Source organism: Euprymna scolopes, chromosome 13, assembly GCF_053919585.1.
Source record: "Euprymna scolopes isolate OS-2025 chromosome 13, ASM5391958v1, whole genome shotgun sequence".
In the NCBI taxonomy this organism is placed as follows: Eukaryota; Metazoa; Mollusca; class Cephalopoda; order Sepiida; family Sepiolidae; genus Euprymna; species Euprymna scolopes.
The window spans coordinates 145,572,521-145,716,699 of NC_136494.1; the positions used below are offsets into that span (position 1 = coordinate 145,572,521).

General features: G+C 33.5%; 1 protein-coding gene across 3 annotated transcripts; it reads right to left on the reverse strand.

Annotated features, from left to right (window-relative positions):
- Positions 1 to 19,480: 19,480 nt before the first annotated feature.
- LOC145292220 (prolyl 4-hydroxylase subunit alpha-1-like) lies at positions 19,481 to 109,077 on the reverse strand. Of its 3 annotated transcripts, none has more exons than XR_013869569.1 (14): positions 108,459 to 108,989; positions 92,652 to 92,818; positions 89,501 to 89,585; positions 75,065 to 75,311; positions 64,720 to 64,771; positions 60,436 to 60,590; positions 56,490 to 56,654; positions 50,442 to 50,515; positions 47,549 to 47,663; positions 44,428 to 44,478; positions 39,013 to 39,250; positions 27,388 to 27,456; positions 25,279 to 25,375; positions 19,481 to 19,742 (listed from the first exon to the last, which is right to left on the reverse strand). XR_013869569.1 is itself a non-coding variant. In XM_080138541.1 (14 exons), the coding sequence occupies exons 1-14, from the start codon at positions 108,653 to 108,655 to the stop codon at positions 19,663 to 19,665; spliced, it is 1,635 nt and encodes a 544-aa protein (XP_079994667.1). In that variant the 5' UTR covers positions 108,656 to 109,077; the 3' UTR covers positions 19,481 to 19,662. The 3 variants fall into 3 exon arrangements, 2 of the variants coding, with proteins under 2 accessions (XP_079994667.1, XP_079994668.1); XM_080138541.1 differs by having other exon boundaries at positions 39,013 to 39,093; positions 108,459 to 109,077; XM_080138542.1 differs by having other exon boundaries at positions 39,173 to 39,250; positions 108,459 to 109,023.
- Between the last annotated feature and the right edge of the window lie 35,102 nt (positions 109,078 to 144,179).

Genomic DNA, 144,179 nt, shown 5'->3' on the forward strand with positions numbered 1-144,179 from the left:
CATATTATATTGGTTTGAAAATATAAGTTCATTTTTTTTTTTTATCAATTGTCATAAATTGTAAACAAAGAATAGTATTATACTCTTCAAAAAGCCTGCAAATTTTAATATAGTTTTGTCCCATAGAACTAAAGATATAAGCATTTCAATATTCAGTGTGGTTACCATTATATATATATATATATATATATATATATATATATATATATATATATATATATATATATATATATAGATAGATAGATAGATAGATAGATAGATAGATAGACCACTTTCGGTAGTTTTATAAGTTGTAAATCTCACCAAATATTGATAAGAATTTAACAAATAAAGGCTCGCTCGAATTCTGTAGTGGGTTATGTGATATTTGCACTTAAGGTCACACATTAAAGGGGATCATCTATCATCCAGAGCCTATTTTTGGCACGTTTTTACAGAAGGTTTCATAGTCATATGTGATATTTCCCTTAAACCTCTGGCCTTGGTAAAAGGGAGACTTGATTCCAATTATTTCTCATATGTTGTATGTACCCTCTTTAGTTTTCATACATAAAGTAAATTTCACAGTGTATGAGGATTATTTGATATTGGAGGATTCATAATCGTACTCTATTTTGAAAAGAGGGAAAATATAACATATGTGAAATATTTGGAATCAAGTCTCCCCGTTGCTGTTATTTCACATCATTTGATAACTATAGCAGCAAGTTTCAATCTCCCCCCCTATCAAGGCCAGAGGTTTGGGATATATATATATATATATATATATATATATATATATATATATATATATATATAGATAGATAGATAGAGAGAGAGAGAGAGAGAGAGAGAGAGAGAACGAAACTTTCATGAATAAAGCTAATTTCCTAGCAAATCCCATCTATGAGACAATATCCCATGAGTCTATTCCTAACTGACTATAGCATGGTCCACTTTAAGTAAAATGTAAACAAATACTTATTAAACCGTTCATTAGATAATTAATTTCTATTAAGTAATCTTTTGTTCAACCTATTCATTGTTTCCGGACCTCTCATCATCGCTATCATATTTTATCTTCGAGTGACACCCCCAGGAACTGGTAAGCGGTGACTCACTAGTATAAAATTGTTCGTATGTTTATATGTCTGTTTCCTGTCACTGTAATTATTCGTTTATGTTTGACTTTAAGAGACATCGTGATATTATCTGTACATTTTCTTCATTATTGTGATTTGTTGTGTATATGCTGTTCTATGTCAGCACATGTGAGTCAATGGAATAGTTCTGGAAGGGTATGCCGACTGAGTATAATTTCGGCAGTCTCTCTTGTTTCTGGCTCAACTGTCTTTTTCGGGTTTTTAGTTGTTCAGTTGTTGCTTTTATTATTAGAGAAATTGGCATTTTACACAGAACACTCGTGAAATCAACTGTTTCGAACGAGCGGGAATAATTTGTATTGCTTAGAAATGTCCAGTTAATATTTTTATATAAAATGCTGTTTTTCTTTATTTCGGGAATTAACGTAACACAAAGCTATTGATTTGATTGTCATCTATTTCCACTCGATACAGAAAAGAAAAACAAAAAAATGAAAAAAATGAACTAAACAAGTGGAGAAGAAAGACAGCATTCCATAAAAGCTAGTAACGTTTTTACGTAAGGTCGTATCACATATCCAGCTTTTTACACGTTATCTTTTAATTATTTTGATTGATTGACTCATGTGGAAATTGGAATGGGATTGTTTGATTAATAATTCACCGCTTATTAACGTCCGTTATGTTTCTGACTTTATTGGACACTCTACGCTTTTTGGTTTTCACGTTGCTGTTTGTATTAGAAATTAGTATTTCACACTTTCACGTAGCTAATGGTTTCAAACGAGCAGGAATCATTTTGGTTTTAAAATGCCGAGTTCACACCTTTATGTGAAATGATGTTTGATTTTAGTTCGAGGACGAGCATAGCACAAAGCTATTGATTTGAATATTTTTCATTTCAACACGATACAGAAACGAAAGAAATGGAAAAGAAAAAATAAGTTAAACGAACAGAGAAAAAAAGAGAGCACCTTAAAAACACTTGTAGCTTTTCATGTTGAATGGCATATCTACTTTCCCATAATGTAAAACTGAAACGTGACAGACCAAGCACCGCATAGAGATGCGTGGACACATCTAAATGCAAACAAACAAAAAGAGAAAAAATAGAAGCAATAAAGAAAAAAATAATCAGAAAAAAGCAACCAAAAAAACAAAAAAATCTGATTCTCACCTTTTGATTTCGTCTATGCTGTGATTCTCGATGTCACGTGTTTCCGTCTGCAAGTCGACATATTGCTGTAGTGAACCGAGCAGTGAGGTTTCGATTCTGCACAAGACCTTGAGTTTTAAAATAGACGAGAATATCTCGCCTCCGGCAGGGGGCGTTAGTGTGCAGCATATTAGGGCAAACACAGTGGGAATACGACGTGTCCAATACATACAAATATTTTGTTGCAGCCAAAAATTAAAGATATTCTTTAAACCGAGGCAAAGAAAGACGCGAATTGAGAAGTGACGTAGAGATCTGAAAATGACCAAGGAAGTTTTGTTTTTGTTACTGTATATTTTTGTTATGAGCTCTCGAACGTTAGCCAAAATAGAAATGTCGGTTGAAGTGATGTCAGATGTTCAGTGTCAATTAATCTTATTGGTTGTCAGTAGATGTGAAGACGTGTACAGTAAGTTGATTATTTCCGCGTCTGACCACGGCGGCTATAGGATCACTAATGCGGTCTTTACTGTGAACAACTGACCGACAATGGAAAATACCGACGCGTGAATAGAAAAGTGCTAGTTGATAGGGGAGAGGAACTTACTGGAAACGAAAAGACAGAGGCCACAAGCAGGAAAAGAAGGCAGAGGAGGAAAGGATGTAAGGAAGACAGAAAGGTCTGAAAGATGACAGAAAATAGCAATTTTTGACAAGGTGCGATGAATAATATCTAAAAGAGAAAGAGGAGGGGAGAAGGAAGAGGAAAGGGTCTAAGCAGCAACATATAAAACTAGGGAGGAGTTTCAGAGTAAAAAGGGTTAAATGATGTCGGCGTTATAAGTGGGAGGGTCACGTGCTCAGAGGAGAAGGGCGAGCAATAAAAAAAATCACATAAATATCGTATCAAAAAAGAGACGTTTGAGTTGAAAGGCGTGAGAATAATAAAAGAGTCAAAATATGAAGAAAAAAAAGCAATCAAAATGAAAGGGGGTGACAGCAAAGTTTGTTTAATCCCAATGGATCAGTTTAAAAGAAATATATAAAACGGGGGATGTGATGTTCAACGATTGGAGGTACAGCAACAAAACTCTCCAGAAAGCAATGGATGAGTTTAGAAATAATGGTTAAAAAATTGGAATGAAGAGATCTTCTTTTTAAAATTATTTTTGACAAGATTTGATCAGCATATTGTTATTGCATTGTTAGTATGTGTTAAGCGTTGAGTTTAGTAGATGTCTGCAAGTGAGATATTCAAATCAGCATTAATAAAGATAATAGTGATTGTTTTAGTTATGAAAGTACATTTTTCCTTTTTCAAACTGAAATTATTGTTCGAATAAAAGGGAGGGAAAAATAAATAAAGGAGAAAAGGAGAATAAGGGAAGTAGGAAAAAATAAGGCAATGAGTGTGAACAATAAGTAGTAGTAGTAGTAGTAGTAGTAGTAGTAGTAGTAGTAGTAGTAGTTAGAGGAAGTTGTAAAAGAAATGGAGGACGAAGCGTGGTGGAGTAGGAGAATAAAAAGTAAGAAGATAAAAGATGAGGAAGAAGATGGAAAGAAGATAAAGAAGAAGAAGAGATAATACTAAAAAAGAGAGGGACAGTAAAAGTTGTAGTAGTAGTAGGAGGAGGAGAAGAAGGAGAAGAAGAAGAAGAAGAAGAAGAAGAAGAAGAAGAAGAAGTTAGTAGTTATATGTTTAACGGTAGAGCAAGTATTTTGGAGGTATGTAATAACGAAGTTTAATCTATATTGTAAACATTTCATGGTATACGATTAATTAAACACATGTTGCTATTTTAACCACAGGGGTTGAAACGTAACGGGTTCATATCTTTCTCGGCAGCATTAGTGCCTACATTATCACAAACTAGTTGGTAGCAAATTCCGTAGACCGTGACGGTTACCCATTGCGACAATCACAAACCCAAAGAAAAAGAAGAAGAAGAAGAAGGAGGAGGAGGAGGAGGAGGGGGAGGAGGAGAAAAAGAAGAACAGAAGGAGGAAGAAAACATATCTAAGTGAAACCAATCGTTTTACGAACGTTACACGCCGTCTTTCGCCATCGATATTGATTTGTTGACAGAAATATTTTTACTTTCTTAATTAAAAAGGAAAAAGAAAGTCGAAAAAGAAAAATACGAGGATCGATCGTAGTGCAGCAGTGTGAGTGACAACCTCGGAGGCGGATGGGAAGGTGTGAAATGAGTGGAGAGGAACCGGGGACGGCGGGATTTGGTTTACTCCCAAGATAGCTCCTTCCCCTTGCAACTCTATCACACCATCTCTATCACAGACATACACACATACTTTCCCATTTCCATATACACAAAGATGCTATGACACAAATGCACGCACACATACGCACATATATACACACATACACAATCGTCTTTTCTCGTTTACATACAGTTTTTTCACTCTTTCTCAAACTCTTTCTTTTATATGTCACCGTTTATCAAGGCTCGAGACTACTCGAGGATAAGGATTAACGAGTTTTTTAGATGAACGGTAAAAAAAATCATTGTGAAGATTGGTAACGATGGTTGTAAAGTGGCAGAAATTGATTAAACAAAAGCACACAAACCGTTGATCTTGCAGGACGAAATCTATATTGTTTGTTACTGAATAAGTTTGTGCTGAGTTGATTGACAATTTATTTATTTATCATTGATTCAAGCAACTTACTTATGGCGCACAAGATATTGATTAGCTTAACAACAATTTGTTAGCGTTGGACTTGAAAACGGCCATGGGAAACAGCCCCGTGGTAATGTGTTCCATGACGGATAGTCCTAGGAAAAAAAAACGTTGTTCACAGAAATTCTGCTACGTTTTATGTATAAAGGCGAGAAGGGAAACTATTTGCAATGATTATAACTAAACCAGGTTTTGTTAATGTTTTACAGGGAGAACCATATATTAGAGTTCAGTCGAGCATGTATCATGAAAATTGTAGAAATGATTGTGAGAATGAGAATGTAGAGAAGAGAGCATACCCACTAGATTACTAAATTGGTTTTGTACTCTGTCAAAAGAGGAAACAATGCCAGAACAGAATTATTCCAAATGTAGCAACATCAACAATTTGTGATAAATCATAAAGATCAATGCACTCTAGACTAATTAACCGATTATTATGCATTTTTGAACACAGCTGCTAGGCGTAAGAGGTTATAACATCGGCTATATTTAGTTATATTTAGTGTTATAGAATGGAAGCTTCCGTTCAGTCTCGAAAGACAATGGATACCACTGTAAGTGTAGCTGCGCGTGTAATTATGAGACAAGGGTTGCGCAATCACCAACCAGACTTCTGAATCGTCACTGCTTGAGTCCAGTGGGAAGGAGAGGTCGTGAACGACTGGAAACAATACCGATACAAGCGGAGAACACATACATCACCTGAAATTCTCAAATGGTCACCCATCTTAGTACCAACTAAGCTCAACGTTGCTTAACTTCGGTAATCTGATGGGAAACGGTGTCTCAACGTGATTATTTCGTGTATATTAGTGTAATGCAAAGCGAGCAAAAAGGTAGTGAAAGCTCTTCGTTGCAATTCAGATCAAAAATCTTTTGTAAATTCTAAACAATGGTATTCGACAGAAATCATTAAACAATCCAATTTTTTCAAATTCTTTAAAAGTTTTCAAGTGTTTTTTAGATGACAATTTGAGCACTCTATCACACAGATATATTGTTTCGCATAAACACATACTATCTTCCACACACATATAATCATACACACAACTCCCTCCTTCTGTGTCGCATTCAATATCTTCCTCATTCATACACAGAAATACACACACTCTCATAATTTTTTTACTCACATTAACCCCTAACAAGGCATATCGCCACTTGGACGTAAGGGGGTACTATTTGGGATTATGCCCAGGAATGATTAACAAGATATTGGTTTATGTTACATTTAAACTTCTGCATATCAGTACAGCCAGGGAAGCTGGTAGCAGGAAGGGAATTCCAAAGTATAGCTGTTCAAGAGAAGTGCTTCCCAACACCCCTGAAAACCTCATCAGTATGCCCTGTATTTAAGAACTCAGATGATAAGTCATCTCCCTCTCGATAAGTCTCATGTGTGTCATGAGTAAGCTGCTGGAATCCATATTAAATAGAGAAGTAATCAACCACCTCAGCAGAAATAATCTTCTTAGTGACATGCAATATGGTTTCCGTTCTGCCAGATCTACAGCAGATGTGCTAACTGATATATCTCATAGGATTAGCGAATCTCTTGACAAAGTCTTCCTCTCTAGGGCAATTGCTCTTAACATATCAAAGGCCTTCGATAAGGTATGGCATAAGGGTCTACTTCACAAGATTTCCAGCTACGGTATAACTGGAAATGTTTTCTCGATCATAAAATCATTTCTTTCTGATAGGCTCATAAGAGTAGTGGTTGATGGGCAGAAATCAGAGGCCCACAGTTTTAATGCTGGAGTCCCTCAGGGGTCCATCCTAGGCCCAATCCTCTTCCTGATATACATCAATGATCTCCCAAAACACATACTTAAATCATTCGTTGACATCTATGCTGATGACACGGCCATCTATGGCAACACATCAAAGACCGTAAATGACAAAGTTCTCTCAGATTCTCTCTCCTCTGATCTTGAGCGCGTGGTACAGTGGGGGAGGAGGTGGCTGGTTACTTTTAATGCAGCTAAAACCAAGCTCCTATCTTTACATCATCAACGCCCTGATCCCCATCTGGCATCAATTGAAATGGGTGGCTTTCGTATAGGGGAATCTCCATGTTTTGATAAGCTTCTGGGCTTGACCTTTACACCTGACCTGAAATGGAATACGTACATCAAGGCAGTTCCAAGATCGATGGAAAAATGGTAGGATCCTTCTACTGCTCCAGAAGATATCTCACCCCTGATGCAATTTTCTATCTGTATAAAAGCCAAGTACGTCCAAGGATGGAGTACTGCTGCCATATCTGGACAGGAACTTAAAAAAAAAAAAAACCTATCCTGCCTTGACAGAGTACAAAATAGGCTTCGTGGCCTAGTGAGTGATGCCCTTTTCTCTTCCCTGCAACCTCTCTCCCACAGGAGAGACGTTGCGAGCCTGTATTTGTTTTATCCTTACTACCATGGCAGGTGCAAGTCTGAAAACCAATCTTTGGTCCCCCTCGCCAATCTTTCACGATAAACATCCGTCTAGCTGAAACCACTGTCAAACATTTTCCCCACTCTTTATCTGTGCCAAAATCAAAACGTAGATTCCATGAACAAAGCTTCTTTCTTAGAAGTGCACACCTGTGGAACTCTGTTCCGGTTGCCTGTTTCCCACCTGACTACAACCTGGATGTCTTCAAGTCCAATGTGAACAAATTCCTGATGAACCGCCTCCTTAAGTAAAACACTTTATCAAATCTCCAACACTAACATACTGTTCACACAATAACCCTTATTCCAGATAAGTGGTGACTACCTTGTAAAAAAAAAGAAGAAAACTTTCTGCCATTTAGGGACCTCAACAGTGAAGGGGTGAGATTTTGCAAAGCAGGTTTGTCAAGGATATGTACATCGCGGGGGCATACATGCAACAAGTTTATCAGAGCACATTCCATTAAAATAGTTGTAAAACCGGCACGGATATGCAACATTGCGTCGATGGAACAAGGGTTGAAGCTTACTGACAAAGTGGGACCTATTGGATTGGAAACTCTTTGTTGGACCCTATCCAACAGGAAGAGGCTAGTGGTAGATGTACAAGCTCAGATGTGGCAACAATACTCCATGCATGGGCGAATGGTGGTCTTGTAGAGGTACAACATACTCTCAGGTATGGGTAGTTTTCTAGCTCGATAGAGGGAACCCACCTTCTTTGCAGCACCCTTCTCAATGTACTCAAGGTATTTGTTCCAATTCATATTGTCCGTCAATGTTATGCCGAGGAGTTTGAAGGTAGAATTCTCAGCTAAGGTGTTATTTGCTATGGATATCGGTGGTTAGATAGGCGTCTTGTAAAACGAGAGCAGCTTAGTTTTACTAGAATTAAATGTTACCATCTATTTGCGGCTCCATTCCACTATGGTCTGGAGGTCATTTTCTAAGGATTCTGCCGTTGTTTTAGATTTATGTAAACTCATACATACATGTACTCATACATAAACACTATAACAGGGGTTGGAGCTGGTTTATTGTATACAAAAACTAGAAATATATGCGACCCAGGACAGGTAAAAGAAACTCTCCTGAAGAGAACGTTATGTTGACATTAAATCAAGATACAATGATACTAAACTTTATCTCTAGAATCCGTATTTAAATTTTAGTCAAAATCCATCAGACGATTTTAATTCTAATAAATATCTAAACATTAAGACTTAAGCTTAAAAAGTCTTCAAAAGAAATTGAAATTCAGGAAAATTTGCTGAATCGGTGTTTAATGACTAGGATTCAAATTTAATGCAAATCTGAAATGATAAGTTGTGCTCCTAAAAAAACGTTTAAAGACTTTAAAGAAACTTAAATTTGGGAAATATTTATTAATCAATATCTTTATCTAGTGTTAAAATTTCATGCAAATCGGGAATATTCGAATTTCCACTTTCTATTTGTGCCCTTTGCATAAAATTACATGAAAATAAATATATCCTACATTACTTACACTTAATATGTTTATTCTAAAATTCATAATAATCAGTTAATTAGTTTTCTTGTGAATCCTGTACATACATACAAATATATAAACATATACGCATGCGCAACTTTATATAAAGACACAAGTGCCGCTTAACGGAGTTGATGGGACGTTTAATATGCATAACGATCTTATTAATCAACTATCAATGTTAATTTAAACTTACTGATTAGTTCGGAAATTTGAGATATTATTATTATTATTATTAAAGACAAATTCATCAGCCTTCTTGATCTGTTTTCTTTTAATACAGGAAAAACTCCCGCCCACCAAATACTGCCTATAAAAACGTCCGTATAAATTTCGTTCTCTATGCATTTAAATTAAACTTCTAATTCATGTTTCCTTGCTTTTAACATGATCATCTTCAAGTTCAATGTGAAGAAATTCTTGACAAATCTTCCATTAAATAATTAGATTGTGATCTTTCATAGTATTGTTTATCATTCAAGTTACAATTTCATGAGCCCTTATCATCAAGTGGCTTTTGACAAGTGGCTTTGTAAGTGTTGACTCATTAATATAAAAACATTTAATAATAAAGATACAAGTTTTAACATAAAAAAGAAGGAAAATGCGACGATAATTGCAGAGAAACAAAAAATAATCTTGTTCTTTATATGTTTTGTTATTAATGTTTTAAAACTTTATAGTTTCAAAAACATTTTCTTACAATTACTCAAATGTTTCGTTTTATAAAGATCGTTAGATATTAACCGGGCGACTGCCGAAAGGTTTGCTGGTCGACGATTATTATTATTCTTATTATTCTTATTATTATTCTTATTATTTTTATTCTTCTTCTTCTTCTTCTTCTTCTTCTTCTTCTTCTCCTTCTTCTTCTTCTTCTTCTTCTTATTATTATTATTATTGTTGTTGTTGTTGTTGTTATCATTATTATTATTATTATTGAGTTGTCCTCTTTAATCAAATTCTGAGTAGTTGCAACCATTGTTACCAATCATCACAGTTGTCTCATCGTAAACCTGAACCTCGTTAACCCTTATCTTCGAGTGGCCATTATGCCTTGATAAACGGCGATTTGCTACTAAAAAATAAAATGAAAAATTAGGCAAGTCGATTTAGTAAAGACGTCCAACACATGCCACCATGTAAAACGGGTATTAAAGCGAATATATTTAAGATTATTTAACGTTAAAACTGTTAGGTATTGACAGGGCAATGCCGAAAGGTGTGTTGGTCGACGATTATTATTATAATCGTTATGAATATTTGTAAAAATAAAATGTCAAAAAGAATGTTATCAAAGCGAAATAAATGTTTAAAGATAAAATTATTTATGGTAAAATGTTTTAATAGAAAGGAATGTTAGTTTTCATAACTAGCACAAACAAAAAATTAACTTGGTGAAAAAAGAATGTTCGAACATAAACAAAATGACGTAATGAGATAACTTGGAAATGCACGTATCAGTTAGTCAAGAGTTGGGACAGAGAGAGCAGACCCAGTCGGTATTCGGAGGAAGAAAGACGGTCCGTGGATCGTAATGGTCCGAGTATGGATAATAAAAGTCGAGGAATGAGGAAAACATCCAGAATAAATCTGTTGTAAATACCACCAAGACTTTGAGTTGTGTGAATCTTCTCTTTTTTTTAAACAAATTTGTCACCACTTATCAAGGCTCGGAGTCTACTCGAGGATAAGAATTAATTAGTCATTGGGGAAATATCGTACTAATCGTTAGTAGTGACAATGTGGTACATTGGATTACTGAAGCAGACGGCTCATCAAGAACTTGTTTACGTTGGACTTGAAGACGACCATATTGTAGTCAGTTGGAAAGCAGGGAAACGGAAGAGAATTTCAAACGGATTTGATGTACACGTTCCATCTCGGATCAGTAGTAAAGGTCAGACTAAAACACATGGAGGCTACCCCAGACGAGCACCATTTATTTCAATTTATGTCAGACGGTGATCAGAGCGTTGATGATGTAAAAATAGAAGCTTGGTTTTTAGATGCATTAAAATTAACCAGCCACCTCTTTCCCCATTGCATTACGTGATAAAGATAAGAGGAGAGAGAATCAGAGAGAACTTGGTCATTTACAGCCTTTGAAGTGTTGCCATAGATGGTAGTGTCGTCAGCATAAATGTCTACGAATGATTTTAAGATTTATTTAACATTTATTTATTTTTGGTTCCAGGAACATTCATGACGCACAGAGAACTGATTGGTCTGTATTGGAGGGAGATAACCGATTACCTGATTTTTTTTTAATGTGGGATATACTGATGGGGTTTTCGAGGGAGTTGAGAAACAATTCTCCTTAAAACAACGCTTAAACAGTTTTGTAAATATGGAAGATAGTTCTGGTTGAAAATAGGAATACCGTCAGCTGAAATGGTTTTTTTTTTTTTTTTTTGTTAGCTTGGCAACATCCCGCACAAATATTTGTGTGTCGTATTGCGTGTTTTCAGACAAGTGCTGACGAGATTGCCCCAGGTCCATAAATGATGGTTGGGATAGAGCATACACTTTTAATCAGGACCCTGTTCGTTATTTGCCAAAACTAGTAGAAACTAAGCCGCTACTCAGTCACTTTGGACTTGACGAACTGAGCATACAACTCTCTTGCGTTCTTTATTACTCTTTTAGAGTAGCTGCTGGCAGTTCTGAAGGCGGCTTTAGTCTCATACATCTATTACGTTGGAAGCAATGAAAAAGTGATTTCTGAGCAACAGCACATTCTGGAGAAAACCACTGCTGGCTATTAAATTTTTGCTGGATTTTTTTCGAGGGTATGAGGCGATCTATACCTACAATTAACCATTCTGTCAGGTCTGATACTATGGAGGGCATGTTATTTTTAAACATGGAATGGAGAGGTAGATCTGATATACATTTACGAAAGCTATCCCGGTCAGCCATAAAGTATCGATATACTATACGATGGAGAGGTACGTCTGAGGATTTATTACATTTTGTTTTTATCTTATCTGATACAAGAGAGTGATCGGAAGATCCAAGTGGTGATAGAACGGAAGATGAACAGGGCAAGTTGTAAGAAAAAAGTCTAGGAGACTTGCATATTGACTAGCGTCGGGCACACGGGTGGGACCATGAACAATTTGAGTTAGGTCATAAGCAATGAAGAAATCGTGACAGAACCTTCCCTCACTATTTGTCTTGTTTGCGTGGGCTAATCATGCCACATTGTGAACATTGAAGTCGCCACAGACGTGAATGTTAGCCGGGATGCGGTCAATTTTCTCGCGTATGCTCTTAAAGATAATAACTCTGCTGAGTTAACATGAATGGATAGTCTGGTGGAAGATAAAAAATCCAGTGACGGTAAATCCATTCATGTGTAATCACCTTTTTCTTCACCATATTCCCTCTGCTTCACTTTTTTGTTTTCAAGTAAGATCTTTGACTTACTTGTTGTTTCATCAAATACTTCTGCATGCAAAATCCGATCCCGCATTTTGCTAATTCCTACCCTCTGATGAGAAGGAGGGTATTTCTTCGAAACTATGTTTGCTCATATATATATATATATATATATATATTCATTTATTAATATTATTTTTTCCTTGTACACATTTTTGTGAATTATTCCATGGATTTCTGCCTTTGGATTATTATAGACCATCTTCTTCCAATTACGGGATTTCCTTGGATTTTACTTGTACAAATGGAAATTTAATTAACTTTCTTGAAGTTTTACATTTGGATTTTACCGTCACTGGATTTTTAATCTTCCACCAGACTATCCATTCATGTGTAATAACCTTTTTCTTTACCATATTCCCTCTGCTTAACTTATTTTGTTTTCAAGAAAGATCTTTGACTTACTTGTTGTTTCATCAAATACTTCTGCATGCAAAATCCGATCCCGCATTTTGCTAATTTCTACCCTCTGGTGAGAAGGAGAGTATTTCTTCGAAACTCCGCGGATTAAGGACTATCCATTTATCTAGTGTTTCTTTTTCAGATTAAATATGTTTTTAACTCATTTCAAAGTGTTTTTTAAGATATTTTATTAACTGTTTGCTCATATTATAAGCTCTATTTCCTATTTGGTTTTATCGAGCTTTTATATCTGGCTGAGATAATTTTATAAATATTAATTCTTTAATATTTATAATTTACTTTAATTTTACCACCTTGGATCATTTTGGTAAATTCAATTGTAATTTTTATTTTATATATATATATATATATATATATATATATATATATATATATATATATATATATATATATATATATATATATATATATATATATATATATATATATATATATATTTAAATTCTTTAAATATGTGCAATGATTTTGCTTTTTCATACACATTTATAATATAAAGTCATAATTATTATAATACACATTCATAATATAAATTTATAATTATGATAATACACATTCATAATATAAATTCATAATTATTATAATACAAATTCATAATATAAATTCATAATTATTATGATACACATTTCTAATATAAATTCATAATTATTATAAAACACATTCATAATATAAATTCATAATTATTATAATACAAATTCATAATATAAATTCATAATTATTATAATACACATTTAATATAAAGTCATAATTATAATAATACACATTCATAATATTAATTCATAATTATTATAATACACATTCATAATATAAATTCATAATTACTATAATACACATTCATAATATAAATTCATAATTATTATAATACACATTCATAATATAAATTCATAATTATTATAATACACATTCATAATATAAATTCATAATTATTATAATACACATTCATAATATAAATTCATAATTATAATAATACACATTCATAATATAAATTCATAATTATTATAATACACATTCATAATATAAATTCATAATTACTATAATACACATTCATAATATAAATTCATAATTATTATAATACACATTTATAATATAAATGCATAATTATTATAATACACATTCATAATATAAATTCATAATTATTATGATACACATTCATAATATAAATTCATAATTATGATGATACACATTTATAATATAAATTCATAATTACTATAATACGCATTCATAATATAAATTCATAATTATTATGATACACATTCATAATATAAATTCATAATTACTATAATACACATTTCTAATATAAATTCATAAGTATTATGATACACATTCATGATATAAATTCATAATTATTATAAAACACATTCATAATATAAATTCATAATTATTATAATACACATTCATAATATGACGTTATAATTATTATAATACACATTTATAATATAAATTCATAATTATTATAATACACATTCATAATATGAATTCATAATTATTATATTACACATTCATTATATTAAGTCATAATTATTATAATACATATTCATAATATGACGTCATAATTATTATAATACACATTTCTAATATAAATTCATAATTATTATGATACACATTCATAATACAAATTCATAATATAAATTTATAATTATTATAATACACATTCATAATATAAATTCATAATATAAATTCATAATTATTATAATACACATTCATAATATGACGTCATAATTATTATAATAGACATCCATAATATAAAGTCATAATTATTATAATACACATTCATAATATGACGTCATAATTATTATAATACACATTTATAATATAAATTCATAATTATTATAATACACATTCATAATATGACGTCATAATTATTATAATACACATTTATAATATAAATTTATAATTATTATAATACACATTCATAATATAAAGTCATAATTATTATAATACACATTCATAATATAAATTAATAATTATTATAATACACATTATATAAATTCATAATTATTATAATACATCCATCGTAGAAAGCCGAAGCATTTAACGACCATAAAGATATGTACATAAAATCACGGTCTTAGTAAGCATCATAAACATGCAAAAAACATGAACAATTTAAATTTAATTTTTGTTTTTATTAACGATATTACTCTCGATCACTTAGGTAAGTGAATTTTAATATAATATACTATCGCTAACCATAAACAATAACAAAAATGAACAATATTTAAGAGATAAAAAACACGCACTTTCAGTTTTGGTTTCGTAGCCCAATGGTAAAATGTCTGGCTACAGATGACTTACTTGTGGGTTCGATCGTTGCGAAAGTTAAATCATGCTGGTGACATCTAGTTAGCTAAAAACACATTAACACTTTTTATGTACATAACCATATTAAATATATATATGTTTATAATTTGATTTTATGTTTGAGTGTTTTTTTGTTTCGGATATTTTCAATGATGTTGGATATATTTAGAATTTCGTAAAAAAATCAGCAAATTCTAACGGTCCCCGTCGAGAGGTGCAATATGCACTAGTATTGACATAATTAAATATCGAACCATTTTTTTGTTTGTTTATTCGGAAAATAATGAAAAGAGGATTTTGCCTGTCAATCATTAAGACTGTCTCTCTTTAAGAACTTGTTTTTGACGGACGACATATTTCAAAAAATGAAAACACACCTGGAGGAAGAAAAGTTGAGAAAATAAACTCAATTATTTGAGCTCTGATCTTCTCACGAGAATAAGAAAGAAATCGGATCGGCGTTTAGAAAAAACGAAGAAGATTTGCGAAGATTAACGTTTTGCCTCTTCAGCCATCTGAAGTGGCTCGATTGTTTGCTCAGCGTTATGATTCCTGTCAACAAATTCAAACATGTTTGAAATGAGGAAATGGAGGAGGTGAAGAAGAAAAAGAAGAAAAATTATGGCCGCCATTTTGTTTTGAAAACGAACGCGTTTAGAAGCGCCATTTTGTATTTTGTTGCTGTCCTTATGACATTGAATTAAAACACAATTGATAACTGAAATAACATTTTGTTTTTTATTTCCTCTGAATACAACTGGACGAATTAAATCGTGTTCATTCAGGCAAAAATCACAATTTGTGAAAAGTATGTTTGGGATTATTGTTCTTATCTTTCGTATTGTTATTATTATCATTATTATTATTATTCATATGGATCATCTCGAACTCGGGATTAACTGTAAAATTACAGACAAAACACTTTATTTAATCTACGGGTGTACCATGCCCCCATTTCATGAGCAATGGTCAGGATGAAGTCCTAAGTAATCCGCAATTGTATTCTGAGTATCGAACTTAATATTCCGAGGATTGAACCTTGAACCCTATTAACAACTGGATTTTGCGTAGTACTTTATCTATTACGCTATGGAGCCTGGCGTACAATTCTAGTATGGATTTTGAGAGCCTTAAACGTATGTTTGTATTTAGATGCACAACCTTACTACTTATTATAGTTCACTATATATATATATATATATATATATATATATATATATATATATATATATATATATATATATATATATATATATATATATATATATTTCAACTCATCTACACATCTCCCTTGTTTTTCACTGTCGCTAAACGCGTTGATTAAATGAGCTCACAACTGTTAGATGGGTCCAACCATTTCTGTAAATACCTCTGACCGTCAGTTTGTTACATTTTAGTTTGAAAATAGCAATTTTTAGTTTCCGACATTTCCGTCTCATTACGCTGACTCAAATATGAGAACCAGTAATATCTCTTTTAATGTTAGCTCTTGCAAGAATGTGCCGGTTTCTTATGAAAGGGTAGGGTACAGAGAATATTGAATTCACAAGTAGTCCCCAGTCGCATTTATATTCTGGTTACGGGAAGATGACATACAGCTCCTAATATTCCAAAATGGTTACCTTTTAGCACTAGCCAGGCTCCACGTTTCTTAACTTCGGTGATCTAATGAGAACCGGTGTGTCACCGCAGTTATGCCGTACATGCAAACCCAGGGATCATTAAAATCCGTCCCCTCGTTCGTCTATTAATGATTTTGTTCTGATAGCTAAATTGAAAAAAAGAAGCTACATCGTATGTTTTTTTTTTATTGTGTGAATATGGTTGAATAAACATATGAATGTAATAAACTATTTTGTTCTCATTATTTAAAATTCAACTGAACAATTCAGATCGGATTCATTCACGTAAGATTTTTTAACATCAATGATTTTCCATTCAATTTTATAAGGGGTGTTGGATTCTTTGAGCGACCAAATAGTGTGGCTAGTGGTGTGTCATATCTCTTTTCAGGGTATTTGAAGGTGGGGTTGTGTGCATATAGTCTCTGCTTGACGGTACCCTGAGTCATCCCGATGTAAATTTCTTCTTTATTTTAGTTATTTCCAGGAATGACTTTGACCTGGTAAACAATAAATTTAACTGTGCAGCCTCCTCCCAGAGGGCAAGTATCTCCTCTCCTGCATAAGCAGTGGGGGGTTGACGTGTTTATTGGGATTGGGGGTTTAGAGGTCAGGATAGAGCCGACTGAGGGACTGCAGAAGTAGCTAGCTTTGATTGTGTTTCTGTTAAAGATTTGACGGAGTTTGTTGGTGGGTGGAAAATGCTTATCTATTAGAAGGAGAAATTGTCCACCAATGTTGCACTTGTATTCTCTCTCAGTGTCAAGTAAAGGTAGATAGACAATTCGTCTTAACTTTCGGAAATCTTGTGTTTTGTATTTAAATATAAAAAAATGAAGTTATTTAAAGCTAACAATAGTAAATAACATGAAACAGTTTTTGTTAATTTTAAAATTAGTTATTAATAATGAATATTATTTTATAGAAAAACAAAACACTAAAAAATGAGTGGAATTGTGTTTCCGTTTACAAAATAACAGACACCATATCTCTTTTATAATAAAACTAGCAAAGCTACTCAATATTGTCTGAGACAAAAGTACAATATTTTTCTCTAGAACTTTCCTACTTTCCTGTTTTCCTGTTTTCACCCACGCTCTCTCAACCTCCCTCTTTATTCTGCACCAAGCCCATTCATCTCTCTAGACATTCACACATACAACTCCTTTTTACAGATTTCCCGGGGAATGAGTCGACATAAGGGAATTAACTTCTTCATAAAAAGAGTTACTTCACTTTAGTTAGTACATCAAATTGTTGGAAAAGGAACTCCTATTCCCAACATGAATAAACTTGTGTCAGTTTAAGATAAAAGAATGAATATATCTTTTAATTTTTAGATATTATTTATACGAGGCAACGCCAATCAATAAATACCAAATTTGTATGGAGTTGTTTTAGAATTTTTAAGTTTTAGCCGGACATATAAACATACACACATGCACGCAGATCACTACTCCTTATATTGTAGACTAGCAGGGGTATCCGGCGTTGCCTGGCCGTAGAATAAAATTGTGACAATGGGGGCGAGGGGTGGCGTTGCCTAGCCGAAGAAAAAAGAATGTGAAAACGGTGGGGGGGCATTGCCCGGTTGGAAAATCCGCTTAATTATGATAAATTGCGACAGCGCGGGAGGGGGCGTTGTCTGGTCGTAAAATACGCTTAAATATGATATTTTAATTTATCCAGAAAAAATTGTGAGTTTCCGGTCGTAAAATCCTCTGTATTAAAACATGTGATTTGGGTGCCATCACCCAGAATTGAAACCGAAAGTAAAAATAAAAACAGATAAATTAAAATATTTGCATAGGAAAAAGTTCTAAATATAGCTAAATGAAAAAAGGTTATAAATTGTTAAAAAATAATTTAAAAAAAAAAGTAAAATAAAGTTACTTAAACGTGGCATTCGTTCAAAACAGATCCGAATACTTAAAAGGCAAGTATATAGTTGATCTGCTTAAATTTAGTTTCATTGAATTAAATTGTCGTCGAAGCATTTCAATTCGAAATTCGTCAGCTTCATTTTGTTATTAATATTTTTATATGGTTTTAGCGTCCCAGTTTGTCGTATGCAATAATGAATTAAATAAGTTTTAAACTAAAAAAAATGCAAATGAAAGAAATTTTGTTTTTCTTTTTCTTTGTTTTAATTAAAGAATCGTAATTGGATTGGAATTTTGTTTCTTTTAAATAAAAATTTCATCTCCAGTTGATTTAAACCGCTGATAAAAAATCGAAATAAGGAAATTGGATATTGTTTTAATATAATTTTGTTTTAATATAATTAGCCACCGGTAAAAACGTTCCCCGTAAATAGTACAAATTACAAAGTAACCTTGTTTAAATTAAAAAAAAAAAATCACCATTAGGCATGCGCGAACCTTAAAACTAATCGTTATGAGACACCATTCAAGCATACCGGTGATTACGACATCACGTCGAAAATTCTTGTATCTAAACTAATTCAGAGAGCAATTATTGACGCATGCGCAGATGTTTAAATCGTTAGAAAAAGACGATTTTAGCTGACCCCCCCCCTCGAAATAAAACGACATTGCTACACGAATAATTGACCATTTATTCTAATTTTTAGATATTATTTGTCCGAAAAATCGCTTTTTCTAGCGATGCGAGTGAATGCGTGTACGATGCGCATAAAAAAAGTTTTTAGAGGACGTACGAACACACATGCGCACTTACACACTTAACCACAGACGTTTTAAATATATATAATAGATTATAATCACGTCTGCTCTTTCTATTCTCATTAGTTTCAGTTCAAAAAAATATAAAACGAAAATTCCACATTTCCAAAAATTCAAAGATAATTTATTGGTGCAACTTTTTTTTAAGGAAGACGATTTGACAAAAAGCGCGGAAAAACGCCATGATTGACTGATCACCAATTCTTTTGTTGTGTTCTTGCTGTTGCTGCTGCTGCTGCTGCTTATGTTGGTGCTACTGCTGCTGCTGGTCTTACTTGATATGGTTAGTGGTCGATATCGTTCTTCTTTAATCCACACAAACGCCTGAAAGTTTGGCCGTTCTCTCGGAACCACTTATTGGAAACTGTTAATGAGAAAAATTCTTCGAGTTCAAGATGAAACAAAATAAATCTTTGGCGATTTGGATATGAAGTGTTCGATTTACATAACGCGATAAACGCCATTTTGAATTTTTTTAAATTACCGCCAAAAGAGTGTTACATTTGCTCACCCTAAACATATATCATTTCGTTTAAAGTCACGTGATATTCTCACTTGTTTAAAGTCACGTGATATTCTCACTTGTAATTAAAATAAGCTTTTTTGAATGAATTTTATAATTGAAATATTCGTATTTTTAAAGTCTAATTCCTCCACTATAAGAAATTGAATTTTCAGTGTTTATATATATATATATATATATATATATATATATATATATATATATATATATATATATATTGAGTAAAATGATTGATAATTTATAATAAAAATTAAAAATCGGTTTCAAAAGGAAGAACAAACAAAATCAATAAATTGTACGATCGTTTCGGAAACGATGTTTTTATTGAGACAGACAATACGTCTTTGACAATAATTTTATCATTTGGTTTTATAAAACAGAGTCTCCTCATCAGCAAAAAGAGTGGGTGGGGGTTTAAAGACACCAAAAATAAAACTAGGATTTTTTAAGTAAGGCATATATATATGGAAAATATTTAAAAATATAAAGAAAAACAGTTACTTATTTGGATGTTGATAAACAAAGTAAGATAAAATAAAATGAAACAAAATCGGGTGGAAAAGTAAGGTTAAGAGGGGATATCTTTAATATTTCTAATAAAAAATATATATACGTTTTATTCGCCCACCTTTAAAGCCCGTAAGTATAATCGTCAATCCATTCATTGGGATGTTGTTAAATGTAGTTTATGAATGGTTGAAATGGTGATATATACAAACTTCAAAGGAAACGCTAATAAAGTAATATTACCAGTTTAAAATCGTTGTAACGCTATATTTGAATTTAACTTAAATAATTTAATTATAAAGGGAGATAACTGGCATTTTTGAAAAATGATACTCAAATAGAAAAATAAAGAAAACTTTTATTGTTCAAAGGGAGGTAACCACTAATTACTTATAAATTAGTTATTTTTTTATATAATGTTTTAAACATAGTAATATTAATAAAATCAATAATAGTAATACGATGAATCTATTTAGTAGTAATTAAATAATAATATTATTTATAATAATAACTATAATATTTATAGAACTAATATTGATAAAAATAATAAATAAATTCACAATGAAATCGATAATAAAATAAAATAGAAAATAATGGTAAAATATCAAATAAGATAATAATAATAATAATAATAATAATAATAATAATAATAATAATAATAATAATGATAATAATAAACCTATAATAATAATAGTTATTAAGTTATAAATTATAAATTTTAAAATAGATTAGTAATAAGAAAATTTTATGATTCATGGTGGCTTAAATTTCGTCTTTTAAGTTTAACAGAATGGATTTAGTGTCATTATATTTTCAAATATTAAGGGCTTCATATCTACAAAGTGCGCAGAATTTGTCCCCCACCATATATGCTTTATAAGATCCTATTATTTCCACTTTTAAATTGAAGGGAATACGCCTAGCATTAAGTCGCCAAATATATTTAGATAAAGAAGTCTGTTTTTCCAAGGAAAGATTTTTGAAGGAGTGCTTATGCGTGGAGATCCTGTGTTTAATGTCCAGATGTGGACCCGAAATAAATTGCATTTTGTTTAATATATTTGTTGTCAGCTAGATTAAGAGTGGTATTGGTATGTAATAGGTTTGGTTGCATTTGATTGGTAGATTGGTTAAAGGGGGTGTGGTTATTGATTTACTGTGTGGTAGAGTTAGTCTGTGAGAAGTGATTTTTATGGTTGCTATTAACATAATTTATATTTGGGGTTTGTGACACTGTGCAGCTATAAATCATATTTTTTACTTTGCAGATACCTTGTAAAGGATATTAATTTAATTATATATATATATATATATATATATATATATATATATATATATATATATATATATTAATTAAAAGGGCGACTTTCTAAGTAAATAAAAAATGAGCTTCGAGGCGGGGCCAATATTACCGTATGTATCGCTTGAAAAAACAACAATAACAAAATCTAAATTTATAAGCGATAAAAATAAACAGTATAATTTATCTAGAGATTATGGCCTAACGGTTAAGGCACCGGACTGTGGTAAACATGGTCTGAGGTTCGATCCCTAGAAACAGTTGAACTACGCTGACGAGAGGTAATGATCTCGAAACACGCGTGTACGTAGATTACTGTTTTAAAAATAATAAATATATATATATTATTTTTAAAACAGTAATCTACGTACACGCGTGTGTGTGTGTATATATATATATATATATATATATATATATATATATATATATATATTATTTTTAAAACAGAAATCTATGTACACGCGTGTTTCGAGGTCATTACCTCTCGTCAGCGTAGTTCAACTGTTTCTAGGGATCGAACCTCAGACCATGTTTACCACAGTCCGGTGCCTTAACCGTTAGGCCATAATCTCTAAATTAATTATACTGTTTATTTTTATCGCTTATAAATTTAGATTTTGTTATTGTTGTTTTTTCAAGCGATATATATATATATATATATATATATATATATATATATATATATATATATATATATATATATATATATATATATATATATATATATATATATATATATATATATATATATATATATATATATATATATATATATATATCCAAGCTTGAGATATTCAAAAGTAGGAATTAACGAATTAGACGAAGTTGTTAGATAGTGCTTGATAACAAGAGCAAAATATTTTTATTTATTAAAAAGTAAACAGTTATATTTGGTCGCTACAAACAGCCATCTGTTTCAGTCAATGGGACTTCATGAAGCGACCCTGAACTATCTGACGCTAAAGAGAAAAAAGGCTTTTTTTCTTTAGCGTCAAATGGTTCAGTGTCGCCTGATGAAGTCTTATTGACTTGAAACAGGTGGCTGTTTATAGCGACCAAATGTAACTGTTTACCTTTTAATAAAATTATATATATATTATTATTATTATTATTATTATTATTATTATTATTATTATTATTATTATTATATTATATGTATATATATATATATATATATATATATATATATATATATATATATATACGCCTATAAATTCATTTTTTGTTTGTTTTTTTTACACAGTAGTCACCACTTATCAAGGCCCGGAAGCCACTCAGGGGTAAGGGTTATTGCAAGTACATTACGTTAGTGTGGAGATTTGATGAAGTGTTTACTTAAGGGGGCGGTTTATTAGGAATTCTTAACGTTGGACTTGAAGACATCCAAGTTGTAGTCAGGTGGGAAGCAGGCAGACGGAACAGAGTTCCACAGGCGTGCACTTCTAAGAAAGAAGCTTTGTTCATGGAATCCGCGTTTTGATTTAGGCACATATATAGAGTGGGGGAAATTTTTCACAGTGGATTCAGCTAGACGGGTGTTTTTCGTGAAAGATTGGCGAGGGGGGACCAGTGATTGGAGTTCAGACGAGCACCTGCCATGGAAATAACGATAAAACAAGGATAGGCTCGCAACGTCTCTTCTGTGGGAGAGAGGTTGCAGGGTAGAGAAAAGGGCATCCCCCACTAAGCCACGAAGTCTATTTTGTACTCTGTCAAGGCAGGATGGGCTGTTTTTAGCAGCTCCTGTCCAGATATGGCAACAGTATTCCATTCTTGGACGTACTTGGCTTTTATATAGATAGAGAATTGCATCAGTAGTGAGATATCTTCTGGAGCGGTAGAAGGATCCCACCATCTTTCCAGCGACCTTGGCAACAGACTTGATGTACGTGTTCCATTTCAGATCAGGAGTTTCTTTTATGTGTATTAATATTCATATTAAAAACCCTATTTTCTATTTATTTAAAAAGAAAATACAATTTTCTCATATATGGGTTGTTGAATTGCATTCACTTGCAAAATATCTAGCTAATTTGCATATTCTTTTAAACATTCATTTTAATTAATTGCTTATTAGTTACTTCGGTTTTCTAATGGGATGATCATCTTTAGTTAACTTTTACGTGTAATTATATTCATGTAGATATTCTATATGATTTATACTTGCATAATATTTCCGTAAAAAGTTTATAGTAAACACAAAATTGTTTCCACATATATTCATGTATACATATATATTTTTGTTTCACAAAGTTTTCCTACCAAACTCCTCCTAGAGTTTTTGGTTTACAGACATGAAACTTCATATATAAGGTATTTGAATCCATGCAAAACTTTATATTTGGATTTTAGCCCGGAAAAAATCCGTGCAAAAGTGTGAAAATTAAAAAATAAAATGAAATTTGTCAGGTGAAGGTCGAACGCCGGCATTACGAATGCATAACGTAGTAGCTATTGGTTCATGTTTTAATTTTTAGCCTTGCAGTAAACATGTTTTCATAGCCCAGTTATTGACGGCAGAGGCAAAACAAATCGTGAGCTGAACGTTTTGGTTTCGATTCTCGGTGGTGGAGCATGAGTCTTTTTTTTAAACTTTTGAAATCATTACTATATATTGCATCCAATCTATATATTGCATCCAATCTATCTATCTATATATATATATATATATATATATATATATATATATATATATATATAAAAGTGAAAATTCCTGTCTGTCTGTCTTTTCTCTATGGTAGTTAAGGAAGACTATTATACAGAAAGGCATTACTTTACATATTCACTCTTTTTAATATGTACATATGCACATAACCTTATGAACAGTACATAGGACCCGAGCAAAGCCGGACGGAACTGCTAGTATATATATATATATATATATATATATATATATATATATATATATATATATATATATTCACACATATTAACACATATTCATCTCAAGGAACATTGCCACTAGATGTAAAGGATGAATTAAAGACCAGGCCTACTGGAACACTCTCAGTAGGAAGTTGGGCAGCAAGATATCTGTTCGCATTACATTTAAATTTCTGCACGTTAATACAGTCGGGGAAAAGGAAGCGGGATGAAATTCCAAAATCTAGCAGTTGGAGCTCTCTGGCCTCTATGGACAGCTAGAGTGAAGGGAGGGGATTTTGCTGATTTTGCTAATTTGGGTTAGTCGGGGGTATTTACGTCGATGGGGTTCTAGTACGACGAGTTCGTCGGAGCACATTCCATTAAAATACTTCTAAGTGAATTTTTTTTATAATCTGCAAAATGTGCACAAAACAAGAAGCATTAGAGCAGCTCCATTGACATTTTTTAGTATGACCACTTCAGGCGATGTGAAATAAACTAAACCTTCTCAGAGAAAAAGTAAAACCTGGAAAGGTGGACATCCTAGGAGTGAATCACAACAGCAACACATACCATCGTCGGACAGATTGTCGGGGACGTTATTTCGGCTGGTACGGATAGATAGAATGTGTTAAGAGAATTAGTAAAGAGAATAATTTTGAAAATGCAGCAGCGTAAGATAGAAAAAGAAAATACCGTACTCACCCCATTTAGAGCCGACAACGACAGGGCAGCCTGCGTGTTCAGTCCGTGGGTCGTTAAAGTGCTTCTTATTATAATTATACCAAAATGCTGCGGCACCCTATGGAAATGAAGAAAAGGTAATTCATGAACAAGCGTTATAAAAGAAAAAAGATTACATTTCTGAATTTTTCAGATGAGGATTGCTTATTCGTATTATTAGGATTCGTCAGACTACTGTTTTCCTTGAGTGTTATTTCACAACGTTTCGGTCGATGTAACCTCCGACCTTCTTCAAGTCCGCAAGAACGCGTGATGCAGTGGTTAAAGTACTTGGAAAAATCCAAAAGCGATATTCTCCTGAATGATGACGGTTCAATTCTCAGTGTGAGCGACCGAAAAATACACTTGCAGAATTACTTAGGACCTCTATCCAATCATGACTACGGAACGAGAACGTGCTACTCCTGTGATTACATAAAGAGTTCGGTTCAAAATTTCGTCCAAATGTCCGATTTCGAAAGAAACATTCCCGAGTTCGACAAGATACACCTTAAGTAGGTCGTAGGTTACATTGACCGAAACGTTCTGAAAATGACACTCAAGATGAGAACAATAGACAGAAAAGAATAGAGAGAACGAATTATTTTACATCCATTCACAAAATGATATCTACACATAGAGGAGGGATACATTAGCAAGTATATGCAGAATAATTAAAAGAAAATAATGTACAACCAAAATACTTTTTATTCCTTCGGTAAGAATTGTCTCCCTTTTGGGAGTTAACTAACCTTCGTATCTTCACATTGTTTACTTTTGAAGTTGAGAAAAGACTAGAAAAGAACCCCCCTTCAACGAACATCTTTTCAACTAGATTTTAGTTTCAATTTTGATTTTAGAGTTGTATAGCTTTCGCATTTTAAACGTGAAAAAATATTAAAATATGAATGAGATAAAAGATTTGCGTCAGTATTTAACTTTTCATACATAAAATAGAGGGTGTTCCAAAAGTCTTGGGTGAATTTCAAGTCCTCACATCTACTTGAGTGAGAAAGAGTCTGATGATATCATTTTCCAACAAGTCCTTATATCTGCTTACCTATGAAACAATGAATGGTAGGAAGATCAAAGTAGTGCCATTTTAAAGCCAAATGCATTAAGCTTTTTGTAAGGCTATTGATTTTTTTCATTTACTTTTCAGATCCAGTAATGGAGTTCACTCAACCAAAAAAAGGCGTTTTGTGTGCTTGAATTTGCAAAAACTGAATCACGGACAATGGTGGGACGCATTGGGCAAGAATTGGACCATCGGTTTGATGTGTGTCATGTGACCAACGGTGCTAACACTGAACATCTTTGAAAATTCCATGAAAAACTTGAGATAACAAGCTTTCTGAATATACCAGATGCGTTTTTATATCCTTAATACATCTTGAGATATTCAATGTCTAAATGTGCTCAAGACTTTTGGAACAACCTGTATTTCAAGAATAATGCTAAATGCCACAAACCAAAACTATTTCCTCAAGAATTTCAAATGACAAAAAAAGAAAAATGGATTTGAGTAGAAAGGAAATTCAAGAAATATGCAATTCATAAAGATTTACCAGATGCGTTTTATATCCTTAATAATTCTCGAGATATTTAATGTCTAAATGTCGCCAAGACTTTTGGAACACTCTGTATTATTATTTCTAATGACCGAAAGAAAAAAAACATCCCCATTGCTTTTTATCATACAAGGATTTCTTTTCGCATTAATTTTAGGCGGTGAGGTAAGTCTAATGTGGTTATATGCTTTCTTGCTTCCTTTCACCATTTAAAAGTAGTCTCGTTTGGGGTTCTAGTAAAGTGCGTGTGTTTCTCGTTTTGTACCCTTCGGTTCATTCCAATCTTTAAACTCGAAAACTCATCAGCCATCCAGAAAGAATAAAGGAAACAATATGCAGGCACAAATCATCTGTAATATTTAAGGAAATATGTCTAAAATAAAAATGCTGCACCTCTCCGCACATATATATGAATAAAAAGGTCCTATTCTTGATCTGTGAAACATTTTTAAAACTGTCATAGCTTGCGTATGTTGTTGCTTTAACTAGCGAACATTATAAAAGAGAGCAAAACGTTTACCTTGACAACAGGTACCCGGATATTAATTTTGGGGAAAACAGTTGCGCCACCCAGCGACACGTCAGAAAGCTGAAAAGATAAAGATGACGCAAGACAGAATTTTACAAAAGGGAAAATTGCAAATGAAATACAAAGAATAATATTTATTAATTTCGTCGAAATGAAAACAAAAATATAACTATTAACAAAATTGTAAGACCACTTTGATAAGATATGATTATTTCCATGTAAAATGACTTTTTTTATGCGGTGACTTATTTTTATTGCATTAAAACATTATTACTACATGGCTGGATTGCCTTATCAATTTATGAGCTTTTTCAACAGATGCAGAAAGTGTATGCAGTTATCTTTGTTATCTTAAACATCATTTATTTTAATCACTATCCTTTCTGCGAGCTTCTGATTTCTGCCCATCAACGACTACTCTTATGAACCTATCAGGAAGAAATGATTTATTAATTGAGAAGACCTTTTTCAGCTATAAGTAAATGATATGACTCAAGACAAACTGAGAGTAAGGGTTAGGGTTAGGTTTAGGGTTAGATTAAATAACAATTTAAAGATACATTTCATTTCGCGAGGAGAACATTTATTCTTTCTCCCAATGGCCTTACCAAAAGTATTTTTGCCACAAAATTTCTGAATATATATATATATATATATATATATATATATATATATATATATATATATATATATATATATATATATATATATATATATCATACTAAAAGTCTATGGGTCTTGTATGTTTGCAATCAGATTTCCGGTTTTCAACATCCGGTTGCGCATGCGTAAATAGCAACGTCTTCAATCCGTTATTCCAATTCCGGAATTTTTATATCGCTTTTAATACAAACAATTTCATTTAATTTGATCAAATAGTTTTTTGTTTTTTTTCAACACTCCTACTCCCTCTGTTTTCGTTACGTACGCGAGAAATCTTTAATTCATGTCATTATAAATAAATAATTTTATAAAATCAACCGTAGTTTTTTTTTTTTTTTAACGGCTAAAAACATTCAACTTCGTGAAGTCTGTCGCAGTTTCAAAGAAAACACCTCTCACTTTCACTCTCATAGATTTCAACACTCCTACTCCCTCTGTTTTCGTTACGTACGCGAGAAATAGTTACGTGTATGTGTGAGAGAGAGAAAAAGGTAACCGATGTAAAACTGGATAGAGTTATCCCCCTTAACTAATGCAGACCTTTTTACTAGAGGGCGTTATTACAAAAATATTTCTTTTTCTTCTTCCCATGTTTTTTAAAGTCGTCTGCTTACATTTCCAAACGGAAAGCTGAATCGGTAAATGCACACATTTCTATTACATTAAATAGTGTTTTCCTTTACACAATGGGTACTGAATGTTTGCTTAAATTAAATGAAAAAAGTTACATTTTATTTTCATTTTCTATTTAAAAAGCCATTATTAACATGTGGAGAGTGTTTTTTTTATTATTCTGTACTTTCAACTAACAATTTCATTTAAAAGATGATATATCAAAATTTGAATTTAACTATAATAAGGATTATGATACCTGTTCAGTGCATAAGTATGACCAACCACTTATAATTCAGTGACTGTAATTTAAAAAAAAATAACAATTATAATAAACAGAACGACTCATAGAAATCTATCTATATTCTTTTTTCATTTTAATATACTTTCATAGAAATGCTTCTGTTATGTAAAAAAAAACTATTTTCTTTATGCCACAAGTGTCACGCTCATACATGAATTCCATAGCTAATATAACGTACTGACCCAACGGGTTACGGGTGGTCTAGTATATATATATATATATATATATAGTAAGTTATAAAATGTATATGGCGATTAAGCTACACTGAATATTCCGCGTTTCATCCACTCTAGGATTCTTCAGGCTTATGCGCGAATTCTGTGGTTATTTCTCGTTTTTATATGCGCATCTTCTATTGAAATTTTAGTTAGTCAATCAGCTTTCTAGTAATTTCAATAGAAGATGCGCATATGAAAAAAAACGACAAACAACCACAGAATTCGCGCATAAGCCTGAAGAATCCTAGAGTGGATGAAACGCGGAATATTCAGTGTAGCTTAATCGCCATATACATTTTATAACTTACTAACTAGCCCTACCTACTTATTGAGCACTTTTGAAGTAAATACTTAAAGTTTACGCATAAATCTATACTTTCGTATATTAATTTTATGTGAGTAAATTAAGTAGTTATATATATATATATATATATATATATATATATATATATATATATATATATATATATATATATGTATACCCTTTATTTGTTTTACATAAGAATTAATATGTCTATGGCTTATAAGTGGAAAATCATGCGTTATTATAGTGCCCAAAAGAATAGGAGCTTAAATAATCTGAGGTTATTGCCTTCCAGAGATTAAGTAACCAATTATTTGTAACGAGGTTAATACAAAAGTGCTCAATACCTAAGTAGAGTATATGCTTTTCTCCTTCAGTATTGAGCACTCTTGTATTAACCAAATTACACTTCATTGGTTACTTAACCTTTGGAAAACAATAACTTCAGATTATATATATATATATATATATATATATATATATATATATATATATATATATATATATATAATGTGTGTATGAGTTTTTTCTCATTAATTGCAAAACGGCCGAGCCTATCTTTTGCAAGTTTCACACAATGGTAATTTATATATCTGGTAGTGTTCTTAGATATGTTTTGTACAGTAATTAATCCGATATATATCGAAAATCGAAAAAAATTCGATCTTAAAAATAGTCTTAATTTTCTTATAGAGAAAAAGAAGAATTTTACAGGGGAATATTTTACGTTACACCGACCAAGGGAAATAATTCTTTTTTTTTATAAGAAAGACTATCTTTGAGATCGTCAAGCCTAAATATCAGCTGACGTGATATTGTAAACAAACACAGACCGAATTTCATGCACGACATTATCTTTTTTTTTTTTAGCTAATTAGTCCACGAGGCAAATTATTCCTCGTGATTAATTAATAATTAATAGGAGATTTATTCTATAATAATATATACGCAATCTGCATAGATTAAAATATCATGCTTAACCGTATTGTACGACCGGGAAACGCTAATATATACACACACACACATATATATATATATATATATATATATATATATATATATATATATATATATATATATATATATGTGTGTGTGTGTGTGTGTGTGTGTGTGTAAAAGAGATTTAGAAGGCTGTCACAATGCGAGGAATGAATTATAGTCGCTGTTGGTAAGAGGAGACGAGAACAAGTGCCGATTTACAAATCAATAAGTACATATATATATATATTTTATATATATATATTTATATATATATATTTATATATATATATATATATATATATATATTTATTCAGTTGTATGGTAAAATGTCTTACTTGTAACTTGTAAGCCTATGCGACGTATTCCATTATTAATTTCGGAAAAAATTTCCCTTTTCAAATGGTGTGCGTAACAGGTCGATTCAAAGCATGCTGGATTAAGGACCGGAAGTTGTGTAGCTATGTGAGGCCTCGGGCCAAATGTGAGTAGGGGATGTATGTATGGTATGATTAGGTAATTAATATGTTTATAAATTTGCTATTTTTATTTATTTGTCTTTATTTTATTTATTTATATTCTTTTGGTTTATAACTTGTTTTAGCGTGAGCTTTTTTTTTATTGTTCTCTGTTATGTTGTCTTTATCATTATTACTATTATTTATTTATTTTCTGCTGATGTGTGGGTGTCTCTGCTTTTCTGGGTCATATATTCCTGTTACAGTCTTCAAACTATAAATAGTTAATTTCATTTCAGCAAATTATTTAAAATCAAAGCATTTGATTGGCTAAACTAAACAGCACGTAAACAAATAAAACAACACACGATAGCATCAATTCCATGCAACAGCCTGACGAATCCTCGCGAGGATGAAAAGAGGAAAACTCTGTGTTGCTTAATTGCCATGTTTTCATAACTTATTATATATACACATAGCTTAATTCCTATGACATCGTCACATATAAAGACAATTTTAACAGTTTTATCATCAAATTGCATGTACACAATAAGACTATCATTGTTTTATAGGTGAGCACTAAATAGCAAAAGCAAAAAATAAAAAAAGCAATAAATAAATAAGCAAAATTTCCAAATTTCCATTCGATTCATTAAGTTCGATTCATGCAATATATATATATATATATATATATATATATATATATATATATATATATATAATAGACGTGCAAGTACTGCAATGGTTACTGGTGCGGGTTGAGCACTTGGTATGCAGTGTTCAAGTTCGATTAAGGTCCAGTCACATACACTAATAGCCTTGTTAACCTATGAATCGATTTTGAAATAAAATCAAGACTTAACAGTGGTTTGATACTTTGTGAAATTAAGATTAAAAAATGTTATTTTATGTAATTTTTATAAGAAACTTAAAACTAGCTTTGTGTCTCGATGTTGTCCGGGAAACTGTAGAGGTAATATGTTATTTGGAAGGATTAATAGTTTCTATACAAAGTCACTGAGGAAAAGTATCTTTTTAAAACGCTGGCAAAAAACAGGAACTACTTTATATGAATATTCATTCTATTTCGATAAAATATCTTTGTAGAGCTTAGTATGGGGCTAGCTCGGCTGAATATTTCTTAATTAGTATAGCAGGGATGAGATCAGGACCATACGCCTTTGAGGTGTGTAAGTTTTTTATGATATCGCGGACAGGAGGTTATTTTTACATCATCTAATTTGACTGCGTCTGGATAGGGGAATTTGGGAGGGAGTTGTTTGTTGGCTCTAAGGTGGAATTTGAGGCGAATCGTCGGACAAGCAGTTCCGCCTTCTCCATTGCCGTGCATGCAACCTTCTGGTTGTTGCTTAGTGTGGGAATTACTGATTACCATTTATTCACTACACTATTATAGATTTTACAGAAATCACGAGTTCATATCTTTTGCGATTCAATACGTTCGCTGATTATTTCAACATGCTTTCTTTTATCCGTCGCTATTTCTCTCTTACAATGATTTCTAGCATCTACGAATGTTTGCCTACTTATGACGCACAAACTGGCGGAATGCAAGCTGTCTGTGCAATGGCTGCAGCACAACCTGCAGTGAACCATGGGACTGAGTGCAGCTTGCTATAATACTTCTGTGTGGGAACATGTGCTTGAATGCCCGCTTTGCACCATCAGTTGTCTCATTGGCACTCTGTTCAGCAGGAAGAAAGATGATTGGGCATCTCGGATGTGTTCTCCCAGTCAGCCCTGTTGTAATATCTTGTTGCTTTGAGCAATTGTTCCTCACCTTGAGGTTGGGATTTAAATGTGATGTCAACTGATACCACTATGTGGTCTGCGTTTCCAAGTGGAATGTGGGCATTAGTCACACAATCCTCAGGTAGTGGGGTGAGAAATAGGTCTAAAAGTGAAGTCTGCGGAGGTTCACGATCTGCTAAGCAGGTTGGAAACATTACTGTCTATGTGAGGGAGAAGCTATAAGTAGATCATCCAGCTGCATCTGTGTAACCTGAGAAACCAAACCAATTTTTATGGTGGACATTCAAGTCACCAAACACATGTAGTTGGGCGTTACTATCTAAGGAGAGTCATGATCGATTAGGGTATAATCTTGACTTGAGGGATAACGGCAGAGAAAATATAAGTAACTAAGGCAGTGATGAAATGTTAGTCGAAAGCACATAAATGCCTGGTCATCCGATTCAAGATTTTTCTCTCTAGTTAAAGGAAAGCTGCTATGGATTTTGACTCCAAGCCCGTGCATATATCTATCCGAGTCCTTACGGCAAAGTGGGAGGTATCGTGTCATGTTAAAGTAGTTAGAGGGGATTTAAGAGTGTAAGTTTGTTTCATCTAATGCTAAGATATCCAGGGAGTTTACTAAAAGTGAAGACTCTATATCATCTATATTACCTCTAAGTCCACGGATATTTGTGAAAGCGAGCCTCAAGGGTGACGGCGAATTAGTTTTATTTGGGTGATTGTCTGGTTTTATCGTGATATTTGTTTGGGTTGTCATTTCATTACGTTTTTGTTTAATGTCAGGTTGGGGGAAGAGCATTGAGCAAAGTGGTCCATTAGCCGGTTCCTGTCTAAAAAGTTACTACTACTACTACTACTACTACTACTACTACTACTACTACTAATACTAATACTACTAATAATAATAATACTAATAATAATAATAATAATAATAATAATTGAATTGTTTATTTTCAATTATGTAAGCTATACATGCTCATTTTATCGGGTGACTATGGAAATATTTAGACTAGTTTAGATTACAGCCAAGCGAGCGATGCATGCGAGTTCGCTCAACAAAATAAACATACTCACGCGAATGTCTATCCAGAAAATGATTCTTTTCTCCGTCGTTTTCTTCACTAGAGAAATGTTTTGGAGTTGACGTAAAAGTTCGTAAATGTAGCGTTTTTATTAAGCAATGTAAATTCCTCCTGGTTTCAATGTCGAAATTAAAAAAAAGTTTCCACTACTCTGTTGTCTACTGTCTTCCAACTGCAAAAGCACAACTCTCTTCTCACAAGACTTGCTCCTTCTGTCACTGAATCCTAAACCGCAGAGTCTCTATAAAAGTCAGACTTTTATACTACAATGAGCAGCATCTCATTTGCATAAAGCGATTATTTGAATTGCCATAAACCAGGAAGGCAGCCATTTTTTCTTTTCTTTTTGTCTGCATGGGACCGCACAAGAAACAGGTGTGTACTGATTTTTAATGCCTTTTAATTACACGCATTCTTGATCTTTAAGATCAATAATCAGTTTCATAGTCCACCATTCATGCCGGGCATCTACGTTCTCGGTGCGACCACCTGTTCTTCCTGCAGGACTTCTCCAACCTCCTCCGCTGCCGGCAAATAAACTCTTCGTACGTTCAAGATGTGACATGGCATTCCGTCTACTGCCGCCGTGTTCTCGGAGAGTACATCAGTTATAGTACCTCTTCCCCATCGTGTTGTAAAACAAGGATTAGGTGGCTTCACCCACACTTCTTCACCAACTACAATTTCTGCTTTTGCCTGTTCCAATTTTCTGTTACAGCCAATCAATGTCTCCATTCGTACGTGAAAATGGATCGATGTGACACCAATATTTTATCTTGACTTTGGTGCCATATTATACCAAAATACCAAAATTGGGGCGAAATTTGACTTCTTGTTGCAACAGCTTTTATAGTACAATGGTGCCTCTCTATAATCCCATTGTCACTCGGCCGGTGTACAGCTCGAAAATATTGCCTAACTTTTCACTTTGCGCATAGTTCTCTAAAAAATGTTTGATCAAAAGGACATACCATTATCAACTAGCACTTCTTCTATCGGTCCCTTTTCCATAAACACCTCCTCAACAATTTTCTTAACTTCTTCTGCCATTTCCGTTCTAATTCTTCGCCATACTATTGACTGCCCAGGCCCACAGTCAATCATAGTCAGATATGGTTCGTGTCGATAATGAGTGATGTCAATGGCCAGTCGCCTCCAATTTTCTGTCACATGTAATTCCCCTTTTTTCGCTTTTAGCCGATGCAGGGTCAATGGATTGACATTCCCGACGTTTCTCCACAACCTCTCAGACATCTTCCATCGTGATGTGCGGATTCACCTTTTTATATAAGTATAAAGTCCGTTTTTTTTCGAAGTTTTTTTTTGTTGCTCTAATGCAGGTCATTTAGCTGTTCTGCTATACAGTACACTGGAGCCGCAGCCTTCTTCCCTCTGGTCAATCCATCTGCTTTATTCTTCTGTCGGAACTAAGGTAATAGTTACCTTCAGTCCAAATTCTCAGATTAGGTCTCCAAGTGTTCCAAGTCAACGCTTTATAAACATCTCTGTTAACCCTTTTGTCTTGATCCGATTTAATCCATTATGCTACCGTTTCCGAGTCTGTTCTAATATCGACTACCCGTAACCCCGATTTTAAAGCCAGATTTATGCCTTTCATCGTAGCATCAAGCTCTGCAACATTGATAGGGATACTATCGTCTTTTTTGCATAACTAAACAGCGTCTTCAGCAGTTGCACCTCCTATTTCTAATACTATACCTAATGCCAAGTTTCTAGCATCGCTCCATATCACCCCTTCATGGTTCCTATTTACATACCATTTTCCTTTGATCGGGTCCAGGTTTTTCACTTCTGAAATGACTTTTTATATAATGAGCAGCGCCCCTCGGTCGCATCCTCCCATCGGTCCGTACCCGTCTGCCTCTTAATAAAGCTGCGTGCTGTTCGCAACCATCCGGCTATGGGGTAATGGCCAATAAACTTTCCGCATATTGATAAAAACTCTCTCTTGGTAAGCCTCTCCCCAGCTTCAATGAAATTTCTTGCCTTATTCTACTGTAATCTCAATCCTAAAGCCGTTCTGTTTTCCAATCCTTCGGACGGTTTAGCCGTCAGTCCGTACGTTTTGATACGATTCCTCACCTTTTCCGCAGAAACCACGGTCTCGTCTACCAGCACCTCATCAATGTAGGAGCAGGTGGCTCTCTTAACATCATCATCAGCACAGTTTTAAGAATTGCCGTCATGATCTTTGGTGCAGAATTCAATCCAAGTCCTACTCTGGTCAAACAATAAAATCGACCTTTATATTCGACCAATTAATATCCCAATATTTTTTCGTCCACATGGATTTGTAGGTAGGCTGACTTTAGGTCCACGATTTTAGTTGATTGTCCCATTTCCCTCCACTCTCTCAACTTTTTCACGTAAGTCAATTCCATCTTTTATGTGACTAGCCACACATTTGTTTTATTGTCGGAAATCTAACATTGTTCTGACTTTTTTTTTGGCAGAAGGAACCACAGCAATGAGTAGCAGAATTCCTTCAACCTTCTCCGACCATGGTATCAGAATTTTTTCATCGATCCACCTCTCCACTTCCTTTTACAGCTGCGATTCTTTCAATGTGCTTTTGGAACAGTTAACCCGACTTGTTAACACAGGTGGGCCTACAGACCATTGCCACTCTACAGTCCATTTGTCGCCATCGAAAGGGGCTCAAAAATACTCATCCTCAATCTGACATGGCCCGGGTTTGTCGATTGGACAGTATTTGCATTCTCAGTACATGCTGATTGTCAAAATTCACCCGGCCTTATACTACCGTAACTCCTACCAGTCGTTCTATCACATCTAGACTTGTGCCTGTTCAGTACAATCACTCTGAGTCGCAGCGGTATGTTCTCTCCACATCAGCTAACCTCCTTGCCATCTACTGCTCGAATATTGCTTGCTCTATTCCATGAGTCGGCAACACTTGATAAGCGTAGTCATGCAGTCGGTATCAAGGGTTCTAGCCCTTCCCATTGATAGTGGTCACTATTTGGGGCAACAAGCCCTCACACGTCATCACAGTATCCAAGGGGTGATAATAGCACCCCTTTACTTGTTTCCCAGAGCACTCCCTGCTAATGTGTTCAACCTGGTTACACCGAAAACATAATGCCTAATCGCTGCTCTTTACAGTCTCTTAGCAGATGGGGTCCTTAATATCTGAGACATTTACCGGTAAATTTACGCCATAATCCTCTCATCAACTCTATCTCACGGCTGAGATTGTTTGCCATAGAGGCCGTAACTGCCCCCAGTTTACCAGGATATTCTGCTACAACTCTAAGGTTTCAATCTCACTCATTCGCTGCAGCTCCATAGAGATGCAGCCAGGAAAAACACACATGACAGCCAGCTTAACGGTTTTCTCAAGGCCGCCGCCAACATATCCAGCCAATGATGCTAAAAGCCTTACGTCCACTGCATACACATCCACTGAGGCGTACAATAAGCTAAAAAAAAGTTGCTTAGACTATGTCTAGGCAACTTTTTTGAGCTTATTGTACGCCTCAAAAGCATTATCCTAAAACGATATTCTCAGCGATGGTCTAGTCCGTTTATCCTATTTCCAGGTAGACCGCGAGCGTATTTTTTCCAAATACCTTGAAATCAACGTTACTATGTCTTCAATCTCTTGAAGCATCGCAACTAGCTTCAGCTTGTTAAGCCAGGCGATCAAATCTTCTCCAGTAAATCGCCTTATTCGGTCGCCTATTTTTACTGAAATAGCTTGTAAATTCCCCCTAGCTTCGATGTCCAAAATAAAAAAAATTATGACAAAAAATACCACTCTACTGTCTAGTTTCTTCCAACTGCAAAAACATAACTCTTTGCTCACAAGACTCGCTCCTTGTCACCAAATCCTAAATCGCTGAGTCTCTATAGAAGTTAGGCTTTTATACTAAAATCAGCAGCAACTTATTTGCATAAAGCAATCAGTTGGATTAGCATAAAACCGGAAAGACAGCTATTTTTTCTTTTCTTTTTCTTTATCAGCATTTGACTGCACAAGAAAAAGGTGTGTACTGACTTTTTAATGCCTTTTAATTACAAGCATTTTAACACCTGGATTATTAGCATTTGGAGTTATGTAAACTTTTATGTTAAGCGTCGAAAACGTCGACGGTCACTAGTGTCCGCGCTCCAAGCAAATTAGCAAGAAACACGGAACTTATCACAATGGAAGAACCCTCGCGGTAACAACTGACATTAAAAGTAGTGCTAAATATTTAATAAATCAAAGGAATGTAATTTTGATTGAATATATCGTAAGAACGTCATTGCGAAAGTGGTATGGCTTGATTTATCATTCATTTTACTCAAACATGTAATTTTGTAAAGAGTTTTGGATTGGCCATATAATCGATGACAGGTAGTAATTAAAATGACGTGGTCTAACACACGGTGTAATACGAAAATGTTGCCCTTAATAGATTTATTCTCGTATGTCTATATGGTATTTCATTCAGCTAAATTTATAATATGACGCTATGCATTTTATTCATTGTAATGTATCACTCTTTCATGTTAATTTATTATGCCGATGTCTTTGCTACTGCATTCATTTAACATGTTTGCATATAAATTGAAATGGTTTATGTCAGAGATCTCAAACACGCGGTCCCCAGTTCGCATTCGACTCAGGGACAATTTTTCTGTCAGTCACAGGAAACAATAGTCATTATGTTCATCAAATAATATATTGAAGTCTACTGTGTCTTTCATAATTTTGCATTAGTAATAATGAAATACCGACTGCAAGTAAACATTTTATCACAAGTTATAACTCCGTTATAGTTCGCGTAGATAAAAAAAAAAAGTGGTGGCACTATTTGTATCAAATGAGATTAGACGAAAAATAAATTACGCAAAAGCCCATAAATTCAAAAAATTGAGCAAAAATATTTGCTTTAAGCTGCGAATATGTAAATTTCCCCTCATCTGTAAAAATAAGTGTGCTAACAAATCAGTTAAACCAACATTAGAGTTATGAGGCAAAACAATGCAAAGCGGATTTTTTTTTTCGATCCAACACCGACATGCATTCGCTTCTTTTGTTTACCACAACCAAGCATTTCGGTTATAGTTTTTGTTGTAAATAATTTAATGCGACGGATGTGAAGCTCCAGATATTCAAGTAATTTATCAGAAATAGCTGTTATATTAGGCGTGCTTTCAACTGATGCAACTTGGACGAAACTTTACTCACATAAATCAACCACGTTGCCAGACGATCGCCGGCACCGTGCAAATATACGGGGTTCACTTCGTCAGGTAATTTCGTATTTCCCTAGCATGAAAAAAACAAAAACATTCGCAGTGATCAATATCGTTGGACTGAGAAAATAATATAACACTCTGTGACTTACGAATGATACCCAATTGGCCATTCTCCCACCAGCGTTTCGAAGCATTTTTATAATTTTACGTTCATCCGGAGATTTTCCCTGGCGAAACGTAAAGAAAAATAAACAGAATCAATTATTTGACTGGAATGGAATGAATAACATAGCATAAAATATTGGTTACACGAAATCACATACAAGGTGGAACGATAAAATTGTTGCCCATTTCCGTTTGATAAAGAATGTACTAGTTGGCCAGTTATGTACAAACCTGACGGGCGATAGGAGCGTTTTATCATGTCTGAAAGTGGCAAAATGTTCAAGGAGCGAGATCGGAGATGCGCCGCTGTACAACTCATGCTTTCTACCAATCCAAGTAATGACAACGGGACCGTTGACAGCACCCTCAAAATGCATCGCTGGATTGCCACGAATAACAGGGGCGTGTCCAGGGTGATGAAAACAAAGTTTCAAGCCACGGTTATGATCTTTGGTGTGGTTCCAAGTGAGAGCTACATCATGCCACCTCACATCTTCAAATCGGCTTGAAAGTTAACACCAAAGTATACCTGGATGTGCTGAAGAGTGTGGTGATCCCCTAATGCGATCGGGTGGCCGCTGGCAAACCCTAGATGTGTCAGCAGAACTCGGCACCTGCCCACAAGTCCAAAGAGTCAAGGCTTAGCTTCAGAAGGAGTGCTACGATTTTGTACCCTTCTCTTACTGGCCCCCTCCTCCCCCGATGTGAAACCGCTTGACTACTTCGTTAGGTCATATATCGAGAGCATCACAAACATGACCTCCTACAATACCAAAGTTAGCCTAATCCCGGCTATCCGCCGAGTATTCGCCGAGCTCTCGGCGGCGCTTGCGCAAAGGCATTCTCCCAGTTCCGGACCCATATCGAGGCGGTGATTGAGGCTGAAGGCGGCTACATTGAATAGTTGTCAGCTTTACTACATAATCAAGTTACCTGAATTGATTTTTTCAATAAAAGATTTAAAATAAAGCTGTCGTGTTGTTTTCTTTAGGGCGACAATTTTATCGTTCCACCCTTTACAAAAGCTACATTAGCAAAAAGTAATACATTTACGTAAAATGTCTCATTTTTGTAATGTTATCCCTCGTTTTTAACTGGTCTCTAAAATTCGAAGATGGGTTGCAACAGAAATAAAAAAGATTATTACAGTAATAAAAACATGTATTACAGTATACTATTGATGTGGGTTGAGGACATGCGTTGCATGGGAGTGAATGATGTGAGATATGATACGATGAATGTGTAATATGAGTCTTTAAGACATGTTTAGTTCTGAGATCCCAGAAGCAGATTAAAATTTTGCAGTATAAAGACAGGTGCATAGAAATGGAAACTTTGATGGTATGGCCACTGTGAAAAGAAAGAGTTCTTGGGTTAGTAAATGTAAAACAGTTGATGTAGCAGGTACGGTTTGTAGGAGAAGGCCAAGGAAGACATGATGATAACAGATCTGAATGAAAGAGGGATAAATAAAAACCTGGATAGAGTTAGGTTACTTGAAAAGTCAATTTCTTAAAGCCAGCCAGCCAGCATACGCCAGCAGGTAACATAAACGTTAAAATGATGATGATGATGATGATGATGATGATGATGATGATGATGATGGTGGTGGTGGACATTCCTTTGATATGAAACTGTCTTACAGATGCCGTCAACTTCTCAATCCCACTGGAGGAGAAAAAGGCAGAATGTCTGTTGACTTCGAGCATCAACCTTCCTCTGAAGTTTTCTCTTCTCGGTCCGTGACTTCTACAATTGTTTTTAATACACTGCTCAAACTGACATACCTCACAATAAAAATTATAAGATGTTTTCAATTTTAATTTTAGTCTCAACCTTGAATATATCAAAACAATCATCGTCGCATTCCAAACGTGACGTATACACACTATCCTAACTGATATCCTGTTAACACCTTGGTCATGCTATCTATTTACTATGCTCCTTTTGGCGATAGTCCTGAACATTATAACAGGTTGATAAGAAAGTTATTGGAGTTTTTAACTTTTAAATTCAGATGAATATGTATAGGTTCAAACAAAAAATTATTGATCGAAATAAGCACCTTTAGAATTAACACAATTTTGCCAATGCAAAAACAAGTGTGTATTTATGCCAGTAACATAAAAATATTGCGTTCTGGTGGCTACGAAGTTGCTGGAGGCGTTTTTGATATCGCTTAGGTGTTTGAGGGTTTTCTCATGCAGGCAGTTGTCGAGAGTTGTTGTTTGAAAGTGGCAAAGTTTCGTACTCCAATTCGTTCAGCTTCTGCAGGGTTGGTTTAACAACGTTCTGTTGGGCATTGTCGTGGGGAAGAATTGGGCGTTTCTGTTGACTAATGCTTGGTGTTGTGTTGGAGTTTCTGCTGCATTTCATGCATTTTTTAAAGTACTTCTCCGCCGTAATGGTTTCGCCTGCATTCAAAAAACTATAACGGATGAGATCAATTGCAGGCCACCAAACAATCAGTATGGCCTTCTTTTGGTGCAACTCTGGCATCGGAAATTATCATGGAGCTTTGTCGGCGTCTAACCACCAAGCTGAGCGTAGCCTGTTGTCGTAAAGAATCCACTTCAAATCACACGTCACAACACAGTTGAGAAACAGGTCGTTCTTGTTGCGTAAAAGAAGGGAAGATGACACTTCATAAGGACCTTTCTTTTAGTTGATTAATTTTTTAGTCTTTCCAATCTCTCTCAAGTGGCTGGAAATCGTCGTATACGTTACGTCTAATCCAGAAATAAATCCTCGAACAGCTGTGCATTGATTGGTTTCGACTAAGGCTCTTAATTAATCGATATCAACATTCGATGGCCGATCACTACGCTCATCATTTACAAGAATCTTGTCGATGAAATTTCTTAAACTCCCATTGTACTGTGCGTTCAGTAGTGGTTCCTGGGTCAAACACTTCGTTGGTATCGCGAGCTGTTTTAGCAGCCTTTCGGCCTAGCTTGAATTGAAAAAAGAAAATTGTGCTAATTTGCTTCTTTCCATCTTGTAGTCAACATTTTGAAAAGAAGACATAGTTGTTTTCAAATGATTGTAATTTAAACGATTAAATAGAGCGAGAAACGCTCTTTAAAATGATATATAAAGTAAAGTTACTATAACGAAAACTTATTTTAGAAATACAGGATTTGAAATCAAAATTAGAAATTCCGCAGGAACTTTATCCTTCACCTAATAGAATAATAAATATTACTAGGTGTACTTACATGGCGTAGCCTGAGATTCATTAATTCCATTTTAGTTTAATTTTTTATATTAAAAATAATAACGTGTTAGTCAAGAAGAAATGGAATAAAAGGTCCAAATTCCAAATATGTTTTACGTATAAGTTAAAATGGAAATTACATCCCTCAGATTTTGATCTTTATACGTTATTATTTAAAATTGTATTAATGATCTTTGCTGGAATAATAATTTTCTGGAAAAAATTGAAGCCAATTACACTTTTTTTATTGTAAAAATTCTGCAAGGATAAAAGGAAAGAAATGGTTAGCCAGAATCAAATATCGATTTCTCAGGCATATTGCTATATATGTCTAACGTCGAAATCAAACAAGATAACTTCATATATATTAAATATATATTGGCATCCTTCAATCTCGGTAGATGCTAGAGTTTCGCTAAGAACACAAAGTGTGGGTAAGTATGAAGGCAAATCGTTACCGAAGAATTATACTTTCCGCTACACTTGAGAATAAAAGTTTATCAAAAAGGCTTACACATGGTTCTGTGACTTTTGTCAGTTGTTGTACCAGCCAAGATTCGCCTCATTTGCACAACCAAAGGGATGACACGAGCCATCTTCTCCTTATTTGTCAGAATGAAGTATGGTACAGCACGGTCCTCGGACGAGCGCCCTCTGAAGCATTATCTCCTTTTTCAAAAGAGGTTATGGCGGGTCGCTTGAGGCGTCTTCGTCGAAGAATACTGACGGGCCGGTTCTGAACTATTTTGTAGCCTTTCAGAATGGCCCCTTAGGGGAACTGCCCCTTCCACATTACATTAACTCCATTCTAACCTTGTCGCAATAAGCAGCGAGTATTTCTAGTAAGGTCGCAAGAGCTTCCAAAACTTTTATATATTCCAACTGTCTTCAAGAATCTGGCTGTAGATATTTCTCCAGATTTGGTTTCATAACTTTTTCTATGAATGACTATTCTGTGACGAAACTGAGGTGTAAGACCAGAGCTGTCTTTCCAAACTGATGAGCTTCCATCTACTAAAAGGTACTGTTTTTTTAGGCTGTAATTTACTCTCACCCCATCTCCTATCTGTAGTAGCAGAGAGATAACGGTGGCTAAGTGGTTGATAACACGGTCTGACAACTTGGGTGTGACTAGTTCAAATTCAGTTCATTCGACAGAAAAAAACTTTTACTCAGTAATGCTAGCAATCTTTACGTGACCTTCTCGTAAGTACCCAATGTTTTTCTAGAAAGAATTTTAACCAAAAATATATCATAGAAACAAATGCCAACAAAAATCATCTGATTCATATGAAATGGGTAGACGGTGCTAGACAACAACAACAACAACAACAACAACAACAACAACAACAACAATCAGTAATGGTAGTCCCACCGAATAAGTTAGATGTAATAGTCAGTTGTCCAATCATTAAATATAAGAAAATCTAATCAGAAAGGATCATTAAGAAAATCTACCGAATGAATCAAAATAATCTTTAAGTCTATAATAAAGACCAATGTGTATTTAATTTTATCTACACACAATAGAACCCGGAATACGGTTTTTCAGGTTACGGTGTGTAACACGATGTTTTTCCAGCCCCTAGTTACAGTATTTGCCGCGCCTTACGTTGTTATTTATAATGTCATTCGATTATATACATGTGTATTATATACTGTATTGTATTTTGTTTCTAATTTTTTATATGTACTGCATAGAAATTTGCTTAGGCCTCGCCATACAGCAATTTCCCCTTAGGATCTCAACCCCGGAACGGATTAATGCCGTATCCCGAGGTTCTACTGTAAATATACATCCTGGTACGCAGAAATTAACGAGTAAAAATCTGCCGGGCGAAATGTTATGGGGGAAATAAGAATGCGTTTTATATATGTGAAATTTTCAAATATTTCTTTTAACTTTTTTAAAAATAAACTTTTAATAAAATAATTATTAAATAAGGAACTTTCCTGTATGAGTTTTACAAACTTATATTTCATAAAAATATTTTTTGGAAATAAATCTTTTTTTTTACTTACAACGTAATCGAAATGAGGTTCATACATTCCACCAATTCCATAATTTAAAACCTGTGGATTAAGAAAAATTAAAAATTGGTAAAATTAATTTTTTAAAGAAATTCATTTTATGAATTTCGAAAAATTTGGATTCACGATTTAATTCAACAATGAATAACGTATTTCATGAAACATTTTGGCAATGATAATTACATACGAAGAAAAATTTTCAAATATATTTTCTCTGATCTTTTACAATTTCTTTTTACAATTAAAAAAAAACATGAATGAAAATATTTAGTTAATAATTTTAATTGTATTTAGGTTAACTGAAAATAAAATGTAAATATATATATATATATATATATATATATATATATATATATATATATATATATATATATAATTTAAAAAGAATACGGCGACATTAATGAAATATTAAACCATTGAAAAATATTGATATCGCAAAGTGTTTTTAATTCAAATTTTAACTTTTCTTCCATACTGTGAATTTTTGATTATTAGAAAATCTGTTAATTCGCCAATTTTAAGGGGCGAAGTAGATATTATAAACTACTAAACTACCCGTGACCCGTTGGGTCAGTATGTTATATTAGTTATAGAATTCATGTATGAGCGTGACACTTGTGACGTAAAGAAAATAGTTTTTTTTTTTTTTACATGATAGAAACATTTCTATGAAAGTGTATTAAAATGAAAAAAGAATATAGATAAATTTCTATGAGTCGGTCTGTTTATTATAATTGATTGATAATTATAATTGATTATTTTTGAAAAAAAATTTTAGTTACTGAATTATAAGTGGTTGGCCATACTTATAGGTAAATGTGCACTGAACAGATACCATAATACTTATTATAGTTAAATTCAAATTTTGATATATCTGCTTTTGTTTTTACATCGTTCATTTCTGTATTACGTTCAAGTTATTTTAAACCCAACTCTTCCCATGTTAAATAATAATTTCAAAATAATAACGTCAATATTTCAGCGTCCCAATTGTTCTTTTCTTTTCGCGTTTAAATTATCCAAATAAACAATTATTAATTCGATCTGCTATTTTTACATCGCTCATTTCTGTATTACATTCAAGTTATTTTAAACCACACTCTTCCCATGTTAAATAATAATTTCGAAATAATGACGTTAATATTTCAGTGCCCATGTTGGTTATGCGCGCATGCGCAACCGGATGTCGTAAACCGGAAAGTGGGTTACATACATCGTTACAAGGTTATTTGAGTTTTATAATTATATAGATTAATTAATTAGTTTCGTTTTCCCTTTTGCTGTTTGCGTTTTTTTTTTTGTCTTCTACTTCTTTCCTCTCTCTTTCTGAAATAAACAATACGTGAGAATCCGGCCCTGGAACTAATACTACCCACACAAGAAAATTCACGCTCCTTTATGGCCTCGAAACACAGATATTCAAATGAGTACTGGCTTCGCTTTAAATTCAGTCTCACACGCGCATTTCCATTTCTGCGTCGGTCGCCATGATGCTCACCTCATCACGCATTGTCCACACTGTTATTTGATGTCTAATAACAATACTCATAATAAACGATTCGTTTATTGGGTTTAACTTTTAAGCGTATAAACTGCCGAAGAGAAAACAACACCACGCTTGAATTCAAGTTGAAGTTATAAACGATATAGTTCTTTGTGCTCTTAAACCAACGAATAACATTATTATTTTACTCACATGCAATTGTAGTGTCTGGCCCCACTCTTTTTATTTACAATTTTATTTCCGACAACCTTTCAGTGGATTTCCTCGGCCCCAGAGTCAAAGCCATTGTTGAAATAGCTTTTCCCCATGTTGACTGATGTATAACTGATATTGGTCCTGTGCAGTTCTAGAAGGTCCATTCTTCTGGGCTTTGCCTCTATCTTAGTGTCTGAGGCGCCCTGATTAGGGAATGTAGATAGAGCTATCTAGGCCATTTTTAATAAGTCAGAATGCTTCTCATTTAGGGGCGCTGACTTTACCCCACCTCCCGACCTTGTATCACATCTTTCTTCAGTGGTGAGGAATAAACAATATCTTATTATAAATAAAACAAACGGAACTGAAACTTTTCTCAGAATAAAATAATAATAATAGCTGGTGAGACCAGTGAAAATCCATGGTTAATAAAAATAGTTTTATACATATGAGAATGATTACAGACATTATTGAGTCTCGAATTCTAAAAATAAGTGAAATGGTATTATTTTTATGTTCTTATTGTATGCATATGAGTAAGCATAATATCAGACAAAACATTGAGTCTTCCGTCCATCGACAAGGAAGGAGTATAGCTCTCACCCTTAGGTTATGATAGGTTCCAAATTAATATTTATAAAGAAAAATTAAATTATTATTATTTAGTATAATTAATTTGACGTTATTATTATTTAGTATAATTAACTTGACGTACTATTGAATTTGTAAAAGTAACATTTTGAATTCCTACGAAACAAGCTTATTCACATACTAACACAATTCTTACTAATAGGTATGTAGCGGAACACGGTCTTTATTAGGATATGCACTTGATATGAGTGTGATGAGGAAATGCAAAAACTGTCTAATGCTTTGCTGAACTCCTTCTCCGATGACAATGTTTGCTGTAGTTTCTTACGAGAAGCATATAAAAATATGAACAATTATTATTGTTATTAGTTGTAAAAAGAGTTCGATTCTGTTTATTTATCGTTTAATGAATACTAAATCATTTTCAAGTTGATGTTTTAGTGGAAAATCTTCTACGCGATCTGCTGTATTTCTGATAACACGTGGTCATCTTCAGTCGTCAGTGAAATAGTAATCTTGTATGTGAACGTTTTGTGTTGCTTGTGTGTTGCTTCGATTGTATCGTAATTCTTTTTTTCGCCGGATTCTCATCTCTTCTCTGCTGTTTATTTATTTCTATCGATTTATCTTGATTACGTCACGATTGAACTGCATAAATATTCTTCGCATTTTCCTGTTTCAGGGCGAAATATTTTCCGGCCGTAATTTTGCAGGTACACCTTGAAATTCCTTTGTTCACCAAATCCTAATAAAATATTTTGTTCATTGTCTACTCTTATATTGAAAGAACGAAATTATAGATTCATTGTTTGAGAAACATACCTGAAACGGTTCAGCAAACGATGCATAGACTTTGAGTTGCGTATCGAGGCCCGTGATTTTTTCAATTCTTCTCGTGATTTTACGAATTATATTGTCAGAATCCCAAACCCAAGCGCTGAAATTATAATCGTACAATTTTTTTAATTCAGTGCACTACTACTACTACTACTACTACTACTACTACTACTACTACTACTACTACTACTACTACTACTACTACTAATAATAATAATAATAATAATACAACCATGAAGAAACTGCAAAATTGTAAAATTGTAGGTTGACTGGCACCACACTAAATAGTCGAAGCGTCAAAGAGAATGGAAAGACTGAAGAGTGAACGCACTCACCAGACATTCAGTAGATAGCTGCGAAGCGGACTGGGACCTTGAGGAGGCTTATTGCCACCTAAATTCCAGTAAATAATAATGGTCTTTGCAAGTGAGAAATCAATGGTAAGCTGCTGTAGCGATAACGCAAATTCATTTGCAAAGACAATCGAAAGAGGTGAAGAGTACTGGTAATCTGAGGAAACTAGTTGTCACTCAGACTCCAGGAAACACCACAGGTTGTTGTCAGTGATCAATCTCTTATGATGACTTACGTGAGAACTCAAATGATAATAGCACACTAGTGGTGTCACCCACATCAGTTGGCACCACATTAAATGGCCATAAGATGGACAAGAAAAGAATCTGAACTTGAGAACTAATTACTATGAATAATGCACAACAATGGGGGAAAAATTGATACTGACCGACTTTAATTAAAATGTAAGACATGGGAAGAAGGTAAAAAAAGAACATAAAATACAGACTTTTATTGTCGATGCAAAAAAAAAACACTGCGAAAATAAAGAATAGAAAGAAAAAAGCTGGCAAATCTATCAAGGAAGAGAATCAGCTACAATGGAAGGTTTATAAGATTGATCTAAGAAATATTACACGGAAACATCCACTAATGGTCAGGAAAAAAAAACACTTATACAAAGAAATTGAAGAGCCACAAAAAAATGAGTCGAACGAACTTGATAAAAGCTAAATAGTGCAAGAAAATTGTAAATACAGACATTGTGGACAAGCACATCAAGCGGCATTTTAGCACAATGAAAATATCAACTATTCTTGGGCTGGAAGCGTTGATTATTTCATATACAATTTAAAGGCTAGATATACATACGATAAAATACAGAGAAATCATTAATCTGTGAATGGAGTATTGTTGCTACATTTGGGCTGATGGATCTGCCACTAGTCTTTCACTCCTAGACAGGGTCCAAATAAAGACAAATCTAATAGGTCCTGCACTGTTAGTCAAGCTCCAACCTCTGTCCCATCGCCATAATATCGCATCTCTGTGCCTTCTTTACAAATACTTTAATGGAATGTGCTTTAATAATCTCACAGCACTTGTGAATTTTCAACTTACATACTTTCGACCAAGAAGTACAATCGAATCTCTTCTCTATTAAGATACCCGAAAGTTTCTTCTCTCGGCCTGCTAGTCTTTGGAATTCTGTCCCTGTTTCTTGTTTCCCTGATTGTACTAACCCACAGAGGATTACATGTAATATGAACAGACATCTCCCTGTTAGGCACGATTCCAAATCGTAGCTTTTACCTCTTAGTAGCAACGTCATGTTTGGATGCAAAAGAGTTTTAAAAATGTTGATTACCGGCGCCAAATTACAATTACATTCATTGATGAAGTTTTCTTTCGTTACCACATAATAAAAACTTTCAATAAGTTCAATTACTTTTTTAAAATATCGTCTAAAAATTTAGAAAAAGCATTTGTAATACTGTCGGCGTGCCTTCCTCCCCTTCAAGTGTTGGGAGTGAGAGTAAAAACATAAAAAATATAAAAAAAGAGGAAATGGGTTTATCAGCAGAACATAGGCATTTGCTCATCAACTCACGCAAAAAAGCAGCATAACTAGTTTTGTTCAGCAAAAGGAGGCAATTAATTTAGAACAAATGACTGTTCAGAGAATTGGTCACTATATTTTAGAGTTTGTTTTTAGGTTTCGTGAATTTTACAACAGTCTTTACAACAGTTATGAACAAGGGAAGCATTCTTGGGTTGACGACAATTGCCAATTGGACACAGTTAATTACAGTTCTTGGTTTGGAAGCTTACTGAGTTAGCCACACTGATAAGTCGTCGAAAGACGAAACATATGCTTGGATAATTATATATTATATATACGTATAAGTAGATATTTCTTCGTATATATCACTAAAAGAGTAATTCAGTATACATGCAGTATGTCCGTTGCAATTAACTCTTTTGTGGGCATTGTGAAAGAAAACCAAACTTCCGTTTCCTATACAAATTTGTGTTCAAACTATAATGAAATTCGTTATTATGTAATTTTTTATGTGTCTCTAAGATTTACCTCGCGCAAGAACAGTAAGGAATTGATTGTTATTGATAAAAAAAATTGTGTTTATTTAGAATCACACTTATTTAAAAAAAAAAAAAAACTACAGAAAAATATTTCTGATCTACGTGCTCGTTACGGAACAAGAAAATCAAATTTTACAACGAACTGAATGGGAAAACTGCTGGGCGCTATGTTTTAAGTTTTGCCAAAATTCAAGGGCGAAAATTCAATTCAACTACAGAGATTTTTTTGTATTCAAAATAATGAAACTTAATCGCTAAAAATCGTAAAATTTAATTTTCTTACATAAAAAACTACTTGATCAATTTATGTGTTTGTTTTTTTTTTTGTTTTTGTTTTTTTTGGAATGTGACATCTTAGTTCAGTTTCGAATATGCACATCCTAAAGATTTGTGTTTCAATAAGTGTACTTATAAATAAGCACCAAATATTACTCTCCCGGACAACGCCGGATAGCCATGCTAGCATGAAATCAAATGAATTTACCTTTGGCTCACACGGTGCATCCATTCACTGTTTGCCTTATCATTGTCGCCTTGAATTACTCTCGACCTGAGAAGCTAGAAAAAAACAAAGATAATCATATTATTGGGATTATTCGTACTACTATTTTCATATTGCTTGTTAATTTCGCGATCTTCCTTATGTGCATCTTTTCGAATGTGAGCGGATAAAGGCGTTGATTTACCATCCGTTCTAAGTGAAAGTCTTCTGGCGATTGAAGGTTCAATCCTTACTACAGGCGATAATGAATTATGATTTATTAATTATGGCTGACAAAACGACAGCAATCTACTTCATCGGTTTGTGTCTTTAGTGTACTTCATCGGCTTTGTTTTCACAAATGGATTTCAGATATCCTCATTAGAAAAGTTATACACGTAGCTAATATTGTTTGTATGTATACACGTAGCTAATATTGTTACGAATTTCAGTGCTAATATTGTTACGAATTTCAGTGTTGACATGTTCACTATTTTGAGCAGGTCGCACTCTCCATATCATTTAAAAATTCTAGAGACTATTTATATTAAGTCGATGAGACCTTCTCTTTGCAAGCAAAAAGAAAATCTTCTCGGACTTAATTTGGTCTCTATGTAATTTTGTTTTCCCTGTTTATTTTTGATAATTTTTTTTCTCCTTTTTTTCTCCTTTCCCTTGCCATATTCATGACTTTATTTATTTTTTTTTTTAATCGTATTGTCCTCGATTTGGCTCTGTTGAGCGAGGATCGAAACCGGGTTAGCTGGCCTTTATTTTCACTTTTTATTTTTTAAATAATCATGATGTATATTGGTCTATATGTAGCCATCATTAAATTCTGTACCCCTCGAAAGATTTTCAAATATTTTAAGACCAGGTACGCACTTGATTTAATCAATAGATTAAATGCATTAATAAAAATTAAAAGTAAAATCAGGACTGCCCAGGCAAATCAGACCTTCTTAAATTCGTGCTTGAGCTACAAAGTTTGTCCCGCTTTTATTTTATTTAAAATAGAGCGGGCTAAATTACACCCTGGACAGAAAATTGAAAATGATTTCATTTCCAATTTTTTGTCAAAGCTTTCTTGTGATATAGCACGGTTAAATAATAAATATCATGAATTATCGAGAAGTTCGGTTGGCGGTTTTTCGTTTTTCTACAAAATTAGATTTTGCAGATATGTTGCAATCATTCATGAACGTAGCCTTTCTAGGTTACCGTTAAAAAATCCAAAGAATTTGCAACACTTAATCTTCAAAAAATATGGTTGCTCGTCGAACCCTAGTGTTACTCAGAACGTCCTAAATCTTTCTTCCGCGCAGTTGTCTGAGCTTGAATTTAATATTCTTTCGCATGGCTTGGACTTTTGTATTCTTCCCATACCCCCAAAGCGTGAAGAGATATATGCCGAATTTGAAGTCTTCTTTGCTCAAATAAAAATACTTCCTTCTGTTTCCGACTCTATGGTCAGTGATATTAAGGCGAAACTTAATGACGTTGCACATTCTTATGCTGGCATGCCTATTTCGTTTTGTGAAGCAAAATGGCGAAGTAAACATTATCGTACAATTAAAGCACTTCGTCATAATAAATCTTTAGTCATCACAAAACCCGATAAAGGTTCTGGCGTAGTCATAATGGATCATCAGGATTACGCCAATAAAATGATGACCATCCTGGGGGACACCTCTAAATTTGTTAAATTAGGTCCGGTAGATACTCATGATTCTACTATTTCTATCGAGACCAAGTTCCAAAAGCAACTTGTCAAATGGGTTAAAAGTGGTGTTCTTCCCACTTCCATTTCTAATTTAATTCGTCCCACGGGTTCCATCCGCCCCCGATTGTATGGTTTGCCTAAAACCCATAAAGAGGGGGGTACCGTTGAGACCCATACTATCGATGATTGGGTCCTGTCAACATAATTTAGCAAAATGGTTGACAAGTATTTTAGAACCTGTTTTGGAACGTTTCAGTTCATTTTGCATTAAAGACTCTTTTAGCTTTGCTAACTTTATGCAAAATTACACTCATTCAAATAAATTTATGTGTTCTTTTGATATTTCTAGTCTTTTTACATGCATTCCTTTGTTAGAGACGATTAATATTTGTGCTGACGCCTTATATCGAAGAATATCGTACATTCATATCTGATTTACCTCTGCACTCCATGTTTAAAAAGGATGTGTCCTCTATGGTATCAGATCTGACCGAATGGTTAATTGTAGGCATAGACCAATTCATACCATCTAAAAAATTCCAACAAAAACCTAACAGCCAGCCGTGGTTCGCCCCAGAATGTGCTGCTGCTATCGCGCACAGAAATCACTTTTTACATAGCTACCAACGTAATAGATGCACTGAGACAAAAGCTGCTTTTAGGTCTGCCAGCAACCACTGTAAAAGAGTAATAAAAAATGCAAGAGAGCTATATGCCCAGTCTGTTAAATCCAAGGTAGCTGATCAGCGGCTTGGTTCTCACCAGTTTTGGCAAATAACAAATAGGATCCTGAACAGAAGTGTGCGTTCTATCCCAACCATTATCAATGGACCAGAGGTCATCTCGTCAGCGTCAGACAAGGCCAAACTATTTGCAAAGAACTTTGCAGCTAATTCTACCCTATGCGACGAAGGCCATCAACTCCCCATATTTCCTCCTATAACACAGACCAAGCTAGGTAACATACAAATATCCGTGCATGAGGGCGCCAAGCTAATAAAAAACCTAGATTCCAGTAAAGCAACTGGCCCTGATGGCATCCCAATTATAGTGTTAAAAAAGCTTCAACCAGAACTTGCTCCCATACTTACGAAACTATTTAAGCGCTGCCTTAAGGAGAAGTGCTTTCCGACCCCCTGGAAGACCTCATCAGTTTGCCCTGTATTTAAGAATTCAGGTGATAAGTCATCTCCCTCTCAGTACAGACCAATAAGTCTCCTCTGTGTTATGAGTAAGTTGCTGGAATCAATATTAAATAGAGAAATAGTCAACCACCTCAGCAGGAATAACCTTCTTAGTGACACACAATATGGTTTCCGCTCTGCAAGATCTACCGCAGATGTGCTGACGGTTATATCCCACAGGATTAGTGAATCTCTTGACAAAGGCTTCCTTTCTAGGGCAATTGCTCTTGACATATCAAAGGCCTTCGACAAGGTATGGCATAAGGGTCTACTTCACAAGATTTCCAGCTACGGTATAACTGGAAATGTTTTCTCAATCATTAAATCATTTCTCTTCATAGGCTCATAAGAGTAGTGGTAGATGGACAAAAATCGGAGGCCTGCAATATAAATGCTGGAGTCCCTCAGGGGTCAATCATAGGCCCAACTCTCTTCCTGATCTACATCAATGACCTCCCTAAACACATACTTAAATCATTCGTTGACATCTATGCTGATGACACGACCATCTACAGCAACACATCAAAGGCTGTAAATGACAAAGTTCTCTCTGATTCTCTCTCCTCTGATCTCGAGCGCGTGGTTCAGTGGGGGAAGATGTGGCTAGTTACCTTTAATGCATCCAAAACATAACTCCTATCCTTACGTCATCAACGCTCTGATCCCCATCTGGCATCAATTGTGATGGATGGCTCTCGTCTGGGTGAGGCCCCGTGTTTTGACAAGCTTCTGGGTTTGACCTTTACTCCTGATCTGAAATGGAACACGTACATCAAGTCTGTTGGCAAGGTCGCTGGAAAGATGGTGGGATCCTTCTACCGCTCCAGAAGATATCTCACCCCTGATGCAATTCTCTATCTGTATAAAAGCCAAGTACGTCCAAGGATGGAATACTGTTGCCATATCTGGGCAGGAGCTGCCAAAAACAGCCTATCATGCCTTGACAGAGTACAAAATAGACTTCGTGGCTTAGTGGGGGATGCCCTTTTCTCTACCCTGCAACCCCTCTCTCACAGAAGAGACGTTGCGAGCTTATCCTTGTTTTATCGTTATTTTCATGGCAGGTGCTCGTCTGAACTCCAATCTCTGGTCCCCCCTCGCCAATCTTTAACGAAAAACACCCGTCTAGCTGAATCCACTGTGAAAAATTTCCCCCACTCTATATCTGTGCCTAAATCAAAACGCGGATTCCATGAACAAAGCTTCTTTCTTAGAACTGCACGCCTGTGGAACTCTGTTCCGTCTGCCTGCTTCCCTCCGGACTACAACTTGGATGTCTTCAAGTCTAATATTAACAAATTCCTAATGAACCGCCCCCTTAAGTAAACACTCCATCAAATCTCCACACTAACGTAATGTACTTGCAATAACCCTTATCCCTGAGTGGCTTCCGGGCCTTGATAAGTGGTGATCACTGTGTAAAAAAAATAAAAAAAAAACTTCCGACTTCTCCAATTCCAGAAAATATTTTTGTAGAATTGATGAAGTTCGCCAATATGTCGGTAGAATTTAGTTTTAACGATGTTATGTACAGACAGACAGATGGTGTGGCCATGGGTTCCTCATTGGGACCAGCGTTGGCTAATATTTTTGTGGGTTTTCATGAACAGGATCTATTGTCTGGTTTGCATAAACCAGACATTTATTTTCGTTACGTTGATGATACCTTTTGCTTATTTGACAACGAGACGAATGCGGATGTTTTTATTGTGTCTCTTAATAACGTTCATCCAGCCCTTAAGTTTACGGTAGATAAGGAAACGAATTCTACTCTTCCATTCTTAGATGTACTTGTGTCTAAGACATCTTCGTGTTTTCTTACTTCGGTTTATCGTAAACCAACCTTTACGGGTCTCTATACTCATTGGGAGTCTTTTCGCCATATAAACCAAAAATATAATTTGATTAAGACATTAACACATAGGGCCTTGATGATTTGTTCCAGGGTTAATCTGGATGATGAGTTGAAATTTATTACAAGGACCCTCTGTAATAACGGTTACCCATTGGATATTGTTAAAACTGTTATTAATAAGAAGGTTTCCAATTTCTATAAACTTAAAGTAATTACGGTTAATAGATGTCCTGTTTACCTACGTTTACCTTGGCTGGGCAACATTAGTGACCGTTTTGCCAAGCAAATTTCTGTGTCTGTACAACGGTGTTATTTTGCATCTAATCCTCGTGTTGTTTTTTCAACCAGGCCTATGTTGCCGTCTATTGGCAAAAATGTTCTCCCATCCCCCACCATAATAATTCTCTTATTTATTTATTTATTTATTTATTTATTTAAATGTAGTTGCAGTACGCACTATGTTGGGTGAACATCACAAAGATTAGATTTTCGTTTGAAACAGCATGTGTCTTCGAAAATTCGTTATGCAAATTTCTCGCCGTCGGATGTTTTGAAAAATACGTATGGTTCTGCGATTTGCGACCACCTTATAAATAACCATGCGTGTGCCACGAATTTCAGTATTGACATGTTCACTATTTTGAGCAGGTCGCACTCTCCATATCATTTAACAATTCTAGAGACTATTTATATTAAGTCGATGAGACCTTCTCTTATCAAGCAAAAAGAAAATCTTCTCGGACTTAATTTGGTCTCTATGTAATTTTGTTTCCCCTGTTTATTTTTTATAATTTTTTTTTCTCCTTTCCCTTGCCATATTCATGACTTTATTTTTTGAATCGTATTGTCCTCTATTTGGCTCTGTTGAGCGAGGATCGAAACCGGGTTAGCTGGCCTTTATTTTCATTTTTTATTTTTTAAATAATCATTATGTATATTGGTCTATATGTAGCCAATATATATATATATATATATATATATATATATATATATATATATATATATATATATATGTTTACTGTATTTTGGGGAAAGAGTTCCGACAAAGTGCTCGATTACAAAGAAACACTTTTTCGATATAAGAGCTAAATATTTGTTTATTAATTATACAGAAGTTCAGAAAAAAACATTGGTACCGTCGGTTTCAAGCCCAACACAATGGGAAACCGTTAATGGTAACACGTAAATAATGTTCAGCTCTCGTTAGCCATCTTGTTTTCTGTTTAATAAACAAATATATATATATATATACATACTCATTTATTCGTTTATAAATTTCATATTCATACCTTTTTCTTTGATAGATTTTGTATGTGCTGTATTTCTGATGGCGTGATGATGTCATAATACATAGCAATTCTCGGACTGTAACTGATCACTTCTTCTTTCGCCAATTCATACGGCACGGACATCGGACGGAAGAAACACTTCTGACGGGAAATCGCGTATTCTGACTATAAACAACAAAAAAAGAAGAAAAAAAAATAAAATCTAGCATATGATTACGTACAGGAAGCATCAGGTGAAATTCAGTAGAGGTGTTTCTTTAAAAGTCAAATAGTCTCTTGCACAGTGAATGCCTATATATTTTAAATACTGTTATGCGCAACTAGGCAATGTTAAAGTAATTTGTAGGCACCTAAAATTACAATATCTAATTTTAAACTTTTAGTGTATGCATTTAATTTTTTAATCCATTTAATTTCGTTTTTTTTTCGGTGCAGCGTAGAACTAAGGTCTGTTTATTAATTTGCATTGTGTATCTATTGTGTCATATTTTAGATTATACTTCTGTACTACTAGTGAATTGATTGGATTTTCTCTGACCGCTTGTTGTAGTTGTTGAATCTTAAGTGAAATTGAGTGTCTGTCTCGCCAATATATACACTTCCATCGCAATATGAGCAGTAAATATCAGAGATGACTTAATGACTGCGGCATTTTGTGAGTTGAGTAGAGTAATAGGAGAATTCGTAAAAATTCTTTTACAGACCTGTAAAGGAATTTGTTGTATTTTTGATTACTTCAATAGTTGACGTGGTTTCCTTATCGCATTTATTGGGAGTTTATTGAACAAAGATATTGTGTGTGTTGTGAGTGAAGCCGAAGGTTATTGGAATTATCTTAGGTCATTTTTTTTTTGTGAATCAGAAATGTTCGTCTTTTGAGTTTGTGTTATATACGGAGTCCGTGCATCACTGAAGACCTCCGTTGGGGCATCTGACAAATGTATGTCGCTATTTAGAAAAATCCACAGGTAAATATCTGAGTGTTAAAGTTCTATAAGTGTTAAGCACATTCAGAGTTACGCTTTCTACTGATGTTGCCAACTGGTGCCTGTATATCAATGAATGCTGATAAAACAAAATTTCTTACTGAATATTGATGAACACGTCAGGCTTAGATGGAAGATTATTTGTACAAAATATGGCTAGAGTGCAGAAGGGGTTGTGAATTTGATTAACAATTCTGTGAATTGCATTTGTGTGTAGAGGGTCACCCTATAATTACGAGTGATTCCGACTCTCCTGAACAGTAGCCCAATTTAATGATTATAATGATCACAACAAGTACGTATTTTAAAAATCAAGCTTGTATATACACGATAACCTAAACGACACATTAATGTTTTCATCTTTCCTCGAAGCGCGCTTAATGTAATTACAATATTTGAATTTTATCACATCGGAATTTTAAACTTAACTAAAAATATACTTTTTCTCGTGAATATTAATCAAATGAAATAATAGTAAATCAGCAGTTACAATACAAGTATAGACATTCTATATAAAATAAAGACATGCTATATAAAATAAAGATTTAATTAACGAGAGATATTTTGCTGTTACTATTCATTTGTTTTCTCTTCCAAGGAGGTTATGTATTCAGTCAATTCATAATAATGTGTTTTTATGTACAGACTAGCGTTCATATCTTTTGCCTAAAACTTGGTCAAAATATCGGTGATGGTGCAAGAATGGAATTTGAGATATCTATCTATATATATCTATAAATGTCAAGGCTAAAAGTTTGGTTCTTTTCATGATAGATACTGGTTACTTGGCCCATATTGTACTCAATGGTGTCCTGTATATTATATGATCTTGAGTTGATCTTAATGCTAACATTGAAAAGCTTGATATTAGACCGAGTTTTAATTATTATTATTATTATTATTATTATTATTATTATTATTATTATTATTATTATTATTAACGTTTGCCTGTTTTACGGCATATCAAACCTTTTTAGGCTTATTTATACCAAGATATATGTTATCAATATTGCCTTATGTATGATTAATTGAACACAGATTTCTATTGTACAGATAGATTAAGGAATTATGAGTTCATCTGTTTCCCAACAAGATTAATGGAAAAATGACACCAGCAGATTTGATAGGATTTGAAAAGGGCATTGCCGATTATATAGGCAACGACGGTATCAATTAGTTCACTAACATACACATTTTTTAGTATTTAAGAGAGCCGTAGTGTAGAAATATTTAGTGTGAAAATAAGGTCGGAACGGCAAATTTTCACGGAGTTAAAATTAAATACAGGATGGAATTCTCCATTAGAAATCAAGTGAGAGCTACATATCCAAACATGTGCGTCACAGGTCGGAAGCCGCTACGGAGACGTGGTAAATGAGGATTATATCTTTATCTTTTTACTGAATCGACAAAGGGAGAGGGAGAGAGGGGGGAATACGTGAATGCGTGGCGATGTTATGCGTACATTGACACATTAAGTTAGGATTTTAAAAGCTAAATATTTGTATTAATTATACTCCAAACGAGCAAGAAAAAGGTCATATTTAATTCTTTTGGACTAGACAGTTGTGAGCTGAGAAAAATTGCGTATTCCATTTCCTGTGAACCGATTCCCGCTATTTCCGACTCAGATTTCCGACCCAAAACGACGAATGTCGTGACCTTAGTTAAAAGTTCTTGACAGCTGTCATGAAGTGTTCGATTCATCACCAAAAGAACACATAACCGCCATACATATATGGACCTAATTATATCGATGAGAATCGGTCTATTTCTATTTTTTATGATTTCCGGTTCAAATGAACAGCTACAGCAGGAATTGGAATACACCTTACTAAAGTCTGATTGTTACAGCTGGTGAATTTCAAAAATGCAATTTGGATGTGAGGAAGAACGATATGCAATAAAATCCTGTTTTAAACTTGGACAAAAATTCCACAGAAACGTATCTAATCCTTCAGACTGCTTTTGGGCTATCTTGCATGCATAAAGCATCAGTTTTTAGATGGCATAAGAGATTCAAGGAAAGCAATGAGTCTGTAAGGGATAATGAGAGGGGTGGGAGTAGTAAGGAAACCAGAACACTAGAGTTGCTTGGCCAAATAAAGAATTTTATGGATAAGGAACGTCGTGTGTCTATAAAGACAATAGGTGCACAGTTTGATGTCAGTGTGGGAACTGAACACGCAATTATCCATGAGGAACTGATGAAAGATTTGCGCTAAATTTTCCCCAAGGTGTCCAGAGAAGATCAGAAAGAAAACATTGGCATGGGCATCAACACAGTTCCTCACCCTCCCTATCGGCCAGACATTGCTCCCGGTGACTTTGTTATTCCCTTAACTCAAGGAAAACCTTAGAGACTGTCGTTATGAGACAATTGAGGAGATGAAAGAGGCTGTGATGAGGGTCATTGGCACGCTTATACAAGAGTTTCCATGGGGCTTTTCAGAAGTTGTTGGAACAACAAGTGCATTACAGCCGGGAGAGATTACTTCGAAGAGGACTAGCGTTTAATGTGTGTACTATCAATACAAGTGTCCACACGAAAAAAAAATCTGGAAACTTTATGAAAACACTTCGTACAATTTCATTTACTTTTTTGTTGTTTCTTATTTTTAAATCATAAGTTACATTAATCGCAGTTAATTACTCTCTCTCTTTCAAAGTACTCAAAATATTTTCCTTCATATTAGCTATAAAAGAGTAGAAGGGAAGTAAATATGGATATTGATGCACCCGGGTACTGTAACAATATCGCTTAATAAGTGTGTATAGACTAATATTTAATAAAAAATTCTGATTTTATAAACAAATTAACAGATTTTATAAACAAATTCATAGTCAGTGCTGAATAATGAATGCAATTTCATAGGCAAATCTACTGTTTGTATTCCCAATGAAACCATTGTTATTATTTGTCATAATTATTCCGAAAATTGTTTTTCGGTGGAGCTTACCAAAAGTTTATCTCCGCGACACAAAGCTTCGTACTTCAAAGCGCTTTCAGATTTATTTACACTTTCGAGTTTCTTATTTCTTGAACTGACAGGAATGTTTTTCAGTTTCATTTCGAAATAGTTCTTATCTCTTTGGCAGGCTTTGTTGTCTGGCACTACGAGAAAAGAAAAGAAAAATATAAGAAACATTGGCGAAATTAGTCTGATGCGATTCTAATAGCAGGTTGACAAGACATTTCTTGCGGTTTTAAATTCAGGTGTACCTATCTCGGCTCAAACAAAAAAAAATTATTGATCGAAATAAACACCTTTAGAATTAATACACTTTTGTCAATGCAAAAACAAATACATTTATGTCAATAACAAAAAAAAATATTGCGTTATGCTGTCTATACAGTAGCTAGAGGCGTTTGTGATATCGCTAAGGGGTTTCAAGCATTTATTACGAAAACAGTTGTCGAGATGCTTGAAAAAGTGGTAGTCTGTAGGTGTGAATTCTAGAGAGTATGGTGTATGAGGCAGAGTTTTATTGCCCAATTAATTCAGCTTCTGCAGAGTCGGTTTAGCAACATGGGGTCAAGCATTGTCGTGGAGTAGAATTGAGTTTTGAGTGCTGACTAATGCTGGGTGTTGTTGTCGAAGTTTCTGGTGCACTTCATTCATTTGTTGACAATACTTCCCAACCGTAATGGTTTCGTCTGCATTCCACAAAACTGTAATGGATGAGACTGATCGCAGACTACGAAACAGTCAGCATGACCTTCTTTTGGTGCAAGTTTGGCTTGCGAAAGTGTCGTGGAGCTTTATTGGCCACTGAGCTCAGCGTCGCCGGTTGTCGTACAGAAATCACTTTTCATCGTAAGTCACAACCCGGTCGAGAAACGGGTCGTTCTTGTTGCGAAAAAGAAGGGAAGATGGCACTTCATAACGGCGTTTCTTTTGGTTATCTTTCAATTCATGTTGCAACCATTTATCAAGTTTTTCCAATCTCTCTCCAGTAGTTGGAAATCGTCCTATACGTTACACTAAATTTAGAAGCAAGCTTTCGAACACTTATGCGTGGGCTTCGACTAAGGCTCTTATATGATCGTTGTGAACATCCAATGGCTGACGACTACGCACATCATCTTCAAGATTATCGTCACCGCCACGAAACTTTTAAACCACCATTGTAATGTGCGTTCAGCAGTGGTTCCTCAGCCAAACGCTTCGTTGATATCACAAGCTGTTTCAGCAGCTTTTCGGCCTAGCTTGAATTAAAATAAGAAAATTGTGCAAATTTGCTTTTTTTCTCAATCTTGTATTCAACGTTCTGAAAAGAAGACATAATTGTTTGGAAACGATTGTAATTTAAACGATTAGATAGACTGAGAAACGCTCTTTAAAATGATGTACATTAGAAACGATTATACCAGAGTTGAAAATTTTTGTTTGCAATTCTTAAACAACGTGAACATTTTTTTTTACTAAATAAAATCAGTAAGTGATGATATCGCCGCCCTAAACAAAATGGAATGAAAAAAATTTGCACATGAGATTAAAATAGGTTTATTTAAAAAGAAAAAAAAAGGGAAAAGATTACTATATGGTGAATCATTTCGAGTAAAAAAATGTTAAGTATTACGCATTTAATTTGAAGTAAAACGCGTTTAAAATAAGTAAATATGCTTCGAAGATTTTATAAAATGGCGTCATATTACAAAACGAAATTCTGTTATAGCCTATACAAAAGTTAAGTACGAACTTAACTTTTGTATAGGATTTATCGCCTGAAGAGGTCTCTAGTTACTAGTAACTGGTTGACTGAAACATGCTCATGAATGTGTAGAAACATTAATGCTTATGTAAAACAAATAAAAAAATTCATCTTGCCCGGCTTGTGTTAACCTCGTTAAAACTTTACTGGTTATTTTGCCTCTGGAAAATATTAACCTGGAATTATATATATATATATATATATATATATATATATATATATATATATATATATATATATATATATATATATATATATATATATATATATATATATATATATATATATATATAAGCCCCCCTCTTTAGGTAGAGCTCTGTTGGAAATAATCTCACCGGCTAGTGAATTGGCTGAAAAATGCTAGGCTCGCTGTTTGTTTATAAATAAGCGGTTTGAGCACAATAAAAGTGGCGGACGAATGTTTGTTATTTGCGGGCACCGCTTCCATAGGTCGATCGGTAGAACTGCTGACTATCAACGCGATGGTTCTGGGTTCAATCCTCAGCTTGGGAGAGGCGCTCGTCTAGCGGCACTGATGAGTTGTAATACAACGAAACAGGACTGTATGTCGATGATTACATACATATATATATATATTATATTTCATTGGTTACTCTACTTTTGAAAATAGCAACCTCAAATTATGTATATATATATATATATATATATATATATATACTAGTTACTACCTGGGATGCAGTGACCATCTAAGTTTTTGATTTTCATTTGTTCGCTCATTTTTAAAACATATACTAACAAGAAATAAAATTTTAGTTGTAAGGAGAGCAATTAGTGCTTCATTCTTCAATTAAAAATATGAATCTGTTGGTGGTTTTTCCATAAGTGAACAAAAAATTGAAGCATTCGAAGGTAGTATATGAGTGTTGGATGTGGAGACGTGGCGATGCACATTTGGAAGCAGAGGTGTGTGCACACGTACATTCCAGATGAATTTTGATTTACATTCCTGTGTCCCATAAAAATTACCGGAATTGTAATTATCACGAAAACAAAGAACTATTTACATTTCAAGGTCAGGAGTTATGAATTACACAATGCAAAATAGAAGAGAAGAATGTAATATTTTAATATTCAAATATCCAGGAATTTCGATTGATGTTATATAAGAGAAAAATAAACAACAGAAAACAAAAGAGAGCAAACACATCAGCGAGTCTGATTGGCATCTTCTCATCTCTCCGTTGTTGAGCCACACACCAACCAACTCTCTCTCTCTCTCTCTCTCTCTCTCTCTCTCTGTGTCAATGAATAAAAAGCTTAATTGATGGAACACATTTCTTTCTTTTATTACATAATTAAGTAGACCATAGAAGTGTGTTCTATTTAAATTGCAGCAATTCAATAATAATAAAAAAAATCATGAACAGACAAATTTAAACATCTGTAAAATTAAATAAAATAATAACAGTATTAAAATAATTGAACTAAATAAAATCGCTTCAAAATATTTTTCTAGTTGAAACCTAAATTTTAAATCACAAACATACCATTCATAGATGCCTTGTAGCCACGAGACAAAAATCACATTTATTCATATAACATAGAAATAAATAAATATTAATATTTCGATACAAATTTATTCATCTTTTATATAAGAAATGAATGGATAAAAGAAAGAAATCAATTCACTTGAGCGATGATGCGAGAAAAGGTTCTTTTTAAAACAGGAATAACATTTTGGCTTTCGCGTCACGATGGAGAGAGAAAGAGAGAGAAAGAAAGAAAGACAGAAAAGGATAACGACTTCTATATATGAATTCTTATGTGTCGGTATATAGAAACGCACCCATTTATTCAAGTATCTTCTATTTAAATACGTTCGTTTTGTTACTTACTTAAAAAAAATGTTTTGTAAATATATTTTTTCTTTTAAATCTTCAAAAGTTTTGTAAATATATTTTTTAAATATCTTGCTTGCGAATATTCGACCATGTCTGCTATTTGACGTGTTTACAACCAACCAACGCCATGTGCTTGTGCCAATGTCATGGTTGAATTACCGGTGTCACTTGAAATGTGCGCCGGTCTTCGCCAGTCGTCGTCTTCTGCTATGGGGTATCTATTCTTTACTCGATCCGATTAGTTTTACGCGATTTAATAGTTTTTTTAACAATGGCTATTTTATAACCGTGAGGGTATTCGCTCTTGAAATTTGAAAGGTCACCCATTTGGTACTGACCAGACCCAACGTTGCTTAACTTTTCTGATCTAATCAGAACCAGTGTGTAAACATGATTATGTCGTATTAACAAAAGTGAATTGTATTTAACTGTAAATGAAAACAGAAAATGGGATGAAAGATATAGCGATCAGAAAATGACATATCTTAGGTTTTGTTTTTTTACGTTTTAGATTTAACTGGCTTTGCAAACTCACTTTTTCTTGGTTCACGCAATTTAACTGGGCTCAGCGAAAGACCCAACGTGTCAGAATTTTGCTAGTAAATAATAAAGATAAATCGACTTTTCATTCATATAAAATTAAGCAAATATATGTTAAGTACTTACAAATTTCTAGACATTCTTCAATATATTTGAGTGATTCCCACGGCATATCGTACTGAAAGAGAAGAACAAAAAAAAAGGTATCAATTGCATCTTAATTGTTACAGTCAGGCAACGATGATTTCGTTTGCTGTGAAACGATTATCGAAATTAGAAAACAATGTGAACTGGCACAAAACTAATTCGTTTTAAATCGTTATTCAGGTCTGCAATTCCGATTGACAGTGTTTGGAAATGAACACTGACACTGGCGTTTAAAACAGAGGTAGTAATGTTCATGTTTTTTTGTTGTTTTTGTTTTTTGTAAACGTATATTAACTCCAAACAAGACACATTGCCACTAGGACGCAATGACCTACTGTGAATAGGACCAGATTAATAAGAGCATCCCAAGTGGAGAGTTGTACAGCGAGATTGTTTTTATTACATTTTCACCCCGGTCAAGGCACAGTGCGACTTTGATGTAGAGGGCTACTATTAGGGACATAAATTGCAAGGATACTATGTAGGGAGTTGGGCAGCAAGATGTCTGGTCACATTACACTTCGACTTCTGCATGTGATTACAGTTGAGGAAGCAGGAACCCGGAAGGAAATTCCAATGTGTAGCAGTTCTGGGGAAGAAAATATTATAGAAGGCTTTCTTACATCTAGGGATCTCTACTGTGTAGGGGTGGAACTTTGCTGCTTGCCGGGTTTGTCGGGGAAAATTACGTGGAGGGGGTACGGAAGCTTGTAGTTCTTTGAAGCATCCACTATTAAAATACTTGTTAACAGTGTTAATATTGTAGTTCAAATTTCTGCATTTTGATACAGTTGAGCAAACAGGGAGCAAGAAAGACTCGAAAGAGAAGCAATTCGATAAAAATATTCAAGAAGAAAGACTTCCCGTATATGGGAACCTCAACAGAGGAAGTGTGGGGTTTTACTGAAAGTCAGGTTAGACGGGGAGTAAGTGCAGCAAGTTCATTAAAGTACTTGTAAAACAAGCACATGGATGTAAATTGCGGGGTTGGCGCTTGGTAGACAGTGTGGGGACAATTAGATTATAATTTTTTTCTGGACCCTATTAAAGACGGCGAGACATGTGGTTGGTGCACCAGCCCAGATGTGGCAGCAATACTCCATACATAAGATGAATAGCGGTTGTACAGAAATATAGGACTCTGGCAGGTGCGAAAAGTTTTCGAGTCTGTTAGAAGAAACTAACAGCAGACTTTATCGTAATTTTAATTAATGTGTATTATTCTTCATTATATCTCTATGAAAAGTTAGATATGTATGTATGCTTATATATTTCCATGTATAGGATTTACTCCTAAACTAATTTATCAGTCATCATAGATTTTAAACTAAGGCTTCTAGGTGTTAGGAATGTTGTCTATATAGTATATGATATTGCCGATATTTATTGTAATTCAGGTCTCGATATCAATTAAGAAATATTCTCTAAATCTCAGTTTTTTGGAGCATTAAAAGAGTTTTAGGAATGAGCATAATGTATGCACAACATCTCATTTGAAAATTCAAATATTTGCGATTTGTATTCACAGGAAACATGAATTGGAACCATCACATCAATCACTGTTGCTGCAAAGAAATTGGGCTTTCTCTACTATTCTAGAAAATTATTCACACCAGAGAACATAGTTTATCTTTACAAAGTCACAATTCGCTCGTGCATGGAGTATTGTTGCAACATCTGGACTTGGTCATATACCACTAATCTTTCATTCGTAGACAGGGTCCAAAAAAGAGTTTAAAAAAGAGTTTAAAACCAAAATATAAAGTTTCGCATGTGTTCGAATACCCTATATATTAAGTTTCATGTCTCTAGACCAAAAACTGACAGAGAAGTTTCGTAGGCAAAATATTTTAAACAAATATATATACACATACATACGCATATATATATATATATATATATATATATATATATATATATAGAGGTTTGTGTTTACTATAACCCTTTTTCGAAAATATGACACAAGTTTAAATCATGTGGCATATCTGAATGAATATAATTACACGTAATAGTTTACTAAAGATGATCATTCAATAAGAAAACCGGAAGAAAAACTTATAGGGAATGAATTAAAATAAATGTTTAATAGAATATGCAAATTAGCCAGATCCTTTGCAGATGAATGCAATTCGACGACCCATATATAACAAAGGTGTATTTTCTTTTTAAATAAATGGAAAAAGGGGTTTGATATGAATATCAACACAAACAAAAAAATAAATTTATGGGAGTATAGATAGTACACATATAAATAATCTAATATATAAAAGGCTATGTGTCTGTCTCTCTTCATATTTTCAAACTCTCTCCCAAAACTAAAAGTCGTAAAGCGGCACTAGTGTTTTTTTTTTTTTTTTTTTTTTTTAAATTTTCACCCCAAAACAAGGCACATTGCCACTTTGGTGTAGGGGGATACTATCAGGGGCAACAACTACTGGGGTACTATGTAGGGATTTGGGCAGCAAGATGTCGGTTCACGTTACACTTGAACTTCTGCACGTCAGTACTGTTGGGGAAGCAGGGACCTGGAATGGAATTCTAAAGTCTAGCGGTTCTGGGGAAGAAACTATTGGAGTAGAAAGATCTTTTACATCTAGGGATCTCTACAGTGTGGGGGTGGGATTTAGCTGCCTGTCGGGTTGTCGAGGGTGCTCACGTCGTGGGGGGCACAAGTGCTTGCAGTTCGTCAGAGCATTCACCACTAAAATACTTGTAGAAAAGGCAGAGGGATGCAACATTTCGTCGATAGGACAGAGGATGAAGCTTAGATGCCAGTTCAGGGCCTATCAGATTTGCAACTGTCTTTTGAACCTTGTCAAGGAGCGAGAGACTAGTAGCAGATGCACCACCCCAAATGTGACAGCAATACTCCATACATGGGCGAATGGTGGCCTTATAGAGGTACAGGATACTTTCGGGTGTTAGTAGTTGTCTAGCACAGTAGAGAGAGCCCACCTTTCTTGCAGCGGCCCTGGCAATGCCTTCAATGTAATTGTTCCAACTCATGTTTCCTGTGAACGTTAAGCCAAGGAGTTTGAAAGATATACTCTCAGATAAAGAGTCGTTGGCCATTGCTATAGGTGGTAGAGAGGGTTTCTTGTAATTATTGAATGAAACTAGTTTAGTGTTGGCGGCATTGAACGTGACCAACCAGTTTTGTCACCATTCCACTACAGATTGGAGGTCTTCCTCTAGTGTATCTGCAATTTCTTTAGAAATGTGTTCATTTGTCTTCCTGTCGTGCCTGTTATAGAGTGTAGTGTCATCAGCATATATACCCATCTCAGAGGCAATTTTGTCGGGGAGGTCATTTATGAATATCAGGAACAATAGAGGTCCAAGGATAGACCCCTGGGGCACTCCCGCATTTATAAGATATTGTTTAGATGTACGACCGTCGAGGACAACCTGGATTTTTCAATTATCTCAGAATGATTGAATTTTTCTTAACAACCCTTCTTTTATGAGTCTTTAGCGGTTAAAATAGTTTTTAAGTAGTTAAAAATGGGTAAAAATTGAAAAAATCGTTAAACACTTTGTACATTCATCTTAGTTTATTTTAAATTTTTAATCAGTTCATATGTCTGTCACATTGGAAGATACTGGGGCTGCTATATTGCCATTTGGTGAATGAACTCTAGACCATGCAGTAGTTTCGAGTGGGGCCTCTCGATGCCATACTAGTGGGTAATTGTTACGGCTTTACCTTATTATGGCTACAAAAAAAATCTTCCTCTCTTTTTCTCTCTTACTTTCCCTCTCTGTCCTGCTCTAACGAAGTCTGTCGATCTGTTCCACAAATCCCAACCCTCAACATGAAATACCTCCAGAAAAATAACACGAGTAAACCCCATCTTCCAACGTAGAACCATACTACCATGTCTCCTGCTCCAACATCAAGGGTCTACGTTCCAACCTTCCAGAGGTTGAAACCCAATTACAGGAGACGAAACCAGACATATTCTTCCTAAGCGAAACTGGCATTAGGCCGACCACTTCCCTTGACGAATTCATAATTAAAGAATACTCTAACTTAACATCTAAATCTAACCCCCAAGATCACCATAGGCATGGAATATATGCCTACATTGAAGATGGCTTTCCGTGTGGTAGGGATATATCCAGAGAAGACCCTAATTTACCTTATATGTGCTTCCAGGTTGCACTTGCTTACACCACTGCATTTATATTCGCTCTCTATCGCCCCCACAACAGTAGAGTTACTATCCTTAAGAGCATATCTGAAAAAAATGACCACGTCCTGTCTGCTCCCCTTCAGCTAACATCCACATTTGTGGTGACTTCAATGTCCACAATGCGGAATTGCTGACCTACTCTAACAAGACAGATGATGAGGAGAGGTTCTGTCATGATTTTGCCATTGCCTATGACTTCACCCAGATTATCCACGAACCCACCCGAGGGCCGATACTTCCGGTCAGTATGCTAGCCTTCTAGACCTTTTTCTCACAATTTGCCCTGAGCTATGTTCAAGTTCCGTTCTGTCTTCTCTGGGATCTTCCGACCACTCGGTTGTATCAGTTAAGATAAAAAACGAAATGCAATAAGTCTTCAGGTGTACCTCTCCACCGTGCTGACTGGGATAGCTAATTGTAGGCATAGACCGATTCATACCATCCAAAAAATTCCAACAAAAACCAGCCAGCCATGTTTCTCCCCAGAATGTGCTGCTGCCATCGCACACAGAAATCATTTTTTCCATAGCTACCAACGTAATAGACACACTGAGACTAAAGGTGCCTTCAGGACTAAAGGTGCTTTCAGAACTAGCAACCACTGTAAAAGAGTAATAAAAAATGCAAGAGAGCTATATGCTCAGTCCGTTAAATCCAAAGTAGCTGAGCAGCGGCTTGGTTCCCACCAGCTTTGCCAAATAGAAAACAGGATCCTAAACAGAAGCGTGCGTTCTATCCCAACTATCATCAATGGACCTGAGGTCATCTCGTCAGCATCAGATGAGGCCAAACTATTTGCCAAGAACTTTGCAGCTAATTCTGCCCTATGTGACGAAGGCCATCAACTCCCCACATTTCCTCCTATAACGGACAACACGCTATGCAACATACAAATATATGTGCGTGATGTTGCCAAGCTAATCAAGAACCTGGATTCCAGTAAAGCAATTACTATTAATTTAATAATTAATTAAAGCAATTAAAGCAATTATAGTGGTAAAAAAGCTTCAACCAGAACTTGCTCCCATACTTACGAAACTATTTAAGCGCTGCCTTAAGGAGAAGTGCTTTCCGACTCCCTAGAAGACCTCATCAGTTTGCCCTGTATTTAAGAATTCAGGTGATAAGTCATCTCCCTCTCAATACAGACCAATAAGTCTCCTGTGTGTTATGAGTAAGTTGCTGGAATCCATATTAAATAGAGAAATAGTCAACCACCTCAGCAGGAATAACCTTCTTAGTGACACACAATATGGTTTCCGCTCTGCAAGATCTACTGCAGATGTGCTGACAGTTATATCCCACAGAATTAGTGAATCTCTTGACAAAGGCTTCCTTTCTAGGGAAATTGCTCTCGACATATCAAAGGCCTTCGACAAGGTATGGCATAAGGGTCTACTTCACAAGATTTCCAGCTACGGTATAACTGGAAATGTTTTCTCAATCATTAAATCATTTCTCTCCGATAGGCTCATATGAGTAGTGGTAGATGGACAAAAATCGGAGGCCTGCAATATAAATGCTGGAGTCCCTCAGGGGTCAATCCTGGGCCCAACTCTCTTCCTGATCTACATCAATGACCTCCCTAAACACATACTTAAATCATTCGTTGACATCTATGCTGATGACACGACCATCTACGGCAACACATCAAAGGCTGTAAATGACAAAGTTCTCTCTGATTCTCTCTCCTCTGATCTCGAGCGCGTGGTTCAGTGGGGGAAGATGTGGCTGGTTACCTTTAATGCATCCAAAACCAAACTGCTATCCTTACATCATCAACGCTCTGATCCCCATCTGGCATCAACTGTGATGGATGGCTTTCGTCTGGGTGAGGCCCCGTGTTTTGACAAGCTTCTGGGTTTGACCTTTACTCCTGATCTGAAATGGAACACGTACATCAAGTCTGTTGCCAAGGTTGCTGGAAAGATGGTGGGATCCTTCTACCGCTCCAGAAGATATCTCACTACGGATGCAATTCTCTATCTATATAAAAGCCAAGTACGTCCAAGGATGGAATACTGTTGCCATATCTGGGCAGGAGCTGCTAAAAACAGCCTATCCTGCCTTGACAGAGTACAAAATAGACTTTATGGCTTAGTGGGGGATGCCCTTTTCTCTACCCTGCAACCTCTCTCCCACAGAAGAGACGTTGCGAGCCTGTCCTTGTTTTATCGTTATTTCCATGGCAGATGCTCGTCTGAACTCCAATCTCTGGTCCCCCCTCACCAATCTTTCACGAAAAACACCCGTCTAGCTGAATCCACCGTGAAAAATTTCCCCCACTCTATATCTGTGCCTAAATCAAAACGCAGATTCCATGAACAAAGCTTCTTTCTTAGAACTGCACGCCTGTGGAACTCTATTCCGTCTGCCTGCTTCCCTCCGGACTACAACTTGGATGTCTTCAAGTCCAATCTTAACAAATTCCTAATGAACCGCCCCCTTAAGTAAACATTTCAGCAAATCTCCTCACTAACGTATTGTACTTGTAATAACCCTTATCCCTGAGTGGCTTCCGGGCCTTGATAAGTGGTGATCACTGTGTAAAAAAAAAAAAAAAAGAAAAAGCAACTGACCCTGACGGCATTCCAATCATTGTGCTGAAAAAGCTTCAACTAGAACTTGCCCCCATACTTACAAAACTCTTTAAGAGTTGCCTTAAAGAGAAGTGCTTCCCAATACTATGGAAAACATCATCAATATGTCCTGTATTTAAGAATTCAGGTGAAAAGTCATCTCCCTCTCAGTACAGACCAATAAGTCTCCTGTGTGTCATGAGTAAGCTGCTGGAATCCATATTAAATAGAGAAGTAGTCAACCACCTCAGCAGAAATAACCTTCTTAGTGACATGCAATATGGTCCCCGTTCTGCCAGATATACAGCATACATGCTAACTGTTGTATCTTATAGGATTAGCAAATCTCTTTACAAGGGCTTCCTATCAAGGGCAATTGCTCTTGACATATCAAAGGCCTTCGATAAGGTATGGCATAAGGGCCTTTCCAGCTACGGTATAACTGGAAATGTTTTCTCAATCATTAAATCATTTCTCTCCGATAGGCTCATAAGAGTAGTAGTTGATGGGCAGAAATCAGAGGCCCTCAATATTAATGCTGGAGTCCCTCAAGGGTCAATCCTGGGCCCAACTCTCTTCATGATATATATCAATGACCTCTCAAAACATATACTTAAATCATTCGTTGACATCTATGCTGATGACACGACCATCTATAGCAACACATCAAAGGCCGTAAATGACAAAGTTCTCTCAGATTCTCTGATCTTGAGCGCGTGGTACAGTAGATGAGGAGGTGGCTGGTTACTTTTAATGCATCTAAAACCAAGCTCCTATCTTTATATCATCAACGCTCTGATCCCCATCTGGCATCAATTGAAATGGATGGCTCTCGTCTAGGGGAAGCCCCATGTTTTGATAAGCTTCTGGGCTTGACCTTTACTCCTGACCTGAAATGGAACACGTACATCAAGTCAGTTGCCAGGGTCGCTGGAAAAATGGTAGGATCCTTCTACCGCTCCAGAAGATATCTCACCCCTGATGCAATTCTCTATCTGTATAAAAGCCAAGTCCGTCCAAGGATGGAGTACTGCTGCCACATCTGGGCAGGAGCTGCTAAAAACAGCCTATCTTGCCTTGACAGAGTACAAAATAGACTTCGTGGCTAGTGGGTGATGCCCTTTTCTCTTTCCTGCAACCTCTCTCCCACAGGAGAGACGTTGCGAGCCTGTCTTTGTTTTATCGTTATAACCATGGCAGGTGCTCGTCTGAACTCCAATCTCTGGCCTCGATGATAAACACCCGCCTAGCTTAAACCTCTCTCAATTTTCCCCACTCCTTATCTGTGCCAAAATCAAAACATAGATTCCATGAATAAAACTTCTTTCTTAGAAGTGTATGTCTGTGGAACTCTGACTACAACCTGGATGTCTTCAAATCCAATGTAAACACATTCCTGATGAACCGCCTCCTTAAGTAAGACACTTTATCAAATCTCCAACACTAACGTACTGTATACACAATAACCCTTATCCCCGAGTGGCTTCCGGGCCTTGATAAGTGGTGACTACCTTGTAAAAAAAAAATCTTTTATAAAAAAAACTATCAAGATAGTAAAAGCTGTACATGGCTCAATGGAGCAATTGACTAAATAAGAGATAAAAATTTTATCAGAGGAGATTTTATGAATATCAGGAATAATAGATGGCTAAAGATCGAACCTCTGGAGCACACCTGCATTTATACCATGCTGTGTGGAAGTACGGTCACCGACTGGCACCACAGAAGGAATTTTACAGCTAAAACAAGAGTCTGTAAAGTATGTGAAGAAGTTCTTGATGAACCATCGCTTAATTAATCTAATTCACTAAATGATTACAACGATAGTGTCCCATTGAATACTGTACACTCATTAACCCTTATCTTAGAGTAGCCTCCGGGCCTTGATAAATGGTGACTCCTCTGTAAAAGAAAAAAAAATAGTATAGCAGGGATGAGATCGGGTCTACACACCTTGGAGGCGTTTATGGTTTTATTATATCACGAACATGAGAAATGGTGATTTTCAGATCATCAATTGTGTCTTCTGTCCACAAAGGAAAATTTGGAAGAGAGTGGTTTGTTGGATCTAAGCATTTCAGCCTTCTCTGTTGCCGCACAAGCAACCTTATGGTTGTTGGATAGTGGGGGAATTGTTGATTTCTCATTATTCACCGCACTAGTATAAATTTTCCGGAATCGGTAATATATATATATATATATATATATATATATATATATATATATATATATATATATATAAGCCTGAGGAGTCCTAGAGTGGATGAAACGCGGAATATTCAGTGTAGCTTAATCGCCATATATATTTTATAAATTACAAACTAGCTCTACCTACGTATTGAGCACTTTTGATGAAGTAAATACTTTAAGTTTACGCATAAATCTATACTTTCGTATATTAATTTTATGTGAGTAAATTAAGTATATATATATATATATATATATATATATATATATATATATATATATATATATATATATACTTCTTTAGAATCATTTTATTTAACAATCAGTTGGTATGGAAACCTGAGATTATAAGATTTACAAAATATTACTGGCGGTAATATTTTATCTAAATAAGAATTGCTCCATATGCAAGATAGAGCAAATAAATTAAATTGTGATTCAAGGAATTTCAAAAAACCCTCATTGAAATTAAGTGTTTGAGTTTCATATCAAAAATTTTTATTATTCTAAGCAAGACAAAGAATACTTTAGAAAATTAATCTCCTTAACATATAGGGTTTCGATATCTACCATCTCATCAGAGGAGAGAAAATATTAGCAAATATTTATAAAGGTTTGTAACCTATTTGATAAAGTCAGTGAGACATGGAAAGTCAAAGTCAAAATAATTAATTAATCAGAAGTCCTGTAGCAGGAGGAAATCCATCTCCCCTAATCATACGAAGAAGACATGTTACAAATATTAGATCTAGTTTCTATTTTTAATTACTTTATCTAACCTATTCATGCTATAAAAATGAATTTCTTACCTGTGAGATTCATCTGTTTCCAAATTCAAAATCGATATATTTTTTTAATTTACCAGTCTTGTATTTATAATATTAGGATTAATCCATTTGACTGCTTATCACCCCCTACTATGATTAGTATTTTGCATATTCTTATTTATTGAAAATTAAATATATATAAAGGTTAAAAATATTTATACATATATACATTTTTTAAATACATTTTATATATATATATATATATATATATATATATATATATATATATATATATATATATATATATATATATATATATATATATATATAGGCAGCGTTTTTCTCTCAGGCGTATTTTATCAAATAAAATAGGCGTTTTTTGTCTATTAATTCTATTTTTGATTTTTTCCAACTTCCGAGTAACAGTCTTTACTTCCGGCAAGAACTGGCTGATATAATCGCCATATTTACCGTAAGTTCGAGTACTTTAATCTATCCCTGACGATGACTCCAGAAGGATTTGAAAGTACTTGAACATCCGAGAAATGAAGACCGTTATTCGATCTTCAACTTACTATAAAACTGAAACTCTCACCCTGCTGTAGGCACCGGCAACGGCACGATCGATATGGCCCAAGTTATAAATGCCTTTCTCGATTCGACCACCTTTGAACAAATGATATAAGGCAAGTAGCCACAAGATCTCCGTGTAGATCATATTCTCGTCGCTGGCAACCTGATTGAGCTGCAACGCTTCATTTGTGGTCATTGGCGTCGTTATATAAGTGCTGATATTTCCTAAAATCACATCCGACATGTTCAACCGGTACATATGTATGATGCTGAAGAACAAAAAAAAATGGAGAGAAAAATATTAATACTTTGAATACACAACTCGATAAACTAATAGAGAATTTGCATTTGTAGAATTTGACCATAAAAACTTAATTTAATTAAAAGAAATACAAGTAGGGGAAATTTAGATTGCGTGAAAAATAATTTTTCGGGTGTTGTAAAATAATGAAATGGAAAAACTTGTAGTTGTGGTTATTTAAACATTTTCAAAGTGACATTTTTTTTTTTGCATTTAGCATTCGAATTCTTCAAATAATGCGTCAGAATTAATTTTCTCAAATTGAAAATGAAGTTAATAATTTATAAATCAGAAGATACTAACAAACTTGACAATGATACAGATGTATAACCTGACTAAAAGCAAACATTTTGGTGCGAGTGTATTAAAGAGGCTTCAAATTTAAGTCACGTGATATTAGAGGACGAGTATGACATCACATGACATGGTTTTGAATTATTAAATCAAAATTAACATGGATATAACAAGCAAAGACTGAAATTTCGGCAACGCTTCTTTAAATGAAAAAATATAATATTAGTAATGAATGTATATTATTTGCAATGAATGTATATTATTTGCAGCGAATTTATATTATTAGCAATGAATATACATTATTTGCAATGAATTTATATTATTAGCAATAAATGAATATTATTTGCAACGAATGTATATTATTAGCATTGAATATATATTATTTGCAATGAATGTATATTATTTTCAATGAATGAATATTATTGGCAATGAATGAATATTATTTGCAACGAATGTTTATTATTAGCAATGAATGAATATTATTTGCAACGAATGCATATTATTAGCAAGGAATATATATTATTTGCAATGAATAAATATTATTTGCAACGAATGTATAATATTTGCAATGAATGAATATTGTTAGCAATGAATGTATATTATTAGCAATGAATGAATATTATTGGCAATGAATGTATATTATTAGTAATTAATGTATATTATTAGCAATGAATGTATATTATTTGCAATGAATGTATATTATTTGCAATGAATATATATTATTAGCAATGAATGTATATTATTTGCAATGAATGTATATTATTTTCAATGAATGAATATTATTAGCAATGAATGTATATTATTAGCAATGAATGAATATTATTAGCAATGAATGTATATTATTAGCAATGAATGTATATTATTAGCAATGAATGTATATTATTAGCAATGAATGAATATTATTAGACATGAATGTATATTATTGGCAATGAATGTATATTATTAGCAATGAATAAATACTATTAGCAATGAATGAATACTATTAGCAATGAATGTATATTATTAGCAATGAATGAATATTATTAGCAATGAATGTATATTATTAGCAATGAATGAATACTATTAGCAATGAATGTATATTATTAGCAATGAATGAATATTATTAGCAACGAATGTATATGATTAGCAATGAATGTATATTATTTTCAATGAATGAATATTATTAGCAATTAATGTATATTATTAGCAATGAATGAATATTATTAGCAATTAATGTATATTATTAGCAATGAATGAATATTATTAGCAATAAATGTATATTATTAGCAATGAATGAATATTATTAGCAATGAATGTATATTATTAGCAATGAATGAATATTATTTGCAACGAATGTATATTATTAGCAATGAATGTATATTATTTTCAATGAATGAATATTATTAGCAATGAATGTATATTATTCGCAATGAATGAATATTATTAGCAATGAATGTATATTATTAGCAATGAATGTATATTATTAGCAATGAATGTATATTATTAGTAATGAATGAATATTATTAGTAATGAATGTATATTATTAGCAACGAATGTATATTATTAACAATGAATGTATATTATTAGCAATGAATGTATATTATTAGCAATGAATGTATACTATAAGCAATAAATGTATATTATTTGCAATGAATGTATGTTATTATCAATGAATGAATATTATACGCAATGAATGTATATTGTTAGCAATGAATGTATATTATTTGCAATGAATGAATATTATTTGCAACGAATGTATATTATTAGCAATGAATATACATTATTTGCAATGAATGAATATTATTAGCAATGAATGAATATTATAAGCAATGGATGTATGTTATTGGCAATGAATGAATATTATTAGCAATACATGAATATTATTAGCAATGAATGTATATTATTATAATGAATATTTGATATTAGCAATGAATGTATATTATTAGCAATGAATGCATGTTATTTGCAATGAATGTATATTATTAGCAATGAATGAATATTATTAGCAATGAATGTATATTATTAGCAATGAATGAATATTATTAGCAATGAATGTATCTTATTAGCAATGAAAGAATATTATTAGCAATGAATATATATTATTAGCAATGAATTTATACTATTAGCAATGGATATATATTATTAGCAATGAATGTATATTATTAGCAATGAATATATATTATTGGCAATGAATAAATATTATAAGCAATGAATGAATATTATTTTCAATGAATAAATATTATTAGCAATGAATGAATATTATTAGAAATGAATCTATATCATTAGCAATGAATGAATATTATTAGCAATGAATGTATATTATTAGCAATGAATGAAAATTATTAGCAATGAATGTATATTATTAGCAATGAATGTATATTATTTTCAATTAACAAATATTATTAGCAATGAATGCATGTTATTAGCAAGGAATGTATATTATTTTCAATGAATGAATATTATTAGCAATGAATGAATATTATTAGCAATGAATGTATATTATTAACAATGAATGAATATTATTAACAATGAATTTATGTTATTAGCAATGAATGAATATTATTTTCAATGAATGAATATTATTAGCAATGAATGAATATTATTAGCAATGAATGTATATTATTAACAATGAATGTATATTATTAGCATTAATGAATATTATTAGCAATCAATGTATATTATTAGCAATGAATGTATATTATAAACAATGAATGAATATTATTAGCAATGAATGTATATTATAAACAATGAATGAATATTATTAGCAAGGAATGTATATTATTTGTAATGAATATATATTATTAGCAATAAATGTATGTTATTATCAATGAATGTATATTATTAGCAATGAATGAATATTATTTTCAATGAATGTATATTATCAGCAATGAATGAATATTATTGCACTGAATGTATATTATCAGCAATGAATGAATATTATTAGCAATGAATGAGTATTATTAGCAATGAATGTATATTATTAGCAATGAATGAATATTATTAGCAATGAATGAATATTATTAGCAATGAATGAATATTATTAACAATGAATGAATATTATTAGCAATGAATGTATATTATTTTCAATGAATGAATATTATTAGCAATGAATGAATATTATTAGCAATGAATGAGTATTATTACAAATGAATGTATATTATTAGCAATGAATGAATATTATTAGCAATGAATGAATATTATTAACAATGAATGAATATTATTAGCAATGAATGAATATTATTAGCAATGAATGAATATTATTAGCAATGAATGAATATTATTAGCAATGAATGAATATTATTAGCAATGAATGAATGTTATTAACAATGAATGAATATTATTAGCAATGAATGAATATTATTAGCAATGAATGAATATTATTAGCAATGAATGAATATTATTAGCAATGAATGAATATTATTAGCAATGAATGAATATTATTAACAATGAATGAATATTATTAGCAATGAATGAATATTATTAGTAATGAATGTATATTATTAACAATGAATGAATGTTATTTGCAATGGATGTATATTATTAGCAATGAATGAATATTATTAGCAATGAATGAATATTATTAGCAATGAATGAATATTATTAGCAATGAATGAATATTATTAGCAATGAATGAATATTATTAACAATGAATGAATATTATTAGCAATGAATGAATATTATTAGTAATGAATGTATATTATTAACAATGAATGAATGTTATTTGCAATGGATGTATATTATTAGCAATGAATGAATATTATTAGCAATGAATGAATATTATTAGCAATGAATGAATATTATTAGCAATGAATGAATATTATTAGCAATGAATGCATATTATTAGCAATGAATGAATATTATTAGCAATGAATGAATATTATTAGCAATTAATGTATATTATTAGCAATGAATGAATATTATTAGCAATGAATGAATTTTATTAGCAATGAATGTATCTAAACAAACAGTATTGTCTTTTATTAAAGATATTTTTCATTTTTCGTTGAAAAAAAATTAGTTTTTAAGATTTTTTAGCTGTTTTTTTTAACCATTTTTTGTTTATTGATGTTCGACTTTTAAGATCAATAAAATTACAAAGTTACAAAGAATAAAACAATCAATTAAATGACGGAAATACAATGAAAAGAGAGAGGTGATAGCATTAAAACATTTTAAGTCCAAAAAAAAAAGAGGGGCGCTGAGAAAAAAATAGCTAGGTGAAAATAGGGAATAAAAATGGAAATAAAATAGGAATTAAAAATGGAATAGGGAATAAAAGCATAAGGAATAGAAAATAAATAATAAAAAATAGAATTAAAAAAAACATGGAAAATAAAAATTAAAGATTAAAAAATATATTTAAAAAATAAAATTGAAAATAAAGATGGCTACCCAAAAATAGGTATATGAACTCCAATTATAGGAACTCCGAATATTGGAGGCTTAATTCAAAGGAAAAGGGGTCTTGGATATGACCTTAAACTATATCCAGTGGTGAGACCCCACCGTGCGGGCTTTGGGGAGTGTGGGACCATCCTTTAATTGCCATTGCTCCCAGAACCACTCTGTGGTAGTACCTGTTAGGGTCATAACTGTGGGTTAAATAGAAACCGACTTGAAAACAACAAATATATTCTATTGAAAATTTTTTCTCCAATCTTTGGATTCGGCATTAAATAACCTGAAAAGAGTTGATATGCCATAAAACAACCAACCAACCAACCAACCAACCAAAAAATCAAAGGAAAAGAGGAAAACAAGTAGTCTAACTAGTAAATAGCGGTTTATAATTCAGTCCAGTGAAAGGCAAAATATTACCTTCTTTAGCATAAGTGATCCGATGTAAATTTTTTACATCTGTAACTTTTTTATTCCCTTTTTTTATCTCATATTTTACTCCCTATTTTACCCTAACTATCCTTTTCTCTGATTAAATATATTGTCTACTCAACTCCTGTCCTACACATGTACCCCCTTTTGCGTTAAAATTTTTTCTAATGCTTTCACGTCCCTCTCTTTTCATTGTATTTCCCGCAAAACTTTTCATTCTAAAATTTATTTAAAATCGGTGTTGTCTTTTTTGTCTATACTTTTGTATAATGATGATTTTTTTCTCCTCTAAACAATTGTAACCATAAGAAAATACAGCATATAATGTTCTCATTTTTTATTTGGTTGTCTTGATTTTGCGAAAAGATATATATACATATATATATATATATATATGTGTGTGTGTGTGTGTGTGTGTGTGTGTGTGTGTGTGTGTGTTACTTGAGAAGGAAAACCGAGGATTAATAAAATAGTAATCAACGTTTCGTCCCTATTTCAGGGAACATCATCAGGATTTCGTATGAAAAAATGTAGAAGAAAAACAAGACAGACCACATGCGAGTGAAAAAGGAAAAAAATCCTAAGGTCCTTCCCATTCTGGGTCGAAACTATAAATGTGCGACATTTATTTTATTAATTCTCGGTTTTCCTTCTCAAATAACATAACGCCAACCATCGCTTGTATTTTTATTTTATTTTTACTCATATATATATATATATATATATATATATATATATATATATATATGTGTGTGTGTGTGTGTGTGTGTGTGTGTGTGTGTGTACACATTCATGGGTATATATATATGCATATATATATATATATATATATATATAGGTATGTTTATATATATATATATATATAAACATACATATATATATATATATATATACATATATATACCCATAAATGTATACACGTATATATATATATTATATATATGTGTGTAAGCTATAACCATACATACATACATACATACATGCATACGTACATACATACATGCATACATATATACATACATACATATAATATGGTATAATCATACCGACACATCGTTAGATCACTGAAGTTAAGCAGTGTTGTAACTAGTCAGTACTAAAAAAATGGGTGCTCATTTGGAAAGATTTGTTCGCGTTCTCTGCTTATCTTAACATTTTTCCAGTCGTCCTACACTTCTACATGCTACTGGAATTAGGTAGTGCTAACTCAGAAGAGAAATGGTTGCTGATTGCGTAACATTGACCTGACTATTACACGCTTATGAATCCTTACATGGGGTATTCATTCTCTTTCGAAATTGAATGGAGACTCTTATAATATAGAGGGAGAAATATGTGTTTATGTATGTGTGTGTGTTTGTATGTCTACCAAAAACTTTCGACAGTCACGTCAGACCGTGACAATATTGATATAGTTTTAAAGCTCAGTCTCTCGGGCGACAACTATCCAAAAACTGTTAAAAATAATTAAATCTATCACTGTCAACTGGTCCGGTTTTTACATTGAGGAGGTACTTTTTTCGTCGACATTTTTGCAAGTAATTCACGCTGAACGACAACCACGTCGTATAAAACGCCATGATGTCACAATCGCAGTGGCCGCATCGATAAGATGTTTGCTTTTTTTTACCTACTTTTCCTCTTGCGCGTTACGAGTTCGAGCTTGCCTACTCCTAATTTTTTTTTGCGCGTTCACGGGTACTCGCTGCTATTTTGAGTTGTTTTGATTCATTTTTTTAGAACTTTGGCTGCTCAATCAGCCCCTTTACACACACCCAGGCTAGTCTACTATATAAAAGGGGAAATGTGTGTTAGTTTTTGTGTATGTTTGTATGTCAGCCAAAAATATTGACAGACGCCATAAGAAAATATTGACCGTGACAAAGATGGTATCGTTAGAAAGATCAATCTTTCAGACGAAAAAAATGTAAAAATTTGCCAAATAGATTAATTCTGTCTAGGAGAACTGGCCCGTTTCTTGCAAGGAGGGGTCACTTTTTGCGTCGATATTTTGCAAGTTATACCCCAAATAATCTGAATGTACGTTTAAAAAACGTTATTTGGAAATGTTGTGACGTCATAAGTCGTTGTGGCCATGACAGTTAGCGCGTTAGCTTTTTTCACCTACTTTCCCTCTTTCCCATTACAGGTTCGGGCCTACCTACTGCGGCTAATATTTTTTTCGGTGGCACAAAGTTGTATTCATTCATTTTTTCTGGGGGTTGCTCAGTATCTTTAGTATACCAACTCTCTCCACCCAGATAACACCTGGTAGCCATGCTATATATATATATATATATATATATATATATATATATATATATATATATATATATGTGTGTGTGTGTGTGTGTGTGTGTGTGTGTGTGTGTGTTTTAATTAATAATGCATTTTATTTTCAGTTATTGATGAAGTAATGTAGTGATGATATTCTCGTCGATTTCGACATATGATGGTTCCCACAACTACTTAGTTGCTCGGAAATCCACACATGATTTATTTATAAAAATTGAACCGATAGAAAAATTTTGATTGATTTTTTAAAGTTTAAAAATTGAAAAATATTTAACTCGTAAAATTCAATTGATTTCATTACGTAAAAAAAAAAATGTCTGAATTAAGGCGCGCCAGCACTTTTTAAACACTGTTTGTTTGTTTTTTAAATAAAAAATAATATTTCTATTAACTTTTAAACAATTTTAATAGCTTATTTTAGAAGTATAATAATCCATAAAGAAAATAAGCAACCCACTTTAAAAAGAGAAATGACGAGTTTTTTTATATTTTATTCGCAGTTTTGTGTAATGGGTGTCAAAAATTCTCCCAAAATTCTGATACACCTAATGCTGCTGCCATCGCGCACAGAAATCACTTTTTCTATTGCTAACGTAGATTCCATGAACAAAGCTTCTTTCTTAGAAGTGCACGCCTGTGGAACTCTCTTCCGTTTGCCCGTTTCTAACCTGACTGAAACTTGAATGTCTTCAAGTCCAGCATAAACAAATTCTTGATAAATCGCCCCCTTAAGTAAGACACTTTATAAAATCTCCAATACTAACGATTACTACAGTACTATACCATTGATTACTGTACCCTTATCCCAGAGTGGCTTCCGGGCCTTGATAAGTGGTGACCTCCCATGTAAAAAAAAAGAACAAAAGAAAGGCTTCATCCTGAACCAGTCACACTTTTTAGTACACTTGTTAATCTCACTCGGTTCAATGGTTGCCACGAGACAGAGGAGACAGTAGACCTCAGGTTTTACATCAGAGTTTTCCTTGTCCTTAATGCACGTCTTAACAAATACTGACGGTGCATTTCTTCCACCAATCTGAAAATTTCTACGCCCCGGTGCGAATATAGTGATAATATAGAAACAAACACGTGAAAGTGGTAGTAGTAGTAGTAGTAGTAGTAGTAGTAGTAGTAGTAATAATAATAATAATAATAATAATAATAGATTAATCATATGATAAAAAACTGCCTTCAGAGTGCTTAATATTTTTCAAAGTAATAATTTTGAAATTAACCATAATTTAATAAAACGACATCAGTATATTATCCCAATATTGTTTAGTCAAAATAATATAGCACCAGTACTTTAACTCTTGGTCTGATCACATCGATGTTGACGTTTGCTTTTATTAGGAGACCGGAAGTAGAAAAAGTCAGTATGTGAATATCGTTACATTAGTCAATTAGCCTTGCATTAGAATATTACATTAGTCAATTAGCCTTGCATTAGAATAATCGTTACATTAGTCAGTTAGCCTTGCATTAGAATATTCAAAACGGAGATAACTAATAATAATAATAATTTAAATAAAAATTCTTCTTAAATAAAATAGTAGTTTACTTTATTTGAATTCAAGAAAATAAATTCCAACAGAATATGATGTGACACGTAGCGAAAATAAACAGGAATTACTGATCAATTTCAAAGAATAATATAAAAGACACAATAAGATGCAAAGAAGGCGTATATCATATGATACTATTACAATATACATTATTTTAATTGAATATGATACTATTACAATATACATTATTTTAATTGAATATGATACTATTACAATATACATTATTTTAATTGAATATGATACTATTACAATATACATTATTTTAATTGAATATGATAGTATTACAATATACATTATTTTAATTTAATATGATACTATTACAATATATATTATTTTAATTGAATATGATACTATTACAATATACATTATTTTAATTGAATATGATACTATTACAATATACATTATTTTAATTTAATATGATACTATTACAATATACATTATTTTAATTTAATATGATACTATTACAATATACATTATTTTATATCATATGATACTATTACAATATACATTATTTTAATTGAATATGATACTATTACAATATACATTATTTTAATTTAATATGATACTATTACAATATACATTATTTTAATTTAATATGATAGTATTACAATATACATTATTTTAATTGAATATGATACTATTACAATATACATTATTTTAATTTAATATGATAGTATTACAATATACATTATTTTAATTGAATATGATACTATTGCAATATACATTATTTTAATTGAATATGATACTATTACAATATACATTATTTTAATTTAATATGATAGTATTACAATATACATTATTTTAATTTAATATTATACTATTACAATATATATTATTTTAATTGAATATGATACTATTACAATATACATTGTTTTAATTTAATATGATAGTATTACAATATACATTATTTTAATTTAATATGATACTATTACAATATACATTGTTTTAATTTAATATGATACTATTACAATATACATTATTTTAATTTAATATGATACTATTGCAATATACATTATTTTAATTTAATATGATACTATTACAATATAAATTATTTTAATTTAATATGATAGTATTACAATATACATTATTTTAATTTAATATTATACTATTACAATATAAATTATTTTAATTTAATATGATACTATTACAATATACATTGTTTTAATTGAATATGATACTATTACAATATATATTATTTTAATTTAATATGATACTATTACAATATACATTGTTTTAATTTAATATGATACTATTACAATATACATTATTTTAATTTAATATGATACTATTACAATATACATTATTTTAATTGAATATGATACTATTACAATATACATTATTTTAATTGAATATGATACTATTACAATATACATTATTTTAATTGAATATGATAGTATTACAATATACATTATTTTAATTTAATATGATACTATTACAATATACATTATTTTAATTTAATATGATACTATTACAATATACATTGTTTTAATTTAATATGATACTATTACAATATACATTATTTTAATTGAATATGATACTATTACAATATACATTATTTTAATTTAATATGATACTATTACAATATAAATTATTTTAATTGAATATGATACTATTACAATATACATTGTTTTAATTTAATATGATACTATTACAATATACATTATTTTAATTTAATATGATACTATTACAATATACATTATTTTAATTTAATATGATACTATTACAATATAAATTATTTTAATTGAATATGATAGTATTACAATATACATTATTTTAATTTAATATGATACTATTACAATATACATTATTTTAATTGAATATGATACTATTACAATATACATTATTTTAATTTAATATGATACTATTACAATATACATTATTTTAATTTAATATGATACTATTACAATATATATTATTTTAATTGAATATGATACTATTACAATATACATTATTTTAATTGAATATGATACTATTACAATATACATTATTTTAATTTAATATGATACTATTACAATATACATTATTTTAATTGAATATGATACTATTACAATATACATTATTTTAATTGAATATGATACTATTACAATATACATTATTTTAATTGAATATGATACTATTACAATATATATTATTTTAATTGAATATGATACTATTACAATATACATTGTTTTAATTGAATATGATACTATTACAATATACATTGTTTTAATTGAATATGATACTATTACAATATATATTATTTTAATTTAATATGATACTATTACAATATATATTATTTTAATTGAATATGATACTATTACAATATATATTATTTTAATTTAATATGATACTATTACAATATACATTGTTTTAATTGAATATGATACTATTACAATATACATTATTTTAATTGAATATGATACTATTACAATATATATTATTTTAATTTAATATGATACTATTACAATATATATTATTTTAATTTAATATGATAGTATTACAATATACATTATTTTAATTGAATATGATACTATTACAATATACATTATTTTAATTGAATATGATACTATTACAATATACATTATTTTAATTGAATATGATACTATTACAATATACATTATTTTAATTTAATATGATACTATTACAATATAAATTATTTTAATTGAATATGATAGTATTACAATATACATTGTTTTAATTTAATATGATACTATTACAATATACATTATTTTAATTTAATATGATACTATTACAATATACATTATTTTAATTGAATATGATACTATTACAATATACATTATTTTAATTTAATATGATACTATTACAATATACATTATTTTAATTTAATATGATACTATTACAATATATATTATTTTAATTGAATATGATACTATTACAATATACATTATTTTAATTGAATATGATACTATTACAATATACATTATTTTAATTTAATATGATACTATTACTATATACATTATTTTAATTTAATATGATACTATTACAATATACATTATTTTAATTTAATATGATACTATTACAATATATATTATTTTAATTGAATATGATACTATTACAATATACATTATTTTAATTGAATATGATACTATTACAATATATATTATTTTAATTGAATATGATACTATTACAATATACATTGTTTTAATTGAATATGATACTATTACAATATACATTATTTTAATTGAATATGATACTATTACAATATATATTATTTTAATTTAATATGATACTATTACAATATACATTGTTTTAATTTAATATGATACTATTACAATATACATTATTTTAATTGAATATGATACTATTACAATATATATTATTTTAATTTAATATGATACTATTACAATATACATTGTTTTAATTTAATATGATACTATTACAATATACATTATTTTAATTTAATATGATACTATTACAATATATATTATTTTAATTTAATATGATACTATTACAATATATATTATTTTAATTTAATATGATAGTATTACAATATACATTATTTTAATTGAATATGATAGTATTACAATATACATTGTTTTAATTTAATATGATACTATTACAATATACATTATTTTAATTTAATATGATACTATTACAATATATATTATTTTAATTGAATATGATACTATTACAATATACATTATTTTAATTGAATATGATACTATTACAATATACATTATTTTAATTTAATATGATACTATTACAATATACATTATTTTAATTTAATATGATACTATTACAATATACATTGTTTTAATTTAATATGATACTATTACAATATACATTGTTTTAATTTAATATGATACTATTACAATATACATTATTTTAATTTAATATGATACTATTACAATATACATTATTTTAATTTAATATGATACTATTACAATATACATTATTTTAATTTAATATGATACTATTACAATATACATTATTTTAATTTAATATGATAGTATTACAATATACATTATTTTAATTTAATATGATACTATTACAATATACATTGTTTTAATTTAATATGATACTATTACAATATACATTATTTTAATTGAATATGATAGTATTACAATATACATTATTTTAATTTAATATGATACTATTACAATATACATTATTTTAATTTAATATGATACTATTACAATATACATTATTTTAATTTAATATGATACTATTACAATATACATTGTTTTAATTTAATATGATACTATTACAATATACATTGTTTTAATTTAATATGATACTATTACAATATACATTATTTTAATTTAATATGATACTATTACAATATACATTATTTTAATTTAATATGATACTATTACAATATACATTATTTTAATTTAATATGATACTATTACAATATACATTATTTTAATTTAATATGATAGTATTACAATATACATTATTTTAATTTAATATGATACTATTACAATATACATTGTTTTAATTTAATATGATACTATTACAATATACATTATTTTAATTGAATATGATAGTATTACAATATACATTATTTTAATTTAATATGATACTATTACAATATACATTGTTTTAATTTAATATGATACTATTACAATATACATTATTTTAATTGATTATGATACTATTACAATATACATTGTTTTAATTGAACGTCAACTTTAGGATCGGTTATTTATAATTTTGGCGTTTGTGTACCATTTGCGAACCGGAAACGGATATAAGTACGGAACTATGATGAAATAATTCATTTTAAATTAGAAATTGGTAGATTAGAGCCGGAAAAGGGGTGCAACAAGAATTATAAAAACCCTTATATTCACCTTTCCTTAAATAGAAAAATCTATATTGATTACATACGATATATTCATGTCATCTTGTGCGAGGATGACGCGTTTTTAGTATACAGGTATAGATAACTTTATATGGAAAAAAACATAAAATCGATGCGGAATGCAACACAATTTCCTGTCTAGGGGACTACCCTTTATTTGCATGAGCACTGAGGAAAACCTTTTTTTTATTATTATTTACTCGCGTTCACTCTAACAAGGCATATCGCCACTTGGATGTAAGGGACTACTATTTGTGAATATGGTTAAAGAAGATGAACAAGATAAATAAATAAATTTTTTTTCTTATCGTTCCTTGCGTTTCATTTGTAAAATCATGGTATACATTAATTTTAAAAAACTACAAATTTGTTAATCCGAAGACTTACCGAAATATTGCCAATGCGGCTCCTTTGATGTCTTTCTCCGTCGGCCATATTGACTTTTGCACCTTTTTGAACTTTTTCACAAAAGCTCACCGTACAGAAACAAAATAAGAAAATAGTGAGTAAGATAAAAACAGAAAAGAACATTAATTATAATAAAACGTTCGCAAGTGTTTAACACAAAATGTAGGAATGAATTACATCGTTTTTAGGTCTGTCCATTTTTAACTCATGTTTCATGCTAATAATGTTCAGTTTCACACCAAACACTTGGCAATGCCACTTAGAGAAATAAAAATAATAAGGAACAAACCGAGTTATGTGTTCATCACCGTTTCGTCCTTATTACGATACTTCCTCTGGATGAAATAAAGACGAAACGTTGATGAACAAATAACTCGGTTTGTTCCTTTTTATTTTTTATCTCTCTATTTTTTCAGAATATTATTTCCATTATTCTCATCATATATATATATATATATATATATATATATATATATATATATATATATATATATATATATATGTTGGCTTACTATAAACAAGCGATTAACATTAGACAATTTAAAATGAGATATCAGTAGTCTTTGGGAACCGCTAATGATAAAGAAAAAGAAAAATTGTACAATCCCACCTTAAAATTTTAACGGTAAAGGGGAGATAATCCCCTGTCAAACATTATTAGATTTACCTCCCTTAAGCAACCACATTTTTTTCACATATACGAAACCTCGATGAAAAAAAACAAAAACAATTCCAAGAATACGAAACCAGCTACGGGGCCAGTAACTTTTTCTCATTTCTTTTCCAAGATGGCGACCAACATGCCTGACGAATGTCGAAGGCTACATCGACTAAATAACACTCAAGATAAGAACAATAGTTCGATCAAAAGAAGTAATGCAAAAAATCAGCACCCATCTAAAAAAAAAATTCGGAACTGTAATTCAAAATAACTTTTCAAATCATTATATATATATATATATATATATATATATATATATATATATATATATATATATATATATATATATATATATGGCAATTAAGCTACATAGAATTTTCGAATTTTACGCGGTTTATCCTCTCTACCTACTTTACTTATGTTTCGAGCAGTATCTAAAAAATACTGAAAATAGATAAATCAATTTCATGTAGATACATAATATATATATTTTTTATCTATGTATGTGCGTACGTGCACATATCACCACTATCTAGTAAGTTTATTGTACTTTACTTGACTATCTATTTCTGAGGAGAAAACTATAAAATTTCGAAATTCGATGGATTAAGGAAAAAACTATGAAATTCCGTTTATTCGATAATTCAATAAAAAATATATTTTTTCCGTCACCATGTTCGTGTGTGTTTATTATTTCATGTGTTTAGATAAAATTTTATGACGAGATATATTTTATGTACTTTATTTTTTTGTACTTACTTGAACAATGCTTAGAACGTGAATAGAATTTATGGTAGTAAGTTATAAAAATATATATCGATCTTCTTTGTGTAAGGATTGTCAGTCTTAAATGTATAGAATTCATTATGCAGATTGTGTTTATAAATATACGCAGTGGTTAGTTTACCAAGCTAACCAATAAGATCAATCATCTGTATCATCTGTGAATTGAAGGGCCCATTAGCTAATAGCCCTTCTTCACTGAAAAATTTGGCTAACATCTAATCCTATTCTAATGTCCCGTTTTCTATAAGGTGACGCATCTTTTTCTTTCGTGAATTTTGTGAGTTAATAGTTTAGCTGATCTTAACACGTACGTGTATGGAGTACTTTTTTTTATTTATAATGATTTGATTTGATTTTTCTCATTTGTGTTTATTCCATGTCTACAATCGTCCGCTCTTTCACTCATATATTTTAATATGTTTTGGGGTTTTTAAACTTCAGAATTTCACATTTCTTATTTAGACACAATCTACACGAATTTTCTAAATATTCACATGTACTGGCTTGTCGTATTATTTTCTGCTCGATTGTTGGCGAGTGCTCGCCTTCTTGGAACTTCCAGTAATGGATCGCTTTATACTACCTGACACTTTTTTACGGGGATGGAATGCGAAGACTATGTAGCTTAATTAGCATATATTTTCATAAATTACTGATATATATATATATATATATATATATATATATATATATATATTGTGTGGATAATGAATACACATATGTATATAAATATATATATATATATATTGTTTGGATAAAGAATATATATATATATATATATATATATATCTTTATATATATATATATATTGTTTGGATAAAGAATACATACATATATATAGTGTATATATATATATATATATATATATATATATATATATATATATATATATATAGTATATTATAAAACTATATGTAATTATTGTTCGTAACTGGATGTTTACCACAATAAAGAGCATTGTTTTCCGAAACGATCGTACAGATAATTGATTTTGTTGTTGTTCCTTCTTATAAAACGGATTTTTAATTTGGTTGAAATTTAATTGTTCAAATTTTAAATTATAAATCACATTACTTAATATTGAATTAGCTCTAGGATATCTACCTATCGAGCTTATTATATATCTAAATTACAACGAGCACTTTCTCTTTCCCGTATTTCAATTACACTAGTAATTTCACTGTTACATTGAAATACACTCGGCTCTTTAGACTATTGCTCTAATCTCCTTTAAATTATATATATATATATATATATATATATATATATATATATATGTGTGTGTGTATATATATATATTGTTTGGATAAAGAATACAATTCAGACTATGGAAGGCAGTAATTTCTGAGAATGCAGCTAGGAGATTCGGATTTCCAATCCCGTCGCGGTTACCATCTGACGAAGGCCAAAGGAATAGTTAGCCGAAACGTCGTGAAACAACAACTAAAAAGATGAGGATAATATTCCGCAATACCAATAAATGAATAAATAATACTCATCTTAATAAATTAAATAATATATACCATGTGAATGTTAAGCGGAGGTGTTTGAACGAAGTACTTTCAGGTAATGTATCATTGGATTTATTTGGCTGTGCTTTATATTTGTTTTATATATTTTGCGTTTAAAGAATATCTAAAAAGTGCAAAGATTATTAGAGCACGCCGATGTTTTGGTACTGACCTTCTGTATTATTATCCGAATCACAATTCGGACAATTCACTTCTTCCATCAATGTTTCCCAAGAGTTGTAGATCCGGCTTATCATTCGGTAGGCGTTTATGGGATGTTCCGGATAACTTGCGTTTTTAGAATGAAACTTGTTTTCATCTCGCGTCTTATTCAAAAGTCTACAAAATAAAAAGAACAGAAAGAAAAGAAAAACCATGCGCTTTTAAACGAACGTTCAAAACAATATTTACACGTAATTTAATATAACATCTCTGTGGAATGGCCTTGAAGTCGATCGTTTTGAAACGCTCATTCAACAGGAATAGGTGGAGTTGGCATGAACATGCACTTATCTGAAAGAAAAATATAACATGATTGTCAAAAATAAAATAATTGTTGATGTTGGACCACATGACGGAAAAAAAACATAGCATGACTGATTACCAAAACTAAAATAATCGCTGGTTGAAGTTGGCCATCTAGCTAGCAAAACCAAATATTGTCGATTATCGAAAATAATATAATCGTTAATCAGATCCACCTGCTAAAAATTAGTGACAGAAGAAACACCCCGTTATCGAATAAACCGTCTTGGAAGAGTGGCTACATTGATAGCGAAGTCCTAAAGTTGGGATTGGCAAAGGGTGAAACATTTGTTTATAATAATTTCGCAATTTATACCGTCATTCGATCGGTAATTTGCGCGTGAGTAAAAAAATCATAGTCTGCATCCTCCTATCTCACTGACCCATACTTTTTCACCGCCAGCGACAATAACGATATGTTATTATATTTTCATATATCAGTGTGCTGTCATTCTTTTTTAAGCATCACAGAAATACTACAGTATTATATGTGAAGGAAATACTTATTACATATTATTTAATTCTAAACTAGCAGGACTTGTTGATCGAAAAAATTAAAGAATCTAAGAAACCTATGATCCCACCTTTGAGTCCATTTTACTAGATCAAAAAATTTATCTAGAAATATTAACTGCAGTTAGGTAAGAGGAAGCGGGAATTTTGGATGGGACGCGATTAGTGTAAAACATTTTAAACGCTAGTAACTAAGGTACTATTTTACGTTTTCTTTGATAATCATCTTTTAAGTGGGGTTTTAATGACTGGGTTTTTTTTTTCATTAATACCTGATTTTCTCTGAAAAGCAGCCTATTAAGCCAAAGACTATATTTTCGTTACCGGTTGCCAAACGTGCGTAAGAAAAACTATAGACATTTGCCGAAATAAAAAATTAAAAAGAAAATAAAGAAGATGTGATTATTCCGGGGTTTTTTTTTTATGTCATTTGGATTTTGGATGCAACCAACCAGTACTATATATATATATATATATATATATATATATATATATATATATATATATATATATATATATATATATGTTTAAAGAAAAAATAGAAAAAAACGAATGAAATTATTAAAAACTCAACGTTTCGTCCTTGTTTCAGAGGACATCTTCAGGATAATTGAAATTAAAAAGTGTATATATAGACATCAAACAACCTTCCCATACGCACACATATTCGTCCTTTCCCGACATGGGTTGGATTTTAAAAAACTATCTTTTTTCGCACGATCTATGACTTTTTCTTTTATCACATTTTTAATTTCAATTATCCTGAAGATGTCCTCTGAAACAAGGACGAAACGTTGATTTTTTAATAATTTCATTCGTTTTTTTTCTATTTTTTCTTTAAACATAATGTCAACCACCGCTGGTTATATTTTTTCATTCCTTATACATATATATATATATATATATATATATATATATATATATATATATATATATATATATATATATATATATATATATATATATATATATATATATATATATATATATATATACAACAGCAGCCGATTAGTGTAACGATTAGAAGCGCCGACTGTCGTCTGGGCGGTTTAAATAATTCAATAATACTTTTATTATTTACCTGATTGATGTTGCTTTTTTTTCTTTTTTTTTAATTGTAGATGTTATTTATTCCAAAGGTCGTTTCGAGTACATCACTCATCATCAGTGGAGAAACGTATATCCACTCTCTAAGCTGTCACTTGTAAAGCGACCGTTTAAGAATGTTATTCTTTTTTACTTTATTTTTTTAAAGGAATTTAACGTTACGTTTAATACCATGCAACACCGGGGACATCTACTTATAAGATATTGTTTATCAGTGTTAAATTAACCTTTCTATTCTTTCCTTGTCCGTTGAAGCATTAAAAATAGCCATTCTTTACTTCATTTTGATCTAAATTCAATTAAGCGAAAGATGTCGAACTTCCCTCACGTTCTCTCATTTATAAACACATGTGAAATGTTTAGTGAATTTTATTCTCCACAGAATATTTACTTATTAAGTCACTTCTTTTGCACACTTTCATGCAAAAATCCTCCAAGTTAGAAAGAGCCCTGTTGCCTCAGCTTCAAGGTTAAATGCGGGTCAGCGACCGGTAATCATCTTTTCCAAAACATGAGTACCTTCGATTTTTTGTGTAATTTCAACAAACATTATCTCTTTCAAAACAAAACATTTATTTTGATGCCAACATCCATTGAAGTTGTTCCTAAAAACTTTACTCGTATGTACTCCAAACTAGAACATTATGTCTTTCCCTAAACAAAATCATTTTATTCTTCCCTTCGTTATTTTTATGTCTGTCTTATTAAAATCACACTTACTAAGCTATATAGTCCATACAACCTTCCGTGTAGTTGTTATTTCTTCAGCGTTGTGTGTGTGTGTGTGTTTGTGTGTGTGTGTGTGTGTTTGTGTGTTTGTGTGTTTATGTGTGTGTGTATTTGTGTGTGTGTGTGTGTGTGTGTGTGTGTGTGTGTGTGTGTTTTATCTGGTCGGGATCCTTGTCCGGACCAATTTGACTCTCTCTCTCTCTCTCTCTCTCTCTCTCTCTCTCTCTTTCTCTCAAAAAATTTGTATAGAACTTCACAATTTTAAAACGAAGTGTGAAACTAGTTTTTGTTAATACAAAATTACATGAAACTAAAGACATCAATTCCTGTAACGTGCCTGTTATGCTCAAACCGTGTTTGTTTTAGTTCAAACCTTCCTCGAACACTCACGCCGTCTAGTATCGTCGAAAAGAAACAACCAAGCAAAAATAAATCCGACTCGGCTTTTTATCTGTTTTAACGAAAAGCATTATTAGCATTATTACCAAACAGTGCCAGCGTCTTGTTTTTCTCCTATTCTCTTTTCCTTTCAAACGCAAGCTTGCGGACACTTGTCAATTTGCATACGCACTCAAAACGGCTACTGCTGCTAATATTTTTACTAGTCAGTAATCCTTCGGCTGCTGTTGATATATTCACGTGCGCTCTCTTACACTCGTACTTACCCGTTTCAAATCACCGATAATGCAAATGCTGATAACTATTTTCAGTCTTCACATGAAAATGTGACTATTTAAAAAGTAATAAAGTGTTGATAAATATGTTTTGTTTTTCACTGACTTGTTGTTAAAACCGAATGACAACAACTTGCAGTTTCATCATGAGCGAAACGTAAAAGAATAAACAAGAAAAAAAGAACTGAAGTTTTGCGTGTGAAAAACAAATGACGTGAAATGAGCAAAATCAAAACTGGTTTACAATTCGCATCAAACGTCAAACGCATTAGAAATAAAGAAAAAAATGGTTGTGTGTGTGTGAAAATAATGACATGAGAATAAAATGTATTGTAGCTTAAAAAAGAAACAGAAATCAAAAAAACAAAATCAATAAATTAACATCATTCTCTCTCCCTCCCCCCTCTTTCTTTCTCACCATATATATATATATATATATATATATATATATATATATATATATATATATATATATATATATATCAGTAAATAAGTTCTAGTATAGTACTACTGTCACACGGACCGGAGAAGGGAAAGAGTTGAATGCATAATGCATCTTTATTGTTAGCAATGAGGGTTGGTTCTCACTTTTATTTTATTTTATTTATTTATTTTTCAATTTTCTTATCATCTTGTTTTAGCTGGAGATGGAGGATCCTACTGGATGCCTCCCATTCATCCATTATCTCATGCATTCCAACTGAGAGATAATTTAAGATTTTATACATCCCTTTAAATTGTTTGCAACTCACTTGCACTTGTTTCAACGAGTATATTTGCCAGGTAGCCGTGAATGACGTTTTTACGTGGATTATCTATACAAATTGAGGATTTGTGACTTACATTTTAGTATTAATGCTGAATATACGTACATACATACATACATATATATATATATATATATATATATATATATATATATATATATGTATGTATGTATGTACGTACGTACATATATATATATATGTATATATATATATATATATATATATGTATGTATGTATATATATATGTATATATATATACATATGTCAGGTCATGTCATGTCATGTGCTACTGGTACCATGTAACCCAGTACTACCTGCCTCATGGTCGGGTCACCGGCGACTAAACTGGTTCCCCCACCAGACTTGTTTGGTGAGGAGGGCGGCTAGTCTCCCTGAAGGATTAAAAACAAGACCTTCCAAAGGGCGAATGAACTCTTTTTCTGGGTCAACGGCCAACTAGCACCGTGTATATTTGTGTGTGTGTATATGTGTATTGGGGTGGAGACGGCTCCCGTAAGCCGTGGTGAAGGCAACCTTTCTAGGAGAAGCAAATCTCTTATTTAAAAAACCATAAAGCGGAAGACCATTACCCGCATTAAGCTGGTCTGCAGTTTAGCTTGTTGCTGGCTATCTTGCTCTTGCTCTTGCTTGTTGCTGGGTATCAACATTTTGAACCGAGAGAGAGACTTAGCTGTCGTACAAAGCTAAGACTCTGTAACATCATATTTGTATAGATACTCCCTCAGGCATTTGGGCTCATGGATTTTAAATGTCTGAGGGAGTGGCACTCGTCTGACAAGACGTTGCAATCATCATATATATATATATATATATATATATATATATATATATAGCCAGTAGAGTTTAGTTTCCTAGAAGTACATCCAATGAAACAACATGTGTCTACTAAAGAGTGCTCAATGAGTGAACAGAGCAGGTATATTAAATTTATTTATACAAACATTTATGGCTACATATCTGCATACATGTTTCTGTAATCACCCGCGCTGGGGGATTACGTCTTCAGGCCAAGAATTACCGTTGAGTTCTCAACGGTAATTCTTGGCCTCAAAACGTAATCCCCCAGCGCGGGTGATTACAGAAACATGTATGCAGATATGTAGCCATAAATGTTTGTATAAATAAATTTAATATACCTGCTCTGTTCACTCATTGAGCACTCTTTAGTAGACACATGTTGTTTCATTGGATGTACTTCTAGGAAACTAAACTCTACTGGCTATATATATATATATATATATATATATATATATATATATATATATATATATATATATATATATATATTAGAGTAATAACCATTGTTGCTTGTTTCAGAACAGATTTAGGGTGTCATTTTAGGGAGAACTAATTTTAACAAAAAGGATGCATTAGCATCCCTGTATGTCTGTCTGTTTGCCTGTCTTTCTGTGTGTTTGTCTGTATGTACTTACAATTAACAGAAGTATCGCCTGACATCAAAAATGTTTTGCTTTGAAAAAAGAAACCACGGAATCGCTATTACAAATGAAGAGATAAAAATGAAATAGAAAATAAAAAAAAAGTTGGGAGGAAACTTTACATATATTCTGCGTTAGTCACCTGGGTGTTTCAAATATGGTTAGTCACATTGGATGTTTATACACCCCAATACGAAAATGTTTATAGTGTTATTGTTTTGTAGAATATAGTTATCCTGCTGGTTCATGATATATCTACAGTCCCTGTTGAACAGTTTTAATAACTTTTATCTTGTTGATATTAATATAAAATAATACAATAAAAAACATTTTAAAAAAAACTAAAGAAAAATTAAGATATTACATTAGTTAAGTTCATAGTTACAAGGCTGAAAGAGTAATAAATTGTAAATGAAATAATAATCCTATCAAAAATTATGATAAAGAAAATGCCAAAACATTAATTTTATATTAAATATTACAGAGTAGCCTAATAATACATAATATACACTTATATCCACAAATTTTCATTCCCACTGGAAAAATATAAAAATATATGACTCATAAAATCATACCTACGTTAGTCAGCAGTAGTAATAATAAAGCTAAAAATAAATTAGATGTAAATTTATATTTTTATTCTATTTATTTTATTTTATTTTTCTTAATATCAAATTTTTTTCCTTTTTTTATCTTCAATTTTACATCTAATTTATTTTCAGCTTTATTATTACTACTATTATTATAATTTTCATTACTATTATCTTTCGTACTATTATAATTACCCTACTATTATTTGGTATATTTTTACCACTCTCATAAGTAGTAATGGTTTCCTTACTCCCCCACTTTAACATCAATATGTATACTTAATCTTTTACATCAAGTTATACGCACTCATATCAATCAAGTTATACGCACTCATAGTCATTGCCACCCTAACCTCCGACCGCCCCCTTATGATCATACTCTCTATATCATAACAGTAGAAACTTATAAATATATTGCCGCATATTACCTTTCAGTTTTACAACCTTACATACCCCCCCAAATTAATCAAAATTACCCACTCCATAGAAAATAGACACCCCACAAACCGTTAAAATAAATTACCACACAGCAAAAATACACCCCCTATTTAACCATAATACATATACCCCTTAATCTCAACACTATGTTAAAGACCATATATATTCTTATATATCATACTAGATATAATAAGCTTCTCCTTATTTATTTAGAATTCAATAAAACTTCCCCCAACATTCTATAATTCTTCTTAATCTTTTTCATCCCTAATGAACCTTATGTTAGACGCCGCATCTTCCCCATGCTACCTAGCACCTTCTCTACTCTTCTGATGAGAAGCAATAGGCTTCGAAATGCCCTGACATAAAGAGTCCCTGCTATTCCCCCAAATTTTGTCGGTATTCCATTATTCAATAAATGATCCATTCTATATCTACCTATATATAGTTTTGTGTCTTCATTTCATACTCTTGTTGTCCTATTATATATATATATATATATATATATATATATATATATATACAGCTGAATGTGTGTGTGTGTGTGTGCGTGTGTGTGTGTGGTCATGAATAGGTTCCTATATGGTTGACTATTTTAAAAAACTGATTACATATAATGATAGAAGATGTATCGAGACACAGGAATAGCTATGTTTGATCTGGCAGAACGGTGGTTCATTAAAATTGTGGGGTCTGCGTTCGCGCCTAGCCTCCATAGAATGGAAATAAGCACAAACTTTAATAAAGACTTTTCATATCTATCTGTGTAAGTATACTTTGATAATTATGTTTCAGTTTGAAGAAATATGGCATAATAAAATTATGGGGTATTCGTTCGCACCTGACCTCCATAGGATGGAAATATGTCACAAAGTTTAACAAGGTTTTTTAAGATACATTCGCAGAATATCGTGATAAGTGTTTCAGTGTGAACAGGTATGGTATAATAAATTATGGGGTTTATCTATTTTATTTTTACTTTTATCATATTTTGCTTTGGTTTTGATACCACCAAATTCGAAGCTATCTCTTTACAACCCTTCCTTTTCATAACCTATCATACTTTAATAAATCAGAGTTCATTTTCTGTAGGCTGTTTTTGAACCCAGTACAACGACGGGTACTTTTGCTAGTAAAATATATATATGCGTGTATGTGTGTGAGTGTGTATATTTTAAAAATTTTATTGTAATGTAACGGGTTGAAATATTCATAACCAATGTACCAATCAAATACCAAGTACCTTTATGCATTCCAATCCAAGTTAAAAAATAGCTGGAAAATTATTAATTTCACATTAAACTATATATATATATATATATATATATATATATATATATATATATATATATATATATATATATATATTGTGTATGTGTGTGCGCACGCGCGTGTGTACGTGTGCGTCAAACTTGACTTATACTTCACCGGACTATTCTATCAAAACGGTAGGCTTGAATTACCTCGCCCTCCCTGGGATTAATACAAACAAAATGATAGAAAAAAGTATGGCTCGAAATAATATATTTTTATATATCGAAAGACTTAGCATGTTGGTTTGTTTGTTTCAAGTTTTACTATATATACAGTACCGAAGCGGCACTCTCCCTAGGCGTGTTGATCCGGCATCCTCTGAAGGAGGAAGTTTCATGGAAGTATTAAATTCACAAACAAGCTCCAGTCGCATATATATATATATATATATATATATATATATATATATATATATATATATATATATATATATATATATATATATCAGGAGAGATGACGACGTTATGATTTTGCAGCTTTTGCAGGAAGGTGACGACATCCTCCGACATACAGCGCCTGGTATTGCCAAATGGTCATTTGATACTTACCAGACTCAATGTTGCTTAACTTCGGCGATTCAATGAGGACCGGTGTGTCAACGTGATTATGCCGTACTAGTATATACATATATATATATATATATATATATATATATATATATATATATATATGTGTGTGTGTGTGTGTGTGTGTGTGTGTGTGTGTGTCGGTGTGTTCATTCATTTTGCAATATTTGGGAATATACTAAGGTACCTATTGATCTATATTAAATTTATATGTATCTAGTCACATTTTAACAAATTTTGATGTTTATATTCGTTTACAATACATGTTTCAAAATCTTACTATTTGAGTAGTTAATGATATATTTACCGAATACCATTAAACCGAGAAAAAGATCTATACGACCAAGAATTACATGTAATTGATGCAAACAGACCTCTGATAAACATATAAAATTAATTAGGTAAAAATGAACAGAATTAAAAAAAATTAACACCTACCCTCATCTTAGCAATCTCATACAGATATCGTCACATTCATATTTTGAGATAACAAGTCTATAATGATTCATCCGTTTGATTATGGGGGCAGCATTTAGCATTCATACGAATCTACCCTATTCAATTAGGTATCACGTTCTCCCTTAACTAATAAATTACAATGTAATAATAACTCTATATCCAAACGGAAGTACCCGCAAAATATAATAAATATATCCCTAAACACGAGTACAACATACAAGCAGATAAAGATGCAACCTCCGTAATCAGTAATCAGGTTATGCTTAAATAAAGCGAACAATTACAATTAAGGCCATACATCCATATAGACAATATTCCTTCTGATATTGTCATTATTCTTTTATATACTAACTCGTGTCCACGACGTTTCCTACGAACCGCTTTGATATAGCCTTCAAACGCAACTCCTTTCACAGTACGCACAATGCTTTAAGCAAACTACAACACTCTTCTCATCCATATAGACATCACCCGTAAGCGCTGGTATTTCCCTCAAAAAGGGACACTTGAAAAAATGAAAGCGGTGAACACTGGGATATATTTTTCCCCCAACAGGAGGATTTGAAATGTGTTTTAAGGATTATTTCTAAACAATGTGTGTCAATAAAACAATGATGCGTTTCTGAAATAGTCAATGTATCGATTTCAAATAAATAATTTATGTTCTACGTTTTGCATTCTTGTGATTGAGCAAGTTATTGATTTCTTTTCACCATACCCTGACAGACTAATACACACACACACACACACACACACATATAATTTTCAGAATATGAGAGATTATATATAATTATTTCCACAGTCAAAGAACACCGCAGTCCACAAGAGTCATGCCAGCCAACGAACCGGAAGTCTAAGACCCAAGTTTCGTCCTCATTTGGGCTCATCAGTCAGACATGTCCGCACCCGGGATTTGAAACCCGATCCTACTGCCTGCGAGCCAAGCACTCTACCAACTGAGAAAACACCCCGAACACAAGAAATTCTATTAACCAACACAGATCAAGCAAACTGCGACGGAATCAAGCTGTGGAATAGACCTACTTCATCTCGACAAGGGACGTGGTCATCCAACCAGCTGAACTCCAAGCCGATGTTTCACAAGTAGGGATTTTGAACTCGAAAGGACGACGCCACCCAGCAGAGCTAACCTAACGAGCCATTTTTTTGTTATAGAATTTTCAGAACGTGAGAGATTATATATAATTATTTCCACAGCTCACAGAACGCTGCAGCCCATGCAGGAGGCTCGGGTTTCAAATCCCGGGTGCGGATGTGTCTGACTGATGAGCCTATATGAGGGCGAAACTCGAGTCTTAGACTTCTGGTTCGTTGGCTGGCATGGCTCTTGTGGCCTGCCGCGTTCTTTGGGCTGTGGAAATAATTATATATATATATATATATATATATATATATATATGTGTGTGTGTGTGTGTGTGTGTGTGTGTTGGGGCTATATCAAGTAAGATTAGGGGGTTCGACTCTTAATTGAGTATTGGTTTGCATTGTGAAGGATGGAGGAATTTACCGATATTTATATATCCATAAAGCATACGTAGATATCTTAAACTTAAACTTAAACATATATATGTTCAACCAAAACTCCTATCAAGCACACCACACATCCACACAAGAACACATGCACCATACAAATAAAATACTACTACCAAAATGCGCCAAAAAACAACATATCAACAACCGACAACCCACGACAGTACTAAAAAATACAACCTCATACAATAATACGAAAATATTTACTATCAACCATGCCACCCAACTCAGTCAAGAACCCACTATCTCTTACCCCACCCCACCCATACAAACCAAAAAAAACCCTACTTAACAATCCCCACCGAAACCACCAAATGGAATAAAACCACCCTTATAGATACCACCCATCACAAAACAGTCCTTACCAGTACGCCACAGTATGAAACCGACTCCAAAAATACCCCACACACAAACGCAACCAATCCAAATACCCCAGGTACTTTCATAATCCATACATCCCTACAAAAGGACACAACCAACCTCCCAACCGGAACAACGAAACTAACGACCCACGCAATCATTTTTTAGGAATCACTCACAAAATGACAACACCAGATTAGACAACAAAAAACCCAAAGTCATTAATCTATCTACAGAGACACTTACAAAGGACGAAATTGAAGTACTAAAACTAGGCCTCAAATTCTGCCCAACCCCCAAAAGTAACATAGCAGAGTTAAAGAAAGACCTTAAAGAATTTGAACGCACATTTAGACTCATATATATACTTAATGAGAGTGATAACACAACAGACGACTCTTTAGTGAAAAACAAATCAACATACTTCCCCAACAAACATAACAACACAAAAGAACTAAATACTTTCTTTGAAACGCTCTGGAACCTCAACCCCCAACAAAAAGAAAACCCCACCAGTAATCTAACGCGAAAACAAAATCAAGCACTTAAAAAAATCCGACATAATAACAACTTAGTTATAAAGGAAGCAGACAAAGGTAGTGCGGTGGTTATCATGAATAAGAACTACTACAAAACAAAAAATTTAGAATCACTAGGGAACGAAAATTATTACAAACCAATTAGCTCTAACATAGACGACATAACCATATCTAAAATCACGAAACTCTGCGCAACATACAATAGTACATTAACTAAAAAAGAAAAAGACTTCCTTACAAACTTCACAACAAAAACAAACATCTTCTATGGACTACCCAAAATACACAAATCCAACCAGGTAAGACATGCCATCAACATACAAAAGTCAGAGTACATGAGCACCCCAAACCCCAATGACCTAACATTCAGACCCATAGTAGCAGGACCATCATGCCCAACAAGCAGACTTAGCAACCTAATAGATATATTATTACAGCCTTTCACCAATCTAGTCAGAAGTTTTGTAAGAGATGACACACACTTCCTTAGCTCCCTACCACAAACAGTAGACGATGTGACAATACTAGCCACATTCGATGTTAGCAGTCTATATAGCAATATCCCACACAACCTAGGAAAAGAAGCTATCTCATATTGGATTGACAAACATACACAGACTTTACACCCCAGATTCACTAGACAATTCGTGATTGACAGCATTGACATAATCCTCAATAACAACTCCTTCCAATTCAATAATAACAACTACATTCAAACACTAGGCACAGCAATGGGTCCTAAAATGGCACCAACATATGCCACCCTTACACTCGCCTTCCTAGAAGAGACCCTTTATGAAAGGATAGAGCAGAAATACGGGCACAATATAAAAACACTCTTCATAAAATCTTGAAAAAGATACCTAGACGACTGCTTTATCCTCTAGAGGACCACATGGGGGATATCAGAGAACTCCATACTTTGCTACAAAATCTACACCCAAAAATAAACTTCACACTAGAACAAAGCCCCACAGAACTACCTTTCCTAGACATTCTAGTAACAATAAAAAACAACATAATTACAGACATCTACCACAAACCCACAGACACTCAACAATACCTCCACTTCAAAAGTCACCATACTAAAAACTGTACCCTAATCAAAAATCAATACCCTACTCCCTAGCACATAGAGTCTGCACCATAGTAACAGACAGACACCTCCGTTCGACTAGACTGAATGAACTGCAAATAACTATGCAGTAAAGAGGATATCCACTACCACTAATACAGAAAGGTATTGAACTGGCAGAAAAAATTCCAATAGACCAACTAAGAATCCCAAAAGAACACAACAAAGAACAAATTTTAGCATACGTCTCCACACACAATACAAACAACCCAGAACTATTTACACAGATAATAAAAAACTTATCCTCCTCAATACGAACGATAAACTAAACAACATACTTAAAACAACAAAAATAATAAAAAGCAAACGCCAACCCAAGAACTTAAAACACATCCTAACTTCCTCAAAACTCGTTCCACACACTACAAAAGGGGCAACAAAATGCAACAAACCGCGATGTGGAGTATGTGACATAATAATAGAAGGAAGCACATGCACATTCAAAAACCCAACACAAACATTCAAAATAAAAAAGGATCTAAATTGCACCTCCAGAAATGTAGTATATGCACTAAGCTGCACTGAATGCGAAAAATCCTACATAGGTGCCACCAAAAATTTCAGCAATAGAGTGGCCTTACATAAGAGCAACATCAAAATTGCAGATAACAGACACCTCTATGTTTCAAAACACGTACACACATGCAGCGGAAATAGCTTCAAAATAATGCCAATCTTCCAAACAGACAAGTATTTTTATTTACTTACATAGGGAAAAAAATGCATAACAAGATTCACTCCCAAACTAAACAGAGCCTAATATCAACACACAAAAACATGAAATGCAAGGCACACTCGCATGCACGTACATATAGATATACACACTCACACATAAATCAGAACCGACACATTAAAACACACACACACACAAACACGCATACAGTCACACACAGACATAACACCTCTGTCTCTAATACAACACATTGAACAATACCAACCCTACTTTACCTCGAAACCAACAACACTATGAAAACACCCCTACCCTTATTTCAGAGGAGCTGGTCCCCCCCCTTCTCACACACACACACATTAGTAACGACCTTGGATCACAGTTACCTTCCTAGGGAAGCAAATAACTTTATAATACTATAAAACATAACGCACATTCTTCAAACCAATAAAAGAAAAAACACACACACGCTCACACCTACACACACGCACGCGCGCGCGCACACACACACATCCTACCACATGCACCCAGTTGACCAAGTACCAATGGGCTCCCTCATCTCCACTCAAGTAAGAGTAAAAAAAGAAAAAAGACAAATAGAAACACAAGGAGAGATAGAAATATATATATATATATATATATATATATATATATATATATATATATATATATATATATATATAGAGAGAGAGAGAGAGAGAGAGAGAGATAAGACAGCAGTGACCACAGTCTACTCCAATAAACCAGTAATAAAAATTGAACATACGAATGAAAAGTAGAATCATTTACACACGTTTCCACCTCTCGGAAACATTTCAAATGTTCTTTTACATTTTAAATACATGTTGAATATATTCTAAACATTTTAAATACTTTCTGAATAGTACGCTTCACAGAACGTCTGAAACGCGTTAAAAACGATTTCAATGATTTAAAAACATTATTACAATGATCTAAACATAATTCTCAATGAAAAACCAAAACACGGAATAATAAAATAATGTTAAAAAATACACATTGTTGGTGATCACCCCCTTATTTAAATATACATCTTTCTCTCGTTGGAATTTCTAAACCCATTATATATATACATACATACATATATATATATATATATATATATATATATATATATATATATATATATATATATATATAATACTCAATTAAGAGTCGAATCCCCTAATCTTACTTGATATAGCCCCCAACATCCACTACATTTTTCCACTAATTTCAATATGGGGAATATATTCAGGAGACAAGCATACAGAAAATGCAACTTAAGTGGGTGTAGGAATTCAGCACATACTACCGTCTAATTCAGTGAATGAAATATGAGATAATTTCAATTTTTCAATCGATTGAAGAACGGACATTTTGTATTTTTAACTAGTTTCCAGGCAAGTAGCTTCAAGTTCATTAAATGTTTGAATCACATGTTTGAACAAAAGCACGTGTTCAAAATTAATGTCCTCATTTTTGCTGGAATTTAGAAAAATAACTTGAACCAATAAGAGCACTGTTTTTTTCGACGCTCATTGTTATTTATTCTTGATTGATCCAGTACAATAAAATAAAATAAAATATATGTATACTTGCACATTGATGTCCAACCAACTGGCAAAAAATTGAGACACAAATTTCTGTCACACACCAACGCGCGCGCACATACACACACACACACACACACACACACACACACACACACACACACATATATATATATATATATATATATATATGAATACTTGAACTTTAACGGAAATATTAGAGACTCAGCCGGTAGGGTTAAAGATACCAAGTATGACCGTTCTGCCATAGTACCGACTGGGGTGGGGGTCAGACTTGGCATTTTTAGCTGTATAGGTTGAATTTCCATTGCTTCTGCGAAACCACAGGTATCGATATTTTAAATAGAAATATATGCTTTGACGTAAATAATTAAGCACTCTGATCATTTCTATTATGTCAAAATCAATTTATATACATAATTATCCGCCGGTATGTTTCGTCGTTATACGACTTATTATTTGTTTATTTTGCCTGTGATACGTTTGAATGGAAAACATTCTACATAAATGCTAATTGGGGATCAGTTTTTTCTCACCCATGTGTGATCCGAGATAGGGATCAACACACACACACACACACACACACACACACACAGCTATATATATATATATATATATATATATATATATATATATATAATTATCCATAGACACATGTTTCTTTGTTATGCGACCTGTCACATGCATTATAGTGTAATTCAGTTGTATAGGATAAATCAAAAGTGCTCAATTACTTATGCAAGAGCATATGTATTTTTATTCAGTTGAACACTATACATTATTTAAATCATCTCTCGGTACCTTTGGTTTCACCAGGGACGGAGTATTACTTATTATGTGCAATACTATCTATAACCGGTCAAATTTGATATTTTTAATCCTTCAGGTTGAGTTGAAAGAGAAGGTACTGATTGATAATGAAAATAATGTATAATAGGTGAATGAGTGCGTTTATTTGTGCGTAAAAAGAAAGCGAAAAAAAAAAACACCCTGACTTTGAATCGTACTTACTCTTTTAACCTGTCTTCAACGGGTTTGTCGGCTGCCTCTCTTGCTTCGATATAAGTTTGCAAAGACGTTAACAGGTCATCTTCGATTTCAGTCAGTTCTTTGATTTTGTAAATCGCCGTGAACACGTCAGCACGAGCCGTTTGATGATGGATGTATACAATAAATAATAAATATATATACAATTTGTAAGAATTCATTTTCCTTCTTGTTTTTTGTTTGCTTTTTCTATGTTTTGTTTTTGTTGTTGATTTTTTTTTTTTTTTGCGGTTTGATTTTTAGAATTATTTTTTGTTTAAGCTTTTATGTGTAATAAGATTTTAAACGGGGTTGAACTTTTTTTTAATGCTCTCTTTAACTAATTTCTGTCTTATATAATTGTGAAAATTTGTTAATCTTTTTGTCAGAACTTTTTAAAACGTCCGATTTTTGCTTTTCCCCCCCATAAACACGTAAAACAAGATCACCAGTAAAAAGAGAAAAACTACTCAATCAAGAGACACGTCCTTTTTTCCTAAAATCGCTGACCACAACCACAACAAGTAAACTTTTATGATCTATTTGCTGTATTTCTGGTGACATTTTTTCCTCTTCTTTATTAATTTTGTTACCTTTTCCTTTCTTTCTTTTTTTTTTTTTGCTTTCGTTCTTTCTTTTTTCTTTTATGTCTTTTAACGCCACGCTCTCCCTCTCTGCTTCTCTCATTTTCTCTCTTTCTATCTTCAATACTCTTCCTCTCCCTCCGTTCACTTATAATACGCCTTTGTTGAATTCTCCACCTGTTACTACATACATAATTACACACACACACACACACACACACACACACACACACACACACACACACACACATATATATACATGTATATATATAAATGTATATACATACATATATATAAACACACACACACAAACACAAACACACACACATACATACATATATATATATATATATATATATATATATATATATATATCTTACATATGCTAATTATTGAAAATACATGTCACAATAAACCTAATTTTGTGTATCAGGTTAATAATAATATGATACACAAAATTAGGTTTAAATAAATTTCCATTTTAATTGTTCTGCTGGTTTTCATTTGCGACTGTCGCAAAAAGTGCTCCATATCTCTAAAATCTTCTCTCTTTACACTCTTTAATGCTTAAAAAACTAACAAGGTGAAACTTGGCAGGCATGGGCAAGATGATAGACACAGGTACTACACCATGGCCGTTGCGAGCGAATTGCAAAGAACTTGCAAGCGTTAGTGACGATACCTTGGTGAGGAAACCAAAGCTTGCAGGCTCTTTGCAATTTGCTCGCAACGGTCATGATGTAGTACCTGTGTCTGTCATCTTGCCCATATCTACCAAGGTTCGCATTGTTAGCTTCATTCTGGCATTTAGCCCGTACTGACTAAACTTCCTTCTTGTCGAAATGAGGTATGATTAGGCTATGTCATCGTCTGAGTCGATCCAACCGGGGTATGCCGACAGGTTTATTTTCGACTATTTTTACACCCTGCCAAAGTGCCTTGTCAAGGGAAAATGGATTTACCAAAGTTAAACAGACTTGTGCCAAATTGTGCTTCAGGTGGAGGCACGTAAATCCCAACTCCTTTTCCTTATATATTTTACTAGCGAGGGGTACCCGGCGTTTCCCGGGTGTTTGGAGGTGTGTGTGGAAACTCCGGGGAGGGGAGGTTAATACTCCGGGGGTGAGGGGGTTGGTAGATAAGTATAACGATCGAACCCGAACCGTTGAGGCAAAGTTGTAAATTAAAGTGTGAAAAGAAAAGTGCGAAATTAACCATTGCCCCACCGAGAGATGCTAACGGAAACACGTTTGAATTTATTTAATTACTTAGATTTAGCAGGTGCCCGTTTTAATGACTTAATGAGGTCAAGTTTGACTGCAGGATAGTATTTCATTTACTGCGGGAACGCTTCCCAAGATGTTATAGGAAAAAGACTAACGCACATGTGGCGAGCGACAAATGTTGAACATTTATCTTCCCTAAGTCGAGCAAATTAAATAGACAGGCGAGCTTCGCTGTTAACTGTGAGATATTACGATTTATATGTGATATAAAAAGTTTTAAAAAGTTGTTAGGCGAGCGACCGCTTCTCTGAAAAAAGCCTTTTGTAGACATACAGAAAAAGCGAACACATATACAAACATACATACATTTTCGCTTTTATATTTATAGACGAACTTAACATAAACACGAAAATATTCATTAGTGCTGATATTGAGTTGTGTGAAATAATTTTGGCTGTAATTACTCATCTCTTACTAAGTTTTTGTCTATCACTCAACTTCTCTTAATGTGCCTATCAGTTTTTCTACCGAAAATCTCTCTCTCTCTAACTACCCGTCTATTAAGTCAAATATCACTACAAGTAGTAATACTATTAAACCAATAATCGAAGAAGGAATAAAAAAGGGAGAAAGAACACATTTAGAAATTAATTTTGATTTTATCTTTTAATTTCAAATAATCTCACCCGATCTCAATAGGTGACTAAACGGATCACATTTTGGCAGTATATATATATATATATATATATATATATATATATATATATATATATATATATATATATATATATATGTGTGTGTGTGTGTGTGTGTGTGTGTGTGTGTGTGTTCTTTTATTTTTGAAATTGTTCTGGGATATCGACGTTGCCCACGATGACATGTGTTCAAAAGAGAGCTTCATGTTGATCTGGGCAACGCCGGGTACCTTCAGATCAACATGAAGCTTCCTTTTGAACACATGTCATTGTGGGCAACGTCGATATCCCAGAACAATTTCAAAAATAAAAGAACAGATAAAAACATGTAAATGCCATCGCTCCCAAAAAGAAGAAGTACGTGATATCCTCTCCACCAGATATTTCAGCAGAAGGGATACAAAGAGAAGAAACTATTTTCCGGATATTGAGCACTTCTTTTGCCCGTGCGCTGGAAAAACTCCCCCCACCAAAAAAGTAATAAAAATAAATGAAGCAAAACAACTTTTGTTTCAATAAAAATAGCAGCGAGTACCCGAGCGACCGCACAAAAAACAATGAAAAAAAATCAACCACGTAGTCAGACTCGAACCTGAAACGCGAAAGAAGGGAAAAAGTAATGTGCGAACGATGTTTGTAAATAGAACACTTAAACCAATTCTCTCGCAAGAAAGAGTAACTAACAAACAGATATTTAGTAAAATCGATTTTCCTTAATGTAATATGCAAATGAGGTTACCTCTTATTTGTATACTTTGCAAGAATCATGCTATATATAGAAATAAATGAAATAGTGAATTAATGGACCATTTGTATATATTAATCAAATTGTGAACAAAGACACAGGAATACGAATTTATATATATAATTTTTTTTAAAGTTTGTTTTTGAAATGTCGTTTTCGTTTAACGGGTCTAGATTGTTATTTTAAAACCAGTCACCGTTAATTTTGAGTTGAGTTTTGAGTGTCTATTTAATAGGGGCAGAGCATATATAGTGCAAAATTTTGTTGAAAATTCAAAGACTCACGTTTTCTTTTATATAACCTTCGTTTATTTCCTGGATTTTTTACATTACAGCTATTTCATTGATGAGCAGGCAATTTTACGATTTATGTTTCCGTAAAAATATCCTGTCTCCACCAACTTCTTCAGATGCTTATCCATTAGATTTTTACAACAAAAGGAATATTTTTAACATGCTGGACATCGTATTCGGGTAAAAGGATCTCCAAAGCCCTGCTTCCTCACTTCTCCCATCTTATGGTGTTATGTAAAGATAGTTTTCCGTTTTAACCCGTACTTTCGTATTTTTTAATTTATTCATTAATTATTTATTTTTGTTTTAATTTTCCCTTTTTTTCCTATTTGTTTTTTCCAATTATCATATAATTTTATATAATTATATTCCTATATATATATATATATATATATATATATATATATATATATATATATATATATATATATATATATATATGGGGGAGTTAAAGGAATAAAATAAGATTAATTCTTTAAAAGGAGACTCATTGGGATAATGCAAAGCCCAACAAATTGTGTTGGAGCTTATATAGAAATCAACAAAGAAAAAATGATGAAATGAAACTATATAGATTTATTCATTTATTCAATAAGAGTATGAATTAATTGGGGTGTATGGTAAGTGAGAACTCTTTATACTATTGTATTTTGAAGCCTACTGCTTCTCATCAGAAGAGGAGAGGAGGTGCTAATAGGGATGCGACGTCTAGCGATAGTTATATTAAGAGCGAAATAGAATATTGGGGGAACTGAATTGATCTTTGATATAGGAGGAGTATAGTTTTTATTATATTATGCAGGTAGTTATATATCATATCTGTCATAGTGGGTTTAATGTATGTGGACAGTATGTGTGAGTAAACACTCGGGGAGAATATAATTGTTTGAAAGGCTAAAACAACGCAATTTTTTTATATAAACATATTTATTTGTTTTAATCAGATATATTTCGATGCTATACATCTTTGTCAATGAAGAGTCTGTTTATACATACATTTATATATATATATATATATATATATATATATATATAGACAAATATTATTGAATAGCACGGAATTATTCTGTTTTACAATTTTCCTTTTTATCTTCTCCAATCTCCGAATAGTCCTTTTTGTGTTTTTCTCGAAATTGTATATGTTGGATCCGTAATCGCGAGCGCTTTCGACAGAAGTACTTCTATCATCCTCAGGCATATTGTAGAAATAAATGTAGGGATTGTTTTTGTAAATTTACTTATATATATATATATATATATATATATATATATATATATATATATATATATATATATATATATATTTCTAGTCACGTGGTAATTTGTTACAAGTTAAGTGGGCGAATTTTTTTTTTTTTTTGCACATATTAAACAGATTTATATATACAAACACATATATACATTATTAAACATTTATCCCAAACATTTCAATATGTTCCGGCTGCACTCATAATTAATATTATTTATTTGAGGCTTCTTTGTTTTAATGTACAATGCTTCGAGTATTCTTAGCCTATTTACATTTCTCTCACTCTGCAATACTCTTGTATTTTCTACCATAATTTTTCGAAATTCCGAATCTTGGCAGCCATACCCCTTCAAATGTTTTGATATGGAGCTAGAGTCAGAGAGATGGAGAGTCAATCTTCGTGACAATGTGTTAGTTGTTGAACCAACATAGCTACTAATATTGGAGATACACTCTCCTATTGGGCAGCTAAATTTGTAAACTACATTGGTCCTTTCCAACAGGTCATTTGTTTGCGAAATGTTGTTTTTCATTACAGGGCTGTCTGTATTTTTTTTATAATATATAATAAATTTTATTTTTTTATTATTTTTGGGAGCCACATATCTACGGATTATATTTTTAAGAATACTCTCATCGTTTTTTGAGTTTTTGTTTAACTGGTTACGGTAATATATTTTGAAATGTTTTGGATAAATGTTTAATAATGTATATATGTGTTTGTATATATAAATCTGTTTAATATATGCAAAAAAAAACATTCGCCCACTTAACTTGTAACAAATTACCACGTGACTAGAAAAAATATATATATAAGTAAATTAAAAAAAACAATCCCTACATTTATTTTTACAATATGCCTGAGGATGACAGAAGTACTTCTGTCGAAAGCGCTCGCGATTATGGATTCAACATATACAATTTCGAGAAAAACACAAAAAGGACTATTCGGAGATTGGAGAAGATAAAAAGGAAAATTGTAAAACAGAATTCCGTGCTATTCAATAATTTTGTCTAAATGAGAAAATGCTGCCTAAATATATAATATATATATATATATATATATATATATATATATATATATATATATATATATATATATATGTGTATGTATGTATGTATGTATGTATGTATGTATAGAGTTGTCCTTGGCCTGACGAAGCGATTCCCTTACTGGGTTTTCGCTGAAACATGTATGCTTATGTGTAGCCATTTGTTTGTAAACTAAATTTACTTATTTTGGCTCTGTCTAAACATTGAGGACTCTTTTGGGTGACACACTTATATATTTTGTTTTAAACAAACAAATAATTACTACCAATACAATATATATATATGTGTGTGTGTGTGTGTGTGTGTGTGTGTGTGTGTGTGTGTGTGTGTGTGTGTGTGTGTGTGGACATAATTACAAAATTCGAAAATTGGGAGAGAAGTTATAATTACTTTTTTTATTCATTTTATTACGCCATATTTGAATTTTCAAGTCAAGAATTTTGTTATACTCATATGCCATTTATTTTCTTTTAAAACTAATAAGTGTTTTTTCTTCTAATGATGCGAAATAAATTAATTCATTGATATATTAATTAAATGAATAATATTGCGCTACGAAACATGTGTTGTCAAAAGTTGTGCATGTAAAACATATTTTAAAAAAATAAACGATAAGATGGTCAACATCTTGAAATATGGAATATAGACTTTTGTCATTGATTTGTTATATGCTCTGTAATGACATCGAACTTTATAAATTAATGTATCAGTATGAATAAAACGTGAAATATAAATAAAAAACGTATTTACACACACTTACACATATATATACATATATATATATATATATATATATATATATATATATATATATATACTAGCAAGTATATGATTATTTCGGTCGAATATTATTGCTTCTTGTCCTAGATCTAATATCCTTCCTGTTTGGGGATCAGTATAATATATATTCGTCCCTCATGATTCTGCCAAGTTTAACATTACTATTTTGGGTTGGCGTAATGTACCATCTGCTCTGTTATGGTATCATGAAACAAATATTCTTTTTAGGGGTTGGATATGTTTGTTCGTCAAAATTCCTTCGTCGAAATCCTCATTTGGAAGTTAGTTTTTTATGTTCTTTTCATCAAGGCTAGCATGGTCGAATAGGGCCCTTGTCGACTACATCCACCCCGGCTGATGCGGGTGGACGGTCCAGCCCACACCCCCAACTATCGACCACCGCTCTGGTCTTGTGCCTTGTCGTTAGCATGTAACTTATTTACTCACAGGAGTTAAATCACCTAAACTCCGAAATCAGCATTTAAAACACGGTTAATTCAATTTAATGCAATCAGAACCACGCCGAGTTGGCCGTCAGCGTAGCGGCAAGTTTGTCTATCTGCTGACGAAATCAACCAATCTGACCTGCTAAGCTGATCTTCCTTCTTTTTTCAGTTTTAATTCACAATCATTAGTTTAAAGCCCTTACTGATACCTCTCAATGTAATTCATAAAGTCTCTTAACTGTTAAAATGTCAACATTATTGGACAGTTTGAAAGCCTTCAAGAAAAAAAAAATTCTAATTAATTCCGATTATCTATCCGTACTGTCGGTTTTAAAATCCAGTCTCTGCTACAAGGTTAGCGATTTTACACCCCACGCCCCCTGCTCCATCGTAAAGGCTCTTAGCATCTCATTAATTTATTTCTCTGCCGTCCATCCGTACAGTCGGTTTCAATTCGAGTTTCTAACACAGGGACAGCGATTTTACACTCTCACGCCCCCTGCTCCCTCGTAAAGGTTTATTACATCTTATTAATTTATTTCTCTGCCGTCCATCCGTACAGTCGGTTTCAATTCGAGTTTCTAACACAGGGACAGCGATTTTACACTCTCACGCCCCCTGCTCCCTCGTAAAGGTTTATTACATCTTATTAATTTATTTCTCTGCCGTCCATCCGTACAGTCGGTTTCAATTCGAATTTCTAACACAGGGACAGCGATTTTACACTCTCACGCCCCCTGCTCCCTCGTAAAGGTTTATTACATCTCATTAATTTATTTCTCTGCCCTCCATCCGTACAGTCGGTTTCAATTCGAGTTTCTAACACAGGGACAGCGATTTTACACTCTCACGCCCCCTGCTCCCTCGTAAAGGTTTATTACATCTCATTAATTTATTTCTCTGCCCTCCATCCGTACAGTCGGTTTCAATTCGAGTTTCTAACACAGGGACAGCGATTTTACACTCTCACGCCCCCTGCTCCCTCGTAAAGGTTTATTACATCTTATTAATTTATTTCTCTGCCGTCCATCCGTACAGTCGGTTTCAATTCGAATTTCTAACACAGGGACAGCGATTTTACACTCTCACGCCCCCTGCTCCCTCGTAAAGGTTTATTACATCTCATTAATTTATTTCTCTGCCCTCCATCCGTACAGTCGGTTTCAATTCGAGTTTCTAACACAGGGACAGCGATTTTACACTCTCACGCCCCCTGCTCCCTCGTAAAGGTTTATTACATCTCATTAATTTATTTCTCTGCCCTCCATCCGTACAGTCGGTTTCAATTCGAGTTTCTAACACAGGGACAGCGATTTTACACTCTCACGCCCCCTGCTCCCTCGTAAAGGTTTATTACATCTCATTAATTTATTTCTCTGCCCTCCATCCGTACAGTCGGTTTCAATTCGAGTTTCTAACACAGGGACAGCGATTTTACACTCTCACGCCCCCTGCTCCCTCGTAAAGGTTTATTACATCTTATTAATTTATTTCTCTGCCGTCCATCCGTACAGTCGGTTTCAATTCGAATTTCTAACACAGGGACAGCGATTTTACACTCTCACGCCCCCTGCTCCCTCGTAAAGGTTTATTACATCTTATTAATTTATTTCTCTGCCCTCCATCCGTACAGTCGGTTTCAATTCGAATTTCTAACACAGGGACAGCGATTTTACACTCTCACGCCCCCTGCTCCCTCGTAAAGGTTTATTACATCTCATTAATTTATTTCTCTGCCCTCCATCCGTACAGTCGGTTTCAATTCGAGTTTCTAACACAGGGACAGCGATTTTACACTCTCACGCCCCCTGCTCCCTCGTAAAGGTTTATTACATCTCATTAATTTATTTCTCTGCCCTCCATCCGTACAGTCGGTTTCAATTCGAGTTTCTAACACAGGGACAGCGATTTTACACTCTCACGCCCCCTGCTCCCTCGTAAAGGTTTATTACATCTCATTAATTTATTTCTCTGCCCTCCATCCGTACAGTCGGTTTCAATTCGAGTTTCTAACACAGGGACAGCAATTTTACACTCTCACGCCCCCTGCTCCCTCGTAAAGGTTTATTACATCTTATTAATTTATTTCTCTGCCGTCCATCCGTACAGTCGGTTTCAATTCGAATTTCTAACACAGGGACAGCGATTTTACACTCTCACGCCCCCTGCTCCCTCGTAAAGGTTTATTACATCTTATTAATTTATTTCTCTGCCCTCCATCCGTACAGTCGGTTTCAATTCGAATTTCTAACACAGGGACAGCGATTTTACACTCTCACGCCCCCTGCTCCCTCGTAAAGGTTTATTACATCTCATTAATTTATTTCTCTGCCCTCCATCCGTACAGTCGGTTTCAATTCGAGTTTCTAACACAGGGACAGCGATTTTACACTCTCACGCCCCCTGCTCCCTCGTAAAGGTTTATTACATCTTATTAATTTATTTCTCTGCCGTCCATCCGTACAGTCGGTTTCAATTCGAATTTCTAACACAGGGACAGCGATTTTACACTCTCACGCCCCCTGCTCCCTCGTAAAGGTTTATTACATCTCATTAATTTATTTCTCTGCCCTCCATCCGTACAGTCGGTTTCAATTCGAGTTTCTAACACAGGGACAGCGATTTTACACTCTCACGCCCCCTGCTCCCTCGTAAAGGTTTATTACATCTTATTAATTTATTTCTCTGCCGTCCATCCGTACAGTCGGTTTCAATTCGAATTTCTAACACAGGGACAGCGATTTTACACTCTCACGCCCCCTGCTCCCTCGTAAAGGTTTATTACATCTCATTAATTTATTTCTCTGCCCTCCATCCGTACAGTCGGTTTCAATTCGAGTTTCTAACACAGGGACAGCGATTTTACACTCTCACGCCCCCTGCTCCCTCGTAAAGGTTTATTACATCTCATTAATTTATTTCTCTGCCCTCCATCCGTACAGTCGGTTTCAATTCGAGTTTCTAACACAGGGACAGCGATTTTACACTCTCACGCCCCCTGCTCCCTCGTAAAGGTTTATTACATCTCATTAATTTATTTCTCTGCCCTCCATCCGTACAGTCGGTTTCAATTCGAGTTTCTAACACAGGGACAGCGATTTTACACTCTCACGCCCCCTGCTCCCTCGTAAAGGTTTATTACATCTTATTAATTTATTTCTCTGCCGTCCATCCGTACAGTCGGTTTCAATTCGAATTTCTAACACAGGGACAGCGATTTTACACTCTCACGCCCCCTGCTCCCTCGTAAAGGTTTATTACATCTTATTAATTTATTTCTCTGCCCTCCATCCGTACAGTCGGTTTCAATTCGAATTTCTAACACAGGGACAGCGATTTTACACTCTCACGCCCCCTGCTCCCTCGTAAAGGTTTATTACATCTCATTAATTTATTTCTCTGCCCTCCATCCGTACAGTCGGTTTCAATTCGAGTTTCTAACACAGGGACAGCGATTTTACACTCTCACGCCCCCTGCTCCCTCGTAAAGGTTTATTACATCTCATTAATTTATTTCTCTGCCGTCCATCCGTACAGTCGGTTTCAATTCGAGTTTCTAACACAGGGACAGCGATTTTACACTCTCACGCCCCCTGCTCCCTCGTAAAGGTTTATTACATCTTATTAATTTATTTCTCTGACGTCCATCCGTACAGTCGGTTTCAATTCGAATTTCTAACACAGGGACAGCGATTTTACACTCTCACGCCCCCTGCTCCCTCGTAAAGGTTTATTACATCTTATTAATTTATTTCTCTGCCGTCCATCCGTACAGTCGGTTTCAATTCGAGTTTCTAACACAGGGACAGCGATTTTACACTCTCACGCCCCCTGCTCCCTCGTAAAGGTTTATTACATCTTATTAGTATATTTCTCTGCCGTCCATCCGTACAGTCGGTTTCAATTCGAATTTCTAACACAGGGACAGCGATTTTACACTCTCACGCCCCCTGCTCCCTCGTAAAGGTTTATTACATCTTATTAATTTATTTCTCTGCCGTCCATCCGTACAGTCGGTTTCAATTCGAATTTCTAACACAGGGACAGCGATTTTACACTCTCACGCCCCCTGCTCCCTCGTAAAGGTTTATTACATCTTATTAATTTATTTCTCTGCCGTCCATCCGTACAGTCGGTTTCAATTCGAATTTCTAACACAGGGACAGCGATTTTACACTCTCACGCCCCCTGCTCCCTCGTAAAGGTTTATTACATCTTATTAATTTATTTCTCTGCCGTCCATCCGTACAGTCGGTTTCAATTCGAATTTCTAACACAGGGACAGCGATTTTACACTCTCACGCCCCCTGCTCCCTCGTAAAGGTTTATTACATCTTATTAATTTATTTCTCTGTCGTCCATCCGTACAGTCGGTTTCAATTCGAGTTTCTAACACAGGGACAGCGATTTTACACTCTCACGCCCCCTGCTCCCTCGTAAAGGTTTATTACATCTCATTAATTTATTTCTCTGCCGTCCATCCGTACAGTCGGTTTCAATTCGAGTTTCTAACACAGGGACAGCGATTTTACACTCTCACGCCCCCTGCTCCCTCGTAAAGGTTTATTACATCTCATTAATTTATTTCTCTGCCCTCCATCCGTACAGTCGGTTTGAATTCGAATTTCTAACACAGGGACAGCGATTTTACACTCTCACGCCCCCTGCTCCCTCGTAAAGGTTTATTACATCTCATTAATTTATTTCTCTGCCCTCCATCCGTACAGTAGGTTTCAATTCGAATTTCTAACACAGGGACAGCGATTTTACACTCTCACGCCCCCTGCTCCCTCGTAAAGGTTTATTACATCTCATTAATTTATTTCTCTGCCCTCCATCCGTACAGTCGGTTTCAATTCGAATTTCTAACACAGGGACAGCGATTTTACACTCTCACGCCCCCTGCTCCCTCGTAAAGGTTTATTACATCTTATTAATTTATTTCTCTGCCCTCCATCCGTACAGTCGGTTTCAATTCGAATTTCTAACACAGGGACAGCGATTTTACACTCTCACGCCCCCTGCTCCCTCGTAAAGGTTTATTACATCTTATTAATTTATTTCTCTGCCGTCCATCCGTACAGTCGGTTTCAATTCGAATTTCTAACACAGGGACAGCGATTTTACACTCTCACGCCCCCTGCTCCCTCGTAAAGGTTTATTACATCTCATTAATTTATTTCTCTGCCCTCCATCCGTACAGTCGGTTTCAATTCGAATTTCTAACACAGGGACAGCGATTTTACACTCTCACGCCCCCTGCTCCCTCGTAAAGGTTTATTACATCTTATTAATTTATTTCTCTGCCGTCCATCCGTACAGTCGGTTTCAATTCGAATTTCTAACACAGGGACAGCGATTTTACACTCTCACGCCCCCTGCTCCCTCGTAAAGGTTTATTACATCTCATTAATTTATTTCTCTGCCGTCCATCCGTACAGTCGGTTTCAATTCGAATTTCTAACACAGGGACAGCGATTTTACACTCTCACGCCCCCTGCTCCCTCGTAAAGGTTTATTACATCTCATTAATTTATTTCTCTGCCGTCCATCCGTACAGTCGGTTTCAATTCGAGTTTCTAACACAGGGACAGCGATTTTGCACTCTCACGCCCCCTGCTCCCTCGTAAAGGTTTCTCCGAACACCATTTCTCAATATTAGCAATAATCACTTTATTTGTTTCTAAATTTTCATCAACATGATTCTCAAATCAAAACATTTTCCATTTTAAATAGCTCCAAATTATTGTACAATTTTAATGCCATTTTAAAATCATACATTTTTCATTCCCAAATTATTCTTACTATCATCTCACGCATCTGAACGATTCAGCTTAACTGTTGTAAGTTATCACACACTCTTTCAATACTAGAGTGATCAACACAATTCAGGGTGGGCGGTTTCACTCACTCCACCTTCCTGCTCTCTCATTCGACCCTCCCCAGTCAACATTCTCTTACCCGGGAGGGTGCGACTGCGGCTCTCTGAGTCTTACTATTTAGGGGATTATGCGGCAGCACGTCGTCCCATTTTCTAACCCCCAGTCTGCGTCCCATGACGTCAATAAACTGGTCAATTTTGGGACCAACATAACCATTCATTAGGCAATTTGCTCTCAGTCTTCCGGGCCTTATTCTATGGGTTCGATTTATGCAGTCGGTGGAGCTTTTTTTTTTCTTTTTTTTTTCTTAAAAAAAACAACAAAATTACTCACGTGTTTTTTACTTCCTTAAAATATTCATCAATTTAAAGGCGGCAATTAGCTGTTAACAACACAGATAAATCTTTTCTTTTTTTTTTTCCAAAAATAAAAAAGCAATTTAAAGGCGTCAGACATTTTTGCTCTTAACATTCACTCGTGTAAACGGAAGAAAGAGAAAAAAAAAAACAATGTGTGTTAACTATTCTTCTCCTTAAAAAGAACAAATTGCCTCAATTTTTTTTTTGTTGTTTTTTTTTTTTACATTTTCATCCCAAACAAGGTACATTGCCACTTTGGTATAGGGGGCTACTATAAGGGGCAACAACTACTGGGGTACTATGTAGGGATTTGGGCAGCAAGATGTCGATTTACGTTGCACTTGAACTTCGGCACGTCAGTACAGTTGGGGAAGCAGGGGCCTGGAATGGAATTCCAAAGTCTAGGTGTTCTGGGGAATAAACTACTGGAGTAGAAAGATCTTTTACATCTAGGGATCTCTACAGTGTGGGGGTGGGATTTAGCAGCCTGTCGGGTTTGTCGAGGGTGCTCACGTCAAAAGCCTTGGATATATCTAGAGCTACCGCTCTACCCTCTCTCGCTTTGTCCAGTGAATGGTATATACGTTCAGAGATTACAGTTAGGATGTCTGCTGTTTAACGGGCTTGTCTAAATCTATATTGTTGGTCAATCAGATGTTTGGTATCTGTAAGATGATGGACTAGAGCATGGTTGATTAAGGTCTCAAATATTTTGGCGAAAAGTGGGAGGAGGCTAATGGGGCGATAATTTGATGGGTCAGTTCTTTCGCCAGAATTCTTGGATACTGGTACCCAAGAAGCAGTTTTCCAACAGCCCGGAAAGCAAGATTCATTAAGGCATTTATTGTAGAGTTTGGAGAGAACTGGAGCTATTTCGGCTGAGCACTTTTTAATAGCACAGCTGGGATGAGATCGGGTCCACATGCTTTTGAAGTGTCAAGGTTTTTTATGATAGCATGCACCTGAGCAGGGGTGATTTTCAGATCATCTAGTGTAGCGTCTGTCCGCATAGGAAATTCAGGTAGGGGGTGGTTGTGAGGGTCCAGTGTGGAGTTTGAGGAAAACCGACTGGCAAGCATGTAACCTTCTCGGTTGCTGAGCAAACAACCTCATGATTTATGGTTAGTGGGGGAATTGTTGATTGCCCATTATTTACTACACTGTTGTAGATTTTCCAGAAGTCACGAGTTCCTAGTTTTTGTGCTTCGATGCGTTTTTTAGTGGTTTCCGTAAATTCTCCCTTAGCTGTCGCTATTTCTTTCTTAACGTTACTTCTAGCTTCTATGTACTTCTGTCTGTTTGAACTGGACTTATGTCTGTTAAATCTGCGGTAGGCATGCTGCCTTTGAACAATGGCAGTTGCGCAAGTCCAAGTAAACCATTGGGGAGAGTGGAGCTTGTTATAAAATTTCCGCATGGGAACATGCGTTTTGATTGTAGTTTTGAACCATTCAGTGGTCTCGCTTGCGCAGTGTTCAGCAGGAAGAGAATAAATATTTCCCCATGGGGCATCTCTGATAAGATCTCTGATGGCTTCCCAGTCACCCTTTTTTATAATATCTCGTTAGTTCGTATAATTGAGATTGACAATTTCAATCTCATTTTGGCCTAGACTCTCCTCACTACGTATTAAGACCTCCCCCTAGAAAGAGATTTGCGCGGGCATTACCAGAAACTGTTTAACCCCCGATTTCGATTGAACCGAAGTTGGTCCGCTTTCTTAATCAGGATATTTGAACCTAATATAATTTCACGTAGTTATGAGGTTACAATTACATTTTCATTAACCCAATAAATACAAAATTTCAACGACAAAGCATTTAGCAAATTTTTTGTTTTATTATTAACATAGTCTCCTTCTAGGATTATACACGGATTCCAACTTTTGTCTGATAGTTCGATGCTTTTATATTAGAACGATTTACATTTGATCTTAAAATACGTACGTGTCACTTTCTTATATCATTTTTTTATTTGAGTCAAATTTCTTTCCCTACAACATTCGTTTTATATTGTTTTATTAGTTTTGTCCACTGCTTATTGATTGCCATATAAAAAACGTTGATTCGCCACATAAAGATAAACACAACTAGTAGTATTACACATAGTTTTTCTATATCCTCTTCCCTGGCACAGACTGTCACATTTCCAAACAGTTTCCCAGATCGTCAGGATCAGCAAGTCTCACTTCTGGAACTCTTACTGCTCAATAAAATAGAGTAAATATAATTATCATGTCATGATATACAGGAGTGACATTATCTAAATATGTAAATCTTTACAAAATCAAAAATGCTTAAAGCAGTCAAATATTAAATTAAACACTGCTACTCCAAATCTTGAGGCTCTGCTGTCAAAACTCAACTGCAAAACCCGACTCTCTACTGTCTAAACTCAACTGCAAAACCCGACTCTCTACTGTCTAAACTCAACTATAGAACACGACGCACTGCAAACAACAATTGCTACTCTGACATCCAAATCCAAAATAAACCCTGTCTCTGAAAAATCAGGCTTTTTATATGCAATCGGAAGCATCTTATTTGCATATTAGGTGACAATATGGCAAGCATATACAGAGAAAATGCGGCCATTTTTTTTCTTCTTCTTCATCATTCTTTTTGTCCTTACGAAACTCTGCAGATCGCACTCAAACAAGTATGTACTAACTTTTTAAGTGCTTATTTGCAGAACAATTTATTTTTGCCTTTGGTAGCATTTTAGACCAGAAATTAACATTAATATGAATTCGGAAATCCTAAAATTACCCCCAAATTGAAAATATGTAAATTATGTTTCAAGAAAAAATACCAAATTATAGATTTTAAAAAGTCAGTAACTTTTTTAAATGAGAAACAAGAAGTTACAGTTAAACTCAGATAAATATTTGATATGCTATGTGATCTCAAATAAATATGTGATATGCTATGTGATCTCAAATAAATATGTGATATCCTATGTGATCTCCGATGAAATAAAAACACATTCAATCTTCTTCCTGACTTTAAAGCATGTTGTTATACAACAGTTTCACACATTTTTACGTAGTCTTTTGAATTATTGTTGTGTTCTGCAAAAACTTCTAAGCTCCACCAGTTGGGCAGTAGAGGGCAGACAACGCATCATTGAATACTATGGTCCTCTTCTCCACATTCACAGATGATTGTGTCAGTTGGATAACCCTATCTGGTCCTGGCAACGTTTTCTCTCTCCATTCTTATTTTTAGGCGGCGCTTAAATATGATATTTATTTATTTATATAACGCTTAAATATGATATTTATTTATTTATATAACGCTTAAATATGATATTTATTTATTTATATAACGCTTAAATATGATATTTATTTATTTATATAACGCTTAAATATGATATTTCAATTTATCCAAATTTCGTATATAGTATTATATAGTGTCGTGATTTCAAAAGTTAAATAAAATATTTTTTGGTGTCATTAGCTATAATCGAAACCGAAAGCAAAACTGTAGCATTCCAAGCTGGTGACGTTACCACTATGCTAACGTGACATGCATACGAACTGATTAAAATGTAAAAATTAAAAATAAACTAAAGTGAATGTACAAAATCTTTTTTCAATTTTGACCTATTTTTGACCCCTTAAAACTATTTTAACTGTCCCAGTAAAGAACGGTCCATAAAAATCCCATCATTTGAGGCTCCTAGTGCCGCTCTGCGACTTTTAGTTTCGGAGGAGATACAGTTTGAAAATATGGAGACAGATAAAAATGAAATATAATGTCCCCAGACGTACATCTCCATCGTACAGTATATCGATACACTATGGCTGACTGTGATAGCTTCCGTAAATTTATATCGGATCTACCTCTGTGTTCCATGTTTAAAAAGGATGTGTCGTCTATAATATCAGACCTGACGAAATGGCTAATTGTAGGTATAGACTGCTTTATACCCTCCAAAATATTCCAGCAAAAACCTAACAGCCAGCTGTGATTCTCTCCAGAATATGTTGCTGCCATTGCGCACAGTAATCACTTTTTCCATAGCTACCAACATAACAGATGAAAGCTGCTTTCAGGACTGCCAGCAGCCACTGTAAAGGAGTAATAAAAAACGTGAGAGAGTTGTATACTCAGTCCGTCAAGTCCAAAGTAGCTGAGCAGCGGCTTGGTTCCCACCAGTTTTGACAAATAGCAAACAGAATCCTGAACTTCTGATGACAGTTGGGATAAAGCGTGTGCATTATCCCAACTGTCATCAATGGACGTGAGGTAATCTCATCAGCATCAGACAAAGCCAAACTCTTTGCCAAGAACTTTGCAGCTAATTCTACCCTTTGCGACCAAGGCCGCCAACCTCCAATATTTCCTCCTGTATCAGAAAACACGCTATATGATATACATATATCTGTATGTGATGTTGCCAAGCTAATTAAAGACCTTGATTCCAGTAAAGCAACCGGCCCTGACGGTATTCCAATTATAGTACTCAAAAAACCTCAACCAGAACTAGCGCCCATACTTACAAAACTGTTTAAACGTTGTCTTAAGGAGAATTGCTTCCTATCACCCTGGAAAATCTCATCAATATGCCCTGTATTTAAGAATTCGGGTGATCGCTCATCTCCCTCTCAATACAGGCCAATAAGTCTCCTGTGCGTCATGAGTAAGTTGCTGGAATCTGTGTTAAATACAGAAGTAATCAACCATCTCAGCAAAAATAACCTCCTTAGTGACACACAATATGGTTTCCGTTCTGCTAGATCTACAGCAGATGTGCTTACAGTTATATCTCATAGGATTAGCGAATCTCTCGACGGAGGCAACCTTTCTAGGGCAATTGCTCTTGACATATCTAAGGCATTTGATAGGGTATGGAATAAAGGTTTACTTCACAAGATCTCTAGCTATGGTATCGCTGGAAATGCCTTCTCAATTATTAAATCATTTCTTTCTGACAGATTCATAAGAGTAGTAGTTGATGGGCAAAATGTAGAAGCTCACAGTATTAATGCTGGAGTCCCTCAGGGGTCCATCCTGTGCCCAACTCTTTTCCTGATCTACATCAATGATCTTCCAAATCACATCCTTGCATCATGTGCAGACATTTATGCTGATGACACTACCATCTATGGTAGCACATCTAAGTCAGTAAACGACCAAGTTCTCCCCGATTCTCTCTCCTCTGATCTTGAGCAAGTGGTACAATGGGTAAATGAGTGGCTGGTTACTTTTAATGCATCTAAAACAAAGCTTCTCTCTTTACATCATCGACGTTCTGATCCACATCTGGCATCAGTTGAAATGAATGGCTCTTGTCTTGAGGAGGCCTCAAGTTTTGACAAGCTTCTGGGCTTAACCCTTACTCCTGATCTTAAATGGAACAGGTACATCAAATCTGTTGCAAAGGCCGCTGGAAAAATGGTGTGATCCTTCTATCGATCCAGTAGATATCTCACTGCTGATGCTATTCTCTATCTATATAAGAGCCAGGTACGTCCAAGGATGGAGTACTGTTGCCACATCTGGGCAGCAGCTGCTAGAAAAGACTTGTCCTGCCTTGATAGGGTTCAAAATAGACTTCGTAGTCTCGTAGGAGATATCCTTTTCTCTTCCCTGCAACCTCTATCTCACAGAAGAGACGTTGCGAGTTTGTCTCTGCTGTATCGTTATTTTCATGGAAAGCGTTCAACTGAAGTTCAGTCTATGGTCTCCCCTCGCCAAACTTTCACAAGAAACACTAGCTGAAAACACTATCAATAATTCCCTCCACTCTTCATCTGTGCCTAAACCTAAACGTAGATTCCATGAACAAAGCTTCTTTCTTTGAACTGCACGCCAGTGGAATTGTCTTCCGTTTCCTGCTTTCCAGCAGACTACAATATGGTTGTCTTCAAGTCTAACGTAAACAAGTTCTTGATGAGCCGTCCCACTTGTTAACAAATTTACTAACGATTACTATATTGTCCAAATTCTACTGTATACTCGTTAACCCTTATCCTCGAGTTTCCTCTTGGCCTTGATAGGTGGTGATGCCTATGTAAAAAAAGTATACAGTTATATACACATTAAAACTAGTTTATTCCTGTTTGTTTACAATACGTCATATATGACGCCATCTGCTATGACGTCATATATGACGTATATTTTCAACTTTGTTACACCGTGCATACACAGTAGTAGTCATATATGACGTTATAGCAGATGACGTCATTTATAACGTCATGGCAGAAAATGGGCGATTCCACCGATTTCGATTACCAAAGTATTGAGCGTGTGGCACATTTGTTGATCCTTATTCGATCCCGGGAAACGTCAAGTAACCCGTGCTAGTTGGGAATATCTATTTAATCTTTATATATCTATTGTTGTTCTTCAAAATGAATTAAAAAGCAGCAAATGGTTTAAAAATAAATAAAATAAAATACGCATCAAATGAGCTTGAAAGCCAAACCACAACTCAATATTAGGAAAATAAAACAAATATATATATATATATATATATATATATATATATATATATATATATATATATATATATATATATAGAGAGAGAGAGAGAGAGAGAGAGAGAGAGAAAGAGAAAGAGAAAGAGGGAGAGTGCGTTTTCAGAGATTTATATTAGTATTTAAATTTTTAAGGTGTTTATTTCTCATTTTGTTTTTCATTCGAAGAGTTCCGTATCAAATAAAAAAAAACGAGTATGTGTTGAAATGAAACCTTCTTGCTTCAAATGTCAAGTAAGTAAAATATTTGTTTATTTTCCTAATATTGCGTTGTGATTTGGCTTTCAAGCGCACTTGATGCGTATTTTATTTTATTCAAATTAAATCAACGTTTCTATAATGGAACTCACACCCTTGACGTAAATGTTTTAAAAGACGAGGGTTATTCCAAAAGTAATGACTCGTCTAATTTTATTCCGCCTGAATGGATCAAATAGGATTGCAAATTGTATTGTTATGATGACTGAAATCATGCATTCGTGATCTCAAAGCTCTATCTCTCTGTTGCAGATATTGACGGTGTGAGATTCTAAGAAAGCAACTCTTATACTGGATGTGCGTCAGAAAAAAAGATGCGTCATTGAATTCTAGATGCAGAAAAATTGAACCGATCAATATTCATCGGCGTTTGTTGAACGTTTACGAAGTCGATGCAGTTAATATTAGCACCGTTCGGAGATGTGTTCGTCGATTTCAGAGTGACGGTATATATCTGAGTGACAAAGCACGCTCCGGATTTTTATGACCGATTATTAAAATTCACGCGGTCATAATATTTACTTTTAAAATCAATAGAGGTCATTCCTATGAAATATTTTTGTTATTCGGGGCTTTTTGTTTTGGTAAGTATTGTGTCCTGATAAATGATGCTTTTGGTTGGACATTTATTTTGGAGCGGACAGAGTGCCTGCGTTCTACAGTTACGTTTTTTATGTAGATACATAAAATAATATATATATACATAAGTGTGTATATATATATATATATATATATATATATATATGTGTGTGTGTGTGTGTGTGTGTGTGTGTGTGTATATAATATTAGGCACCGCCAAAACTGGGGGGGGGGGCAGGTAAGTACTTTTTGACGGACCGTCTTTTTAAAAATCTACCAAAAATTAGGTAATTATCCAATCAATACGAAATTTTCAGCGATTATTAAGAGGAGAATGAACTTTATAACAGTGTACTTATTTTTCATAAACGATATTTTTTTTGCTTACACCCCCCCCTTGTTTTGAGGAGGTTCCAAATATGCTTAAAATAATCATCCGAAACTGAACAAAACATATTGTGTTGTTGTAAGGGACAGGATTATAGATTAAAAAAAAAATTGTTTGCATACCTTATTTTGACGTCTGAATATCAGAACTTCGATTGTGTTTAATTATCCCGCTTTTGAGTTTTGAAGTGTGAAATTCGGTGAATATGTTAAGTAAAATAATTTAAGTTAAGCAAAACAAAGAAATTTTTTAAAAAATATTTATACGAAATAATCCATTTTAAAATCTTTGATAAATAAATTAACAATTTTTTTAGCGAGCCGAATAATGCATGACCATTATTAAACAGGGCATGCTTCGAAGAATCGATACAAAAAAAAACAATTCGATAAATGTTGTGCCCTTTGTGTTAAAAATATCATCATTTTTTCGATCCCGTTTGAAAACGGTTGCCACCTTTTGACAACGGTGGACCAAACACGCTGAAATAATTTTTTTTATTCTGCATTAAATTGCCCCCCCCCCATTTGGGGGAGCCTGGCCCCCACACACATACACATTAAAAACCAAACTGATACAAATGGTCACCCATCTGGTACTGGCCAGCCTCAGCGTTAATAATACATTGAAATTTTCGTCACTGAAAAATAAGGGTTTTTTTACCTGTTTGGTTTTCCGTAGTTTGCTTTTTATCAAGTACAAATGTAAACATTGTAATCAAATCGACGCGAAGTAGCTGGTTGCCTATATGAATAAGTGGAATTATTTGAAATCCAGGTTTATAATATTTTTGCATATTCTCATAGAAAATCACCCTAAATCTTAGTTAGACAACAAATAAACAAATTAATTCTTTCAAACCCCTTTCTTTTTTTTCTTTTTTTAACTATTTGCATACGTTTTTTGTGCAAGACAAAAAAATGTCAATTGTTAACTTTTGGGGAAAATTTAACATTTAAAATTTAATTAAAAATAGTAGAAAAAGTTTTACATTATTCAGCTTTCTATATGATAAAATTCAGGGTTTTATCTTTCTGGAAAAAAAATTTACTCAGAAATAATGGATTTTAATAAATGTAATTTCGTTTTAAAAAACAACAACAACTTGATTTATCGGTCATTTTTGGCGGTGTCTATATAATATAAAGCTGAATATGTGTGTGTGTGTGTGTGTGTGTGTGTGTGTGTGTGTGTGTGTGTGTGTGCCATGTCACGAATAGGCTCCTATATCGTTGATTATTTTTAAAAACTGATTACATATAATGATAGAAGATGTATCGAGACACAGGAATGGGTATGTTTGATCTGGCAGAACGGTGGTTCATTAAAATTGTGGGGTCTGCGTTCGCGCCTGGCCCATCTCGCCAATCTTTTACGAAAAACACCCGTCTAGCTGAAGCCACTGTCAAAAATTTCCCCCACTCTCTATCTGTGCCTAAATCAAAACGTAGATTCCATGAACACAGCTTCTTTCTAAGAACAGCACGCCAGTGGAACTCTGTTCCCTCTGCCTGTTTCCCACCTGACTACAACTTGGATGTCTTCAAGTCCAACGTAAACAAGTTCCTGATGGGCCGCCCCTTAAGTAGACGCTTTATGAAATCTCAACACTAACGTACAACGTACTGTACATGCAATAACCCTTATCCCTGAGTGGCTTCCGGGCCTTGATAAGTGGTGACCTCCTTGTAAAAAAAATTTTTTTTTTTAACTTTTACAAGTGTTTTTGATGTAGATGTACATAATATTACTTTGATAAGTATGTTTTAACTTCAATATGGATGGCCTCTATAGAATGGAAATAGGCACAAACTTTAATAAAGACTTTTCATATCTATCTGTGTAAGTATACTTTGATAATTGTTTCAGTTTGAAGAAATATGGTATAATAAAATTATGGGGTGTTCGTTCGCACCTGCCCTCCATAGAATAGAAATATGTCACAAAGTTTAACAAGGTTTTTTAATATAGATCCGCAGAATATTGTGATAAGTGTTTCAGTGTGAACAGGTATGGTATAATAAATTATGGGGTTTATCTATTTTATTTTTACTTTCGTCATATTTTGCTTTGGTTTTGATACCTCCGAATTCGAAGCTATCTCTTTACAACCCTTCCTTTTCATAACCTATAATACTTTCATAAATCAGAGTCCATTTTCTGTAGGCTGTTTTGGAACCCAGTCAACGACGGGTACTTTTGCTAGTATATATATATATATATATATATATATATATATATATATATATATATTTAATTTTCCTAGTTCCAATGGTTAAGTTTTCTCAGTTTGTATCTATTACTTTTCAAAAGGTATCCATTACAATATCGTTTCGTATTGCAACTAACAAGTCTGCAAAAGTATGTTATTGCTGCATATTTAATCATATACTCATCGGATGTTTACCTTAAAATAAAAAAAAGACACTATTGTGGACAACTTAGATGGTTCATGCAACCGACATTCTCGGGAATTAAATTTTGTAAATTAAAAATTTACGGCAAATTTATTATTCGAGAAGTAATACAGTTAAAAGTACAATTTGTGATCTGAAATTATTTTAAACTTTCATCGAATTATATGAATTTATCTATCTATCTATCTATCTATCTATCTATCTATCTATATATATATATATATATATATTGAGAGAGAGAAAGAGAGAGAGAGAAAGAAAGAGAGAGAGAGAGAAAGAGGGAGAGTGTGTTTTCAGAGATTTATAATAGCATTTAAATTTTGCTGGTGTTTATTTCTCATTTGTTTTACATTTGAAGAGTTCGGTATCAAATCAAAACAAAAAACAAAAAAAAAAAACGACTATGTGTGGAAATGAACCTTCTTAAGCAAATTGAAAAAATATGATTATCCCAGACGAAGTTGTTAATAAAAAAATGATAATTATCGATGAACCTCGTTGTCAGAATAATATAAGTAATACAAATGATCAATTTTCATCTAAAAATATTCGAAACAAAATTCCTTCGATTTTGTACTTTCATGACAGAAAATAAATACCAAAATGGCCGCAACCAAAGGATTTATGTGCGCAAATATTACATTTTTTTCTGCTGGCGAATTGATATTTTCGTCTTTTTCCCTTTTCTTCTCTCTTTCTAGTTTTCTTTTTTTTTTAATTTCGTCTTTCATAATTGATGTTATTACTTTTTTCTTTTATTATTTTTTCCCTTCATTTTTTTCTTTCTTTACTTCCGTTTTCTTCTTTCTTTTCCTTTTCATTCATTTCGTCTCACGTTTTTGTCTTTTCCTTCATTATTTTCTTACGTGTCTTTTATTGTTCTTCCTGTCAATCTTTCTTCTATTTATCTTTCTTCCACCATTTTGTTTGCATTCTTAGCTTTCTATCTTTTTTCACTTGTTTCAGGAGGAGGGGGAACTTTTTACTTTTGTATTGTTCTTGTTCACCCTTACTCCCTTTTTTTCTATCATATTATTCCCTTAGTTTCTTTTACTACAGCCCCTCTTTCTTTCTCCTGGACATTCTCGTTCTTTCTCTAATCGGCCGTTGTAATTCATGGTCATAAGAAATTGTTACCGCTCCTTAAACGACACCTGGCAACAGCTCCGTCTCCAACTCATTCGTGTGTCCTTGCACAGAGGAATGGGCCACCTGTCACCGAAATGCCACAAAGCAACACCAGTCCAACGCGCGACGTTTTCAATGCAACGTGGTCATTACACCCCCGTCCCACTATTACGAACACAAAAATGAAACATGGATTTCGCTACGTTTAATAAAATGGACGTTCACCTCGAATGAGGCATCGCTGATCTTACTTTCATTTGCCCACGTGGGAATTTCTGGCGAAAACAGACTTTCTCAAAATATTATGACTACCACTATTATTATTATTATTATTATTATTATTATTATTATTATTATTATTATTATTATTATTATTCACATTTTGTGTCTGACTGTTGGTATTGCTGATTTCATACTAATAGGCGGATTATAACAAATGAACACATGCTATCAACACCTTTTCTCAGTTTTACAGCACTTTCCGCAATATTCTAGCGGTTTTTAACATTATTATTACTATTGGCTCACATGGAGCTTTCACACAAGACAACAAAAGATCTGATTCGAGACCTGTGGTGTTTTCTGGAAGCTGAGTGAAAATAAGTCTCCCCAGACGTCCAGTTCTCTCCACTTCCTTCGATAGCATTTGCAAATAAATTTGCGTCATCAAAACAACCTCTTACCATTGATTTCTCGCTGGCAGTGCCCATTGGTCTATACTAGAATTTGAGTGGCACTAATCTCCTCAAGGCCCAGTTCTCTTCGCGCTTGTCCAGCGGATGTCTGGTCAGCGATCTCTCCTCGGTCTTTCCACCCTCCTTGACTCTTCTCGGCTCTTTGGTATCATTTTTCTTTGGGGGGGGGCGGTGATGAGACAATGGAAGGGGATGCATGATGAGGGCGTAGAACTTGTAGATATGCAGTTACGGTGTTTTTATTCCTTGTAACGCTTCTTCGTTATATTGTATTCTTTATTATTCTCTGCATTCAAGTGTTTTCCTTTATATTTCAGCAGTTTTCATTATCGTTAGTCGTTGTATTCTTGCAGCTATTCTCCTGCTTCCAATTTCTGACATTTCTTTTTCAAAGTTTTTCGAAATTCTTCCTAGTGCTCCTACTATTATCGGTATTATTTTGATTTTCTTCATCATCCAAATCCCTTTTAACTCTTTGGCTAGTTCTGTGTATTTGCTTCGTTTCTCCTTTTCTTTCATGCTCACCCTGTGGTCAGCTGGGACAGCAAAGTCTACGATTTGACAGGATTTTTCTTTCTTGTTAATCATTACGATGTCTGGTCTTCTTGCTTGGATCGGTTTGTCTGTTTATATACCCATGTCCCATAGGATTTTGTGGTTCTCGTTTTCGAGTGCTGTAGCGGGTTTATCCTTGTACCAGTGGTCTGTGCGTTCGAAATGCAGCCGTCCCCACTTGGTCATGCCTGTTTTTGTATTCCTTTATTCTTTTGTTGTTTTGTATTCGTTTTGGGCCAGTTTGCTGCATTCACTTACTATATGATTTATTGTTTCGTCTCTTTGTCCACATAGTCTGCATTTGCTGTTTTCTTGTGTTTTATCGATCTTTGCTTTGATATGGTTGGTTCTTATCGAGTTATCTTGTGCTGCAGTTATTAGAGAGTCAGTTTCTCGGTTTATATGTCCTTTTCGCATCCATGTCCGGGTGTTTTCATTATTCTCATCTTTTGTCATTCTTATGAATCTTCCGTGAAGTTATTTCTCTTCCCATTTTTCTTTTCTCGTTTTGTCATCTGTCTCTCTGTTTTCTGTTTTGTTGTTTTTTTCAGTGTCTCTCGCTGCAATAATTATCCTTTCAGTATTTTGCATTATGTATTTTTCTAGTTCTTTTCGTGTCCTTCACACAGTCTTCTATACAGATCAGCTCTCTCCCACCGTCTTTCTTTTTCATGTCTGTCAATATCGTCCTTTGAGCGCAGTGCACTATGCATGGTCATGAGTTTCCTGGTATTCTGGTTGAGCTGTCTCAGTTCTTCTTTTGTCCGCCCTATAAACGGTCCAGAATATCTTATTAGTGATACTGCCCATGTATTTATACCTTTTATTAGATTTCTGCTATATAATTTCGTTTCCAGGAGTTTTCTTGTTCTCCTGATATATTCGTTTCCAATTTTCTCTTTCATTTCTGTTGCTTTGATGGTGTCCGCTTCCAGAATTCCCAAGTATTTATAGTTGGCTTGTTCCCCTAGTGCTCTCATTTCTGTTTGGTTGAGTAGTTCCATGCCTTCTGTCGTTTCCAGTTTTCCCTTTCTTATAACTAGTTGTGCGCACTTTTCCATTCCAAATTCCATTTGCATATCTTGGCTGAAGATCTTGGTAGTTTTAATTAGTGTCTCACGCTCCTTTTATGTCCTTGTAAAAAGTTTCAAATCGTCCATGTACATCAGGTGGTTCATTTTTTCCTCTGTATTGGAGAACTTGTATCCGGCTTGGCACTTTCTCAGAATACTATTCAAGGGCATCATGGCTATGATGAACAGTAATGGTGATAGTGAGTATTCTTGGAAGATGCTTCTTTGTATGTTAATTTCTGTTATGTGTTGTCCATCAGCTGTCAATTCCAGTTTCCATGTTTTCATTGCATTTTCTATTACATTGGTGATCTCGCTTGGTATTTTATACATTTTAGGCATTCTATTATCCATGCTTGGGGGATCCTGTCGTACGCTTTTTTAGTCGATCCATGCCATGGCTAAACCCTTTCTCCTCCTTTTTACCTCCATTTGGATCTTTTTATCTATATATAGCAGATCATGTGTTTCTCTTTTTTCCTTTTTGGCATCCTTTCTGTTCCTCGGAGATGAGTCCACGATTATTGAGGGAGTGATAGATTTGTTCCCTCAGTTGTGCTATCAGTATCTTCTACATAGTAGGTAAGCACGTGATCGACCTATAATTGCTAGGAACGGTTCCTTTCTGTAGCAGTGTGGTTCACCCTTTTTTTCATCCAGTCTGGCACGCTTGCTTCCTGTATACATCTTCTCAGGTTTTTGGCTAGACTTTCGTGTAAGGGTGTGAATTTTTTGAACAAGTATGCATATATCCCGTCATGCCCTGGTGCTCTCCAGTTTGCCATTTTTCCTATGGTTTTCTTTAGGGGTTCCTTTCTGATTTCATTCACTGTTCCTTCTTCTATTTGTTGTAACTCTTCTTCCATGTAATAGTTGTGGTAGTGGAGGAGAAAGGTCGGGAGGGGATCTTTAACCTTGGTGGGGAACCCTTCTAGAGATGATGTCTCGGTGGTGGTGTAACCTAAAATTCACTAATCCCATTTATGGGAGAATGTCAAATTGAAATATTGAAAATAACGACGTGAATGAGGCTGGAACATCTTGCGAAGGTCTCATGTCTGGTAGGTGTCCGACTAGGTGTATCAGAATTTCTTGGGAATTTTTGACAACTCTAATACAAAACTGCGAATGAAGTATAAAAAAAACTCGTAATTTCTCCGTTTAAAGTGGGTTGTTTATTTTCTTTATGGAATATACTTCCAAAATAAACTATTAAAGTTGTTTAAAAAATAATGTTTCTAGCATTTTTTATTAAAAAGAAACAAAGTGCATGCGCGCGTTCATGCAGCCATTTTTTACGTAATGAAATCAATTGAATTTTACGAGTTAATTTCTTTTCAATTTTTAAAATTTTAAAATCTATCAAAGTTTTTCTATTGGTTCAATTGTTAAGATATTTTCAGGGTCAATGTGAAATTTTATGTTGTTTCCAATAAACCGAATATAATATTCTAGACAAGCGTTTTGTTTTAATTCACCCCCCATTTTGAAATGTCTATTAAAATGAAAATAATTAATTTTCTCACCTTAAATTTATAATTTTGTTATATTGTTCAGAAAATTTCTTAGAATTACGACAATTTTTTTTCTATTTCATTCAATGTTGTTTTTTTTTAGATATTAAAAAAAAATTCACTTCGTAAAGAGAAATAAAATATGTTAAATCAAAAACTCATGTATTTCTTTAAGAGAACGAACAAAATAATCGGCATCATGAACAGAGAAATGAAGGAGAAAGTCAGGAAGGAGTATCTTAGAAGAGTGAAACTAATTGCAAAGTCGAAACTGTATGGAGGAAACCTAATGAAAGCAGTGAATGCATGGGCAGTCAGTGTTTTGAGATACAGTGTGGGAATTTTAGAATGGTCTGACAAGGATTTGCATGCCATGGATATCAAAACAAGAAAAGTTTTAGCAATGTTTGGTATATTTCACATTTGAAGTAACGTAGCAAGGCTGTATCAAAAGAGGAAAGATGGTGGGAGACGATTGAAAAGTGTAAAAGATTGTGTTAGAACCGAGGAAATGTCGTTGAAGGAACACGTGGTTAGAAGTGAGGAGTGGATGCTTAAGGTTGTGGCCAATGAAGTGGAGGTATGTGAGACCCAGGCTGATTATGTGAAACGTATGGATAGAGAAAGGGCAGAGGCGCTGGTTAGGAAGAAACTGCATGAAAGGTTCTTCCATAATATTGCAGAAGTGGCTGATGAAAGATCATGGCAATGGTTTAGAGCTGGGTATCTGGCTAAGAGTACTGAAGCTTTTGTTTTTGCAGCTCAATAGCAGACATTAGGAACACGATTGTTCAAAAAAGTGGTTCTAGGAGAGGAAGTTGCTGCAGAATGTCGGATTTGTGGTAAAACCTTAGAGTCAATTGCGCACCTTGCAGCTGGGTGTAGTGGATTGGCCCAGAGAGAATACCGCAAAAGACACGATTGTATGGGACTGCGGATATATTGGGAGGTGTGTAATGAGGTTGTATTGTTGTTGTTGTTGTTATTATTATTATTATTATTATTATTATTATTATTATTATTATTATTATTATTATTCACCAAAAGTAGTCACACTAATCGTTACCAAAGGTTTCTCTTTGAGAACAACATCTGGCATTCTCTGGAGTGACAAAAAGTTTCCTCATATTTCCAGTACTCTCCACCTCTTTCCATAACCATTGCAAATGAATTTATGTTATCATAACAGCCGGTTACCATTGATTTCTCGTTGGCGGCGACTATTCGCTGGAATTTGGGTGACAAAAAGCCAGCCAAGGTCCCAGTTCTCTTTGCACTCATCCAGCGGCTGGTGCTTTCTCTCCTTTGACCATCCTAGCTTATTTGGTGTGGCGTCAGTTTTTAGTGACATATACAGGAAAAGGGGGGTAGTAGGGGCGCAGGGAGTTAACTTAGAATTATACAGTTCCAGTTTTCATGATTCCATGTGATGTTCCTTTGTTTTACATCCATAGCATTTCCTGTATGTTCGCTATGTGCCTCTATGTGATGTGTGTGTGTCTCATTCTTTTTTTTTTTAAGTTTTTCGGTATTGTTCCTAGTGCTTCTACTATCAGTGGTGTTATCTTCATCTTCCATATCTCTTTGGGCTCTTTGGCCAGTTCCGTGTATTTGTTCTGCTTCTCTGTTTCTTTGATCTTCACGTTGTGGTCTGTTGGAACAACTACAGATATGATTCTGTATAAAAACAAAAATTAAGGAATTATCTTATTTATGTTTTAATGATTTTTTTCAACAGAAGAAAAACTATTTAGCCCCTTCCACTCCCGAAAATTTAGAAAATGTTCACGATTAGAAATAAGTTATGCTTATTTTATTTGCGGAATGTTATCCTCATCTTCATAGTTGTTGTTTCACCACGTTTCGACTAATCCATCCCCTGGCCTTCTTCAGGTGGTTAACCGTGACGAGATAAGAATGCCGAGTCTTGTGACTGTATCCTCAGCAATAATTGCCTTGCATAGTTGTTGTCTCACCACGTTTTGGCCAACTGATCCTCTGGCCTGCTCAATGCTCACCTGAAACCATAGAGAAGGCCAGAGGATGAGTTGGCCGTAACGTGGTGAAACAATAAGAACTATGAAGACGAGAATAACAGTCCGCAAAAAAATAAATAAAATAAAATAAGACACAAGGTATGAAGCCTCATCTCAAAGAATTAAAAATAAAATAAAAAATAAGAAATAGTATCATGGCAAGAAATTATTGATTTTGCGTGAAATTTTTTACAAAATTAATCTCCCATTCTAAAGTTTTAAATATTAGTGCGAGTTTTTTTATGTTTTCAATTTGTAAATTTAAAATCGCCTAAAAAGTAGAATATCGTGTAGGATGGAAGTGAATCAGGATTGATGGCTTCGATATTACAGAATTTATGATTTGTGTAAAGCTTTGTTATGTGTGTCCACTTTTCTTGGCAATCTGACGATACAACATTTCGTTTCTACAAAACACGTGCAAGGACTTATGATGTAACAGATAAAGTACTGCGTCAAATGTAGTTGTGACACTCTTTTGGTGGTTGACGGTTCAATACTCAGTGCAGGTAATACTAATATATATTAAATAAAGAGTTCCGTTCGAAATTTCATGCAGGTTCACGAGTTTGACAAGATACACCTGAAGAAGGTCGGGAATAACATCAACCGAAACTCAAGATGAGAATAATAATACGAATAATCTAACATTATGTTTTTCCGTCTTATAAAATGTGAAAAAAGCTTATGTAGTTAAAATTATGTAGTTTTATCTTAGAGTATATAAAACTTTTTGTATTTTTTTATGTCGCATTCTGTCATTCTAGTAAAAAGTTTTTATGCTTCAAGTTAACAATGTTACATGATAAAGGGCTGTCCTCTTTTTCATGTAAGTAAAAAAAGGGAATTAGTTAAATGTAAATATGAAATAGGATAGTCAAGGATTCGAACTTGCGAAGCTAGATTTGGAATTGAAGATTCCAATCATAAGTTAAAATAAATACAGAATGTTATTGAAATAAGGAATTGCAATTGTTTAGTTTACATATCTGTATATGGAAAAGGAATGTAATAATGAAATTTGTTTCTGTGAAAATTAAAATAAGGAATTTAATCGTCAATTGAAATTGTAAACATGTTATTTGAAAAATAGGTTACTGAACTCAGGTCATGTCAAGTTTGGCAACGTGACGCATTTCATCCAACGTGCTTTATGGGCACACGTTTAATCATGCGATGACGTGACGAGTTCTCAATATAGATAGAGTTTTTAGATGCAGTCTGGGAGAAAGAGGAGAGAAGAGCCTAGAGAGACATGCTGACACCAAACCTTGGAAGCGGAGGTTAGAGAAGAAAAAGGCATGTAAAGAAACTTTGAATTCCTCAAGCGAAATCATGGGCCGATCATGAAATAAAGGACGTCATCATCTTTGTGTATCTGCGTCTTCGTGTTGTGATTCAACAGAAGAGGTATTGTCCATTTGTATTATAAGACTTTGTGAAAATCATCATCTCAAAAATAGGTAAGAAATATATGTATCAATATTTATAGAAACACTCCCGTTCATACAGAACTGTCTCTCTCTTTATATGTATCCTGTCTCTCATATATACAGAACTGTCTGTCTCTTTATATATACCTGTGTATGTCTCCAATATGCTATCTCTTACAAACATGAATATCTTAAGACTCTAATCTCTCACTAAGACGCTCCTAAGACTTTCTAATACTAAGACGAACAACAATACAGAATGTACGTTCTAATAATAACACCCACCACGTAACAACAATATCTTCAAATATTTATTCATGCAGTTCATTTATTTATTCATTGCGTATGAATCAGATTATTCTATTGTTGGTATTCGTTTCCTCGATATATTTCTAGTTAGGATTCTTTCTAAAGAGGCATTGGGTAGATACAGGAGGAATTACGTGAAGGTTGACAACGTTCTACTTGAATATGTTACTGTGGAATGAACTAAGTTCGAACTTGGGATAATGTATTCGTCATTTGCAAAATGCCGACCATAATTAGGATTGCTGTTATATTATAAAAACTACATTTCTTAGTGTTACAATTAATCGAGACGTTCAGAGTAATAACAGGCCATCATCCAAGGTATTACCTTTTCCTTTAAAAATGGGATGGGTTTATTGCCTGGCGTCTGATGCGCTCTTATCCGTGAAGGGAATGTCGACCGACATGGATACATTTGGGCGGAATTGATTTTGAACTGTATTTACTCAATATATTTGTATTTAACGATTTCGTTAAGCCAACATTGCGTTTCTGTTTTCTTATAATTTCGTGTTTTCTCTCGAATTAAGGTTTATTAAACCTATGTTCTTCATTTATGTCAAATATTACTTTCCTTCCAGTGTTTGTTGCCGGCAAAAGATATTACCTCCACGTAAGTATCTTGATGTGAAGATGTCCTTTCATATTTATGAAATTATATTAAAGTTCTAATGTTATTTAAAAAATTAATAATTACACATTGCTAACATTAATATTTATACGTAAATCGATAAAAATATTAGTGTCAATCCGTAAATATCCTTTATCGTTAATGATATTTAAACCATGTTTCTGGATGTAAGTTGAATTTATATCTCTACTTATTTATAAAAAACACTTTGCGTGTGAGAAAGAAAAAGGGGAAGTTCCTTATGGAATCTGAAACAGTGTCTGGGAATGTTTTTAGGTAGGTTTTCTGTCGGAATACCCCCGATAAGTAATCGAAATTACATTACAAAAGGAAGAGTCTGATTTTGACCATAGTTAACATCACAAGTACATTAAAAAGTTTTATCATCACACAAGCAGAAGAGTCCGGCGTATAAAATCAACAGTAGGTTAAGACTATGGTGGGTTCAAGATGAAGGTTTCTATTTAGAACACAATCGAACCATGATACTTGACTTTTGCATTTTTTATTGTAATTTAAACCATTATATAAAAAAATTTCATAAAATTAACAGTAGGTTAAGACTATGGTGGGTTCAAGATGAAGGTTTCTATTTAGAACACAATCGAACCATGATACTTGACTTTTGCATTTTTTATTGTAATTTAAGCCATTATATAAAAAAATTTCATAAAATTAACAGTAGGTTAAGACTATGGTGGGTTCAAGATGAAGGTTTCTATTTAGAACACAATCGAACCATGATACTTGACTTTTGCATTTTTTATTGTAATTTAAGCCATTATATAAAAAAATTTCATAAAATTAACAGTAGGTTGACATAAGTAGGCAATCAATCGATTTGATTGAAAAATGGCGATATATTTTATCTGATTCTAATAAGTTCAAAGAGAACATAGAAGTGTCTAGATTAGGCTGTGATATAATATACCAGATTGAAGGTTTGTGTACTATACTGATAGATATTTGAAATAAATTAAATGTATTCTGTTTTTATTTTCATTGTATGTTATTTTATATTTTATACTATTAACTTTTTTTACATGGTACTCACCATTTATCAAAGCCCGAAAGCCACTCGGGGATAAGGGTTATTGCGTGTACAGTAATCAATGGGATAGTATCATAGTAATCGTTAGTATTGGAGATTTGAAAAAGTGTCTTACTTAAGGGGCAGTTCATCAGGAATTTGTTTATGTTGGACTTGAAGACATCCAAGTTGTAGTCAGGTTGGAAACAGGCAAACGGAAAAGAGTCCCACAGGCGTGCACTTCTAAGAAAGAAGCTTTGTTCATGGAATCTGCGCTTGGATTTAGGCACAGATAAAGAGTAGGAAAAATTACTGATAGTGGTTTCAGCTAGACGGGTGTTTATCATGAAAGATTGGCGAGGGAGACCAGAGATTGGAGCTAACGATAAAACAAAGACAAGCTCGCAACGTCTCTTCTGTGGAAGAGGGGTTGCAGGGAAGAGAAAGGGGAATCACTCACTAAGCCAAAAAGTCTATTTTGTACTCTGTCAAGGCAGGATAGGCTTTATTTAGCAGTTCCTGCCCAGATGTGGCAGCAGTACTCCATCCTTGTTACTTGTTTCATTTTTATAATCAAAATACGCACTTTGATATGAAATATATGACCTTAAAAATTAAATCGCTCATAAAAATATTAAGGTGAAATAATATTTGGTGATATTGCACCTTCTACGTTCTTTTAATTAATTATTCCATAATTGATTGAACTAAATTAATCAGCTAAAATTGGATCATGCAAGTCCTCATTGTTTCACACGTAAAAAAATGAAAGAAATAATCGATGTAATTGAAATGCACTCAATAAAATGAAAATCTATTTTAAGTTGTAATTTGTACTGTTTAATTTCTTAAATGTGTGTAGAATTAGTTGCTACTTATTAATGAGGCTGTTTTGCATTAAACATATACTAATGTAAACAGAAGTCGGTTAGAAAGAAATACTCGATATAAATTTATATATTTCTGATTAATAATTTATCTTTTGTGCTTCATAGGTTTCCACTCTACAAAGGCATTTGTATGTGCGGTCGTATGTCCAACTAAAAGTCAAAAACTACTAAATAAACACCCTAAAAGTTGTTATATTCTTGATTAGCATTGCCTTGAATTAATGATATCTAAAATTTAAAAAATAATTATTCACTCTTTGGGGGTCAGCTGGGTCAGATTTTGCCAGGAAATTCGGTTTTTCAGCCATTTCTAATGTTATCTACTATTGTGTAAAATAAACTTTGTGTTTATTTGTGAGTTCGTTCCCTATTAACTCGGAAATGCTGGGCCGATTTTGAAAGATTTTCACACTCGGAAATGCTGGGCCGATTTTGAAAGATTTTCACACGAAAATATTTGATGTATCTGGAAGTGTTCTTACTTAGGTTTTTTTTATAGGAATGTGTCTGATAAGTATCGATAATCGATAATCGAAAGCATCCGATTAAAGAAGGAAGTTCGATTTTGACCAAAATTAACACGTTTATTCAACTTAACATCGCAAGTACATTCGAGAAGTTTTATCACCGCACAAGCAGAAAGGTAAAGCCTATAAAATCAACTGGGAATTCTTTGATACTACAGAGGAGCGTCCAGAATGGATTTTTCTGTTTAAAGAATAATTGAACCATGACACTTGACTTTTGTACGTTTAACTTTAATTCGGGTCATTGTGTAAAAATAATTACATAAAATAAACAGTTGCTTCTTTGATAAGACAGGAGCGCGTTCAAAATAAATGTTTCTGTTCAGAGCATAAGTGAACTATGCTGCTTGACATTTAAATTTCAAGTGAAGCCATTTCTTACAGACAATTTTATAAAAATAATAGTAAATTCTCTACAGTGCAATCTAAACTATAATGTATTGTAAA

Excerpts from the sequence above, each read along its gene's own strand:
- LOC145292220 (XM_080138541.1), bottom strand. The coding sequence starts at position 108,655 with ATGAATTCTTACAAATTGTATATATATTTATTATTTATTGTATACATC. Across the intron at positions 92,819-108,458 it reads GTTGAAGACAGGTTAAAAGA|ACTTTTGAATAAGACGCGAG; the intron begins GTAAGTACGATT and ends TTTATTTTGTAG. Across the intron at positions 27,457-39,012 it reads TGGCAACGTGGTTGATTTAT|CTTTCTGACGTGTCGCTGGG; the intron begins GTGAGTAAAGTT and ends TTATCTTTTCAG.